The sequence below is a fragment of the Nuphar pumila genome, chromosome 12 (genome assembly GCF_984573655.1).
Source record: "Nuphar pumila chromosome 12, dmNupPumi1.hap1.1, whole genome shotgun sequence".
In the NCBI taxonomy this organism is placed as follows: Eukaryota; Viridiplantae; Streptophyta; class Magnoliopsida; order Nymphaeales; family Nymphaeaceae; genus Nuphar; species Nuphar pumila.
The window spans coordinates 105,844,033-105,988,211 of NC_143260.1; the positions used below are offsets into that span (position 1 = coordinate 105,844,033).

The window sequence follows — 144,179 nt, forward strand, 5'->3', positions numbered from 1 at the left end:
TAATATTCAACACATGTATATGGCACATTGCAGGCCATATGATTCAAATCCAAAAATAGCTACATTGTTTCGAAAAACATAACATGCTAACATTGCCAATTTGGTTCATGTGCAAGGTTGTGCACCATGAAATCTAATTCATGTGTAAACCATATATATATATATATATATATTGCATCAGCCGGTACCATGGCATGTGGTCAGCCGCATGTCACTGTAGTGCAACCAAAGTGCACATCAGCTTGCTGCCAACCATGCACAACAGTACTCTGCACAACACATATTAGCTGCACAAAGGGTGCAACTCGCCAAATGCATAGCAGTAAAACAACTTAAATGCATAAAACAAAACAATTGATATGCAAAAATCAGCAAACAAATTTTTTTATTATACATAATAACAAAACAAATTTTTGGTGTGCATAATAGCAAAACAATCGATATGCATAATCAGCAAAGGAGTGATATGCATAATCAGCAATGATCAACAAACAAATTTTTGTGAAGTGAAAGCCTTATGACAATCACATAATTTCAATAACAGTCGGCCAACACAATTAATTAAATTCAATAAAAATCAAATCCGACTATCAGTAAACAAAACAAGTTTGATAACAGTCCACTGTGAAGCATATTAAATCTGATTTTCAGTCCATAAAATGGGTTTAAATAACAATCCACATATGAACATGTTAAAATCTGATTTTTTTCAGTCCAACAAATTGAACTCAATATCAGTCTAAGAAATAGCATAGCTATAAAATGAAAACAGCTATGAACAACACATAATCAGATTCACTAAATCAATCAAAATATTTTTAGATAAATCAAAAGAGCAAAAATATTCAACATGGGACAAACTCATGCAAAAATAAACATGTTCATGTACGATATTCTCATTGAACATGAATAAAACAGGCCTGTGCCAAAATTGGCAGGGTCAAATATATATATATATATATATATATATATATATATATATATATATATATATATATATATATATATATATATATATATATATATATATATCTCAAATGCAAACTGTATTGAACAAAGGTCATCCAGTCTTTCGTGCTCCAAGTGATTTCTTTTCTTTGTCCATATTTGCTCAAAGGCACTACAATTTCGCTCATAGAGATTGGCAACGGACAATATTTTGGTTTGTCATGAAAAAATAGTGTTTTAACTAAAATACTGCTACAAGAATGGTCCTGTTACAAAAAGGTGCACTGTATTTTACTTTGCCAGATCCCTTGATGTGGGTTCCACATTGCCATGTCCGATCATTCGAGGTCATCTCACTACAAAATTTTGCATAACTAAAAAGTAGGATTTTTTTTTACCTCTGAGCCTCCAAAAATGTTTAAAAGTAGTGAACTTCACCTTCCTTCACTTTAAGAATAAAATAGGCGTATGCCAAAATTGGCATATATATATTCAACATAAAATACACTTGATAACTATTGATTCCATGCATATTCTCATGAACAAAGTATAAAAAAACATATCTACATGCTTCCACTATTTTTTTTCTCATGCAAAGATTAAAATCATGAGTATCGACAAATTTGTAAATATATTTGGATCTCATCCTAGACCAGATCCTAGTTAATATAGGTCCTAGACTTGGTCCAGATTCAAATCAACTCGAATCAAATATATCAGATCCAATCCGATCCAATCCAGAAAAGGTAGCAATAGAGGTGGGTCATTTTTGAAAAACATGATTTTTGGGTCAACCGCAATCCGATTTTAGAAAAATGAAATACAAATGTTCTCAGAATTATGAGACACATCTAACAATATACTTGCCTGATTTTTGCCTTCAAATTTCACCTAAAATTAACATGAATTTCACTCGATTTTTTCTTAAATTTAAAGGTTAAAAATGGAAAGTTTAACAAATATTATTCGTCTTAATTAAGTCTTGTCAGTGGGCTCTGAGCCACGCCCAGACCCAGCTGACATCACCTACTTTTTGGATTATTTTCCATGGTTTTTATCATATTTATTAAAGTACTTAGTCAAAAATTTGTAGTTTTGAAATTTAAAAACCATAAAACACACACGATATTACACTCAGAGAGAGAGAGAGAGAGAGAGAGAGAGAGAGAGAGAGAGAGAGAGAGAGAGAGACGATACATGGTTTGTTAACAGTTGACATATTGACTGTGATGATTGTAGGCATTACTTGTGGCTGTGGTTGTAATATCGTGTATTTTTACATGATTTTTAAATTAAAAAACTATGAAATTTTGGGTATTTTATGAATACAATAAAAATCAAGGAAAATATCCTTTAAAATAGGTGATGTGAGCTAGGTCTAGGTGTGGCCTAAAGACCAGTGGCAAGACCAAAATGAGACGATTAATATTTGTAAAGCTTTTCATCTCTAACCTTTAAATTTGAACAAAATTCATGTTAAAATCATGCAAAATTCGAAGGCAAAAATCAAGTAAGTATACAGTTAGACGTGTCTCATAATTCTGAGAACATTGGATTTTTTTTTTATGAAATCTAGTCATAGTTGGCTCAAAAATCGTATTTTTTAAAATTAAATTGTCTATATTTTTTTTTATCATTTTTTGAGTTGAATTGGATCGTATCCGAGTTGATATGGATCTAAACCCAATCTAAGACCCATATTAATTAAGATCTGGTCCAGGTTGGCATCTATATGGATTTTGGATATATATATTTGGATCTTGAATCTAGATCCAGATCTAAAATCCAAGAGTAACCAGTTTAAAGGTTAAATTGAGAGAGAATTTTGCTATGAGAAGACTTAAAGAGGGGGGGGGGTGACACCCTCTGAAATATTCTTAAAATTTTTATTATTTAATAATTAATAAAAAATATTAATTCATTAAAATAAAAAAATTTATTTATTGGATAAGGTAGAATTCTACATGGAGTAGAACTCTACCTAAAATAGTGTTCTAGAGGGGGTGTCACCCTTTAGATAGACTATAAATTACTTAATTAAATAAATAAATATATATAAAAGATAATAAGAGGATCAATAGGAGAAGATAGAGAGAGATAGAGTTCTACATTTGGTAGAACTCTATCCTCTAAAGGATAAGACTCTAGAGGGGGCGTCACCCTCTAGAGGATTCTTTTTAAAGATAAAAAATAAAATATGAAATAAAAAAAATTTCTAGAAAGAATATATAAGGGGCTGGATTTCTCCCTCTCTCTAGAATCAATATTCTAGAGAGAGAGAGAGAGAGAGAGAGAGAGAGAGAGAGAGAGAGAGAGAGAGGAGGAATCGGTCCGTTCTTTCCACCCAATATTCGACATGTTTTTGGTTCAAAATTAAGGTACAAGTTTCTCTCTAAGTTTTTATGAAAAAAATAGGTAAAAATTTGATTTATAGTTGGGTTTGAGGAAAAAAAAGAAAATTTGGTTGCGAAATAACATATATTTAGGTATATGTACTGTTGATTTTAGTAGATTAATGTATTTGTATCATTTTTCAAATATGTGTCGATTTTCCTAATTCACGTGTCTGAAATTATATATGTAATTACATATTGAGACCCATCAATTTTATTTATTTTGTACATGTATATTACCATGTTCATGATTCATGCATCCAAAGTATGGTTATAAAATAGATTCAGTTGGTTATATATATATATATATATATATATATATATATATATATATATATATATATATATATATATATATATATATATATATATATTTAAGACATGCATGAAACTTTAGATTGTTGATTCTTTTTTATATTTATATAGTTAAATATACATGCTTTCCAATTTTCTTTCTATTGGACATTCATGCTGAATATATATATGGCCTGGTTGACTCTTTGATCATATAACTGATTACGCACATATTAACCAATGTGTGATGAGTTTCTTTCTTTTTAAGCATCATTTTTTTTAAAAAAAATTATGTATTCAGTTATGTTGGCAGCCTTGTGCATGTCGAGCTGCGCATGTGGACAAATCTGATCACATCTGTCAACAACATGTGTCGACAAATCTGGATAGGTCTGCCGACTGTTTGTATGTGGACAAATTTGGTCCAGATCTATCGACCCACACACAGTGATAGTGCTGGCCGATTAGGTCTGTTGAAATTCAATTTTTTTGTTAAAGAAGATATTAACTTGTTTTTAGGCTGATCTTGTTGGTCATTTTAATGGCTAATTGTTGTCCAACTGTCGTCAGCTCGATTTCATGTCAAAAAAATTAGTTTTGACATTTATATGTGGACTAATATGATAGTTTTTTTTCTGACAAAAAATCAGGTGGGTTAAACCATACCATGGACTGTTATTAAATTGATTTTAGTTTGACGAGACCAACTCCTAAAAATTTCTTTTTGTTATGATGTCTTAGACTTGTCCATATAAGTTATTCTTGATGCTTATCAGATCTACCAGATGACTGTTTTCAGATTTAACATGTTAATTTGATGTATGACATCAGATATAATAATATGTTGTATATGATAGCTGTCATTAAATTTAAATATACCGTCATTGGATGATTGTTATCAGATTTAAAATTCGATATTTATGGACCGATATCAAATTGATTTTTGTGTACAAACCTGATCAGTTTTGCTGACTCTAAGTGAGTGCAAATCTGATCAGATTTGCAGTGCATTACTTGAGTGCAAACCTGATCAGTTTTGCCGACTCTCTGTGAGTGCAAATCTAATCAGATTTGCAATGCATTACTTGAGTACAAACCTGATCAGTTTTGCCGACTCCCAGTGAGTGTAAATCTTATCAGATTTGTAGTGCATTACTTTAGTGAAAACCTGATCAATTTTGCCGACTCCCAGTGAGTGCAAATCTGATCAGATTTGCATTGCTTTGCTTGGGTGCAAACCTGATCAGTTTTACCGGCTCTCTGTGAGTGAAAATCTGATCAGATTTGTCGTGTTGTGCTTGAGTGCAAATCTGATCAGACTTGCCGACCCTTATGTGGGTGCGGACCTAATCAGATTCACATTATTTTGGCATTTTTAAATCTGGTAAGACTTGTCAGGTCTCTTGTATACGCAAATCTGGTTAAGATCTATTGGGAAGATGATTGCTTGAATTGTGAATTCAATATGCCTTGTGGTCAACTCAATTAGTAATTCATGTAAAATTGATATCTTGCACAAATTTGATCACGTTTGAAATTGATGTATGTATTTTCTAAAATGATACATAAACATGAATCGGATTTGTTTGAGTTGCCATTGCTCATGTCATACGCATTGCAAATTCTGAAATTCATTTTGATGTTTGCATAAATATGATCATGTGCATGTTTGAGAGCTTATGCATGAATTGGATCATGTTAATGTATGTTGCAAGCATCTGTTCGCATGCGTATACAAATTATTTTATATGTGCATTCTTGTTGCGTGTGATTGAATGAGTATCGTGGACATGTTTTGAAAAAGTGCGTGTATGTTGACTATGAATTTTGCATAAGATGCATATATCATCAGATGTGAACCAGTGCAAGCCATGTGGGCTAGGAGCGCGTGCTGCTCCAAAATTGTTTTTATACATTACAAAATTTGTTCATGAAATTATTGGCTTTTCAAAATTATTGCACTGTTAAAATGTGGCGAGCCAGGGTTCGAGTTGGGTTTTGCATGTTGATTTACAAAATGGTTCTTGTGTAAAGAATTTGAATTTTTAAAAAAGTTAAAAGAAATAAATAGTGTAATTAATTATCTTTTGGGATGTCACTTTCACAGTGTGAAAAACTTGGATGACGGTTTTGGAAAAACTGTGAGGATACTAAAACTCTGTGTGTGATTGTGCCCTTGAACCCGATGTGGTGGTTCACTTTTCGGTCACAGTTTTAGAGAGATTTCAATCACTTTGCCTGAGGGTGGTGGTTTTGACACAACTATTGTTATTGATATACCAAAAAAGTGGCGTTAGTGGTTGTTAATTTTTTTGATATCCCGATATTAGATATTGATTTCTAATATTCTGATGGATGATAATGATTCTTGATATCGCTCGAGAAATAAGTGTGAAATTTAGTAATAAAATAAAAATTGTGTTAAGCTACAACAAAAAACCTAACTTGGACATTGAGAATTGTTGTGCCCGTTTTGAGTATCCATGGGTTTAAGAAAAGTGGAAACTAAATATTGTGTGTGTTTAATGCATACAAAAAAAACTCTGATAATAACTTAATAAGTTATTTGTGCATGTGTATTAAATCATGCATCTTTACTATTCTGCATTAGTTTATGCATTCATGTTTATCTTGTCTTGTATGAAAATTGTTATTGCATGATACTTGTTTTAAATGCTTGAATGGTAAATTGATTATGAAAATGTTATTGTTATATTTATCTAAAATTTACGCATGAATTTGGTTTATACCCTTTCCTTTCTCTTTAGATTTTTAGAGAAATTCGTACAAAGAACTTTGGTTCTTACCCTGTATTTTAAAAATGTTTTTCAGGACAGCGAGCTCAGTGATGGGGTGATTTACTACATGGAGCCTGCGAGTTTGCGTGACTTGTTCTGATGTTCTTGACATAGTGACTCTATGTTACAGACTATTTATTTATGTTTTTTATGACATTCATTTTGTTGGTTAATAAAGTTAATTATTCCTTCGTTGATTTGATGCACTATCTCTTGTGGTTTGATATTTATTAAATATGTGAGACTCCATATCCTTAGGTTGGTTTCTGCAATTGTTTAAAAAAAGAAAGAAAAAATACTTTTTAAGAGGATAAGTTGGAGTCGTTAGAGAGTTGGTATGAGAGTCAGACCATAAAATCTTGCATTGAACCATTTTTGGTGTACCAATTTGTCTTTGTGTAAGACAAGGTTGCTATTTAAGCCCTATTAGATCTGTCAAAATTTATATAAAAAAGTCACTACTCGTACTCCAAAAGTAGTCTTCATCACTGGTAAGAGTCATTTTATACATTTATCCTTACTATTATGAAATTACTCAATTTCTATGTTGTTGACTGTAGGGATAGTTAGACTTAATTTTATATGTGTCAATTAAAAATTTGATGTGATTGAATGATTGTGATTTTTGTTGGGATCAATCCTAAGGGGGTAGGTTTGATAGGGGTATAATTTTTTAATAACTTTTTATGTTATAGATGTGTACCCGTGCCCGAGCTTCATCTTCTGGGACTTCAGCTAACTAGCAGAAGCAGAGGGATTTCCTTACGAATGTCTTCAACACCCTAGCAGCAACGTTGACTACACACATCCAAGCACAGGCAGGCACAACAGACAATGTGTGTGTATCCAATCGAGGTTACTCCAAATCCTGGCGCAGTCACGTTCGAGAAGTTTCTGAGGTTGAATCTGCCAACCTTCTCAAGGAAGGCCGACATAGAGGCAACTGAGAGTTGGGTTGAGAAGATTGAGAGAGTGTTTCACATCCTGTCTGTGCCCGAGGACAGGCAGACTAATTTTGGCACATATCGGCTGAAGGGTGATGCCAAGAAGTGGTGAGAAACCCTGCAACGGGTGAAGTATGCAAGTGTGGAGGACATCCCTTGGGAGACGTTCATGGAGGAGTTCCTAAATGCATACTTCCCTGTTTATGCTCGAGAATATATGCAACAACAGTTTCTTGAGTTAGTTCTAGGGAATATGAGTTTGCTGGACTACACCAAATTTTAAAGTTTAAAGCGTTCTACCCGAACCTGTTCGTTGATGATAAGGTGAGAGTGGCAAAGTACGTGCACAGATTAAAGGATGATTTTTGGGTTCATGTAATGATGAGTCATCCTACGATGTTCAACAATGCGATAGAGTCAACATTCATCCTGAACGAGGAGTGGGAGTTGTTCAAGGCTGGATTATAGAAAGAAGCCAATGAGAGTGACACCAATGGTGGTGTGAGGAAGAACCCACCTACGGGCGGCAAGACGTAGGGGGGTAAGGCGAAGAGGCAGAGGACCCAACAGGAGGCCTAGCAGAGTCGACCTCAGCAGAGGCAGCAACAAGGGAAGGCTCAGTTCATGTGTCAGAGGTGCAACAAGAATCATCCTCACGACTCTTGTCCCCTCTTCAAGTAGGTCTACTACAGTGTCAGCAGCCCGGACATATCACATTCTACTATCCAAACAAGCTGGCGACTCAGGGCGAACAACAACAGCAAGCACAACAGAGGATGAATGAGAGAGTCTACGCTGCCACAACTACCGAGCAGAGTGATCAGGCCAACCTGATGAAAGGTATATTCATAGTCGTCGACCATTTTGCTCGTGTGATGTTCAATTCATGTGCTACTCATTCTATTATTTTGTCTTCTTTTGAGGGTTTGCTCAACTCATTTTGTCTAGCTTAGAGAAGGCTCTCGCTGTGATATCTTCGATGGATGTATCTACTCATTGTGGGAAGTACATTCTTGTAGTTTGAGTGGTTATCGAGGGGCATGAGTTATCTACTGATCTGGTCATACTAGACATGACTTTTTATGATGTCATTCTGGGTATGGACTAGTTGTCTAAACACAATGCTATCTTTCAGTATCGAAGGAAAAATGTTTTATTGGAGCGCCCCAACTTGTCTGCGCTAGTATTCCAGCCGACTAAGCCTGTGAGTAAGGTGAAGATCGTTTCGGCTTTGAAGATCTTCAATTACCACAAGCATGGTTGTATGGTATTTTTGGCCAGCGTGTCTGCGCCTGACAGTCAAGCGACACCTTTGGAGTAGTTGGACATGGTTCATGAGTTTTCAGACGTGTTTTCTGAGCACGTGCCAGGTTTGCCACCTCACAGGAAGATCGAGTTTTGGATCGAGTTAGTGCCCAGCACAATAACAGTTTCGTGAGCACCGTATCGCATGGCACTTATAGAAAGTATCTTTCTGCAGTTCAAGCAGTCATCGAGGGGCATGAATTGTTGACTGACCTGATCATTCTGGGTATGAACGTTATTTAGACACAATGCTACCCTTCAATGTAGGGGAAAAAAGGTTATGTTGGAGAGCCTCGACCTGTCTGCACTGGTCTTTCAGGCGACTAGGCCTGTGAGAGAGGCAAAGATTGCTTCAGTTTTGAAGATTTGTAAGTACCACAAGCAAAGTTGTATGGTGTTTTTTGCCAGTGTGTCCATGGCGGACAATCAGGCAATACCTTTGGAGCAGTTGGATGTGGTTCGTGAGTTTTTAGATTTCTTTCCCGATGACTTACCAGGTTTGCTGCTTCACAGAGAGATCAAGTTCTTGATCGAGCTAGTGCTTTGCACGACACCAGTTTCACACGCACCGTATCGCATGACACCTGCAGAGTTGGTTGAGCTGAAGAAGCAGCTACAGAAATTTCTTCACAGGAGTTTTATCAGTCTGAGTGTGTCTCCTTGAGGTGCACATGTTCGCTTTATCAAGAAGGATGGGGTCTATACGGCTCTGCATAGACTACCACATACTGAGTCAGGTAACTGTGAATAACAAGTACCATTTGCATAGGATTGATGATTTGTTTGACCAATTGTATAAGGCAAATGTGTTCTCTAAGATCGATCTTCATTTCAGGTACCATCAGTTGCGGATCAGGATAGAGAATGTTCCGAAGTCTATGTTCGGGTTTAGATACAGGCTCTTGCAACATTTATGGATCTAATGAATTAGGTTTTTAGTTTGTGGCTGGATTCATTTGTCATTGTACTTATCAATGACATTTTGATCTATTATGACAGCGTAGATGAGCATCTGCAGATTGTGTTGCAGACATTAAGAGAACATAAGTTGTATGCTAAGTTTTCGAAGTGTGAGTTTTGGCTTAAGAGGGCGATGTTCCTCGACCACGTGATCTTAGAGAAGGGCGTGGAGGTTGATCCAGCTAAGGGGAGGCAATGTTGTCTTGGCAGCAGTCGAACACGGTTTCAGAGATTAGGAGTTTCTTAGGATTGGAGGGCTACTATCGTCGATTCATACATGACTTCTCGTGTATAGCTGCTCCTATGACTTGGTTGTTGCAGAAAGGGGTGAAGTTTGTCTGGTCACCTTGGTACGAGGAGAGCTTCCAAGAGCTGAAGAAGAGATTGACCTCAGCCTCAGTGTTGTCTTTGCTTTTTGGGATGGGCAGGTTTGTAGTGTACATCGATGCTTCAGAGACCAGACTGGGTTGTGTCTTGATGCAACATGGGAAGGTCATCGCGTACGTTTCTCGGCAGCTGAAGGTGCAAGAGAAAAACTACCCCATACGCGACTTAGAGTTGGCGGTTGTTGTCTTCACGCTGAAGATCTGGTGTCACTACCTGTATGGGGAACAATTCGAGGTCCTTTTTTATCACAAGAACCTTAAGTACATTTTCACGCAACGTGTTTTGAATTTAAGGCAGCACAGGTGGTTGGAGTTCCTTAAGGACTTTAAGTTCTTCATCGTCTATCACCCTGATAAGGCATTTGTAGTGATAGACACACTCAGTAGAAAGACATCTGTCACGACAGTTAGCTTGATCGGGTGCAGTTGGGACTTGATAGAGGAATTTGTCAGGTGACAGTTTGAGATCATAGATTGTATCAAGGAGCTTTAGTCGATCCATCCAGATTTTAAGAGGTTATGCGTGAATGCCCAGAAGCCTGAAACACAATTTTATCGTGAGGAGGATGGGACCATCATGCTTAGAGACATATGGTAGGTTCCAAAAGCACTGCGAGAGGAGCCAACGAGTGAGGCCCACAGGTTTAGGTATTCTGTTCACCCTAGTTCTACCAAGATGTTTGAGGATCTTCAACAAACTTATTGGTGGAACGGGATAAAGCAGGATATTGTGGAGTTTGTGTCCCGGTGTCTCACCTGCCAGCAGGTGAAGGTTGAGCATCAAAGACCGAGTAGACTTCTTCAATCGTTGGATATTCCAGAGTGGAAGTAGAATAACATCTCGATGGATTTCATTGTGGGTTTGTTGAGGACTCGTCATCACCACGATGTCATCTGGGTGGTTGTCGACTGGTTGACAAAGAGTGCCCATTTTCTGCCGGTCAGGGTCACTCAGAGTCTGGAGAGCTTAGCAGATTTGTATATGGATGAGATTATCCGACTTCATGGGGTACCATGTTCGATCATGTTAGACCGAGATCCTTGCTTCACGTCTCATTTATAGCATCAATTACAAAAGGCCCTTAGTACCACATTAAAGTTTAGCATGACATTTCACCCACAAACTGACGGGCAGATAGAGCGCACAATACTGACGCTTAAAGATATGCTTAGAGCATGTGCACTGGATTGGGCAGGAGAGTGGGATAGGCATGTGAAACTTACAGAGTTCTCGTACAACAACATTTACCATGCCAGTATTGGTATGGCCCCTTATGAAGCTTTGTATGATAGACCATGCAAATCTCTGATGTGCTGAGATGAGGTTGGAGTGACAGCAGTGGAGTCTCCAGAGGCCATTCAACACTATTGAGACCAAGTGTGGTTGATTCGACATAGATTGGTTATGGTACAGAGTAGGCAGAAGAACTACGTTGATCAACAACGTAGGGAGCTTAGTTTTGCCATGGGCACTCACGTGTTTGTTCGAATCTCGCCTACAAAAAGTGTGTTCTGGTTCGAGAAGAAAAGAAAGTTGAGCGCTCGATATGTTGGACCTTTTGAGATCCTCAAATGTGTTGGTGAGTTAGCTTACCGTGTAGTCCTTGTACCTCAGTTTTTCCAGATTCACGTCTTCCACATCTTGATGTTGAGGAAGTATGTGTCTGACACCTCACACGTGATCCACTATGAGGCGATCAAGGTACAACCTGACTTAACAACAGAGGAGAGATCGGTGGAGATTGTGGATCGCCAGGAGATGACACTCATAGTAGGACAATCTCGTTCGTGAAGGTGTGTTGGCAGCATCACAGACTAGACGAGTGCACCTGGAAGCCCGAGGCCGATATGTGTGACCACTACCCACATTTATTCAGTATATTTTAATTTTGTGAACAAAATTCTTTTAAGGGGGTAGGGATGTAATGTCGTGTATTTTTACATGAGTTTTAAATTAAAAAATTATAAAATTTTAACTAAGTATTTTATGAATAGGTGATGCCAGCTGGGTCTGGGCGTAGCCTAGGACCCACTGACAAGACCAAAATGAGATGATTAATATTTGTAAAACTTTTCATTTTTAACCTCTAAATTTGAGCAAAATTCGAGCAAAATTTTGGTTAAATTCAGGCAAATTTTTGAAGAAAAAATCAGATAAGTATATCGTTAGATGCGTTTTATAATTCTGAAAACATTAGTATTTTGTTTTTTGAAATTGGGTCACAGTTGACCCAAAATTGCATTTTTCAAAAACCACCCGCCTCTATTTTTATCATTTATGGATTGGATCAGATATGATCCGTTTGATCCGAGTTGATACAAATTTAGACCCAATTCAAGACCCATATTAACTATGATTTGGTCCAGGTTGAGATCCATATGGATTTTAGATAATGATTTGAATCTTAGATCCAGATTCAAATCCAAAATCCAAGAGTAACCAATTTAAAGCTTTAAAATCAATTTAAAAGTTAAATTGAGAGAGAATTATGCTATAAGAGGACTTATAGAGGGGGGTGACACCCTCTGGATTATTCTAAAAAATATTAAATATTTAATAATTAAATATTAAATTATTAATTAATTAAATTTCAAAATTTTATTTATTGGATAAGGTGGAGTTCTACATGGAGTAGTACTCTACCCAAAAAGGTGTTCTAGAGGGGACGTCACCCTCTAGATAGACTTCTAATTACTTAATTAATAAAAAAAAGATAATAAGAGGACAAATAGGAGAAGTTGGAGAGAGATAGAGTTCTAAATTTGATAGAACTCTATCCTCTAAAGGATAAGACTCTAGAGGGGGCGTCACCCTCTAGAGGATTCTTTTTAAAGATTAAAAAAAAAAGAATAAAAAAAATCTAGAAAGAATAATAAGGGGGCTAGATTTCCCCCTCTCTATGATAGATATTCTAGAGAGAGAGGGAGCCCAACTTGTGGGAGAGAGAGAGAGAGAGAGAGAAAAGAAAGAAAGAAAAAGAAAGAAAGAAAAAGAAAGAAAAAGAAAGAAAGAAGAAGATGAAGCAAGAATCAATCTGTCATTTTCACCCAATATCCGATGTTTTGTCAGTCTATTTTTTGGTTCAAAACTAAGATACGAGTTTCTCTCTAAGTTTTTACAGGAAGGAATAGGTAAACATTTGATTCATAGATGAGTTTGAGTAATAAAGGAAAATCTTGTTGCAAAATAACATATGTTTAGGTATATATATTGTTGATTTTAGTAGGTTAATATATTTATATCATTTTTCATATATGTGTCAATTTTCCTAATTCATGTGTCTGAAAATATATATGTAAATATATATTCAGACCCATCGATTTTATTTATTTTGTACATGCATATTGCCATGTTCATGATTCATGCATCCAAAGTATGTTTATGCAATAAATTTAGTTGGTTTTATCGATATATTTAAGACATGCATGAAACTTTATACTGATGATTCTTTTTAATATTTATATAGTTAAATAGACATGCTTGCCGATTTTCTTTCTGTTGGACATTCATGCTATATATATTGCTTGGTCGACCCTTTTGATCATATACCTGATTACGTGCATATTAACTTATGTGTGATGAGTTTATTTCTTTTTAAGCATCGTTTCTGAAAAAAAATTATGTATTCAGTTATGTTGGTAGCCTTTTGCATGTCAAGTTGCGCATGTGGATCAGCAACATGTGTTAACAAATCTGGATAGGTTTGCCGACTGTTTGTGTGTCGATAGATTTAGTCTAGATCAGACGACCCACATGCAGTGTTAGTGCAGGCCGATTAGGCCTGCTGAAATTCTGTTTTGCAAAATTTATTGATGGAATTATTGGCTTTTCAAAATTACTGCACTATTAAAATGTGACGAGCCAGGGTCCGAGTTGAGTTTTGCATATTGATTTGTAAAACGGTTCGTGTGTAAAAAACTTGAATTTGTTAAAAAATTAAAATAGATAAATAGTGTAATTAATTTTCATCTATAATGTCCCTTTCACAGTGTGAAAATCTTGGATGACGATTTTGTAGAAACCGTGATGGTACTAAAACTTCGTATGCGATTGTGCCATTTAACCCAATGTGGTGATTCACTTTTTGACCACGATTTTAAAGAAATTTCAACCACTTTGCCTAGGGTTGGTGGTGTTGACACAACTGTTGTTATTAGTATACCAAAAAAGTGATGTCAGTGATTGTTGATTTTTTTGATATCTCGACATTAGATGTTGATTTCTAATGTTCTGATGGATAATGATGATTCTTGATATCGATCGAGAAACAAGTATGAAACCTAATAATAAAATATAAATTGTGTATTAAGCTATAACAAAGAACATAACTTGAATTGTTGTGCTCGTTTGAAGTATCTGTGGTTTTAAGAAAAGTGAAAATTAAAAATTATGTGCATTTAATAAGGTCAAAACTCTTATAATAACTTAATAAGTTATTTGTGCATTAAATCATGTATCTTTACTGTTATGCATTTATGCATTCATGCTTATCCTGTCTCATATAAAAATTGTTACGATATGATATTTGTTTTAAATGTGATTATGAAATTATTGTTATATTACTCTTAAATTTATACATGAATTTGGTTTATACCTTTTTTTTTCTATTTGAATCTTTAGAAAAAATCGTACAAAAAACTTTGTTTCTTATCATGTACTTTAAAAATATTTTTCAGAACCGTAAGATGAGGCTATGTTATATGACATTCATTGTATTGATTAATAAAGTTGATTATTCCTTCATTGATTCGATGTACTATCTCTTATGGTTTGATATTTATTAAATTTGTGAAACCTCGAATCTTTGAGTTTGGTTTCCACAATTGTTTAAAAAAAATATTCACTTTTCACAAAGACAAGTTTGGTGGGTTACAATGCCAACCAAATAGAATCTTTCCTTGTAGAAATTGATTGTGGCTTCTCACTTACCTTGGATATTTCTAGATTTTTTGAATCATAACAGCATCTATTGTAGCTTCCTGTTCACAAACTCTACTAAAGGATAGGCAGAGTTGCACAATGCTCGCCAAAAGCGCATATGAAACATCAAAGCTGATCAAATAATCTAAAGGACTTGAGATCTATGCTTGGATAGAAAATTAGAGTACGGATCTCCATTGAGTGCAGAGGAGCCTAGAGGAAGTTTCTCTGGAAGGACCCAGACGAAAACCTGGATGTGAGCCCCTGTGCCATGTTCTTGGGATCCAACTGTACTTTCTGTCGCCCAGCTGCCAAGTCGGTTTCACGGTTCCATGGCTTCCAAGGATGCTGACCAACCCAGTCTTCATCAACAGCCTCTTTATTTTGCTTTTTTTGAGAACCACTACCTGCGGCTTCTTGGTGCTTTTGCAACAACGATTTTGATCGTTTAGAGCTTTTATATGCATCCACCAGCTCTGAAGTGGAATCAGTTTGTTTCTTTCCGGTAGTTGTTTCATCACCCGCAAGTGTGGCAGTTGTGTTGTATGTCACTGAATTTCTGCACAGAACCATGTTCAAGAAGAAGAAAAGGAGGAAAGAAGGAAGTATGTTTAAGGTCTGAAGGGACAACCTCATTCTTGCTTTTCGGGCCATTTCATCAGGAGTGTCTGTCCAAACACTGGTGTCACCACGGCCTTCTTTTGCACCTTTACTGAACGAGGTTGTTGAATGCATACTTAGTCCAGGCTGAGGAAGAATTTGAAGATGAATGCAAAGACATTACTTTCCAAGATGCCATATCAAGAAATAGCAAAGTAGAGAAGATCCTTAGTACTTACCGCCCTTTCAGGTGGCAATGTTGTCATCCATTCATCCCGTCTAGGCGGTAGCTTTGCACTGTTGAGAAGCTCATCATCACCCGGCAGAGGCTCACCTGTAGGGTAGTAGTAAGCAATTATTTCCATGATGTCCAGAAACGAAAAGTCCAGATACCAAAAAAGTAAATCTTAGTACCTTTAGAACTGTTTTAAATATAAATCTATGACAAGAAAAGAGAGGATAACTAAAATCAGATAAGAATCCAAATCACATAATTCATTTATTTAGGTAATAAGTGTGCAAACATGAGCCTTCATGCAGGTCTATCATGGTTAGTTGCTGGATCAGGAGCTCTACGACAATGAGGGACCAGTGGCAGGATGATTCCTCATTGTAGAATCATCCCTAAGCATCAAAATAAATATAAAAAATGAGTAAATTACTAATAAAAATTACTTCTTAACAAATGTACACTATGACAAACATATGCACATATGACATTCATTAAGAGACATCATGACAAACATGACATTCATTTGAGACATCATCTCTTTACTCTTTACTCTTTAATCTTTATAAGACAGTTCGTCTCTTTATTGTTTGTGTTCTTTGTCTTGTACAAGAGTAAATAATCTCTCTCTCTCTCTCTCTATATATATATATATGTATTTGTATTGGAGTCATATAAATAGCTTTGGACCCACTTATTTACTCTCTTGATAAGTGATGGAGACATTCCTCTCTGTGACATGGATGAAGATCCGGGTACGGGATACGATGCAGATTCGGTTGGTACGATATGACAATTTTCAAAGATTAGGATTTGGGGACACGACCGTATATATATATATATGTATTTATTTAATTATACATAATAATATATATTATCCATCAAAATTTAAAAATATATTTTTAAGTATATTTTTTATCGTGTTGGACACCATGTCATACGTGTCGGACACTATTGAGCGTATCAGACATCATGTCATTTGTGTCAGGCATCGTGCCATTCGTGTCAGACAGTCACATGTGTCGGACACCGTGTCTGTGTGTTAGATACATTTCATATATTGTGCTACCGTGTCAGACACGATGTTGCCCGTGTCCTTCACGCATCACACCTAATCCTGTGTCCGAATGCGTGTTGCATTGTGCTGGTGCACGATTCACCCCTTGAAGGGCGTGTCCCTGTGACAGATTCCTCTTAACGCTCATATGAAACTTTTATACCACATTTCACAAGGGTCATACCATGATTTACAAGTATAATCCACATTAGTAGTTCTGAGTTTTAAGCCTCCCTCAATATTTCACATAAAGATTAACTAAAAAGAGGACCATGATAAAACTTGTGACTAACCTCGCATTTGCCTCCACTTAGCAGCTTCGCGATGTGCTTCCAGTTCTGCCTATATTCACAAGAAAAAGTTAAGCAAATTGCAGATAACTGAATAACAAGCAATCCAGCCTGACATGAACAGATTCATCTAATTAGCAAAATTATGTGCCCAGCAAAACTGAAAAAGGCATTGGTTAAATACAACATCAAGAGAGAATTTGACCCACCTTAAACTCTTCTAATTCTTCTTTATGCATGATTTCCTCATCAACAACTTTTCGCTGCAAGAGAAAAGAATGTGAGAGAGAGTTGCAGAATAGAAGGAATGAAGCTTATGACTAAGAACAGATAAATTTGGTTTTGAACTTTATTGGAATTAAACAATTGGATAGCATAAAGTAAATAGTTACCAAATACATGAAACAATAGACACAAATAAAGGCATATACATATAATTGAACACCTAAAAGTTTAATTACCTTGTGGGTTTAAAAGTGAAACTCATATTTAGTAGCAGTTACAATGAAATATCCATAAATCATCATGCTTGAAATGGAAATTCAGAGCATGCGAGCGAGCACAAGTTACGTAGGTGCACAAGATCATGTCACAACCATCTCTTCTTTATGGGCCCTATGGACTGATGCCTGCTGAGAATACGTGTATCTTTGCTTTAAGATGCACATTTAAGTGACTAGCAAGAATATCAACATCAATTTTGAGTTTTAGTATTACATCAAGTAATCCATATACTTGAGCAACCCTTGAAAGGTAATTATTGATGCTTCCTGGACTCCATCATGTAATAAATTTTTGACACATTTTTTCTCATGCATTGCAGCATATGATGTCTTACCTTGTGTTACAAAAACACACCTAGATGGTTATAGGGAACCATTGAGAAAGTACCGTAGAGCATGATTTGGTCACTGACAAATATAAACCGAAAACAAGAGAGATGATGTTTACCCTCAAGAAGAGTTTACCAGCAAGTATATGATTACAAGTCAAATTATAAAGCTACAACCCAGCAGGTCTATGATTTTAAGTAACATGCTTTCTTGAAAGATAAAGACCATCAATTCCTCATTAATTGACTAATATCATTGTGAAATTGAACTTAGCTACAACCCAGCAGGTCTATGATTTTAACATGATTTCTTGAAAGATAAAGACCATCAATTCCTCATTAATTGACTAATATCATTGTGAAATTGAACTTCTCACAACATTTTTAATATAATTTCCTAAATATTTTCAATTCTAGATTTTCCCAAGATTATAAAGCTTGTGTTATTCCCTTGAAACGCCCTTGTTAAGAATATTGACAAGAATGAGTGCAAACTGTAATCAAACATATACTGTATATATAAGCAGTTAGAACAATAAACGACATCAAACACATTTAGAGGGTTAATGTCATAACACATCTAGCTGTGTGCACAAATTGGAGGGAACTTCAGGGGGAGTCACAGATCCTCCCCAGCCTGCGGGAGGCTGACTTTGGAGGCCGGCATCTCAATAACCCCACGTGTTTTGGGCGTTCTTAGGTGTGTTGGAAAGCTAGTGAAGATGGGCAACTTTTGGGCCTAATTGCACTCAGTAAAAGTGTTTGTAATAGGGGCTGTGTTTCCCTTGAATTTGAGCTTGCACTCTAGCCATTAGGCTAGCCGCAACCCCATTTTGGCCTTGTAATTGTGTTTGCTTTTTGGGCCATTTCCTTGCAATGCTGAACCTTTTCCCACTTGTACCACGTGCTCCAAGAAGCCTAGCACGTTCTAGGGAGGTCCTACAAAAATACAGCCTTGTATTGGTACACAAGTCCTTGGCCGAGCAAGAGGATAGAGCTTCTCAAGCCATGGGTCATCCAAGCCAACCTAGCCGGGCCTTCTCCACAACAATAACACAAAAGTGGAAACAAAAACATTGGTTCAAAAAAAATAATAAGAAGCTAATCACAGGGAAAAAAGTGACCCAATTAACATAGAGAAGGAAAAAGACTGTTTATCTCCATCTAACTTCAGGAAAAAACCCTTAAGTGTTTAATCCAAAAAAAGAAATGCATAGAAGAGATACATGCCCATATCCAATACCATAAATTGACCAGCATGTTAAATCATATGTATCTGTAATTTCTGTTTGAGTCAGGGGTATTTTGGTCTTTTTCCTTTGTAATAAAATATCTACTAGGGATAATAGTTTTTAGTATTTTTATTTTTATTTTCTTCTTTTTTTTATCTTTTATCAAAAGACTAGGGGCTCTTTGGGCATTGGCCCAAAGAGTTGGGGGTGCCCAACGGTCATAAATATGACCTATGGGAGCTCCCAACAGCCCCTCCTACTTGAGTCACTTTGTGTATAAATAGGGGTTAAAACTCCCTTATTCTTTAATGCTTGTGTTAAGCATTTGATGAATAATATCCTAAATTTTTACACTCTTGTTATTGCCTTATTGGCTTTTGTTTAGTTTCATAGTGAACTTGTGCATGTGCATGTGTGTAAGTGTGATCTTGTAAAGCCCTTGGTGGTATTTGTGCTTCTGCGTATTTCATTACATGGTATCAGAACCATTGTGCTCTTGGACTTGTGGAAGGTTGCTATCAAATGTTTATATTCGTGATAGTTTTCTAAAACTTTGTGCTCTCATTCTCTCATTTTCTCTCTCTCCTCACCAAAGGAGACCAAAATCGACCTCTTCTTCAAACTCAATGGCAAAAACTACATTATGTGGGCCTCCGCCATAGAGAATAATCTTAAGGGAAAATAGCTTTGGGGTTATGTGATGGGCACAATCTCCGAACCTCAACTCAAGTTCACTAAACTAGAAGGAGGACAAGAAAAAGCTCTAGAGGAAAATGTTTGTATCAAGACTAGTGTTGTGAGAGGCGAACGCCTCAGTACTTGAAGCGTACGCCTCAGAGGCGAAGCGCACGCTGAAGGTACTGAGGCGCTGTAGTGAAGCATTTGAGTCTCGAAGGGCACGCTTCACATGGGTGAAGTGTGCGCCTCGCGTCGAGACGCACTTCGCTTATAAGGCGTAAGCATCAACGTCACCAGGCCCGGCCTCCACGCAGAGCTCAGCAACGAAAAAGAAAAATAATGCAAATTCTCTGCTAAACTCAAAAAGAACGCCAGAAAAGGAAATCTGCCTCACGAGACAGTATAAAATCCCCAAAAATCATACTGATTTTTGCTGAGCTATGCAACCTCCAACTCTGAGGACGACGAAGAGCGAGTTCTGATATAGAAGGCGCTCTGCCTACGTAACGAAAAAGAAAAATAACGCAAATTCTTTGTTAAACTCAAAAATAATGCCAGAAAAGGAAATATGCCTCACGAAACACTAAAAATCTTACGATTTTTGCTAAGCTCTGCAATCTCCAACTCCGAGGAAGACGATGAGCGAGCAGAGTTGCGTATCCTCGGTCTCAGAATCAGTCGCCTTCCCCTTCTTCTTCTGGTGTTGCAGGAGAGGCTGAAAGAAGGCCGTGAAGTCCCGACGAAGGCCTTTGATTTCGAGATTTTCCAAGCGGGAGAGCAAGGAAGCGGCGTCCATCGTTGATTGGAGATGCGAATTAGGGCAACAACGATAGATTGAGTCGACGATCGGAATGAGAACCAGAGAGAGAGAAAGAAGCTTGCGGGGGAAGAAAGGGAGGTTGGGGGGGGATTTGTTTGGGGCCGAATTTGACGATGTGTGTTTTAGAAACACACATACAAAGCGATATTTAAAAATGCCGATATAATGCCAAAAGCACGATATTTAAAAATGTTCGTTATGTCAACATATTGCATTTTTATTGTGATGCTAAAGTGAAAAATGAACGTTCTTATCATCTATGTTTTAATAAAATTTCATTATTTTATTAATATTATATATTTTATTATTTTGATCATGAAGCTTACGCTTCAACGCCTCGAGGCTTACACCTCGCTTCATAATAGGCTCAACGCCTCGCTTCACCTCATTGCATTTAACAACCTTGATCAAGACCATTGAGGATCATCATAAGCAAATGGAAAATTAGGAGAGCAACCATGCAAAAATTCTTGCATGGTTCATGAACAATGTCAAACTTAAGGTATATGCTAATATTGGTAAATTCCGAAAAGCGAAAGAAGTTTGGTTTTTCATGAAGGGTATGTATTGTAAAAATATCTTCAAAGATGTGCACTACAAGCACAAGCTCCATGAAGGGATATGTGTACAAAGACACACCAAGAACACTTGAATAAAAAGTACACAAAGGTACAAAGAGAACACTTGAAATGCAAAAGATTGAATCTATTGAGCAAGGGTGAGCACAAAGGCTACCAAAAGAATAAAAATAATTAGAGGGGACACACCCCTATTTATAATACAAGAGGAGACCAAAAGGAGGGGCTCCTACTAGATGTTGGAGACCCTCCAACGGTTAGAAATCTAACCGTTGGAGGGGGGTCCAACGTCTCCCCCTCCTTTGACTTTTAGTCAAAAAGGTAAAAAAGAAAAGAGAAAAAGGAAAAAAGAGAAAAAAAAATGAAGGTTACATGCACATTCACAAGTGTGAATATGCATAAAATGAAAAATGATAAAAATGCCCTTGTGGCATATATATATATATATATATATATATATATATATATATATATATATATATATATATATATAACACCCCCCCTCAAACTTAGAGCGTGATGACCAAAAGTTTGCCAAGAAAAAAATGAAATCTGGAGGAACACAACGCCTTTGTGAAAAAGTCTGTCAACTGGTATTCTAAAGTCACATAAGGAAGGTCTATGATTTTCTGCAAGTAAGCTTCTTTAATATAGTGGCAGTCCATCTCAATGTGCTTGGTACGCTCATGAAATGTGTGATTTTTAGCAATATAGATTGCACTTTTATTATCACAATGCACTCTTGTAAGTTCTTGGATTAGTAATCCCATATCCTTCAACAATTGATGAATCCACACAATCTCCATAGTCGTGGAGGTCATGGCTCGATATTTTGCTTTTGTTAATGAAAGAGACACCTTCTGTTGTTTCTTGCATCTCCATGAGATCAATGATTCACCTAAAAAAATACAAAAAACCAGTGGTGGAGTGACGGTTATTTGGGTCACCTCCCCAATCAGAGTCAGTATATGCAATCAATTTTAAGTTTGAAGACGAGAAAAGAAATACTCCCTTGTTTATTGTGCCCTTTATGTATCTGACAATACGAAGTACAACACTCATATGAACTGAAGTGGGGGCATGTTGAAATTGACTCACAGTATGCACGACATAAGATATGTCTGGCCGTGTGATACTAAGATACATAAGTGATCCCACAAGCTGCTGATAGGGAGTAGGATTTTCCAAAGAAATCCCATCATCACCCTTCATTTTTGAGCCCACAACTTCAGGAGTCTCGCAAATCATTTCATCTGTAATGCCAGACCTGTCAAGAATCTCGCAAGCCAGTTTAGTTTGAGACAAAAAGTAACCTCTATGAGAGTAAACAACCTCAATACCCAAAAAGTATGTCAGATACCCTAAGTCTGACATTTCAAACCTTTCTTTTAGAGTGGATTTGATATTTTGATTCTCTTAATATCACTGCATATTATTAGCATATCATCAACATATAACAACAAAATTATAATTCCTGCATCAGACTTTTTGACAAAGAGAGCAGTGTCAGTATAACAAGAATTAAATCCAGTTTCAATCATTACTTCATTAAATCGATCGTACCAAGCTTTTGAAGCTTGCTTTAAACCATACAAGGCTTTTCTAAGACGAAAAACTTTACCCTTTGGTATATCCATGCCAGGAGGGGCTCCATGTAGACTTCTTCGTTTAGGTCCCCAGTCAGAGAGGCATTTTTAGCATCCATTTGATATATGTTCTATTTTTTAATAGATGCAGTAGTGATCAAACATCTTACAATGACCATTCTTGTCACAGGAGCAAAGGTTTCTTCGTAATCAATACCATATTCCTGGCTATAACCTTTAGCTACCAGCCGGGCCTTATATCTTTCAAGAGTTTCATCACTCTTGGTCTTAAACTTAAAGACCCATCTACATCCTATTGTCTTTTCTCCTTCAGGAGGATTTTGAAATTCCCAAGTCTTACTCTGTTAAGAGCATAAAGTTCATTATCCATTGCATCTCTTCATTCTAATCTTTCTTTAGCTTCTTCGAAGTTTTTGGGTTCTTCGTATGAGTGAATGGCACTAAGGCAAGCCATATGTTTTGGGGGAAAAGATTCATAGGATATAAATCTGAAAGGGTTTCTCCTAGGTCTTTCAGTTCTTCGTAAGTTGTTATCTTGAGAGGGCTCACTAAAATCACTATATCTTTCTATCACACTTCTAAACGTATTTCTATCTCTATGTGAGTATGTAATTGGTTCATTTACAGCTTCTTCTACTGGTTGAACAGACAGGGGAGCTTCATTATCAACATTCTCATTATTTATCTCATCATCACTGAAGAAATCTTCATTCCTATTTAGTAATTCAAATAAAAAGAAGTAATCAGCATTATCGAGGAGGGTTGAGTAATTCTCAAAACCACTTTCATTTTCCAAAAAAGTGACGTTCCTTGAGACGTACAATTTATCATTTTGAAGGTCATAACACCTAGAACCTTTTTGTGTTTCTGAATAACCAAGAAAAGTATAGGGAATGACGTTAGGAGATAAATTATCATTTTTATCAGTGAGAACAAAACATTTGCAACCAAAGATTCGTAATCTGTTATAATTGGGTTCTTTTTTATATAAAACTTCAAAAGGAGATATTTGGCTTAAATTTTTAGAAGGAAGACGATTTATAGGATAGACAGAGGCCAGGGCAGCTTCGGCCCAAAATCGTTTTTGGAATCTTTTGAGAAATAAGTAGTTCTTGTAGTTTCAATAATATGTCTATGTTTTCGTTCGGCTAAGCCGTTTTGTTGAGGAGTATTGGGGTAAGACCTTTGACGAATGATCACATTACTCTCTATATAGTCTTTAAATTCATTTGAGAGAAATTCACCCCCCGAATCTGTTCTAAAGATTTGTAACTTTCTATTGAATTGGGTTTCTATCATTACATGAAAATTCTTAAAAGTGGAAAAGACTTCATGCTTATGTTTTAGAAAGTATATCCAACTGTATCTTGAATAGTCATCAACATAAATAACATAATATGAAAACCCTCCCTTAGATACTGCAGGTGCGGGTCCTCATATATCCGAATGCACAATTTCAAAAGGCTTAGTTGAAAACATAGATCTTGAGCCAAAAGGTAAGCTTCTCATTTTTCCCAGAATACAATCATTACAACTGAAATTTTCTTTACATAATGTTTTAGCAAAATGAATATGAGAAAGCTTGTCAATATTTGGATTCCCAAGGCGTTTATAACTTTATACCAAACATTTATATCTTTATGTTGAGCAATGTTACAAAAAGAAGTTTTTGGAACTTAAAGAGACTCCATAAAATAAAGGTCACCCTTCCTAAAGCCTTCTTCAATCAACTTCCCGGACTGGCGAACCTGTATCCAACATTTATGTGATGAGAATTTTATATCACATCCATGATCCGAAAGTTGAGAGACGGAAAGCAAGTTCAAATTTAATTTTGGAATAAATCTAACTTTGGGAACAAAAAAATCTTGTTTTTCAAAATCTTCAATTCCTTTAATTTCAAGAGAAGCCCCATCCGCAGTAGAGACAAAGGATGGTGAGAGGTTTTTAGAATAATTGGTTAGTGTAAAAGCATTTCGAGTCATATGAAAGGATGCACCTGAGTCTAATAGCCAAAGAATTTTACCTGGAGGAGAGAAAGAGGATGCAACGGCTCCAAAAATAGATCCCTTGAGGAGTGGTTGAAGAGCTTCAATAATTTGATTTATAGATAGATTGGCATTGTTGGAGGTAGACGACGTCTCCTCTCTGAAGGTTGTCGACATTGCCACCATCTTTTTCCACTTGGGACAGATGGATTTTATGTGCCCTGGTTCTTTACAAAAATAACACACGATTTTACTGTAGTCTCTTCTTCCATATTGTCCGTTATTTTCTCTTCCTCCTTGATTCTTGTTGAAGTGGAGAGGTTTATAAGGTTTAACATTGCTCCCCGGTCTAGATACAGCGTAAGCTCCCTCATCCTCGTTTTTAGAGGGGACGGCCAACACATTTTGATTGGTTTTATTTATTCACAATCTAGTCTCTTCTCCACTTAATTTGGTAAGAACATCTTCTAAAGGTGGAGAAGAAAAAAAAGATAAAAGAGAGGATCTAGATTGTTCGAATTCGGGTCTAATCCCATTTAGGAAATTAAAAAAGTGATCATCTTCAAGTTGTTTTTGCCTCAGTTTGATTGCCTCTCCACTCCATTTATGTTCAAGGATAGCAAGTTCATCCCATATAGCGGATAATTCAGCAAAATACTCTCTAACCGACATATCTCCTTGTTGTAGAGTCAAAGCCTTCTTTTGGAGGTAATATTTATGGGACAAGTCTCTTGACATATACATTCGTTCAAGATACTCTCATACTTGATATGCTTTCTTGAATTTCAATATATTGGCATTAATCTTGGTTTCCACCGAAAAGAAAAACCACGAAACAATTTTGTAGTTTTTCATCTCCCACTCTTCATGCCTTTTAATGTATTCTTTAAACGCCAATTCTCTTTCTTCGTCGTCAAGGACCTTAATCTCTCCTCTCTCAATGATAGTAATTTTAGGTTCGGGTTCGGGAATAGTTCCTTGAACATAGCCCCAAAGACCCTTACCTTTGATGAGTCTCCATATTTCCGGCCCATACATGATAATTAGATCCATTTAATTTGAAGCCAAGAAAGAAGTGGGCATCCTTTCACCCATTAGAGAGAATAAAAAGAGAAAGAGATGCGTACCACAATGAGATATAAGGTCCTACTTGAGGTAGGATGCTTCTAAAATATTGAATGAAGAAATGAGCCTTCACCCCAATCACCCAAACTTGATGGCACGCTTTTCGAGGCACCCAACAGAGAGAACAAATCACACGATCTTCTTCTCTCCCAACCAAGCTTTGATACCATGTAAAAATATCTTCAAAGATGTGCACTACAAGCACAAGCTCCACAAAGGGATATGTGTACAAAGACACACCAAGAACACTTGAATAAAAAGTACACAAAGGTACAAAGAGAACACTTGAAATGCAAAAGATTGAATCTATTGAGCAAGGGTGAGCACAAAGGCTCCCAAAAGAATAAAAACAATTAGAGGGGACACACCCCTATTTATAATACAAGAGGAGACCAAAAGGAGGGGCTCCTACTAGATGTTGGAGCCCCTCCAACGTCTCCCCCTCCTTTGACTTTCAGTCAAAAAGGTAAAAAAGAAAAGAAAGAAAAAAAGGAAGAAAGAAAAAAAGGAAGAAAGAAAAGAGAAAACGAAAAAGGAAAAATAGAAAAGAAAAAAAAAGAAAATGAAGAAAAGTTACATGCACAATCACAAGTGTGAATATGCGTAAAATGGAAAAAGATAGAAATGCAACTGGGCAAATATATATATATATATATATATATATATATATATATATATATATATATATATATATATATAAAAATACATGTATACATGATATAATTTAACATGTATACCCAAAAGGATCTTGCAAGAGCATATTTTTTGTAAGAAAAAGTTAGGACTACCAAGCAAGGGGACTTGAGTATCCAAGATTTGTATAGTGCGTTGAATCCCCTATGGGATGAACTTGCACTTTTGGAGCCTAAGTAGATTGTCATTGAAGATGTGAAACTTAGGCAAAAACAAATGGACCAAGAGAAATTCTTTCAATTTTTGTATGGGCTTCGTCCCGAATTTGAGCAAGTTAGATCTTCTTTTGTACATAGATCTACTCCTCTCCTTCTTGAGGATGCTATCGCAGAAATTGTCCAAGAAGAAAATAGTCATGGAATGAGTAAAAGTTGTGATGAAGTGTTAGCGATATCTAAACTCGGTAACAATATTAAGACTTATAAGCCTCCATATTTTGGGAGGCAAAACAATTATAATAATAATAATAATAACTATAGTGGTGAAAGAAAAATGATTATTTGTCATCATTGTAATGAGTCGGAGCACATTAAACTCGTTTGTCCTAAGTTTAATGGAACCTTCAAGTATAAGGTTGCTTCCATTGAAGAATCTACTCACAGAAAGGAAAGTAAAAGTGAGAGTAATCTTAAAGACATTGATCATGCATACATTTAAAAACTCATTTTTATCGTTAGTTTTGAGAAACCGCATTAAAATTTAAAATCTCAGAAAATCGTGTATTTCAAAGCTTGTCTTGCGTTTTTCACTGTTTAGTTTTGTTTAGAACTTTTTGATTATGAGTCTAATTAGAGTAGAAGTGTTGAAGTAGTATTTTAATTAGTTTAGGAGAGTTAGTTTTATGAAACACGTTTTTTCAGAAGTACTATTTGAAAATTTTTGAAAATTAATTGGAGCTTTCTGAAAAATCGTGTAAACCTAATTGTTCTAATATAAATAGTATACTTCTAAGCATGAAAAAAATGTTTTTTGCCGGCCTTGGATCCTACGCCCCTCTCTCTCTCTCTTCTCTGCCTCTCCTTCCCTTCTTCCCCGTTTTCGATCGACCGGTTGCCTAACTTCTTTCTTTATTGCTTCTTATGCTTCTCAATTTGTCTTCTAAACCTCGTCGTCGTCGGTTCCTCGCATCCCCTCTGCGGGAGAGAGAGTTGAAGTTTGTTTGATTGTAGCAGGTAAAAACCATCTTCTTCTCCCTTGTTTCACCGTAGTTTTTTTTAGTTTTCGCATATCATAAATCATAGCATAGCATGTAGTTTTATTTGATCAATGCATCATATGCTATGTCACATGGACTCGGCTCCAAGGTCGCCGCACCCGCGTCGACACGCACCGACACGGGTGCGGCTCGGACTCGGTCAACCCGACCCTGGGTGTGGTCAACGCACCCAGGGTCATTTTGGTCCATTTTTTGGAAAAAAATTTTTTTTGAATTTTTTTTTTGAAATTTTCTGGGCTACAGCTGTAAGGAAAAAAACCCATCACAACTAAAAAACCTGTACACTTTCAAGTTTTAAGTACAGAATGGGCACAACTCAAGTTTTTTTGGTTTTTTCTTGTATGAAGAAAGTGAATTATTACAGTGTATGAAGAAAGTGCCCAAAAGTGAATTATTCCTGTATGAAGAAAGTGTACAGAATGCCTTCACAACTCATCACCTGTCCCCTAATGGGCACAACTTTGACCGAGTCTTATATATATATATATTTTATTTTATTTTTTTTTATATTTTTTTTATATATATATAGCCGAGTCCCCGTGTCCAAAATTTTTGAAATTGCGCCGCACCCGTGTCGCACCCGCACCCATGTGACATAGATCATCTGCATATTTAGTTTTGTTTAGTTTTCTTGCATATGAAAAATAAAATTATACATATATATATATATATATATATATATATTGTTTTAATTTAGTTTAGCCGTTTTCTTGATTTGTGCATAGAATAACCCTAATTTAGGTAAATCGATAGCTTTAACATAGTGTTTTTGTAGCTTTTCTTGATTTTTAACTAGTTTTAGGTTAGATCTAGGGTAGAGTTAATCTGCATTACATTTTGAAGATTCGGTATTTCATAGATTACTTAAATAGAATTTTTCTTTTCTAGCAGATTAGCTTTTTACATCGTTTTTCTGAAATCGTGTTTTGACGTTAAGCAGAGCATATTTTCTGTGGTTAAAGTAAATCTGAGTTAGTCATTAGTTGTTTAATACATGTCATCAAGTTTATTGAAGACTAGTTTTTGGATAGTTAGATTGCTTATTAGAATAAAAAGAAAAAAAATCGGTAACTGTATAGTGTAGTATTTCTTTATTGCAAGTAACCAGTTAACGTAGATTTAATTCCAGTCTTTCCTTGTTAGTTAGATAAGTATTTTTGTTCAACTCCAGAAGTCTTTAATCCATTAATTAGATCAGAATAACATAAAGTAACCGATGTACCATTTAATTAACTATCGTTTTCTTGAAAAAGTTCATTCTTATTGTGTCATTTTTTTAGATTAACCTTAGTTCTATAGTTTAACGTTAGTTCTTTTATTTAAGTTATTTAGTTGCTAATTGATTCGCGTGTTAGCTGCTGGTTTAATTTAGATGTGACCTTTGGTCTGGCATGATTAACTACATATCTATTTTATTTTGTTACCTTTATTCATAGTTTAACTAAATTAATTTTATAACAACTCCAGATTGTTACTTAGTTAGATCAGTCTTGATTCCGTACAGCATAACTAGTTTGTTATTTTTGTTATTTAGTTTGTTAAGTAGTTTAATTCTTGAATTCGGTTAGCTTGATTCCTTGAAATCTTTGTTTTTTGAGTTAGTTTCAAGATTACATAGTTGTTAATTTGTTTGTTAGTTAGTTTAGTAATCTGTTAGTTTTTTTTATTGATATTTGATATTTGGTTAGTGTATGTCCTTAACCTTTTAATTAGTTAGTCATTAATTCATAGTTTGTTAAGTAATTAGCTTCTTGTTAGTTAGTTTGTTTTACTATTTTGTTATTTAGTGTTAGTTTGTTATTAGTTGGTTCATAGTTAGTTACATGTTTATTAGTTTGTTTCTAGTTAGTAAATCTTGTTTTTGCTGATTTTTAGTTCATTAGTTATTAGATTTTTGTTTAGCTCTACTTGTTTTGTTGTGTTTTGTGATTTTTGTTTTGCATGAAAGCGATCGGATGTGTGGTGAGCCCTCAAATCTACTCCCAAAGAGCCCTATGAGGTCCCTAAAAAGTCTCCTCGAAAGGCCCCTCAAGCCCTCATAAAGGCCCTCAGAGACCCCTTAATTAAACCATGCAAAAGTGCTCAACATAGAAGAAGATCAAAGGGACAAAAGACTCCTGAAGACTTTTTCCTTTATTTCTAGATTAGGCTTTTATTTTATTTAATTCAATTCAAATTGGGTCTATAATAAAACCATTTATTTATTTGTTTAAGCCCTCTGCAGGGACAACACTCTTAGTTAAATTAATTAATTGATTTTTATTTTTGGCAATAAAGAGTAGTTAATTGTGTTTTTGAATACAAAGTATTTCCTGTTCCCTGAGTTCGACCCAGACTCCACCACTCGTGCGAGCCGGTTTTTATTATTTGATGCACGATTTGCACAAACATTTTTATTGAAAATATCTTTTAAAAATACTCTATTGAAAAAGTTGCATCAGACACACTTGGTCAAATTTTCATGTCGCTTCAACAAATTCTCAAAGCCGCATCATCTACATCGGGTGTCGCCATTGCCACCTCCTCTTCACCCGATACGTATTATTGGATTCTAAATTCGGAGGCATCTTTTCATATGACCCCTCATGAGAATGTTTTATCCGACATATACATTAATTCAAACTTATCTTATGTTTCTACCGCTATGAAACATCTTTGTAAATCAAAAGTATAGGAACTTTTAAAAAAAAAAATAAAATTTTCTTGTTCCAAAAGTTAGGGTTGTCCCCAAATTAAATTTAAACATTTTCTCGGTCTTTCAAATTGCCGACCATGGATGTGAAATATCTTTCTCATCTAAGGGTTGTGTTGTGCAGGATCTTCGGTTCGGGAAGCGAATTGGGCAAGACCATAGGAAGGGGAATCTTTACTTTATGGACTCTTTGTCTCTTCCTCTAAAATCTTTTTGTAAGGGAATCTTTACTTTATGGACTCTTTGTCTATTTCTCTAAAATCTTTTTGTAACTATGTCCAAGATAAGAAAATTGAAGCTTGATATAAAAGACTTGGACATCCAAGCTATTCTAAAATGTATTTTTTTCCTTTTGGAGGAAAATTTTGTAATGAAAAAGATATGAATTGTAAAGATTGTATACTTGAAAAAATAAAATCCATCCCATTTCCAAATAGAACATTTGTTTCCACAAAACCCTTTGAATTGGTGCACTCGGATGTATGGGATCCTTCTCGGGTCAGTCATATCTAAAGGTGGTTACTCATATTATGTTAATTTATTGATGACTTTACTGGATATATTTTTAACTTTAAATTAAAAGTTTTATCTTTCTTTAAATAATTTCATATCAAAGTTAAAAATCAATTTCAAAGCAATATGTCTACTCTTAGATTTGATTCCGGTGATGAATATCTATCCAATAAATTTCAAAAGTATTTAAAACAAAATGAGATTAGCCATCAAAGATCTTGTCCTAAAACACCTCAACAAAACGGACTAGCGAAAAGGAAACATAGAGACGTAATAGAAACCGCTAGAATTCCACTTATTTCAAAAAATATTCTTAAAAATTTTTGGGCTGAAGTCATTTTAATCTCCACTTATTTGATAAATAGAATGTCTTCTTCCATTTTAAAAAATGTTTCTCCTTATGAGAAATTACTCAAGATAACACCCTATTTCAATCATTTGCGTATTTTTTGTTGCCAATGTTTTGTGCTTTTACACAAAAGAGACAAGTTATCTCCTAAAGCTATTGAATGTGTTTTCATAGGGTACGGTGAAAATAAAAAAGAATATAGAAGCTTTGATTCCAAAAATAATAAACTTTATATTTTTAAAAATGTTATATTCTTGAAAGATGAAAATGGTTTTGAAGAGAATAATACGAAAGAGGAAATAAACTATATGTTTTTATATAATCTTTCTCCAAGAGAAGATATACATATTAATGATGATTCTTGGAGTCATCATGAAAATATAGATGCAAATGTTTTTGAAGATCCCAATATTGGGACATCACCAAGTAGTGATGACATCATTAGTAGTTCTAATAAAAATATTCATGTTTATACCCGGCATGAGCAAAACAATCCTACTAGTGCCTTAGAAAAATTTTCTCGTTACAGTGAACCTACAGAAGAAACTTCACTTAAAAGGTCTAGTAGAGTGCCTATTCCACCAAATAGGTTTGTCGCTTATGAGTCGGGATCTCCTAATTATAGGACTTGCCTAATAGCATTATACATACCATGAGCCCTCACATTATAATAAAGCTAAAAATGTTCTTCATTGGATTGAAGCTATGAACATAAAACTAGATGCTCTTAGGAAAGCAAAAACTTGAGAAATAGCTTTGTTACCTTTGAACAATAAAACCATTAGATGTAGATGGGTCTTTAAGGTCAAAATCAAGAGTGACGGAACTCTAAAAATATATAAAGCTAGGTTAGTAGGTAAATGATACTCCAAAGAATACAGAATTGACTATGAGAAAACTTTTGCACTCATAGCTAGAATCACTAGTGGTAGGACTCTAATAGTTGTTGCCTTAACTAAAAAATGACATATATATCAATTAAATGTTAAAAATGTCTTTCTTAATGGAGAACTAAATGAAGAAGTTTACATGGATCCACTGCCGAAATTTGTTATTGACAAGGAAAATCATGTATGGTCTTAAGCAGACTCCTAAGGCTTGATATGCTTGATTCAGTAATGTTATGATTAATTTGGGCTTTCATTCCTGTTGTACTGACACTGCTTTTTTTGTCAAAAGTAAAGTATCGACATTGTTATCCTTCAAATTTACATAGATGATATGATAATAACATGAAATGACAAACAGGGCGTTAGTGATGTTAAAAATGGTTTGAAAGAAAATTTTAATATGTCTGACTTAGGATTATTAAGATATTTTTTAGAAAATGAAGTTGCTTATTCCCCAAGAGGGTACATACTTTTTCAAATAAAACTTGTTGCAGATGTCTGTGCTAAATTTGGAAATTAAGATGATAAGAAAGTAGAAACTCCTGAAGTGGTAAATGCTAAATTAAGACTTGAAGATGAAACCCTTCTCGAAGATCCCACACCTTACCGACAGTTAATTGGGTCTCTCACTTATCTGTGTAACATCGTGTGTTTTTCCTTTATTTTAACTTCAAAAATTTTGGAAAATTTCGCTAAGTATTTTGAAAGTTGATATAAATCTTCGATTTCAGGCAACGTCAATTGAGTCTGGGCGTGGCCCATGACCCATTGACAAGACCTAAATGAGGCAAATAAGATTTGGTAAAACTTATTGTTTTTTACCTTTAAAATCAAGCAAAAATCGAGCAAAATTCAGGCTAAATTCAGACAAAATACGAAGGCAATAATCAAGTAGTATATCATTAGATGCGTCTTGTAATTCTAAAAACATTGATATTTTATTTTTCTGAATTCGGGCTATGGTTGGCCTGAAAATCATATTTTTCAAAAATGACCTGTCTCGATGTGATCATTTCTGGATTGGATTGGATCCGATCCGATTCGTTTGATCCAAGTTGATATGGATCTGGACCCAGTTCAAGACCCATATTAATTAGGATTTGGTTCAGGTTGAGATCCATATGGATTTGGATCTTGGATCTGGATCCAATCCAACCAATTTAAAGTTTTAAATTCAATTAAAAAGTTAAATTGAGTGAAATTCCATGTTAAGAAGACTCCCAAAGGGAGGAGATACCCTCTGAAACATTCTCGAAATTTATTATTTAATAATTAAATAATAATAATTAATTAAATATTATTAATTTATAAATTTTGGAATTTCTATATTTGGATATGGTGTAGGGATTCTAGAAGGGGGGTCACCCTCTAGAAGAGCCCAAATGTGGTTAAGAAATAATTAAAATAAAATAAATAATGAATAGATAAAAAATAGTTAAAAAGGAGAAGAGGTTAGAAATAGAGTTCTACACTAGTAGAACTCTATTCCCTAACCAAAGAGGGACTCTAAGAGGGGTGTCACCCTCTAGAGGAGCCCATTAGCTATATAACACAAAAGAAAGAGAGAAAAAGAGAGAGAGAGAGAGAGGGAAACTCGTGGGAGAGGAGAGAGAAAGGAAAAAGAGAAGGAAAGAAGAAGAAGAAAGAAAAGGAAGGAATAGGATCACCTTCCGTTCCGAGCATCCAACAAATTTTTTTTCGATCTTTTCTGTCTCCGATCGAAGGTACGAGTTCCTCTCTTGATCCGAACGAGAAGAAATAAGCTAAATCAGGTCTAAGTGAGATCTTTAGTTGGAAAAAAGAAAATTCCGAAAGTTGAATATATATATATATATGGGTATATCAGTTCAGACCTGTATTTCTGGTCAGATTATCGGCTGGAATCGGGTCTGATCATATTATATCGAATCTAATTCTTAGTCGATAGTCATCAGCTTTAATCCACGATATAAAATCTGTTTCATCGACCTGTCGAAGATTTGTTCTTACCAGTATGCTTTTTTTCTGTTCATAGTCGCTATTATAACTGTGCATCAGCCGTGTATTCCCAGCATGTTGTTTTCTTTTTTACTGTTGGTATAAATATGCATCAGCCCTATATTTCCAGCATGTTTTTTTGCATTTGATTGCTGGTATGACTGTGAATCAGCCATGTATTTCCAGCATGTTGTTTTCTTCAATTGACTGTTGTCAAGGCTATGTTTGATTGACTGTCATTCATACCTGTTATGCTGAAATTTTGTTGGTTGTTGTAAATTGTATTTATATCAAATCTATCTGGATGTGGTTAAGTTGATCAAACTGGTTTTTAGTAATGACTCTTGAACTGTCGCAAATCCTATTTTGTGTTTTCTTTTGGAATTTTTAGACTGCATATAGATAAACGGGTCAGTCCTGCCCTTTTTGCTGTCATGGACAGACCGACAGCTGATTTTATATATATATACATGAGCAATGTCAGCTATGTGCACCTGTAGATCTGAATCGATCTGTCGATGCACATATTGTGGACATCAGATTTGTCCAGGCCACTTTGAGTGTGTTGGTCGACTGCATAGAGTTCGGTCCTCCAAAACCGACTACGCAAATCAACTTTTTTGTGATTCTTAGCCATTAAGCTGACTCATGTAAGGACTGCCCAATATTATTATACATGTGATCTATTGATTTTTCAGTGGGCTGTTGCAGGGCAGAACAATTGTCCACTGCTTTTGGCTATATGTTTCTGTGAGAAACGTGTTGTCAACAACATACTAATGTTTTCCCGTGCATTGTGGTTAGGGATGACAATGGACCGGGGCAGGGGTGGGGGACAAGGTCTCCATCCCCGCCCCGTCTCAAAATCCGAACCTCCATCCCCGCCTCCATCCCCACACGAGGAAGAATTTTAACCTCCAAACCCGCCTCCATCCCCGTTTCATGTCCTCCATCCCCGGTCCAAACGAGGGTGAGGCGGGGCGGGTCTCCATTTCCCCTCGGTTTAGTGTCATCCCTTAGAAAGATTGGGGATGGGGTGGGGCGAGGGAAAGCATAAGTCCATCCCCGCACGTGGATGGATTTTAACCTTTATCCCCGCCTCCATCTCCGTTTCATGCCCTTCATCCCCGGTCCAAACGGGGCGAGGCGGGGCGGGGCTCCGCTTTCCCCCGGTCCACTGCCATCCCTAATTGTGGCAGCATAGTTATGACTCGGTGGGTATGTTTTGTATCCCGAGCAATGTACTATGCCCAGATTTATTGCGTATGAATGGCAAAATTAATTATTGGTTATGATATACATTGGATTATCATGCTTATGTCTTACGCATGGAAACTCATGAAATTTATTACATGCATGAATATGATCATGTGCATAATTGAGAGTTTATACATACGATGGACTATGAAAAATACATGTTGCAAGCATTTGTTCGTACGTGCATATGCAATTTGTTTTATGTGTACATTCTTGTTGTGTGTGTTAAAACATATGTAATATTCACCATAATACCCGATAGGGGTATTATGGTCTTTTCACAAGTACCCAATAGGGGTACTTGTTTTATTTCTTTTATTTCACTGTTTTTTATTTTTTATTTTTTAAATGTATTTTTGGATACCGAAAATGGGCCCCACAATGGAGTCGTTGGGGCCCCCAACGGTCACAATTGTGACCGTTGGGGGCTCCCAATGACTCTATTGGGAGCCCCTTTGGTCTCCTTTTCTTATAAATAGGGGGAACCCCCCTTGTACGTAGTATTGCTCTTGAGAGCTCCTCTTCAATAATAGTGATATTATTTCTCATGTGTGTAGCCTTTTTATAAGGCCCTTCGTATATCCCTTAGTGGATTTCCTCTCTTGTGCTTGTTGCACTTGTCCGTGTGGGACATAGTGAATGCTTTAGCATCCTTGGATTCTTCCGCATATTTCATTACATGGTATCAGAGCCATACGATCTTCTAAGGTAAAATCGTGTATCTCTCTACTTCCTTTTTTTTCTCACACCTCCATTTTGTAGCAATGGAAGTCAAGATCGATCTATCATTCAAGCTCAATGGGAAAAATTACATGATGTGGGCATCCGCAATGGAGAATAATCTCAAAGGCAAGAAGCTTTGGGGTTATGTAATGGGAACCGTTCCGGAACCCCAACTTAAGATCACAAAGATAGAAGAAGATCAAGAGAAAGCACTTGAAGGCGATGCTCGTCTCAAGGCTATTGAAGATTATCATCACCAAATGGAAGATTGGGAGAGCAACCATGCAAAAATCCTAGCATGGTTTATGAATAATGTTGAACTTAAGGTATGTGCAAATATTGCAAAATTCCGCCGGGCAAATGAAGCTTAGTTTTTTATGAAGGGTATGTTTACCCAAAAGGATCTTGCAAGAGCTTATTTTTTGCAAGAAAAAGTGAGAACCACAAAACAAGGTGACATGAGCATACAAGACTATTATAGTGCTCTAAATCCTTTGTGGGATGAATTGGCTCTATTGGAGCCTAAATGGGTGTCTATGGAGGATGTGGTACTAAGACAAAAACAAATGGAACAAGATAGATTGTTTCAATTTTTATTTGAGCTTCGTCCCGAATTTGAACAAGTTAAATCCTCACTTCTCCATAGATCTACGTTTCCTCCCTTAGAAGAGGCTATTGCCGAGATTACTCAAGAAGAGACTAGGCATAATATGGGTAAAAGCATTGATGAAGTTCTTGCCGTATCTAAACCCGACAATCATGTCAAAACATACAAACCACCTCATTTTGGTAAGCAAGGGAGTGGTGGAAGAAAAATGATTATATGTCATCATTGTTATGAGCCGGGGCATATTAAACCCGTTTGCCCAAAGCTAAATGGAGCATTCAAGCCAAAGGTGGCTTCCGTTGAAGAATCATCCACCAAAGAAGATGACGGCAAGAACGGGGATCTCAAAGATACTCTTGGACAAATTTCCTTGGCTCTCCAACAAATTCTAAAGGCTACTTCTTCCACCTCCGGTGCCGCCATTGCCTCATCATCACCTCCCGGTACGTACTCTTGGATTTTAGATTCAGGAGCCTCTTTTCACATGACCCCTCATGAAAATGCATTAACCAATGTGCACACCAATTCAAAAATATCTTGTGTCTCTACGGCCGATGGAACTTTTCTCAAAATAAATGGTGTTGGAACTCTTGATTCTAAAAATGTTCAAAATTTCCTTGTTCCAAAAGTTAGAATAGTTCCAAAATTAAATCTTAACCTCTTTTCCGTTTCTCAAATAGCCGACCATGGATGTGAAATATCTTTCTCATCCCAAGGGTGCTTTGTGCAGGATCTCCGGTCCGGGAAGCGGATTGGGCAAGGCCATAGGAAGGGAGACCTTTATTTTATGGATAACTTAATGCTTTCAAATACCTCATTTTGTACTTATGTCCAAGACAAAAATATTGAAACTTGGCATAAAAGGCTTGGACATCCAAGTTACTCTAAAATGTATCTTTTTCCTTTTGGACACAAGTTTTGTAAAGAAAAAGATATCAATTGCAAAGATTGCATTTTTGGAAAAATGAAGTCTACTCCTTTTCCTATTAGAACCTTTGTGACAACAAGACCTTTTGAATTGGTGCATTCCGATGTTTGGGGACCATCTCCGGTTCTATCCAAAGGTGGTGATTCGTATTATGTTACTTTTATTGATGATTATACTAGATATGTATGGATTTATTTTCTTAACTTTAAATCGGAAGTTTTTAACTTCTTTAAAGAATTTCATGCAAAAGTTCAAAATCAATTTCAAAGTCAAATATCCATTCTTAGATCCGATTCGGGTGGAGAGTACTTATCGAATGATTTTCAATCATATCTAAAACAACATGGCATTTGTCATCAAAAATCTTGTCCAAGAACTCCTCAACAAAACGGTCTAGCGGAAAGAAAACATAGACATATTTTGGAAACCACTAGATCCTTACTCATTTCTAAAAATATTCCTAAAAGTTTTTGGGCCAAAGCCGTGTTAACCTCCACCTATTTAATCAATAGGATGCCATCTTCAAAATTAAACAATATCTCTCCTTATGAAAAACTTTTCAATATGACACCTGACTACAATCGTCTTCGTATTTTTGGGTGTAAATGCTTTGTTCTTTTACATAAAAGAGATAAATTGTCACCTAAAGCAATAGAATGTGTATTTTTAGGATATGGTGAAAATCAAAAGGGCTATAGATGCTTTGACCATAAAAACAATAAATTATTTGTCTCCAAAGATGTGACCTTTTTAGAAGATGAAAATGGATTTGAAATATTGGAAAAACCAAATGAAATTGATTATATGTTTATCAATGATCTTTTAGAAGATTCAAATGATGACTCTTTGAGTCATCCGGAAGTTTTAGAAAATACTCATGATTCTCATGATAGTGATGTATCACCAACTAATGGTGACAATCTCCAAGTATACACTCGGCGTGAGGAAGCCCAACCTATTAGTGCTTTAGAAAAATTCTTGCGGCTTAATGAACCCCTAGAAGAAACCTCTCTTAGGCGTTATTCTAGAGAATCAATTCCACCTAATAGGTTTGTCTCATATGAAACTCTCTCACCTAACTATAGAGCTTGTCTAATAGCCTTGCATTCTTACTATGAACATTCCCATTATAATCAAGCAAAAAATATACCTCATTGGGTTGAAGCAATGAAAGTTGAACTAGATGCTTTAAATAAGGCAAAAACTTGGGAAATAGTTCACCTTCCTGAAAATAAGAAAGCTATAGGGTGTCGATGGGTCTACAAAGTCAAAATAAAAAGCGATGGTTCCCTAGAACGTTATAAAGCTAGATTAGTTGTTAAGGGATACTCACAAGAGTATGGCATCGATTATGAGGAGACTTTTTCTCCCGTGGCTCGCATGACAAGCGTTAGAACTTTAATAGCGATAGCATCATCTAAGAAATGGCCTATATTCCAATTAGATGTTAAAAATGCCTTTCTTAATGGTCAGTAGAATGAAGAAGTATATATGGACCCTCCGCCGGGAATTAGCGTTAACCAAGGTCAAACTCTTCGGTTATTAAAAGCTTTATATGGTCTTAAACAAGCCCCAAGGCTTGGTATGATAGATTTAGTGCTATCATGTTACAATTGGGATTTCGCTCATGTTATACTGACACTGCTCTTTTTGTTAAACGTGCAGGTAATAGTATCATCATCCTTCTGCTTTATGTTGATGATATGATCATCACTGGCAATGATGAAAGTGGTATTCTTAATGTTAAAAATATGTTAAAACATAATTTTGATATGTCTGATCTGGGTTTTCTCAGGTACTTTCTTGGTATAGAAGTAGCATACTCTCCTCGAGGGTATATATTGTCACAGATGAAGCTTGCTGTAGACATATGTTCCAAATCTGGGATTTCAGATGACAAAAAGGTGGAAACTGCCGAGGTTATCAATGCTAAACTACGACTGGAGGATGGAGTTCTGCTGGATGATCCTACGCCCTACAGGCAACTCATAGGCTCCCTCACCTATCTGACTATCACCAGGCCGGATATTGCTCATGTTGTGCACTCTGCAAGCCAATTTCAGCATGCTCCTACATCTGTGCATATGAGTGTTGTGCTCCGGATCATTCGATACATCAAAAATACTTTGACTAAAGGGTTATTCCTATCCTCACTCTCTTCCTTAGACTTACTGGCTTATACTGGTGCTGACTGGGGAGGAAACCCAAATGATCGAATCTCAACTACTGACTTTTGTGTTTTCCTAGGAGATTCGCTAATTGCTTGGAGGTGCAAGAAACAACAGAAAGTCTCATTATCTTCTACTGAAGCAGAATACAGGGCTATGGCAACTACTACAATGGAGCTTGTGTGGCTTCGAAGTCTTCTTCAAGATATGGGAGTCGAAATTACCGGTGCTTCGAAGCTTTGTTGCGACAACAAAAGTGCCATCTACATTGCCAGCAACCACACCTTTCATGAGAGCACTAAACATATTGAAATGGACTGTCATTATGTACGTGATGAATATCTTCGTGGGATAGTTACACTGCCATATGTCACTTCAGAATATCAACTTGCAGATTTCTTTACCAAAGCCCTGTCTGCTCCTCGCTTCTTGTTCCTTCTTGGCAAACTTTCGGTCATTCCCCCGTAAAGTTTGAGGGGGGGTGTTAAAACATATGTAATATTCACCATAATACCCGATAGGGGTATTATGGTCTTTTCACAAGTACCCAATAGGGATACTTGTTTTATTTCTTTTATTTCACTGTTTTTTATTTTTTATTTTTTAAATGTATTTTTGGATACCGAAAAGGGGCCCCACAATGGAGTCGTTGGGGCCCCCAACGGTCACAATTGTGACCGTTGGGGGCTCCCAACGACTCTATTGGGAGCCCCTTTGGTCTCCTTTTCTTATAAATAGGGGGAACCCCCCTTGTATGTAGTATTGCTCTTGAGAGCTCCTCTTCAATAATAGTGATATTATTTCTCATGTGTGTAGCCTTTTTATAAGGCCCTTCGTATATCCCTTAGTGGATTTCCTCTCTTGTGCTTGTTGCACTTGTCCGTGTGGGACATAGTGAATGCTTTAGCATCCTTGGATTCTTCCGCATATTTCATTACAGTGTGTAAATGAATGTGCATTGTGGACATATTTGAATAATTGTTAGTGTATACATGTTCACTGAGGATTTTGCATAAGATGCATTGGTGGTCAGATGTGAACCACTGTAGGTTATGTGGGCCAGGAGCATGTGTTGCTTTAAGATTTGTTTATGCATTGCAAAATTCGTTCTATAAATTATTAGCTTTCTAATTTAATTGCACTGTTAATTGTAGCGGGTCAGGTCTCGTGTTGGGTTTTGCATGTTGATTTGCAAAACAGTTCGTATAAAGAACTTGATTTTTGCTAAAAAAGATAAAAGAGATAAACAGTGTAATTATTTTCTTCTTGGATGTCCCTTGCATAGTGTGAGAATCCTGGATGACAGTTTTGGGAAAACCGTAAGGATACTAAAACTCTGTGTGTGTTTGTGCCCCTGAACCTGATATGGTGGTTCAACTCCCGGCCACAGTTTTAGGGAGTTTTCAGCCACTTTTCCTGAGGATGGTGTTGTAGACACAACAATTGTTATTGGTATACCAAGAAAGTGGCATCAGTGGATGTTGATTTCCCTAGTGTTCCGACATTAGATGTTGATTTCTAATGTTCTGATGGATGATGTTGATTCCTGATATTAGTCGAGGAACAAGTATAAAACCTAGTAATAAAATACAAATTGTCCATATCTTGTACTTCGGGAATTGTTGTGCACATTTTGAGTATCCGCGGGTTTAATGAAAAGTGAAACTAAAATTGTGTGCATTTAATAGGGACATGCATGCAAAAGAGAACTTTGATAATAACTTAATAAATTATTCATGCATGTGCATTGAATCATGTATTTTTACTGTTCTGTATTATTTCATGCATTCTTACTTGTTTTGTTTCATGTGAGAATTTGTTATTGCATGATACTTGCTTTTAAATGCTTGAATGGTAAATGAATTATGAGATTGTTATTGTTATATTCCTCTGAATATCTTGCATGAATTTGATTTATGCTCTTTTCTTATCTATTTGGATTTTTAGAGGAATTTGTACAAAGAATCTTTGGTTCTTATCCAGTGTTTCAAATGTTTTTCTCAGGACCTGGAGCTCAGTGATGGGGATGACTGCCATAAGGAGCATGCGAGATTGCATGACTAGTATTGATATTTTTTGACAGTGTGGCTCTACATTATATTCTTTATTTTACTTCTGTTTTATGACATTTATTTATTGATTAATAAAGTTGGCTATTCGTTGGTTGGTTTAATGTAAAGATCACTTATGGTTTGGAAGTTGTTAAAGTTTGTGAGGCCTCGAATCCTTGAGTTTTGGTTTCCGCAATTATTTAAAAAAAATCTACTTTTCACAAGGATAAGTTGGGGTCGTTACAATCTGTCTATCACCAGATCAGATATATCACATGCAGTTCACTCTGCTAGTCAATTTCAACATGCTCCAACTATTGTGCACATGAATGTTGTTCTAAATATTGTCTAATATGTCAAAAACAACATAACTAAAGGGTTATCCTCACCTTTAGTTTTACTTGCTTATACTAATGCTAATTGGGATTACTGGTTTCTGTGTTTTTTTAAGAGATTCACTGATTGCCAGGAGATACAAGAAGCAACAAAAGGTCTCATTATCTTCTATTGAAGCTGAATACGGATATGGCAATTATGAAACTTTTATGGTTAAGAAATCTTCTCAGAGATATGGGAATCGACAACTCCAAATTCTCGAAGATGTGTTGTGACAACAAAAGTGCAATTTATATCGCCAACAACCACACCTTTCATGAGCGCACCAAGCACATCGAAATGAACTGTCACTATGTTCGTGATGAATTCTTGAGAGGAACTATTGAGTTGCCTTTCGTTATCTCTGAATTTCAGCTTGCGAACTTCTTTACTAAAGCTCTTATTGCTCCACATTTTTTGTTCCTTTTCAACAAACTGTTAGTGTTTACACCGTAAGTTTGAGGGGGGATGTTAAATTATATGGATGTAATTTTTGTTTGAATTGGGGGTATTTTGATCTTTTTTCCTTCTAATAAAATATCCACTAGGGATAATAGTTTTTAGTTTTTTTTGTCTTTTATCAAAAGACTAAGGGCTCCTTGGGCATTGACCCAAAGAGTCGTTGGGGGTGCCCAACGGTCATAAATATGACAGTTGGGAGCCCCCAACAGCACCTCCTACTTGGGTCACTTTGTGTATAAATAGGTGTTAAAAGCTCTTTGTTCTTTAATGCTTTTGTTAAGCATTTGATGAATAATATCCTATATTGTTACACCCGTTATTGCCTTATTGGCTTTTGTTTAGTTTCATAGTAAACTTGTGCATGTGCATGTGTAAGTGTGATCTTGTAAAGCCCTTGGTGGCTAGTATTTGTGCTTCCGTGTATTTCATTACACAGCATATATCCCTTCTTGGACACATTAAATGCTACATTCACCTTATTCAAGATTACATTAAAAAAAACAGAAACGTCCATGAAATGATATATTTGTTCAATCTCATAATTCACATCATCACGTTAAGTCCTTAAAATGATATAGTTGTTCAATCTCACAATTCATCTCATTTTCAATGCTTACGTAGGCGCAATGCTGATAACAAGTGAAATCTAAAAACTCAAATGATCTTATAAAGTGCTCAAGGGAAAAATACAGAGAAAAGTATACAGTTGAAAACGTCTTCAAGCACAAAAGTTCATTCAGTTGTTTTTGCTCACAGAAGAAAAGAACAGAAAGGTCACCTTGTCTGGATCTTGTAATTCTTTGAATGCTTGGTTTAACAATACAAATGCTTGGTGAGCTTGAGGATGAGAACATTTATCTGGATGCACCAAAAGGGAGAGCTTCCAATACCTAATTGCAGAAACAAATAGGTAACATTCTAAGGTAAACCTTTAGAAAGAAAAACAACACACGGAAAAGAAAACATAATATGCATCTATGAAACAAAATGGATTGCTTCTTCATTAGAAATTTAGAACTCAAGTGCATTGGAAATATTGATTGTGAAATTCTGTCCTAATGCAGAGCACGTCCCATACCCAACAACACACAGCCGTGTTTCGAGTTTGGGTCCGGACCCAAGACCCGAATCCAGCCAAAACCTTTTAAATAACCCAACTTAGGGTTGCGTGCAGGAGATTGGAATGAACGCAGCCTCTCTTTTCTTTTTGGGGTTCCCTGTAGCTTTTCTTTCTTTTCAGCACAGCAACCTTTGTCATTCCTTTTTGTTTTCTTTATTACTTTCCTGTCAGTCCATTATTGCTTTTGTCATTACTTCCTTTCTTTATTATTGTTTCTTTTTGTTTCTTTGTTGTTTCACGTCAGTGGTTTTGCAGCCTTTCTCCCCATTGTTTGTCTCAGCCTACAGCAGGCTATTGGCATTTTATTTATTCCAGCATTCTGTTTATTTCCTATTAGCTATTGTTTTCTTTATTATTATCACTATCAGTTTGCACGTCATCAGCCTGTTAATACGTTGTTGCTCGGATCCATTGATCCGAGCCTTTCCTCTTCTACATGCCATTGGATATCAAGTATTGCACAGTCGTGCGTTGAAAGGACCTTTCCAACGTCAACTTGTAGCGTGACAGCGTCGGTTCATTCACTGATTAAGAAGCAATCACGTCGGCAACCTTTTCGTGAATACTTTTGGCCTCTTCTCACTGCATCAAAATGGTATCAGAGCCCAGCCCCTCCTTCTTCGTCAACGGCATGACGCAAGAAGCGAGGAACGGTCCTACGAGCGGAAAGATGCGAGAGGAGATCATGAAGCGGATGCTCGACATGTTGACGAAAATGCAGGAAGATATGCCATGCCTAGAAAAGGAGGTAGCCGGTCTGTCGAAGCGCATGGATGGGGTCGAAGCACGATTGGGTGCGCTTGAATCCAAGGTGGATGTGCAAGCAGTGCCGTTGAATCAGTTAGGCGCGCGCACGATCCATCATGTTGATACTATCGTCGTCAATCGAGCCCCAGTGACGCTCCAACAAACATCGCGATGTGAAGCTGTTGAAGAAACTCTGCACAGGGATGCAGGTTGTGACAGTTCTCCCCATCTGGTACCCCCCCCCCTTAAACTGGAATCAGCAGCGACCTGCGTGAACCCTCTCATCGTGGAAGCAGTCCAGCCGGTGCATCGTCAACCCGTCTGTGCCACCACCTCGCCCTCAGACCCTACAGTAGCTGATGTTAATGGAGATGGGAGGACAGACGTTGTGATTCCAACAGTATCAGGGACCATCTTTGTTCTTAGTGGAAAAGATGGGTCTCAAGTTTGTCCGTTTCCTTATCGTACTCATGGCAGAGTTATGAATCAGGTTCTTTTACTTGATCTTAATGTTGCTATTGGTGAAACCTCATACAACATGGTTCTGGTAGATAATGTTGATGGTGAAGATGACCTTGACCTTGTTGTTACAACCATGAACGGAATTTACATCAAGCCATCATCAAGAACTTTTTGGGATGAGGAAGGCAGCAACTTCTGGGTTGAGGTGGTCATTGGTACGTTTGCAGAGTCAGGAGCAGATCACAATTTTAAATGAAAGCGCCTATCTTTGATGTGTCTGAACTATATGCAACTGTGGAGGAGATCAGTCGTCGGAGCCGACTTCTTCCCAACCCGGGGAGAATGATGCAGAGCACGTCCCATACCCAACAACACACAACCGTGCTTCGAGTTTGGGTCTGGACCCAAGACCCGAATCCAGCCAAAACCTTTTAAATAACCCAACTTAGGGTTGCGTGTGGGAGATTGGAATGAACGCAGCCTCTCTTTTCTTTTTGGGGTTCCCTGTAGCTTTTCTTTCTTTTCAGCACAGCAGCCTTTGTCATTCCTTTTTGTTTTCTTTATTACTTTCCTGTCAGTCCATTATTGCTTTTGTCATTACTTCCTTTCTTTATTATTGTTTCTTTTTGTTTCTTTGCTGTTTCACGTCAGTGGTTTTGCAGCCTTTCTCCCCATTGTTTGTCTCAGCCTACAGCAGGCTATTGGCATTTTATTTATTCCAGCATTCTGTTTATTTCCTATTAGCTATTGTTTTCTTTATTATTATCACTATCAGTTTGCACGGCATCAGCCTGTTAATACGTTCTTGCTCGGATCCATTGATCCGAGCCTTTCCTCTTCTATGTGCCATTGGATATCGAGTATTGCACAGTCGTGCGTTGAAAGGACCTTTTCAACGTCAACCTGTAGCGTGACAGCGTCGGTTCATTCGCTGATTAAGAAGCAATCACGTCGGCAACCTTTTCGTGAATACTTTCGGCCTCTTCTCACTGCATCATGTCCTTGATACTTTTTTCCCATTCATAGTGTTTTAACTATTTTTATATTAGGATAACTATTGTTGTTTTCCACTCTTAGCATTTAGCCATGCTAGCAGCGGACACTAGCATAAGTTCTCTTTGATAATTTGCCACTGTTTTCCGGTTATTTTCTTGAGACCATTGTTTTTCATTTTTCTTTTTTTTTTGACGCATGGCCTCTGAATATTCATCACATGCAAATCATGCACGCATGAGAGAGTTTAGATTCTAGATCCTACCCCTAAATCTCCACTTTTCAAATGTTTCAGGTGCCAAAAGTGACTAAAATTAGACAAGGGATGTCCCACACACACACACCGTAGATCAAGATTCAGCTCAAAAAGATACTGACAACCCACCAAAATGCAAAACACCTATACCAAAAACAAGAGATAAATCTGTCATTTACATATTTGTTCAAGTCCTAAACACATCACAAGGGGTTCTTGATGTCTTATTGAGCATGTATGGATCATTCCATAAAGGATCTGGAGTTCTTGGTACCAACAACTTGTGGGAAGATAGAATTTTAAGCTTAGGTCTGAAATCTTGATTGCAGACTAAGATCAGCCTACATTTTCCATGCACATTGGCTCTATGTTGGTATGATACAACCACAAAAGAAAGCAAGTCATGGGACAAATCCAAAATATCTTCACAGATGGAAATTAAACCTTTTGAAGCATAATCCATCCAAACAGGAAAAATGATAGCTGGATTGTGAAACATGCCTAAGCAGAGCACTCGATACAAAAAAATAACTCCTACATCAAGTTGCCATTGAAGAATTAGTTACATATGAACCAGTCCACAAAATTCTAATGGGATCTGACTTGCATCCCATCTTATATCAAAGTCAAGATACTTGGCAAGTTTTGTTAGATCTTTTTGTAAACAAGTTCATGGCAAAGTAGTTATACCTAGAATTCCATTCAGAAAAGAGAGGGAAAAAAAGAAATGAAAGTAGGCATACTTAATCCAGTTAGAAAGAAATAACGAGGTGCCAATATGGTGTGGAGAGATATTTAAGATCTGGTATACTTATTGAGCAATATAGCATAATGATAAGCATAACTGTTCCCAATTTCTGTGCAACTCTACTTAGCCACTGAGTTACCTTTTTTTGATAGCCTCAGTTGTTGTTTGCCGATTTAGCCCTAGCACCTCATAAGGGTTGTCAATAGGCGCTGCAATAATCCGTGAAACCTGTCCAAGGTATGTCAAAATCATATGCATGACCAGTATTGCAAGAATTGCTGCATCTTCCAATGTCAGTAGAATCAAGAATGATAAGAGAGACAGATATGATTGATAGACATCCACAACTAAGTTTCTCTACGCAAGCATGTAGTTTGAATATGCATATTGTGTGAAACTGTGCATCTGGTTTGAGTGTGTGCGTGTGTCTGTGCACAATAAATGTCTCATTTTCAACCCACAAGAAACTTTCAGATATCAACAGACACAAGTGTAAAATAGAATAGTACATTTGATACAAGTTTTTTTTCCTTTTGACAGAACCTCAGTGAGAGAGGTAAAAGGACTCTCGCAAAACACTCATTTGCAGTAATTACTCAGACACCATAATGATGGTAAAGTGAGTTCTCAAGTGTCAAGTACATAGAGTTTATGTACACAAAACTACAGGTACAGACACAGAGTTTATGCACCATTATGATGACTGAATGATAGCAGATTCCTTGAGAAAAAGGTATCTTGAGGATGCAAGAATAAGTCTCACAATATTTCTATCTGCCTGTCTGGCATTGAATTATGCATCATATAAATTTGGTTCTTGCTATAGCCTATCTATGGCCTCTTGGGAAAGCATTTCTGACAAAAGAGGAATGTGGATGTGCAGGTGTTGGGTTTGTCCAACTTGATCTATAAGATTGGCTTTTGTGGTGTGGAAGCAGGGTTTTACTTTTCCTCAGTTTTTGCACCCACAAGTCCTTTTGTCATTTTCATATTCTCTATACTGGACATGCATCATCACTCGCTACTATGCAAAAAATATTCTCTTTTGACTTTTGAAAAGGGGGAAAGATATACATGGAAGGAACACAATGGTCCTACGTCTTTTGCAAAAGAAGAAACATATGGTCATTCACTCCACAAAGCAAGTCCAGATGTCTCTCATCAACTAAGTCAGAAGCAAAGGCCCCAAAAGAAAAAATTTAAGGAATCCATCATATAAGCATGCTGTAATCATAATTAACCACCAAGAGGGAGTAAACATTTCACACACCAAACAAAAAGAAACATTAAATCAATTTGACAAGTTGGCTAAAGAAGCCTCCTATAATATGACTACATACTAGAACAGCATCAATGCACACTATAAAAGATTGGGCAGTCCTAAAAGAAGTTTATTAGTAACAAATACATATTTCAAGATTTTGCATTGTACATAAAAATGCTTTTTAGTAATTTCTCAAAAAGATTAAGCTGTTGCTAACAAGAGACCTATGAGACTACTGTATGAGAACAAAGAATCTTTTAGTCTACCTCATCAAAACGCTCTGCATCATTTGCTGATTCTGCTTCTGCAACCATAGTGGGTGGAGGAGGACCTATAAGTATGTCATTGTCATCGTCCAATTCATCACTGCCAAAAGAACCATAAAAACAAATGAGGTGCTATATTCAAGTGGCTTATAGATGTACAAAAGAACCCATAAAGATTAATGAGATTCGAAATCCGTATGTAGCCAAGTAGATCAAAAATTACAGATCCATTATGGTTTGATAATAATAGAAAATAAACTAGCCATGTCCTAAACTTCAGGATAGGTCCATTCCAAAGATAATTTGTCAAAAGCAAGACAAGCAGCTGAAAACAGCTTACTTAACAACACACAGAAACATGACTTTAGACAGAAGTACCTCATCACAGATTGAGGCTGGCTCTGCATCGCTGATGCAGCCAACTCCTCAGCTGAAGGCATGTGGGGACCGATTATTCTACGATAGAAGTGGATGGTGTTTCAATATCAAAATAAGATAGTGCAGGCAAACAGAGTAAAGGAGAGATGAGTTGATGAACAATATGCGAAGATAGAAAAAAGATTGTGTCAGAACATGAATTGGTTTTGCAGCGAAATAGACTAGCCATGTCCTACACTGCAGGGGTCAACATGATTTGTCACAACAAAACAAGCACTAAAGCAACTAAAAGCAGCATTCCTAATAACAGACAGAAATGTGATCTTAGATAGCAATACCTCTTCACAGATTGAGGCTGGCTCTGCATCAGTGCTCCAGCCAATTCCTCAGCTGAAGGCATGCAGGGACCAATTATTCTGTAATAGAAGTGAATGGTGATTCAATGCCATAATCAGATAGTGCAGACAACAAGAGCAAAAAAGAGATACATTGATGAACTAAATGCAAAGATAGACAAAAGATGGCTTGTTGGAACATGAATCAGTATTGTAGCTAACACCAAAACAACATATCAACAGGCACATGTTGCAAAACTGAATTCATTGAAGGCCCAGTGTAAAAAAGAATCTTTACTAGGAATACGAAGTACATATAGCATCTATTTTTCACAAAAAATTCCAATGTGAGTGATACGGGATATGGAATGGGGGTCACAACATGATTCTTGTTTCATAATTTTCTGTTTGAGCTTCCCTCCCTCCCTTACATGATTCTCATTTCAAAATTTCTGCTTGAGCTTCAGCAGCCAAAACTTCAAATCATTGCATTGACACAAGTGTGTGTATTTCTTATATGTTGTAACATAGGTGTTTATATGTAGTTTTTATTTTTTTCCTTTTATTTGTAATAGGTACTGCCCATTAGGAGCAGTTTGGCCCTTTTATTTTGTTATTTTGTTTTTTGTAATAGGCACTGCCTATTAGGGGCAGTTTTGTCCCAGTCTTGTAGCCGTTGGCACTAGCCCAACAGCTAGTTGTGCTAGCTTCTCTCTCTTCCCTTGTGTATATATGTGGGTTAATTCCCACGTTCTCGTAATGCTTTTCTTAAGCATTTTAAGTGTGAACAAAATATTTTTTTTTATATTTTGTGCTCTCTTGTGTGCTATTGTGAGTATTCCCTTGTGGCCTTATATTTTCCCATTAGTGGCTAGTGTATTGCCTTAGTGGCCTTGTGCATGTGCACTTTCTTGTATGCTCTTAGTAGCATTGTGAGTGTATTTCTGTTTGTGTTTTCATTACACTTCATGCATCCAGCTGCACTTTGCCTTCACATGATACATTATCCTACTTAACATGAATGTGAATTGCTAAAAGGTGGATGTCACCTCCACATGCAATTTGTTCTTTTCAACCAAATAACCATTAGGATGATACTAGACTCCTTTTTTGTGATCATTTCCCAAGAAATCAGACAGCAAAATTTGAGGCAGATTCAGTAGGTCGTGATAGTCATCAGGACTGGGATAGGAGTTGCACGTTCTGCCAAGAAAATCCCTTCACCAAAAAAACATGCACACAATTACTTGTGATTTTTGGGAAGATCTATAAAAGGCAGATCATAAGATGTGGTGGTGTGCTTGAGAAACACACACCCTTTTTCAGCATGCACCACGGTTTTAGGTACCTCAGAAGGTGATCAGCTGCAGGCAGCAAGTTCATGTACAGATCATGCTCTGACTCCTTGGTATATAGATACATATGGGTATTCACTAAGTACAAAATATGGATGTACACATTTGTTTTAAGATAGTAGAATGAAAAATATGATTGTAATTTTTTTTCTAGGATAATGGTATTTCATTTTTTTCCAATGGACAAGATCATAGTATTTCCACCTGGAATCAAACCCCAAATCATAAGCTAAGACAGTGTGTGTGACTTCTCTAACACTGTCCAGATATTTTAACGATCATGCTGCATGATCCACGCTTTGCACTATGATCATGCATATTTTATTCATAATTCTATATATTTTGTATGCATGATATTGAGCACATTCAGTGTTAAAAACCTCTGTTTAGTCGATTTTTATGCATTGCCCTGAAGGAAAGTTTTGTGTCATGATTTATCACAATTAAAGTGAAAAAGAAGCAATTTGGAGCGAATAGATCGGATAAAAAGTTGAAGCTCCAGATGTACCCATTTGTATTTTAGAATATTTTAGTGTTCTAACAGGTTTTTAGAAATTACTTTTTCAAAAGGGAGGCTTTTTAAATTCTTAGAAATTAGAATACCTTTTTAGAAAATTTCTAAAACAACCCCTCTAACCATAACCTTCATTGTAAATATTAGTTTGAGGAAAGGGGGCGTCTTCCCTCCTTGGAAATCACGCGCCCCACCCCTTCTCTCTCTTGTCTCTCAATCTCTCTCTCCTCTTCTCTTTCCTCTTTCTTCCTCTTCCCTTCTTCTTCCTTTCTTCTTCTTTCTCCTCTCTTCGATTCAAGGTGTGTGCCACGTTGATAGAAGAGAGAAGTCTGCTCTGCTCTCCCCAGTCCGTCAAAGGCGAACCCCAGGTAAGCCTCTTCTCTTCCTTTTCTTTGTATTTTCTGCATATAGATTAATTTTTCTGAATTTCTGCATGCATAGAACGTAGTTTTTATAATTGTTGCATATAGATTAACTCGGTTATTTTTGCCAGTCGTTTTAGCATCATAGTTCTATTTTTTTAGAAGAAAACACAAAAAAATATATTTCTGATTTTGCAGTCAGATTTGTCGATCTGATCTCCTGATCAGATCAAGCTTGCCATCGGTGTGCAGAACCGATCTGCTACACAGATCTGGGACACTTAATTCTAATAGCAGCAGTTCAGCAGGACTGATCAGATCGGCCTGATCAGGCCTGCTGAGCAACTATTAGTCCTGATCTGCCGAGCAGACCAGTTCTGGCAGTCAACTCAGATCGGCTAGCCTGATTACCCCATTAGATCTGCCAGCATAGTCGATCAGGCCAGCTTGCCAGCACAGACCCGATCTGCAATTTTTTTTTTTAATTTCAGGCTGATCTACCAGTCTAAATCTGACAATCAGATTGCTGGCCGATCAGACCAGCAGATCTGCCGGTGATTGGCCAGTTGCATCCAAGTTTTTTTTAGCGCAGATCTGACCTGCCGATCAGACCGACCAGCCAGCCGTAGGCAACCCAGACTCTGATCAGATTTGGAGTCAGGCCGAACCTGCGTGACATTCAGCTGATCTGTCAACAGATCTGTCTGCCAAGCAACAGTCCCGATCTGCGATCAGACCTGTTGATCAGATCTGACCAGATCAGATCGGCCAGCAGGCCTGTCAGACCAACCCGATCACCCACCTTGATTGGCTGAACAGATTTTGAAAGGGGCACGGCTGAGTGGACTGTGTGCTTTAGTTTTTACTCATTTTCATTAGTTTAATCATAGGTAGTAGTTTATTAAATTTATTTTTTTGTGGTATAAGATAGTAGTCTTACAGTTTGCTACATATTGAGATATAAAAAGAAAAAAATCTGATTTGAAAATCATGCTTTGGCAAACTGTCTTAAACAAATTCTTTAGTTTAGATTTTTTCATTTCCTTAGATTTAGATAATATAGATTTTAGTTTTTTTTAGATTTAATTCAATCGCTATTTTATTGTAACTAACCTTAACTAGATTAGAGAGTCTAGTTGTTTTCGTTCTTGCCTTGGTTTTGCAGGTGGGCACAAGCTTTTTTATTTCCATTGGAATGCAACAACAAGGGCCGTACACGTGCGGACAACAGGAGCTAGATCGCGAGCAAACGAAGCCTTGCAATTTTTGTTTTTCTTTATTTTTTAATTTTTTAGGGACTTAGGTCATTTAATTAATTTGGGTTGTAATAATTTTATTTCTGCTCGGACCCTTTGTAATAGGTTTAATTACGCTTTATTTATTTTTTGAGGCTATAAAGATTGTTTTGTTTGGAGTACAAGGTATTAAACCCGTTCCCTAAGTTCAACCCGGACTTCACCACTAGTGTGAACCGGTTAATTAAAGTTTGATGCACGGTTGACACTGACTGTTTTTATTGAAAACCCCTTTTGAAAAATACCTTTAAGAAAAGTTGCATCACACTACACCATCTCTAAACACATTGATTTGAATTCAGACATCCTTCCGCAAGATGCAAGCCTTTCAAGAGTGTATCGGCTTTAGATGAAGCACAAATTCTGTATTTCTGAAGGTAAATGCCCTCAAAACATACATGAACTTCCAATGTTTACAAACATGGTGACAATTGATATGCTGGCTGTACTTCATCAGTAACTATATATAAAGTGGTAGTTACTGAGAGCACCTACACTAAATGACCATAGATCTGTTACTAAAAAATAGGAATCTCACCTTTTTGCAGAGGAGGATTCTGGCTTCAAACGTGCCATTCCTGTCTCTGGCTGACCATCAACTTCAGATTTAGGTGTTACATCAACCAAACTTGAATGGGTTGATTCTGCCCTGTTTGGAGCTTCAGAAGCAACTTGATGTTGTGTCACTTGCGTTGAGACAAATAAATGCCCCAAAATTTCCAATGTAGAACAAGCTTTTGAAGGCAAGAAGAATACCCCATGTTTATTTTTCTTAAGATTTAAGGACTGAAATAGTTTCTCGAGAAGTTTCACAAGATAGCTATTAGAGAGATCACCAAGATCAACAGCCTGTCCCTCATCGATCATTTGAAGAATCTGTAGTGGTACGAAACATAACTAATTATCACCTAAATTACTCAAAATCTAAGCAAAATCTAATGTAAATGATTAATCACAATAATGACAGGAACTATCAATGACTATAATCCCATTAATCGACTGGTGAGCATGACTGCACTGATCAAATTCCACAATCTACATGATAATATGTTCAAATCAAATATCATTCCCTAAACAATGAAAGCATATTTGTAAAGCACAGCTTAAAGACTAGTTACAAATAGGGACTCACTTGTGTGCATAATAAAAAGTTTTTGCTATTTTGAAAGAGAAGAAAAGAAAAGTGGAAAAATCTTGGGAGATATTTGCTATTTTGAAAGAAAAGAAAAGAAATGTGGGTAGAAAAGGAAAAAAATTGCTTACATCTTCATATTAATGTAGAAACAGAAAATATCAGCAGAGTAGTGAATCCAAAATGAAACATTGAAGGTGCCAATATTTTCAGAATATCATTTAAGAAACCTCACAAGAATTTCATGATATTTTCAAAAATCTTGGCGATACAAAATGTATGCTAGTTCAGCACTGGTTTCTCTAGTTCAACTAGCAAGTTTGGAGTTCTATGTGCCTTCAGGCTTTGAAATGCTATCCACACTACCTTAGGCACATATATTTCATCCTGAAGATAAAAAAGCATCATAGAATCTCAACCGACAGAAAAAAGTGACCTATCTACATGCCAAAGGAGATGTGCATGTGCAGGAGTTTATTTTCTTTTTTAAGAACACGTACATAAGCAAACCCTATATGCCTTCAGCTATGTCACAGGGATTCGGCCAACCAGGTGACGCACCCGTGTTGACGCGACGCGGGTGCGGCACCTGGTGCGGTCAACTCGACCCTGGGTGCGGTCAACGCACCCAAGGTCATTTATGTCGAACTTTTGGACTTAAAAAAAATGCCCGATGAAATGGGCTGAGGAGGGGAGGTAGGGCAAAATTTTTTTGCCCTAATCCTCCCTTCCTCTCCTCTCGACCACGACGCCGGCGACGACCTCTCCTTCTGAAGCTGGCGACGACCTTCCTCAGGTACGTACATCACTACATCCTCTCACTCGTTCCATCTCTCTGTTTCTCTCTCTCTGACTCTCCTTGTTCCTCTCTCTCACTCGCTTTATCTCTCACACTCACTCTCTCTGTCTCTCACTATCGTTCTCTCTTCTCTTGCTTTTTCTATCTCTCAAACTCTCTATCTCTCTTCTTTCGTTAAATCTCACTCCCTCTGTCTCTGTCTCTCTTTTCTCACTTTTTCTGTATCTCGAACTCTCACACACACTCTCTTCTCTCGCTCTCTTTGTCTCTCCATCTCTCTTCTCTCGCTCTCTTTGTCTCTCCATCTCTCTTCTCTCGCTCTCTCTCACTCACTCACACTTGCTCTCTCCATCTCTCACTTACTCTCACTCTCGCTCTCTCCATCTCTTTGTCTCCCGAACTTTCTCCCTTAGTCCCTCTCTCTCCATCTCTCGCTCGCTCTATCTCTCACTTCACAATCTGTAAGCTTTGGTCTGATTGAGATAGAGCTTTCATAGTTTCTTGTTCAGATTTGAGATTTTTTATGGTTTTGATCAAATTGGTTCTTTTTAAATGTAACGAACGCATTTATTTAAAATTCAGATTTTCTAGTTTTACTTGTTGGATAAGAGTTGCAATGCATTATGTGGTGAACTTAATAGATCTTGGTTAACAGAGACAGTTTTTATTGTCTGTTTAGTTCATTTTCAAATTTCAATTGTATTAATGAAATTTAAATTTCTATCTGGCCTAATATGTGCAGTTCTCATATATATATATATATATATATATATATATATATATATATATATATATATATATATATATATATATATATATATATATATATATATATATATATATATATATATATATATATTTCGGATTCCTTTAAAACTCATATTTTGGATTCCTTTAAAAAGAAAGCATAGTTGTTGGTGTTTTTCCTAAATGGTTTAGGAAAGAGAGAGAGAGAGAGGAACATGCACAGTATCGAATTTAGGCTAAATTCGAACATGCATGTATTGTAGATGCATTTATCATGGCTTGTTGCTAGAAAATATGCTTTGATATCGAATTAATTCAACCAAAACATTTGATTTTTTATGACAAAGTTTTGTTGCAATATAGACTGTTAATTTTAATTGGATCTCTTTAGAAACCTATTTAAACATAAAACTAAAGATACCTAATTTAATGCATGTTAAGTGAAAAAATATGTCTGCAGAATGCAGACTCTACACTTATATATATTTTTTATAATCCCATACTTAGGGTATAAATGTTTTGTCTTTACTAACAAGAATGATAAACTTTCTCCCTGTGTTATTCTCTGTGTGTTTTTAGGGTAAGCAAATAATAAAAAAGGTTATAGATGTTTTGGTTTTAGAAATAAAAAACTATATGTTTCAATAAATGTGTCCTTAGAAAAAAAAAAGATTGTTTGAATTTGAAAAATCTAAAGAAATAACTGAGTATTTTTTCTTAGATTTAATTCTAAAATATAATGATTGTGATTTTGACCTAGATAAAGGTCATGAGCTTAGAAATGATGTGGTAAGTGAAGAACAATCTCATGATGATGATATTAGAGAAGAGCAATCTTGTAAAGAACAAAATTGTATACAATATTCTAGGCGTAGTGATTCTAAACATCCATGTGCACTTGAAAGATAATGCGAGATTGAAAACCAGTCGAAGATACAAATTAGAAGGTCATCCCCCCTGAAAAACTTGTGTCTTATTGCTCTTTTTCACCTAAGTACCAAGCCTACATTGCATTAATACATTCCTATATAGAACCCTCAACATATGCTAAAAAAAATAACATTCTAAATGAGTAGAAGCCATGAGGGAAGAGCTAAAAGCTTTAGAAAGAACTAATACTTGGACTATTCAAGACATTCCCTAAGAAAAGAAACCTAAAGGTTGTACATGAGTGTATAAGGTAAAAACCAAGATTGATGGAACTCTTGAAAGATATAAAGTTAGATTAGTTGTCAAGGGATATTCCCAAGAATATGGCATAAATTATGAAGAAACATTTGCCCCAGTTGCCAAGATGACCACAGTTACGACCTTAGTAGCCCTAGCCTCTGTGAGAATATGGCATACATATATCATATGGACGTAAAGAATTTGGTTGAAGAAGTTTATATGGAAGCACCACCTGGTGTAACTATTCATAGAGGGAAAACCCTTTGTTTGGATAAAACCTTTTATGGTCTTAAAGAAACACTGAAAGCTTAGTATGAAAAGTTTGGATTTCAATCCTTTTTGACTGACACAACATTGTTTGTTAAGATTTTTTATGCAGGTATTATTATTCTTCTCCTCTATGATAAGAAGGCAGACACCCCAAGGTTGTCAATGCTAAGATGAGAATTGATGACAGAGAACTACTTAAAAATCCGACTATGTAGAGACAGCTTATTAGAGCACTTTCTTATCTTTCAATTACACGAGTTCACACAGTCAACCAATTTCAGCATGCTCCCACTTTTATTCACATGGGAGCGGCCTTGCATATTATCAGATATATTAAGCTTTCTATTTATCGAGGTCTTTTCTTATCTGCTTCTTTTACATTATATTTAATTGCTTATACTGATGCTGACTAGGGAGGTGATCCCAATAACTGACACTCAACCATAGTTTTTTGTATTTTCTTAGGTGAATCGCTGATCTCATGGTGATGTAAGAAGCAGCAAAAGGCTTTCCTCTCTTCGACTGAAGCAGAATACCAAGTCATGGTTACAACCACTATGGAGGTAGTCTAGCTAAAAAGATTGTTGGCCGATATGGGAGTTCATGAAATTTTGATACATTATGAAGCCGTTGATTTTAAAGGTCTTAAAAACATACATGTATGCTATAATCACATGATCCAAAACTTTGTTTTCTACTAAATAATGCTTATAGATCATATCTATAGGGTCTGATCAATAGAAAAAGTTTAAGAAATTTGAAAATCTAAAGCTTCTATAAGGTGAGAGTAGATACTTTGGGAGCACTTTATCATTACCATATATATTTTATTGTAACTAGTTTTAATTTAGTTTCTTTTTTTCTTTCTTTTAGTTTTCTTTGAACTAGTCAACTCAAGGTTGTAAGTATCGTATCGTTACCCATATCGGTCGGGCCCAAAGTAACACCATATCATATCGTATCGTAAATTTTTAATAAAAAAAATTCAAAAAATCAAGAAAATCAGAAAAAAAAAATAGCAAAAATTATAACACATGAAATAATGATGAATTGTATAAAATACAACCATAAAATCACATTTATGTCTCTATGAGCTACATAAGACATCATCAAACATCAATTAATATAGAATCATAAATAATATTGCATGCATATCTCACAAGAACAATGTCACAAGACTCATACTTTCATATTACATAAACATAAACAAAATAACCAAGTTTATGAAATATGATTTTAAAAAAAAAATTATGTACCGTACGATATGGTACGATATAGGGGTGTATCGTATGATACATCCGATACAGGTACAATACACTCGTATCGAGATACTGGTGTGTATCGTATTGTTTTTCCCTAAAGTAACGATATGTATCGTACCATATCGTATGATATGATACAATACTTACAACATTGAGTCAACTTAATGTTGACTAGTCAACAGTATGGTGTTCCCATGTTGTATATAAATAGGGGTGAACCCCCTCTCTCAATGTAATGCTTCTTGCATGTTTTGAACATCAATAAAATATTATTTTTTATATTTTGTGAGCCTCTTTTGTGTGCCCTTTTGTGGCTCTTCTTTGTGTCCAATTTGGTGATTTGGTAGACTTTGTTGGAGGCTCTCATTTTCTTTCAGTCACTTCAGTTTCTTTACACAAAGTGTTTTGACACACACGGAATAATCACTACATAGATTTTTCCCTTGAATCATTGCTAGCACGTTATATCTTCAACTATGAGTTTTTTCTTGTGCTTCTTTATCATAACACTAGAATAATCAAAACATCAACGCAAACAATGTAGAACAAGAATGAAGCCCAAAGTAAACTGTTGCGAAAGCCAACCCCTCAGAAGTTGCCATTGTTTTCAATGTGCAACGACAACAGGCAGGGGGGAAGGAAGGAGTAAAACGAATGGTGAGAGAGCAAAAACATGGCGTGGTACCAATATACATGAAACCATGCAAGTGATTGTAGTTAGTAGAAATATAGGGGGAAAAAAATAAATGCTCAAAATCAGTGTACAACTACCTGTTTCATATCCTTACTAGCATCTGGAAACTTTTTCAGGATGTAACGAACAATCTTTTCTGATTTCTCTGCTTCGGCTCGTGAATGCGAACCCGTATCTTCCTTTTCCTTCTTCCTGTCACTTTTTCTACTTCTCTTTTTGGAGGCCTCGCCGTCATCTTTCTCCTTCCGACGATGTTTATAGACTCTCCTGTGTTTGCTCCTCTGTCGTTTTCTTGATCTTTCTTCCCCGCTATCACTATCCACACTTGAAGATGAGCTCTCACTCGATTGCGAGTGCCTCTTTTTTCTATCATGTGCCATTTTAGAGTCTCCTAACAGAATAGCCGATGTTTCCAATCATTAAGACTTCCGCAGAAAAGGCTTCTTCAGTTTCCAATTGCACACAGTAATGATGCACACAATCAAGAATATGAGTAGCATTTTTGGTACTCCAAGCTCGGTATGGTTGAAAATAGAGAAGATGGTGCTCAATAAACTAGCGATGGGCGCTATTAATCCACGGAATAAACTTCCATAATTCAATGAGATCGCGGAATATAGACGCTATGACGAAGGATAATGAAAACGGTGGTTTCTTCATGTTAAGCAAAACTGAAATTCCTCGATCAAGAATGTTATAGAGTTTTCAAGATAACATGTATATAATTCACGATTAGGGTAAGAAGTTGCCAATACCAACAGAAATTGGGATAAATATCATTTGGGTATTGACCGAATCGGAAAATTAAGAAGAAAATGTAATTCTCAACTTGAATACATCCCCGTAACAGGAGCGACTACAAAACTAACGAAGTTGAGGGCAAACTCTTGATGGGTTTTACCTGTTGCAGAGAACTAGAAGAGGAAGAGGCGATGGAAAGGGCAGGTTGACCCCATGCCTTGGTGCACGAACGACCGGGGTTTAAACCCACCAACTCGCCACTAATTCTTCCACAGAAATCTTCTTCAGCTTCTTCTCCGATGCAGTTGGTCGCAGCAGAGATGTACGAAAAAGCCAAATGGTGCAGATGGAAGAAAACCTCTAAGAGAGAGAGAGAGACAGAGAGAGAGAGAAAAAAATTAGCTGACGAAGGTTTTCCGAGTCGGTAGTACAGGAGATTCGCCGGCTCCAGCGAGGGACAACACCGTGATTCACGGTTTGCGTTAAAGAATGGCAGAACGAGGGCCTTCAATTTCCAGAACCCGGGTTTTGGGATATTTGAATTTTAGGAAATAGCATTTTCAGGAAAAATAATATTATAAGCTATGCTATATACTCAACGAGGCAAGTTAGATCGCTCCTATGTTCGTTTTCAATTATCTTCAAAATCCCAATAATTTTGTTTCTTGGACTCTGTTCGGGAACCGAGGGTTGATGGGTGTTTATGGAATTGGATAAGTTGGGAAGTACTGATTCTTGAAATTAGCAGTTAACACCGCATTTGAACACCATTCACAAAACATGTTTTTGGCAACTCCATCTAGGGGTGGGCCTCGAGCCGGGCTAATGGACTGGGCCAGCCCGGTCAACGGCTGGCCCGTCAATGATCGGCGGGGCAAAGGCCTGGTTCGGGCAGGCTCATTGGGAAAACCCCAGCCCACAGCCTGCACATTAAGCCTGTGGGCTTAATCCAGCCAGGCCGGGCTGGGCCAAAAGCCAAGTTGGGCTTATAGGCCCAAACTTGGCCAGTGGTGGGCTGTGCCCCCAATGCCCACACCTAGTCAGCACTCCATTTTGGCAAAAATCATATTTTGGCAATTCATGAAAATAGTATTTTCATATCAATGCAAGGCTGCCAAACTCAGACCTAGAAGGTGGTAGTCGCCAAAACTGGCTTATACGAAATGCAACCAAATCGCTTCACTCATCCCCAATGTGCCATTGCCATTCCTATTTTCATACCCCTTGGGATTTCATTGAAGCACATTGTTTTGATGAAATCAGATTCCACATATACGATCTACATCATTTTATTTAGTGAAGATTGACATTTAAATCACCCAAATCTAACTTGTGTGCAGGAATTTTTGGCAATTAAAAAATCAATGTTTGACAAAAACGTAGTTTTTGTGATTTAAAAAATAAAAAAATGATCGTACCATATGGTATCATATGGGTAATTTGATGTTTTTTTTCTTAAAAACGTCTATAATTTTTTATATTATCCTCGTGTCCAAAATCATAAATAATCAGCTTTGGAATATCCTTTTTACCCTTCACATGTGTGAAACTAATGAAGTTCATATGAAATATCGCTCCGTTCACGAGGTGCCACAAACACCTACTTAAAATGAGGTCTGTACTTTTTTATGCGGACTTTCTTGAGTTTGCATATATTTTATGTGAACTTTCTTAAGTCTGTATATATTTTATATAGACTTCTTCATTCTCACCTATATTATTTGTTGTTCGCATGTTTAAGCTTTCATATGACGTTTCTCCTCAACCGTTCATAAGATAAATTATTCGATTGTTCAAATATGTAGAGCATGCATGTTTCTATTTCGATTTTGAAACTCATACAGGTCGGACTTAAGACATAAAAATTATAGGTATGTGTCTCAACTTTTCAATGTCTATAAAAACACAAGTTTTCAATGTCGAATTGAAGAGATACAAATCTGAGAACAAATATTGTTATGCACAAAACAATCATATATTTAAGAGAAAATTTATATATAATATTTAGAAAAAAAGTTTGCATATATAGGGAAAGTTTGCATGTACAAAAGGTAAAAAAGTCTTTTTAAATTTAGATATTATGATTATAGACACGAGAGAATATAAAAAATTATAAAGATTTTAGAAAAACATGTCAAATTATATCATTCATGTTTTTTTGTTAAAAAATATATGATTCAAGAGTCAATTATTGTCAATGCTGAAACCATTTTATTGGGTCTGTTTTTTATTAAAAATAACTTGCAACACAAGATTTGAAAGGGGTATGGAGATGGGGGTTGACATTGGGAATGAGTGGAAATGGATTCATGCAACACCCCTTTAGGGCTCAACAAACATGACCCAAACACAGGCCAACTTAAATGTAGGGTTGGAAACATATCAGATACATGGTCGCATCATGTAAGATACCAATATAAAACACAAACAGATTGGAACCCAAATCTGATCCAAATCAATCTAATGAGGAAACATTTAATCCATATCCAAAATACATACAATAACACGATCCACAAAAAATGGTTGAAAACAAGCTATTTACATGTTAGAACTGCAATCAATCCTGATTTGATCCTAACAAAAAGATAATAGAAGTAAGCAAGCCAATTCCGGTGTTAATGCACATTTGGATCTTATGTTAAGATTTCGAACCCAAAAATGACGTCTAATTCTGATAAAAAAAAAAACTCGTTTTATCAGATCCATTTCACCCAAACTAATAATTTATAAAAAAGCACCTGGCACATTACAACTTTACAACTAATTATGGCCTTGTGTAAAAAAACATGTTTTCAAATCACCTCCGGGCATGGGTAGGATTGAGAAACAAGCTGAGCCGCTCATGACTCAGCACGCTCGTAAAATAAGCATAGTTAACTGAATTGAAAGAATAAGTTTTCAACTTGATTCAACTTATATATAGGGATGGCAATGGAACGGGGAAAACGGGGCCCCACCCCGCCCCGCCTCGTTTGGACCGGGGATGGAGGCGGAGATGAAGGTTAAAATCAAAACCCGTGTGGGGATGGACTTATGCTTTCCCTCGCCCCGCTCTGCCCCATCCCCAATCCCCGTTAGCAAAGGCGTAGCTAGGGGGGGCAGTCCTGCCTCCCGAAACAGTTAATTTTTTTTTTTTTAAAAAGCCCAGTCTTAGCCCAGCCCTGATTCCATATGAAATAGTTTTTTATCCATTTTTGTAGCTCAGCCCAGTCCTAGCCCAGCCCTGACTGCAGCAAATAGTTTGATTTGTCCATATGAAATAGATTTTTATTAATAATTGTAGCCATTTTTTATTTTATCTAAAAAAAAAAATGGACCGGGGAGAAACGGGGCCCTACTCTACCTCGCCTCGTATGATAAACAAGCCAAGCTTAAACATTTCAGGCTCGGATCATTTGACTCATTTACCAACCCTAGTAGGATGTCTACGGATCGTGTGACATCCAACCTCAATCAGAATGAGATTAGTCGACATCCAACCTCAATCAGAATGCGATTAGTCGGGTTCGGTACCCAAACTCAGATCAGATTAATAATCAGATCCGGATTCGGCATTGACTATTGAGTTTTGCACCCAAGTCTGAATCGGAATCACATTACGAGTAAATAGCGATTTTAAGCTAGTCAGATCTGTATTCAGTTTTGTCTGAAGTCATTAGACGCTGAAACCAAATCCGTTTATATAAGATCCGATTAGGTGGGGTCTGTAATGGCTAAATCCGACCTGAATCTGACTTGTTTACATCCCTAAGCCCTAGTAACAGTGCGTCACAGATTATAGAGAGAAGGGGTAAAATTGTCTTTTTCTTCGCAATAACCATCAGATTGGATAATCGGATGGAAAACCCGCAGATCAGGTGTAATCACATTGCACACTTTGAGTGTGACGCTGCACCTGACTGCCATTCATCTACTGTTGGGCCCCACAACTGACAGGTTGTTCACCAAAGATGGAGGGTGACCAGGTACAGCTGCACACTCAAAGTGTGCAATGTGATTGCACCTGATGTGCCCTTGGAAAAATCCCATAACGGATTGCACATTAGGTGGCCTCCCATTGGCTCTACACTCCCACCGGAGTAAACTTAGGGATGTAAACAGCTTGGGTCTGAATCAGATGTAAGGATTACTAGATCCAACATAATCAAATACTACATAATAAGATATTCAGATTCAGATTGAAAATGCTAGTGCCAAATCTGGATCTTATTAGCTTAAATAGCTAATCCAATATTCCTTTTACATGTAACCATATTTGGATGTAAAACCTTAAACCAAATCGAATACCATTATTGATAGTATCTCATTTACTCCACTGATCAGATTAAACGGAGTCAATTCGGTTGGATAACCGGATATCTGACCCGAATCCAAACCATTGATATCTCTAACCATAACTCAGTACAGTAGGAGCGGAACAACAATTAAGCAGCATGTCCACATGCTTGTTGGTTTGCATGCTTCACCTTTGGTGACAGAAAATGGGATGCTACCTTTTAACTGAGACAAACAGTAGCACAAAACAAGGTAGAGGGATATGGAGAACATGGAATGCTACCATTTCAATGGAAAAACAGGTAATTAATAACAAAGTTGTTAAGCATGATTGCCTCAGACCGACCAATTTATGTCACAAATATTGTTGATATTTTGAAAATCTCATGGATGTTTTCAAAGGCTGATATAACACCCTGAAGAAAAGGTATTTACAGAATATTCTTATTTTCAAGTGGTCACTTTTTTATCGCAATACTAACGAGCTAGAAACAACTTTATTAGTAAATTTCACATTAATCTCATTTTTATATTTTTTATATGCCAATAATTTCTCAAGATTTTACACAGAAAAACTAAGATTTTCAAAATATAGTGAAAATTTTCCTCGCAGCCATTATCCTGACAATGAGAACTGTCATATAGCAACCAACAAATCAGTCAAATGAGACTGGTGAGTGATAAAGCAGGCTCAGGATGACCTACTTTAAAGAATTTGTTAAAAATTAAATTAGCAAAGGGGTTCAGTCCAGCCTGATCATTCCGTTCCCCATTACCATACAAACTATGTTCCTTGGTTGCATCGGTTTGGAAAGTGATGAGAACTTTGTTGGATACCATTACTGAGTTGACGTAAATTATCCAAGCAACTTCCTATTCATGATTTTTCATTAAAGGGCAAACCAGCACATGAAAACCAAATTCACAGATAACCACTAAAGCGGTTTTATCAGCACGCTTTTGGGGAACTGACAGTTTATACTGATTCAAAAGTATACCAACAATGGGTTTCTGAAATAAGCAGAAAGCCCATAATTTATAATGTTAAACACCTTGAAAGGTATCAAAGCCAGGAGCTTCAGGATTTCCAAATGTATATATGAACAATTTCAACCATATTGACAAATGCATATCTGATATTTTTCAACCATAGATGTCAATTTAAGGGATCCTCGGACAGTGGTGTCATGAAATACAAAATAGCAATAGGATGCCTCTTATGGGCCTTTACAAATACACACAAAAGTGTGCACAAACAGACCACTTATGGGTCAAATATAAGAACACAATCACAAACCCACAAATAGGCAAAAGACAAAAGTAAAAAATATAAATCTTTATTGAGAACACTTGCTTAAGACAAGCATAAAATACAAGAGGGGTTTGTCCCCTATAAATATACCACACATACACAATAGAGACTTGGACCATCCTCAACGGCTTGAAATAGAGTCGTTGGGGAGGTCCCAAACGACTCCATTGACAGATTACCATAATGCCCTTAGCTTTTAGCTAAAGGGCATTATGTTAAATAAATAAGAAAAATAAAAAATAAAATACTATTGCACCCCTAATAGACACAGCCTATTACATTGCTGTGAAAAGACTAAAATACTCCTGATGGGTATTTCCTATTACAACTCTGAAAATATTATAAACTATATACATATATGTATATATGTACAATGTTGAATAAATAAGTATATACGTATGTCAATACATACATACATATATATATATGTACAACTTAACAAGTGGCTCCTGGGTTCATAACTTCATATTGCAGATGAAGTGCCAAGCTGGATTTTTTTTCAACCTTAATTGAAGCTATTTATAGTATACTGACATTGTTTTTTATGAAAAAATATATTTTCACACTTAATAATACTGTTTTTTTAGTTCCAACAACAAATTTCCATCGTCATGTAACCTGCACACTTCAATTAACAGAAATGTTTCATCAGATATGATTTGGACGAGAAACAAACAATGCACCACATCAACCAAAAATAAAACAAAACTAGCATATTTACTTCTCAAGTTCTCATTTTCACAAAGATGAATTTAGTATTGTAGTTTAAAAGTAATGTTTCAATTGAATCCATCAAACCTAATAAAAATATACTCACGTACAATCAGAAGCTCACCACATATAATGTCCAATGTCAATCTTTGTACGAATTTACATCATGATACTGATATTCTGGGTTTGCATCTGACACAGACTTGGGATAGGCATGCTTAAATCCTTCAGTATATATGCAGGTTCAATCATCTTCTTAAGGGATTAAGGCGGATCATCATCTGTTTTTGCAACTCTTTATTCAGACTGATGGTGTTAAACCATCCAGATTCAAATGTATACATTACTAGCACATATTCAAACAGTCAATCACATCAAATTTTCTAAGTTGTAATTTCAAAATTTTCCATGTAGATGGTGCACATTTAAAAGCTTCAAATGGCTTTCAGATATTTCCCTTGAGTTCCATGCAGCTCCATGCCAGATATGTTGCAGTATGGGCAGTTGCACTTGGCTTTATAGTATATGACGAGAAATATGTGAACTTGTTAAGCTTGGTCTAGAATCTAGATAGTCTGAGAATGATCTCAAAAATAGAAGACCTAAGATCCACACAAACTTGGCCAAACATAGTTTCCAACGTTATTTTTCTTTGAAAAAAATATCCATTCCATAGATACCTCTTTCCTTTCTTAAGGACCTAACAGTTACAAGGCAGGCTGGCATGCTGAATGCAACAACATTACAAAGTAGACTTCAGATGAAGAAGTCCTGAATGCACCAACATAGCATAATCCAACATGCAGTAACATATGCCAGAACTATGCCACGAGATGATGATTGGATTTAACTAATAATTAATAAAGGAGTCAAAATGGAGACTTGGGGGTTGCATCACTTTGAATTCCTTTTTCTCCAGATCTACAAAATCCATCATATCTATCACTCACTTTGTAAGAGGCACCTATTAGAACAATAGAACCACACTATGATGCCTGCAAAACATCAGACACCAGGCCTTTTTAGAGATAGGTGAATCTAAAGGGAAAATCATCCCACTCAGATGATGCTTAGTGTTGTAATAATATCTGATTTTTGGTCCTAATGAACGTCTGGTACTTTGTCCCTCAAACACACAGTTCTAGCTGAATTCTTACATAAATATTTTTTGTTATAATGGAAATCACAGAAGAAATATATAGGCAATGCTTTCTGAACTGACAGGGACATTATACAGGAACCTAGCATGGATAATTGCAAATTAGTGTTACTTCTTTTCATAAAATAAAAGGAAAGTAAATAATATCATGGTGGGTGTATCTGTATATATAGCAGTATTTTAAAAACACTGTAATATTTAAACTGTTAATAAATTAATCTAACAATATCCATTTTCACCTATTTAAATACTGTTTATGTGGGCATTTTCCTTCCAACCCTCTCAACCATGACCCTTCTGCTACCAGGCTACCACCAAGTTCACGAGAGATCTGAATAATATTGCAGTAAACTCATCCAGGTTGTGGCTGTGGTGATAACCATCGTCTCAGGTATTGTTAGTTTGTTACAGTTTCTTACTAGATCTAGAGGCAGTTCATTTCCACTTTGTGGTAGTTTGGCGGCTGGAAGACTCCTCAAAGTTAGTATTTACTATTTACTTTTTATTGGTGCCCCATAGTGGGACATTAACTGCTGATATGGTGCAGATGATGGGGGATCTACAGTCAGACAGTTTTTTTATTTGAGTTTGGAGAGACCTTTCAATGTGTTTCGCGGGTATCTTTCTACCATTCATAAAATTTGTGTTCCAGACTTTCTTTGGCCTTCATCATCCTTCCCCAGGCTTTCTAACCTCAATAGAAGATCTCAGACCCCCTTTAGATACTGGATATTTTTGTCATGGAGGGGGCCCCGGCTTGACCTGAGATATGAGATCTTATCAGATGATGTGGTTTTCTAATGAAGCAATTCATGTGCATAACCTATGATGCCACCATGACCGGTTGTCTAGTGTTGGTATACTCGCATCCACTCCGATATGTATTTCCTCAGGTTAGGTGATAACATGTTTTCTACTCATTCATTACTTGTTTCTACCACTCATGTTCATAATTAAAAGCCAGCTGAACTCTCATTCAATCACTTTGGACTTTTATCCAGCGATGAGTTCAAGAAAAAAAAACACTGACAGCAAACATATGACCATGAACCGAAATCACAATTGAGTACCTCAAATTGCTTTGAGACGGCCTTGTAGTATACAACATAAATATGGCAGTATAAGCACATACTACAAGCAAAAATATTTTTTTCAAGATCAACACTTTCACACCACTTCAAAAGCTTTATTTTTATTTTCCAACCGAAGAACACAAGCCAAAAATAACTATTGTTAACCTGGAAAGGCTTTCAAAGAACATTAACCAAAAAAATCCAACTGAAAAAAGAAAGAGGAATAAACTAAAGATTGGGAAATCAAGGATCAGGGATAACCTATGCACAACATAGCAATAACATCTACAAGAAACATCATGTCTATAATCATTAGCATCAACTGGAACTACTTATCCACCTAAGAAAAAATCATGAGAACTATCAATTGGGGGAAACTCATCTTACCGGTCTCATGAAGAGAGAATAAATCACACGAGTAGCAGAACACACCCATGATAAATAACCAGTCAAGATTTTTTAATTACGTGACACCCATCTAGCAAAACAAACATTAATCGGATTGCAATCATCAAATTCAAGACTACCCATAAAAAAAGATCCACCAAACCAGATCACATTAGCAAACACCCAAATTCAATTTATACACAAAGACCACCAAAAGGAGATTAAGAGACCACTATAAATAATTTTCCATATGAAAGCAAACTCATCCGTATGCATCCATAATCTAATACAACAAAAACCAAGATACCCAATTAAAAAAAAAAGTAAAAGTATGCAAATATTGGAGTCAGAAGACCTGCAAAACAGGCCTCTTTCCAAGTCTCTTCATTTCTTTATCCATCTGGCCTGTAAGAATTAACACAAACATCTTCAAATCACATAGAAAGGACCAAACGGGGTGCCCATAGGTGGCGGGGATGTTGCCCTCCACGAAGAAGTGACTGTACCAGGCCATTCCATAACCAGAGAGAGGGGCAAAGAAGACAAGCCACCACCTGAAGAAGATTGCAGACAAAAGGAAGAAGATGGCTGTGAGAGTGCCGAAGAAATGCCAGCGCCTGGTGGAAGGCTTGGAGTGTTGGTTCATGTAGAAGGGCCAGAACTCCTCGAGGCTCCTGAAATGCATCGCTGGGTGCCCCTGATGCAGAAGAACTCAAGGTGGGGTGTTGCCTTTTTTGGGGTTGAAGTCTGTGTGAGGGGAAGGGCAATCATCTCCTTTGTAGATAAACCATCATGAGTTTGGTCACAAAGGAGGAAAAAACCCAGTTCAGGAAAAGGGACCTAGGAACTTACTGCTCTAGAGAGAGAGAGAGAGAGAGAGAAAGAGAGACATTTGTTACGTTTTGTCTGTGGTAAATATATGCGTATTGGAAAATATTAGAATAATTTACAAAAACCACCTAACTTATCAGTTATTTACAGACAGATGTTAAGCATTTAGGTTAATACATTTAACCACCTATGTTATCTAAACCATCATGTGTTTGGTCACAAAGGAGGAAAAACCCAGTTCAGGAAAAGGGACATAGAAACTTACTGCGCTCTCTCTCTCTCTCTATATATATATATATATATATAGAGAGAGAGAGAGAGAGAGAGAGAGACTTAGTTTGGTTTTGTGTGTGTGGTAAGTTATGCATGCATATCATAGAACTGAAAAATGTTAGAATAATTTTAAAAAATCACCAAAAATATCAGGAAAGTAAATGAAGCTGTTACAAATTTAGGTTACTATATTTAACTACCTATGTTATCTAAGTGTATTTCAAATACCCACCTAAAGTTTTTTTTGGTTTTATTAAAAAGAAAATTCGCATGGTGAATGCACTAAAGAGGAGGTGAGCAATCACTCCACAAACATGATAAAATATGAGAAAATCAGTACACTAAAACACAAGTTAGTGGTCACTAGGCATCATAATGCAATTCGAGATACAAAATTTTACACTGTTGTTTAATCCCAATGCTCACATGACTAGCAATTCAGCAAGTTAATTTTGATGTTTAACATCTTCACTTACTTCTTTGTTCGTGTCGCTTCTTTGAGTTCTCCATCACCAACTTGATACAAAACAGTGATGTAGAAACAAAAGGTGCTTGAAGTATAAAATGTAATTTTATGTTATTTTTTATTAAATAACTCATCTAATGTCACCTTATGATCTCTTGTTAAATTAGATGCCACTAATTTTTAGTATAATACCATAATTGACCTAAACTAAAAAAATATAACAAACATGACAAATTTATTGTTTTCCTGGTCATTTTGCTCTTTTGTTTGATTGAAATCATGGCACCTAATTTTTTCAGGTGACAACTTACATGATACTAGATTTTTTTCAGGCGATAACTTACATGACACCTGATTTTTTTCAAACATCAACTTAGATAAGTGGTTTAACTAAAGCATCTATTTTTTCATGCAACAAAAGGGTAAAATCATCAAGAAAAATCAGTTGTCCAAATTTGTCATATTTTGAATCCGGAATTGGCTATATTAGTCAATGGTGCCAAAAGTGAATGCCATCTACTTCTTTGTCAATAAATTAAACAAGCCAACAATGAAGGCATTTCAATTACTTTTTTAACCAAACAAGGAACAATTGACTGATTTTAGGACATGCATGTCTTTAGAATATCTTATGAAAATAGTTGGCTCAAAATATTTGGTGGTGTTTTTATAAATAATTGATACACTAGGTGACCTTTTGTAAATGTTGAAATATGGTGAGGCTGGTAACAAAGCCAGCAGAAAGTCAGTGTCAATTGGATCAGGACAAGTTAGGGGAGTATTTTTTATTGGCTTTCAACTGAATGAAGCAAAAAGAAACAAGCCAAGCCATGTGCAGCTATCCTCTACCTAAGCTGAGCATTGGTTTGGAGCCACAAAAAAAAGATATTAAATCAAATCTCGTGGGTGTCACCCCTGCGTAAGCAGAAGCATGGTGACTCTCCGGGGCTGAGGGGTAAGCTCTCGGAGTTTTACGCTGATAGAACGACTGTAAGTAAGGTATATATATATATATATATATATATATATATATGTGTGTACATGTTTGAGTGTGAAGGGTTCAAACAGTTTGGAAGCAAAATGTGACTTTCTAAACCTTCCAATGTACTTTTGCAAATTGATATTATGTAAGCTTTGTTAAGTGGCTGAAAAAATGTCAGAAATAAAGTTAAAAACATCAAAAGAGGCCCTTTTCATGATTGTGTTGAGTACACAGTACCATACATGTGTCAAACTACAAGAGGATAGAGACAGTCTTAGACTACACAATTTCTTGTGGACTTGAATTAGGGTTTGGTATGGTCAAACCCGACCCATACCAAACCTATAAGGTCAGTGGTTGGTGATATTTAAGAAGGCCCAATTAGAATCTGGGTCGGACCCGAAGGGTCCGATTAATATATGTAGCCAGGTATAATTTGTGAATTTTCATACCAGACCCTGACCCGAGTTTCAATTAAGATCTTCAAATTTTCAATATAAATATGATAAAAACTAATTATTTTATAGGGTATGGTCCAGGTCTGGTTCATGCAATCTTCATAGGATCCGACTATGGTGAGTCCGGTCAGACCCAGTACCATTATCTCAAATCAGGTTTGGGTCTGGTTTCACCTGAATCTGAACCCAACCCAACCCATTGACACTCCTAACTTGAATACTTGAATGTATGGATAATATATGCTTTCTGCTTAGGAACTTGGTATGGTCAAAGAGAATACAATTCTTTTGTTATATTTTTAAATCAATAAAAACTACTTGTATAATTTATCATTAAAAATGAGTTTAAGCCCACAAAGTTTTAAGCAGACAGGACAACGATCATAAGTATGGCAGCGTGGCTATCTCTCTTATCTTGCGTGTGGTTTCTGTGTAAATATAAAAAAAGGTTTTATTAAAATATAATAAATATTATTTAAAAAATAAAATAATAAGTGTCAGTGTCCGAGTCTGCTTCTGTCATGAGAGAAACACAACCAAAAGAGCGTGTCTCTGCGACATAGATAGTAGTTGTTTGATATGATAAATGTGTTATTTAAAAGTTTAACCCGAAAGGTGGGACCCATGCATTTTCTCTAGACAGAAAAAACTTATCTTGGGCTTGGGCTTTACAATTCTTTTGGGGCCTTTTTTGGAATCTTGGCGCTGGGACAGGCATTTATGCATTTGGTCTTGGTGTTCCCGAGGTAAAATTTTGGTCAAACGCTTGCGGTGGTTCCGTTGGCTGAGGGTTTATGCATTTGGGAGGCCATTTCTCCTTTGTGTTTACACTAAAGAACAGAATTGGGCACCTCAAATGCATAAACTCCATAAAGGCCCATCAGCATCAGGTGGTAGATGGCAAAGCAGCTGCCACTTTCTCAAATGCATAAACTACATAAACGCCCATCCCAGCTACCGACCCTAAACAGGCCCTCAGGGTCCCACCTACCCCCAAAAAATTAATTGTTGTTTTTTGTTTTTTTGCAAGAAAGTGTCCATTCATTGTTCTGTGTGTGTGTGTGTGTGGGGGGGGGGGGGGGGGGGGGACCGTTCCCAGAGAGATTCAGACGAAAATCTTGCTGGGAACAACGATTTTCATCAAACGTTGGACGCAAATAGTCCAGTCCTGCCTCCTGGATGCACCGTTCCCATTCATTGTTCTGGGGGGAGGGGGGGCAGGGGGGCAGAACTGGGTTGTAGCCCAGTCCTGCCTCCTGGTCCAATTAAAAAAAACAAAAATTTAAAGCCCAGCCCTGACTGCAGCAAATAGTTTGATTTGTCCATATGAAATAGATTTTTATTAATAATTGTAGCCATTTTTTATTTTATCTCAAAAACAAAAATTTTCGGGGGTGCTGCCCCCGAACCCCCAGACTATCACACCAATTTTTTTTCTACACCCTTGTTTGTCGCCCCCTCTCTTTCCTCCATTGTTCCTCCTCGAGCTCGCCTTCAAGATCACCGCCCAAGGACCCGTATGAAGAGCACACCTACGAGTTCGTCAAGAGGTTGATAGACAGCAATGATTTCTATTCCAAGGATTGCAATGCCCATAGAAAATACTGGTGCAATTGAGATTGTTTGTAGATGGGAGTCGATGGTGTTCGATTTTTTCTGGATTTATGATGTTGGATATTTGGTTAATTCTATGATGGTGGTGGTTGGTTGATGGTTTTACTAGATGGGTAGTGGAGAAACGATTGTTTTTTAAGGAGAAATGGAGATTGGGATGTTAATTAGTGTTAATTGATTGATTTGGTGAATGTTGGTTCCCAAAAATTTGATGGGGTTGAAGATCAGAGAGTCCCTGGAGAATGTTGATATTGATGATCAGAGAGGAGCAAGGTTCATTCTCCGTCTCAAGGGGGGGGGGGGGGGGGGGGGGGGGGGATTTTGCAACATATAGAATGGGATTGCTTCTGCAGTTACTGAATTGTCAAGAATTAAATTGAGGATTAAAAAAAAATTGGTTGGTGCAAAATAAGAATCAATTAGCAGGGGAATAGAAGAGGTCCAATGATTTTTTGTGTTTATTAGATGAGAGAATAAAAAACTATGAACTTTTTTTTTTCTGCTACTTCAATATTATATAATGCAAAAAATCATATAATGATTTTTTGCATTATATGATTGAAGTAGCAGAAAAAAAAAAGAGCTGTGGTTCTGACATTAGTGGCGAATTTCCAAAACTTCTGTCTGAATAGTTTTTTGTTTATTAGAGCTTGTTTCTTTTTCTAATGATGCTCCTTTCATTTGGTGCAATATGAGACTGTAACCAAGCAGAACAAAAATTGCATATTTAATTAGATAATTCAATGCAGTTGAACTAGGAAAGACCATGAATTGGTGATGAGCAGACATACAAAATGCAGTATTGCAGTCAAATGATGAAATTGTAAGATGACCAATGCTAAGCTTATCATATAAAGAATATGCAATGAGGACACAAACTTAAGGTGGAGTTACAAGTTATTTTTTGATCACCAATACCAAACCATGTGATTTTTTCATGCTGATCAACCTATAGAATGATTGCAACAAGTTATAACTACATTAAGTTGCACCTGCAGAACCTAAAAACCTCTTCTCACCAAATGAAACAGCAAACACTAAGTGTTTCATTGATCGGGCCATCATATTTGCATATGATATTGGTTTTTAGCATGAAACATTGAATTCCTTTGTTTGCCTTGGTCGGTCCTTTTCTTTCATTATCTACACCTACTAATGAGATTAGTTCCAGCTTGAATGGCCAGTTTGTGGGAAGAGTATTTACCTTTTTCTATGTAGAATGTATATTGAGTCCTTGTTAGCTCTTTCTTGTAAAGGTATCAACATTTCAAGTTGCATACTGGTGTTTTTTATCCCATCTATGATTTTATTGTTTTTCAACCATCTAATATTGAATCTTTCAACCTTATTTAGATTAGTTGAGATTGTTAAATTCAATTAGATGCTAGATTCAGCTTCAAGACATGCACAAAACAATTTATTTCTGATCCACCTCTTAAAGCTATGGACAAACTCGCGCATCAGCAAAGTTTGATAAGGTGTCTTCAACTCAACACCTTCACAAATTACAATCACACAGTTGTCCATGCGGCGAACCCTGGCAGTGGCGTACAGTGACGTTAAGCCACAACTTTTTCCTTTTCACTCTTTTCACGTTATCCAATTTGAGATCCATATTCAAGGCAAAAATCCATATTTGAGACAAAAATCCAATTTGAGATTCAAATTCAAGATAAATATCCAATTTGAGATTCATATTCGGGACAAATATCCAATTTGAGATCCTTATTTGGAGAAAAATCCATATTCAGGCAAAAATGTCATTCAAGGTCTATATTCGCGACAAAAATCCATATTTGGGGCAAAAATCCAATTCTAATTCCATATTCATGGCAAAAATTTTTGATTTTAGATATAATTTCATAATTAGATCCATATTCGAGAAAAAAACATAATAAATTTGTTAAAACATGTAAAATGGTGGACGGATCGGGTCATACAATCCAAAATGAAGTAATTCGACCCATTATCCATGACTGTCCAAGTTGTCCGCACATAGTCATCAAACAACGAACATTTGGAACATAACATTTGAGTATGGTCCAAACAAACATTGGACTTGGAAGAGTTGTTACCGAACGAACAAAACCAATGTTCTGTTTCGTTCTTTTTGTTTATTTTGTCCAACTTTGGACAATCCATCAAACATACCCTAAGCGTCCGCAGAACCCACCAATATTGCATCCGTGCATCTCATGTTTGTGTGGGTGCACAGATGCATGTGGGCCCCACGCTTGGTGCATCTCACCAACGGGGCACGAACGACCATTCAAACACACCCTTGGGGTGGCATTTGTTACACTCCCACCCAAAACAAGCCTCTTTCTTTTGAAAGTATTTTGAAAAGTGCTTCTCTGTGAGGGAAGGTTTGAACCTATTTTGATAGGGAAACTTGTTTTTTTCATTTATTATGTGGGTCTCACCACATATTTTTCTATTTCCTTCATAGAAAAAGGCATGAAACACACGCAGTGTACAACAATACAAATAAAAAAGCAAGTCCAATTGACGTGGTTTGGCTTTAACTGCATAATTCATTTGCAAATTTTGGTTTTTCAACTTAAAAGTGGTTTAGGAAATCACTCTTTTCTATTTTTACGTTTTGATAGTCAAATGAACGAACAATTTGCTTCTATTTTTTTTGTTTTTTAAAGGCAAGCTGGGGTTAGGCAGACCCACCAGTTATACAACTATACCATTGGGTTTTGAACATGCGACCTCCCAACACAAGGTGACGTGCACTAGCTGCTCTTACCAAACAAGCAGAGCTTCTATGACAATGTGAGAAAGGGGAAATTTCCAATATTTTATCTAACATTGGAGTGGATGGCCGTCGCCTGTTCTTGGATTTCATAAAATCTGTGGTCATTAGTGGCGGTTGTGACTGCCACTAATGAACGGGGTGAAAAAAAGGTAACGACCCTTTTAATGAGATTTTTTTTGCCGCTGATTTTTGCATGATCAGAGGCAGGAAATGAGATCGACAACACTAGATGCAACTGTGACACCCATCTCAATTTTGTATTGTAATATTTATTTTGGAAATGGGATAACTTAAAAGCCAACGCCAACTTTTAAAATGTGAAGTATGCCCCCCTTGTTGGATACTTGGTAGAATTCATTTCAGATCGTTGAGACCAAAGCTTAAAGGCGTGCAACAAAAGCATTGTCTTGAAAGCGACAGTTGCCTCACTAGGACTCTGCCCGAGTGCAGTAGTGTTGAACACAATTTCACTTCCAGGATATAACTAAGTATGCACCTCTCATGCAATACTACCCCCCCCCCCCCCCCCCACACACACACACACACACTAGGTAAGTTAGTCACTACGACATTGTTACCTTGAACAACTTCATAGGTAGAAAGTAGGAGAGAGACTTCAAAAGAAACAAAAAAAATGAAAGAAGTTAAATTATTTTTTGATTTTTTTTTCATATAAATCATATGTGGTATACCAAACCAAGTGGTGCAGGGTAACTCACCTATCTTGGGCAACCATTGACTCGACATGGGCACCACGTGTCACTAGCGTCGCATTATGGGTGGCCACCATCCTAACATGGATGCCACATGTCACTATTGTCGTATCATAGGCGGCCATCATCTCAACAAAAATGCCATGTGTCACTAGCATCCAGTCATGAGCGACCACCATCCCAACATGAGCACCACATGTCACTACTATCGTCCCATCATGGGCGACCACCACTACAACATAGGCTCCATGTGTCACTGACCTCTCAACGTGCTTACACGTAGAGGCTATCCAAAAATGATAGGTATCGTCTCCTAGAGAAGTCATAAAGAACCATTTGAAAACTTTTAAAGGCCAAGGCTAGGACCATGACCATGACAGGTCTTGTAACGCCCCAAATATTTAACTTGAAAATTTTGGAATAAATTTTTTTTTTCTAAACAACAGCGGAAAAACTTTATTAAATCCTTAGTCAAATTATTTGGGCGGGTTACAAGTAATAGCACAGACTCAAGGCATTTAAGTAAAATAAATTCTTGCACTGAAATAATACAAGTTATCCATTACAACTTGAAGATTTATTACAAGTCAGAAATCCTCAGGACATCCGAAGAAGATATGGTCACATAGCACTGTTTGCAGCGACGACCGCAATTGCTCGCCATACCGTTTTCTAAAAATATTAAATCAGAAGGAGTCAGACTACCACGTCTGAGTAAGAAGCATAATATCCATATGGGTGTGCACAGTGTCATGTGTACAAGTATATGTGCAACAAGTTTAGATAGAACTAATCACCATTTAACAATTGATAAATGTACAGGTCACTAAAGTCAAGCATTTCATGACGTATTCCATCAACATCAAAGCATGATCCATCATATGCATAAACCATATTCATATAAGTAATAACAACTTGAAACTAATGTGGATATACACCTGACTTAACTAAAGCATTTCATGTAAAGTGTGCATAAAGCACAAATATCACTATTCAACACATTGTTCATAAGTTATCACAATTTCCATGTAAAGGAAAACATATTTGAACCATACCCTATAGGAGTCACAACTTACTCCAACAATTTCAACATCGAGCAATATGCAACTACTTGAAGATTTTTCTTAATGAATTAACTTTATGTTTTATCTTTGTTAATTACCCTATGGGTACGCACAGGCATTTGACATCGTAGCAAACCGAGACCACACGGGGGTTTATTCTTTGATAACCCGTATGACTAGCTATACAAATATCCAAAGTGGACAGTTCACGATCGAGAGAGTACTCCCCAAAGGCTAGAACTAGAATTAGGATGCACCATGTACTTCTGCAGAAGACTTGGATCTACCACCTAGGACGCATTGGTAGTCCTGGCTCCCTAACTCCGTGGAATGGGGACCGGGTGAGACGCCTAGCTCTCACAAAAAAACAAGAATGTCCACGAAGCTTGTACCACCTACCCTCTCCAAGGTAGACCATGGGTCCAGTAACATACACCGTCTTTCAGGTGTACCCAGAGCCCTGAGAAACCAGTAACATATACCGTTTTCAGGTATACCCAGTATCCCGGGAAACCGGTAACTTATACCGTCTTTCAGGTATACCCAGAATCCCACATTTATTTAATGTGTGCATATTTTCCATTTTATTTATTCTTATGTGCAAGTCATTGCACCACAGAGGATTTCCAAAATCTCAACCCACACTCGGGGTGATCTCCGTGTATGCACATTACCCATCGAATGTCTTATAGGCACCAGCCACAATTTCTCAGATTTTTTGGCTCAACTAAGAGTGAGTACTTATACTTAAGCATTTTAAAGTTTTATTTCTGAACTCGGGTGTACGTTTCGTACCCCCCACTGACCATGCACTCATAAGGCATGTCTCAAGTACAACCTTCCATAAGTGCTCGTATGGCACTACAATGGTCCCGCAAGACCGCAAGCTCAGTTTTAAGCTTTCACAAGATCATGACATCACAAATGCCCTTTTTATTAGGAAAATATTTATAGAACAAGCATATATCAATCGACACAAGGCATGTCATAACATTTACAAGCGATCATGATTCAATTATTTGCACTTCACTTAGCATCATACGTGCTCATATGGCACCACAAGAATTTGACATGCTCAGTATCAATTTGTACTATCGTGCCTTTATCGTATTTCTTATTTGTGCAATTATAACAACAATATGCATTTAGCAACAGGTGATTCATTGCATTGAAACATTTGTCGCAACACTCTTATATCAACTTCATATAAAACCATGTGTAACATGAATACATCATGGATATATAAATAATTTGCGACATTCATCAACATATAACATATTTTTCATAAACATGTAACAAAATCATTATGCTATCGAAACATGTGCACTAAAGTAAGTTTTTACCCTAGCCAATGTATGTGCATAATAGAAAATCTCAAATACAACACGCATTCATTTGTAGGAAAAATAACAAGTATAATTGGAATCTCACAGACCGAGAATGAGATAAACATTCCTTTCAGGAACAAACAGTGTAAAAATGCAATTTTTTGCAAAAGTGTGTATGTGTACGCATAGAATGAGAGCACACATACGCTTGACATATTCTGAATTTAAGTATTTTATCCTTTATAGGATCGCACTGAACCCCTTTGTCTCCCAAAATATTGTATAATATATATTTTATTTAGACTGTAATTGAGCTGCCCTGAGTCATAGACAAGTTGATAGTCGGTGGTTGTGTGGCGGCCACCACCAAGTGATGCCATCAACGAGATGCGCTAACCAACGCTAGCGTTCGTTGAAGAGTCCATTTGCCACCTATGTGTGTAGGCCCCACAAGCACTCGAAGAGAGTTTTTCCTCAACCTTGTTGCACCCAAGTCAGTGGTGCAGCGCGCTCACATTGTCTCTTGCTTCCAAAGCGATGGGTAACTATAAAAGTATCAACTTTTTCTCTACTGATATATATTTTCCTGTATATTAATATCATAACTTGGATCTCATAGTTTGCTGTGTATATATCATAAGTTTTTTTTCTTTGTCGGTATATCAATTTTTTTTATTTTATATTTATTATGCAATAATCCAAAAAGTAAACAAACTTGTGCCCCATTTATGGCCTGGCAATCTAACTAGCGGATATGAAGACCACCCGTTCCTTTCCTAGCTATGGAATAGGCTTGAACACCATGTAACCCTTAGAGGAAAGAGGATGCTAACCATATTTTGCCATCATCTCTGCCTTGACCTCCACTTCTCTGTCACCAGTAGAGACAATTAACCATCACTACCATTACCACAAGCACCAGTCTAACTCCACCAACCGTACCCCCACTACCAACAATAATACACAATTGAGGAAAATGCACTATGCAGATTCATGAATTTTGTGTGCACTAACTGTATGTCAAAGCTACCAGCACTTTCCAAGTTAAGGACCCATTCTTTATATGTATCAAAAAAATGATACACATTTTCAAAATTTACATTTTTAAGTTCTTTTTTTTTTCAGTTTTGCAAAAATAATTAAAGGGAAACCTGAAGGTGAAGATACACTACCATGCTGCACCCCATTCGCCGCGTAATGTAGTGGCACATCACATTTTATTTTTCAGTATCACGATATGCACTACTCACTTACGCATATCATATGTGCCAACATAATCACACTGAGATGGCTGTAGTTTTTTTTTTCTTCTTAATATATTAGGGCATTTGAGTGAGCATCATCAGTCCAAATATATATATATATATATCCGCAATCAGATTTGAGTAAAGTGCGAGTGTGCATACCTTATTGTGTAAAAACTATGTATTGTAAACATGATGTATACCATTTCATTTAAATCTGTGATAGCTATGTATATACATATGTATGAATTTTGAAGAGAATTGAAACACATTAGAAGACTTGTATATACTAACAGATCTAATAATAATTAGATATCAAACCTATCATGATACCTATACTGGACCCATTTTAAAATGGAAACCGTGATAGGATTTATTAGCGACTATTGGCCTTCCATTTGAACAGGTTCAGAATATGCAAAAATAACTCCCATAATGTCGGCACTAAATAGCTATATTATCCTATCATACACTAACGTATATAGATATCCCTTTTTTTTCTTTTTCAAGAGAGCCCAACCCAAGAATTTAATGCATGTAACGAATGTACCTACTATTATTAATATTGTTATTATTATTTTTTTTTTGTTGACAGGCTGCCTAGCAAAACTGATGGTGTAACATTATCATGCATATTCTTTAACATATCCAGTAGTAAATCAGACTATTACCTAGTCATGCATATATTTTTTTTGAACTGTTGAATCAATACATGCCATGTATTTTTTTTTCTACTGGAAAATATCATGTTTTCTAACATGAACAAATCACTATGCGTGACCTTAATTTTCACCAGTCTGTCAAAACCCATTAATTTTTTTTTATGTGAACAAATCCATAAGCTTGACTACTAATTGGATATATCCATTAATATAAGATCACTACTGCTCACCATAACTTTTCATCAAAATCACACAAGTTCCTCGCAGGATCGCCTGATCTAAGTAACGTACGACCTCACAAGGATTTACTGCCCTAGATGATATACCTGGTCTTGGACAGTACACTTCCTCACAGTTCACCGTCTCTGCGGCTACCCGGTCTTAGACAGTGCATACCCTCACAGAGATTCTACCACTCTAGCCGGATTACCTGGTTTTGATCATACCTACCCTCACAGAGAATCCTTTGGGAACCCAATCCTCAACAAGGGCCATAATCCATGAAAATCACTGCGATACACACATCATCATAAATGACCGCTCACAGGGTCGATAGCCACAATATGATCAACAAGATCCACGTCGGATCACCTGGTTTGGGAAATATATGACCTCACAAGGAATTACCGCCCTAGATGGTTTACCTGGTCTTGGACAGTACACTTCCTCACAGTTCACCGTCTCCGCGGCTACCCGGTCTTAGACAACGTATATCCTCACAGAGATTCACCACTCTAGTTGGGTTACCTGATCTTGGTCATACACCCCCTCGCAGATACTCCGTTGGAGATCAAATCCTCAACCAATATCATACACAGTGATACATGCATCAATACAATCGACTGCTCAAAACGATTGACCGCACTCAGGGTCAACAGCCACCAATATGGGCACATGCACGTATACCAGCAATAAGCATTGTTTCATTTCACAAGATCCAAGTTACAGGAGCAAATATCCAGATCATTGCATCATCATATGTATTCGCAATTCTTACCTCGAAGCACAATGCGTTCAATCACTCCAACGTGAAACATACGCACATATCTACAAGGCATTTTAGTCCCAATACTCATGATATATCGACAATCATGCTAAGCGCATAACATCGGATATGTTCAAATCACCAAGAATGACCGGTGAATCAACAATTATCCACCAACGGGATACACTAAGGCTCAACTAGCATGGGCAAGGCTTAGACACGAAGTTATGTCTAGCATTAAACGATACCCGAAAAACACACAATTCATCCAACAAACAAGATAAGCAATTTAAACAACAAAACTGAATTAGGAATACTTACAGTGCGATGGTCGATGCTTGCAGGGACTTGAACCACACTTTTGTAACTCTTTTTAAAACACTACTCTGATACCAAAATCTGTGACGCCCTCAGAATTTTGGACTTGTAAAAATCCTTTAAAATCCTTTGGATTTTTGGGTAAACTTTTTTTTGAAAACAAGAGCGCAAGTGCGGAAGTACCAAAAAGGAAACAAGCAACGAACTCCGGGGCGGGTCGCAGGAGTGAAAGAAACAACTTTTATTTAAATACATTTTACAAGATGTACAATTCATTTCCCTTATACAAAACCAACAACTGCCAAGATCCAACAAGTGCCAGAAGTGTGGGTTCATGTCCGCTACGCACATCGAGCTCCATCGCACGCCTAAGCAAACTCCTGTATCCCCATAAAACGGGGTCAGTACTCTTTCGAGCTGGTGAAAAATTAACCAAACACAGTCCATTTGCACAATTCATTATATATATATATATATATATAGATGTATGCATCAATGAACATAATTAACAAAAGTACTGTGAACTGTGACAGGTAAGTGCGAAAGTGACAAGTACTAGTCAACTGAAAGGTAACAAGCTGAAGTAACAGTAGAGCAAATATTCAAAGCAGTAATAGACTGTAACAAGTGTTGTACAAGCAAGTAGCTAAAGTAACAACTGAACAAGAATGGTAACTAAAATAATAGCTGAACAAGTACAGTAACTGTGATGTAAAAACCACTGAGCAAGTAAAGTAGCAACTACAGTAAGTCAGCTAATTGGTCAGTCTTTTAAGTTCTTCTGATTACTCCTTCAGGTACGCGAAGGAACCTCACATTCTGTGAGACATGCACCTGACGTCTGTTATTCAAGTTCTAGTGTGGTAACCGGGGAAGCTACAAACCGAGTCAACCTCATACGAGCAGCACACAGCTGAGAGAAAACACTCGCATAGGCAAGGATTGCAATCCATACCACTGCAACCTTGACCTCCCTGACTCTGAGTGACTGGAGGCCAAAAGACGCTACAGCTTCTGTCAAAACACGTGTCGTAGTAACGACAAGTCACTTAGGGTTGTACCATCTACCCTCTCCCAAGGTGAACCGTTTTGTGAATGGGGCAAAGCAGGTTTATCTTTCTTAGGCTCATGTTCAGTCATACCTCTCAACAAAGAATTTGCCTCGTAGTCCCCGCGGGGTACGCAAAACGAGGACTTGGCCTGCCCATTCACGTGCTCAGCCTCACGCGGCCAACAGAGCACACTGCTCGTGAAAGCAGTCACAACACCATATTATTTATTTCTGATTCAGGGTATATCACATAAGAGTTCATTCACAACACAAGGGCCACTGCCCAAGGACTCCAACTGAGCCCACAACAAGTCATATACATTCATACCCTATGGTGTTTTATTTCCAGTCCTTTCTTTTCATATAGTAAGTGCACCTAGTGCGCTTACCAATGCCTCAACAATGTACCTCCTCAAGGTACGCACTACTCAGTGTCAGTGTCAGGATGTGCCACGTGCAAAGTGTAAAAGTACCACATGTTTACTAACTTTTGCACAAGTGTAAGCAATAGAGGCATTGCATACTCACAAGCAAGGCGATACAGTAACGAGTGCGTACTAAATAATCAAGTGTGAGCATGCATCATAATTCAATACAATAGTATGAACTAAGCAAGTAAAGCACAAGTGCGAGTAATCGTGCATGTGCATCATACGATACATACGTAAACAAGCTATTTTAACATCGCAGAGCTACGTGCTTCAAGATGAGACAGGTAGAAACATTTTGCCACGGTAGGGCAGCTTTCGAACAAATCAAGAGGCGAGCAAAAGCATACAAAATTATATCTCTAACATAAGCGAACTCATCTCGCGAAGTGGGTCTACAACCCAAAATAACTCGCCAAGGAGTGTTACGACATGGATACACAAGGTATTTTCGTGCTAACACTTACTCCGTTATGGTCACGAGCTAACTCTTGAACTTCGTGAATTCCATGACTATACAACGAGGTCATGTGCATCGGAAAAATGTGCCAAGTGCCAAGTGTCAGGATTACTTAGGTCGAGACAAAGTGTTCGAATCTTCGAACCAATGCATTTGAATAAATTTGAATTCGTGCAAGAACCAATAAACACACGGGTTTCCTTGCATCGCATTGAAATCGTATCATTTCAAGCGTAGCTATGCCTTACAAATTCTCGAACCACAAAGTGCATAGAGTGCAAACTCCAATGCATTAATACGTCATTGCACGGATGATCAAAATATATATCTCTAACATATTTAATTATATACTTTCACTATCATGGCGGCGACAAAGCGAGTTGTTTTGCGAATAGGTAAAGTGGCAACTATGTCGTGTAATTGGAATGTGCGGCTTAGTCAACTAGTTATTTAGATATATTGATCTCGTGAAATTGGGGTGTGCGGCTAGCCAACTAGCCATTGATGCGAAAGGCTACGAAACCACAAAGGCGGGGGCCCAAACGCTTGCTGCCCCAAACTACATCAACAACCACTAATTCTGGTTGCAACAAAGGCCACAGTTTGGCACAAAACCCGCAACACCACTCAACCCAAAAATGCAGTCAAAGTGTTGCCAAACCCCGAACATACACAAATAGGGTGCTGCTGCCCTGCGGTGTCCAAATGGCCCGCTGGTCTGGACAACGGTCCAGACCTAGGCAGCTGAACCATGGGGTCCGAAAACATTTGGCAGTAAGTCTGGAAATTGGTCCAGACTTGCCCCAACTCAAGTTCACAAAAACACACCCTGAACCGGGTTTGGTTCAGGTACAACGGAGCTAAACACAAGTCTGGTACAGGCCTGTGCCTCTGCCAAAGGGGCCAGAAAGCCCACAACAAGTCTGGTCCAGACTTGCTCCACGCCAAACAAGCGCAACACCTGAACCGAATTCAGTTCAGGTGCAACGAGCATGACTCGGGCCTGCTGCAGGCCCGGGTCCAATGCTGGAAGCGAGAGCATGGTCTGGACAAGGGTGTCCAGACCAGCAAGAGGGTGCTGGCCGCACAAGACGGAGTGGTGCAGGGTGCTACAACCCGCACCAGCCACAAAAAGGGCCAGCGCCAAATGGCGCCAGCGCACCCAGGACACCCGAGTGTTGTTCCAGCACTCGACGTGCCATGGCTCAACGGGGGCCTTCCCCATTGGTCTGAGCATGTGCTCACGCCTGGGGAAAGCCGACGCCTAGCCTGAACCCAGTTTGGTTCAGGCTGAAACCCGAGAAGAAGAGGAGGAGGAAAAATGGTGGGTTCGGCTAGGGGCGAGCCCGAACCGGCTCCCTAGCACCACCACGAGAGGTGGCAGCCCAACTGCCCCTCCACCACCACCAGTGATGGCTGCAAACAAGCAGACCACCCCACCATCGAACCCAAGAAGGGAAGAGGGCGAGAAGCCCAACGAGATAAATCAAAATAATAACGACCATACATTGAGAGTAAAAACCACCTAATCCACCGAATAACCACTTGCATGCCCTGGATGCAAGGTGGTTCAGTTTCATGAAGGGGGTCGAATACCCCAACACATCCCTTGAGAAAGGAAGAAATGCATGCATCCAAAACAAAAGAAGGAAAAGCATGCAACAAAAACAAAGGAAGAGATGCATGCAGCCGAAACCCAAATCAAAACACGACTTTAGCTTGAAACGGCATTACCAAATTCAAAAATGCATAAACATCATCTAATCCACCGAAATCTCCATGCATTTCATAAAATGCACAAAATGGACTTCAGTTTCATTGCCTTACGTTAGAAAGAAAGGACATATGCTACATTAAACTAAAACACGAAACCATGCAATAGGAAAGGGGGTTAGAAATCTCACCTCCGAGGCTTTGGGAATGGAAGAGATGGTGCTGCTCACGATTGGAGCTGCAACAAGGTTCACACCCACTCACAATCCCTCTCTCACTCACGGTTTGGAGAAGGGAAGGAAGGGGAAAGAGAGGCTCCACCCAAAAATTGTCCAAGGGAGGACCTCTTTCTCTCTCTTCAAGACTTAAATAGTTAGGGCTTTTAGATTGGACAGTTAGGATTTGTTTGAAGAGGATGGAGGGCTGGGGTGCTCCATGCCCCCCCATAGCCAATGCATGTTATGCTTTTAAAACATTTCAAAAAAGGTTTCAAAAATGCCATTGACTTGCCTTTATAAAAGCCTTTAAAATTTATAGAAATTACATGGGTTGCCCCTTGGCTGCCGCCCAAGCTAGCCACTCGAGTTTGGCTATTTGAAAACTCTCAAAAAGTTTGCAAAAATGCCATGGGGCGCCAGCCCCATGCCTCTTCTTTGGAAAATGTGCCCCTCATGACGAAGCCTTAAGTTTCATCATGAGTTTTTTAAAAAAACAATGGCCAATAGTGGCCTTCTTTTCAAAACCCATGCAAATATTTTCCAATATGCCACCCAGCTGGTCAACCCTTGACCAGCTGATCAACCATGGACAAAAACATCCTCTAGAGGGGCGCCCAAATGAGTTGGGTCTCCTCTAGCCGATCCGGATCCAAATCCAAAATCACCAATTTTAATGCTTTTAAAATAATGCTTATTTTATACTTTCAAAGTGGAATTCGATTTCAAAAAATCACTTAGTTCTCTTCAACACCTTAAATAACATAGAATGTTCAATGCCTCTTAAGAAAATTATCATTCATTTGCAAGAATTAAGCGTATTATGATTCATGTCTGATCGTAGAGCAAAACTTGTAATTCGCATGCACTGACGAGGTTTTTTTGTCACATAGGTCCCAAATTCGAGGACAAATTACATAAACATATTATAAATTAACCCTTAAATTTTCAGAAGCTAATTCATCCAGAATTAGACACTTTTTACTTACACAATGTATTTACGCGATTTTCGGGTCGCGCGCACAAAGCTAAAATACAAAGCATCACCAATTTAGAGCTAATTACGCGATATAATCTCGTAAACACCAAAAGCATACATTTCAACACTAGAAAAGCAGTAAATTCCTCAAAAAATTTTGCGGGTCTTACATATTTGACAAGCACTTAACAAACCCAAGGTCTAATGCCCTTGAGGGCCTTACCCTCCAAGGCAATCCTTTTCATTATAAATTTTGTAAAGTTTTTCAACAATGATCAATACTGGACAAAACATTTTTTTATAAAATGGGTTTTTCCATCTAAAATGCTTTTTCAAACAACTAGTAATACAAAAGAGATATTTTGCAAAAAAACTCAGTTTTCAAAAAGTTATATTTTGAGCCAAATAACAATAATCCTCCACGTGGGTCAAAATATAGAATAGGAAGAAAGAGTGAAGCTATTAATGAAAATCATATACTTAAATGATGGAACATTTCAGTTTTAACCTATACTTAGTATGAACAAGATTCAGACAGTCTCATAAACTAAATAGCTAAGAGCTTTGAAGTTAGTATCTAATATGGACTTCTTAGGCATATTCACACACATAATCCTTTTAGGTAACTATATGTATCATCAAATATATAAATGCAGCATTTATTAAGAGTCCTATACAGTATCCCACATCATGAGTGCTCTAGAGACAACCTTCATCTCATAGAAGATGAGTGTCAAAGGTGAAAACTTGTTTGAAATACCTTAACCAATTTGGCTTACAAATCTCAGTAAGAGCCAAGAGACTCATCCTCATGTAAGTTTTTTCAAGTACTTACATAAGAATGATATATGAAGATACTCTCTATCTTCATATATTCTTTTGTGATCACCCAATTACTCAAGTGACTTGTTCTTCTCATTGAACCAAGAACTTAGGCGACCTAAGTCACTTGGTTGAGTTTTCATCATGAATAATCTTTTTAGTTGATTTTAATCTCATTCCTTTAGATGTATTTTTAATGATTTTATGTGAAAGACCTTTCGTAAGTAGATTTGTCAAATTTTGGCAAGATTTAACATATTTTATTGAAATTATTCTTTGCTTGAGTAAATTATTCACAATGTTGGGCCTTAGACTAATATGTCTAGATTTTTTACTATATATATTATTATCTGTACAGTAGCTTGGCTATCACAATGAATAGTCATAGGAGGTAAGGGTTTGCTATCCAATGAAATCTCAATCAAAAGGTTTCTTAACCATTCGACTTTCAAATTAGCAAATGCTAATGCTATGAGCTCAGCCTCCATAGTGAAATAGCCTTAGACCCAAGGGTAAATACCTATCCACTTATGGATATTGAGTCATCTCTATTTGAATTTCAATTAGCATCGCTATAACCTTCAAGGTTAGCGAGTTTCTCCGAATATAATAACTTATAATCCAAAGTTCCTTTCAAGTACTTGAGGACCCTGAAAGCAACATCCCAATGATTAGTTCCTGGATTGCTAGTATATCTACTCAGTTTCGTAATGCAAAATGCTATATCTTGTTTAGTTCCATTCGTAGCATACATAAAAGTTTCCATAATATTAGCATACTTAAGTTGAGAAATACCTCTTTCAGTATATTTAGATAAATTAACACTGAAATCAAACGTAGTATCAACAATTTTATAATCAAAACAATTAAATTTACTAAGCACTTTCTCAATATAACATGATTGATTTAAGCCATATCCATGCTCATGTCTCAAAGTTTGATTCCTAGAATTACATCAATCTCCATATCTTTTATGTTAAAGTTAAGTGACATAAAATGTTTAGTATCATTTATGCATTTTATATTGTTGCTAAGTACCAACATGTTATCTACATATAAACAAATTATAACAATGCCTTCACAATCAACTTTAGTATATAAGTATTTCTCAGAATAATAAGTGTTAAACCCAAAACTAAAAATTACTTGGTCAAATTTTACATGCCATTGTTTTGGAGCTTGTTTCAATCCATATAAGGATTTAAGCAATTTACCAACTTTATTTTCTTGACCAGGAACTACAAAACCTTCAGGTTGATTCATGTAAATCTTTTTTTCTAAAATGTCATTTAGAAAAATTATTTTAACATTCATTTGATGAATTTTGAGTTTGAAAATAGAAGCTAAGGCTATAAGAACTAGAATTGATGTTATCCTAAATACTAGAGCATACATATCAAAATAATCAATATTATATTTTTGTTTTAAACCATTTGCTACTAATTTTGCCTTAAATTTGTTAATTGATCCACCTGCTCTAAATTTATTTTTGAAAATCCATTTGTAGCCATGGGATTTAAATTCTGGTGGTAATTCTACTAAGACCCCAGGTTTTATTTTTAAGTATGAAATTAATTTCACTTTAAATCGCTTATTTCCAAGATGCAACATCATATGATGACAAAACTTCAAAAAAGCTTAAAGGATCCCTATCAATCATATATATATAAAAGTCTTTTCCAAAATCCTTTGGTTTCATAATCCTCTTTACTCTAAGTTTTGTATTTTCATGTTCTAAAGCAGGTTTTTTAGATACATGTTTATGAAAACCAATGGGAAAAGAAATATTTTGCAAGTCTTCGAAAAATAGATCTTCTCTAAACTCATCTTGTATGAATTTAGAAACAACTTTAGTTTTTAAGTTCATAAATCTATATGCCTTAAAGTTTTGAGAATAACCAATAAAAAGTTGTATTAGTTTTAAGTCCTAATTTAGTTTCTTAGGGTTTATTCAATCTAACACAGGTTACACAACCCCAAACTTTAAGATAACTTAAATTCAGTTTTATGTTTTTTCATAATTCATATGGAGTAACATGCAATTTTGAATAATGCACACGATTCAAAATATGGCATGCACTGAGTAAGGCTTATCCCTATAAAATAAAATTAAGACCAAAACTAATTAGCATTGCATTCACCATGTCAATTAAAGTTCTGTTTATTCGTTCTGGTGCACAATTGTGCTCATAAGTGTAAGGTGCAATGCTCTCTTTATGTATGTCATGTTCTTTACAAAATTTGGTTAAGCCACAAGATAAATATTCTCCACCTCTGCCTTATCTGAATGAAACAATTTTATAGTTGTGAAAATTCTCAACTTCAGGCCTAAAAATCTTAAATTAATCGAATGCCTCATCTTTACTTTTTACAAGATAAACATAAGCAAATTTAGAAAAATCATTTATAAAGGTTATGAAATACAGATTACCCCCACGAGTTAGAGTGCTTTTCAAATCACAAAAATCACTATGCATGAGTTCAGAAATTTTAGAACTTCTTTCCACTTCATGAAAAGGTTTCTTAGAGAACTTTTATTGAATGCACACGTCACATTTATTATAATGATTATGCTTCTTGCAAACAAGAATTATTCGTAATTTTACCAATTTTGTTAATAGATCCAAAATGCACATGATCAAGTCCAACATGTCATATATCAAGAGAGTTAAACAAGTAAACAAAAACAAAAATATTGGTATTGCTCACATTCAGTTTGAACATTCAATAAAAAACAAAACTTTTTTTAACAAATACATAATTCTTTGACAATATTATATTACTGGATTCAAAGACAAGCTTAAGTTTACAAGTATGAATCTTGATGAGTCTTTGTAAGTAGTTGCTATAGTTGAAAAAGTATTCATACTTGACAATATTATATTACTGAATTCAAAGACTCTTTGAATTCAGTAATATAATATTGTCAAAGAATCATTAAAATTCATACCTTATGTTTACAAGATTCAAAGACAAGCTTATATTTACAGGTATGAATCCAGTAACATAAAATCATTGAAAATACATCTGAATGAATGAGATTAAAATACTACTTACAAAGACTCATCAAGATTCATACCTGACAATAATATATTACTGGATTCAAACACAAGCTTAAACTGGTGAACCAACAATTGCATTTCATCAATTTGGGGTAGAAGTAGTTTGTTATCAATAAACACAAAATCTATATATTTACTAACTAGAAACTTTTAGTTACGTGCATCATATCTGTATTATATTTGCTCTGAAGAGCTTCCCAAAGTTTTCCGCAAAGTCTACTTCAGAGTAGAGATCAAACAACACATTCAGAATGTGCCCTCGGCACATATAGTCGTCTTCCATCCAATTTCGGTACTTTCTGTTCTCAATAATGGTCGCTTCTCGTTAAGGAAAACATTGTTCAATGAGCATGTACCCCACCTTGGCCATAGTCAAGAAAATCATGATCTTGTTCTGCCAACGTTTGAAGTTTGTCCCATCGAACTGAGACTGTTTGGGGATCTCCTCGTTCCCAATCTTTGCAGTAGACGCCATGGATCTAGACATGTAACTTTCAAATTGTTGAATATTTGGTAGAATTCTTCTCAGATCATTAGGATCAAAAATTGGAGGCGTAAAACAATGACACTGTTTTGAAAGCGGCAGTTGCCCCACCAAGATTTAGTTCGGGTGCAATAGGGTTAAACACAATATCGCTTCTGGGATACAACCAAGTCTGCACCTCTCGTGCAATAATAACCTCCCCTGACACTTGGTAGGTTAGCCACCACGACACAATTACCCTGAACAACTTCATAAGTAGAGAGAATATGAAAGAGACTCGGGAAGAAGCAACAAACCGAAAGAAGTTAACTCATTTTTGAAAAACTATTTTCATATAAAGCATTTCGGGTATACCAAACCAAGTGGTGCAAGATAACTCACCCATCCTGGGCACCCACCGACCCGACATGTGCGTCACGTGTTACTAACGTCCCATCATGGGCGACTATTGTTCCAACATGAACACCATGTGTCACTAGCATCTCATAATGAGCGGCCACCATCCCAATAGGAACACCATATGTCACTAATGTCCCATCATAGACAACCACCGTCCCAACATGGACGTCATATGTCACTGCCATCATCTTATCATGGGTGGCCACCACTACAACATAGGCTCTACGTGTCAGTGACCTCTCAATGTGCTTACACGTAGAGGCTATCCAAAAAGGATATGTGTTGCTTTCCAGAAAAGTTATAAATGACCTTTTAAAAACTTTTAAAGGCCAAAGTCAATACAAGGATCATGACCATAACCAAGTTTGGGTCCGGGAGTCCGATCTAATTATAAATATTAATATAAATATTAATATAAATATTTAGTGTTTAATATTTATAAATCATTTGAAAAGCATTTGACAAGCCAAAGATCTAATGCCCTTGAGGGCCTTGCACTATAAGGCAACCCTTCTCGTTATAAACTTATAAAGTTTTCGAACAATGATCAATATATGACAAAACATTTTTTCATAAAATGGGTTTTTCTCTATAAAAGACTTTCTCAAATAACTAGTAATAAGAAAAGAGTTATTTTGTTAAAAAAAAACTTTGTTCTCAAAAGGTTATATTTTGAGCCAAATAACAACACTCCCGCACCTCACAAATCTTTCTTTCGGGTTCACACTTTTATTGAATGTGGGGGGGGGGGGGGGGGGGGGCATGGGTCTTGTTGATACTGACATTATGACATTTCTAAACCAAATTCTTACTCCCCACTTAATTGAGATTGAAAGAGGGTTAAACATGACATATGTTGAACTTGGCATACTGACATGTCTAGACCAAATACTAAATCACATCTCAAATTGAGATTGAAAGAGGGATAAACACGAGTCCAGTTGATCTAGGCACAATGCTTTTTTTAGACCAAATACTTGCTCCAATTTGAATTGATGTTCAAAGAGGGGTAAACATGAGACTTGTTGATCTTGGCATATATTTTTTGAGAAGTTTTCAAAAGCGTACCTAAAGTTTGGATATTAAGGGGATGTTTAGTTCGTTCCGACAGAAGGGGTTTCTCAAGAGAACATGAGAAAGCGATTCTAAATGCCTGAAATCTCATGTTTTTGTGAACATGAGATTCACGAGATTTCAGATCTCATGGGTTGCCCTGGGATTTGGAATCAAAATTATTTCAAATCATTTTGATTCCAAATCCCATGGGAGTTGAGGCACCTGAACGTACCCTAAGAAAAAACACACCCAAGTTTTAGAAAATTTTAAGAAGGCACCTAAATTTTTGCATGGTTAATAAAAAAAACTTTCATATATTTAATTTAACTTACATCATTGATTTAAACCAAGATGAGTTAAGAGAGTTAATTTAATAGTTAACCCTTAAAAAACTTCTTTCCTCTTTATTAGATGCATTTTTGTAAATATGATGTTAAGCATAAAATGGTAATTCTACAACACATTCAACAACAAACTTGACCATAAAATGCCCTTTTAAATAATTATGATGGTTTTTGGTGTGTTTTTAAAAAATATTCAAAACTTGGGTGTTTTTTTTATATTAATGCCCAAATTTTTAGGTGCTTTTTGATTTGTGGCCGGAAGAAACTGCCCCCATCTGAAAGACCTGGTTGTGCTGGCTTAGCTTGCCTTAATTACTTGACCACCATGGAACACACCAGCTTAAAAGAGTCTAGGACTCGGTATGGCACGTTCCAGTAATAGCTCTTGTCAAAGGGTCAACTTAGGTTCGGACCCAGTGAAAGAGAGGTCAATGCAGGGGTGCCAATGCATCTGATTTTGGTATTGACTTCCAATCCGAAATTGATACATTCTCCTCAGGCACGGATGGATTTTTAGAATAAGATTGAAATATGCATTTGGATTGGATTTGGACTTATATGTCTGGATTCTATGGATCGATATCAGTTCTATGTTCATGTGTAAATCTACTCTGGTTCCTTTTGCACCTTTTACATTTGAATAGGGATGCAAATGGGTAGGATCCATTATAGAGTTTTGTGATTTTAGGCTGTTCCAACCCGATCTATATCCGACTCTTCCATGTATTTTAGCTGATCCGAATTCAATCCATTTGCATCCTTACATGTGAAGCATTGGGTTTCATTTTTTCATAGGATCCATCATTTTCATAGAACTTTAGGATTCGACCCGAGGTGGTATCCCATGTGGTAAGCGGGGTCCTGTGCCAAGCTGAAGGCTCAGATTAGAATCTGGGTATGGTTTCTCTTACAATGGATCTGATGAGACTCAGGTCCAGACCCGGTACCATCATCTCAAATCTAGTTTGAGTCTGGATCCACCTGAGTCCGAACCCCACCCCACCCGTTGACACCCCTACGTGTAATCGGACTCGGTCTTGAAATCTTTATACCGAACATGAATAAATCGGATTCTGTTTTCTTAACCAAATCCGACTAATCTGAATCGGGTCGGATATCGGATACATCCCACCTGTTGAGATAGAAACGGCCCCACTTGGGCCCACCAAAGAGTCCAAGTTACCCGCCGGACACGAAACCTGGCGCCTCGAGCAATTTAATAACGGGGATCGGGTCCGGCGTCATAAACGCAATCAACGGGATTTGAAGGTAGTTTGGCGTCCGCGTCTCCAGAATCTTCTTCTCCTTTAAGAAAAGGCAGAAGCTTTAAAAAGGCCCTTCCTCTCCCCCCTCTGGCGTTCGTTCGCTTTTCGTTCTCCTGCTGATTGTGGTTCTTAAGAGTTCCTCCTGAAATCCGAGTCCTAGGTTCCTCAGAGGGCGTTCTCATCGGCTTCATATGGTATTTTTTCTATCTTTTCGTTGACGAAACGATCCGTTTTGGTTTCCATGCTTGTTTTTTTTTTACGTCTCCGGATGCGTTGATATGTTGGTTCTTCCGGCGAGAAATTAGGTTTCCTTGCGATTTCGTGATCGTCGGTTTCTATCTTAGTAGGGTCAGATGACTCAGATTTTGTAGTTTCCCTATTATTGATAACAAAAGATTTGATCTTGTTTCTGTATGTTTCTTTTAATTTCTTCGGATCAAAAGTGATTTTTGTAGCCACAGTCCTGGTTTTCCTCGCGGATTGTTTCATTCTATGGGTTATTGTTGTGCGAATCAGGTTTTTCATTGAATTTTTGTGTTAAGAATTTATCGGAAATTTTATTGTTTGCTAACCCCGTTTATTATTTGTATTTTTATTTTTTTAATTTATTCCCTTCAAAAGTGACCTTTTGTAGCCATAGTCCAGGTTTTCCTTGTGGATTGTTTCAATCTATGGGTTATTGTGTTGAGAATAAGGGTTTTCTTTGAATTTTCGTGTTCTTTAAAGAATGTGTCGGAAAAGTTATTGTCTGGCTAGTTTGTGCCAACTCGTTAATATTGTTATTTGTTGTTGATGGAGCGAATTTCCCTATTATTGTGTTTGCATTTTTTTATTTGATCTAAAATTTTAAATTTGTTTGATCGTGAGGTATTGCCGATCTGCTTTAAAGTTTCTTGTTACGAGCTTGAATTCACGGAATCAGTTTTTTAGATAGTTTCATTGCCTTTCTCTTAGAATTCTGGAATAATTCTCTTGTTTGTTGATCCTGGATGTACCCTTTGGCTATTATGAAAATTGAAAAAATATTTTTATGTTAATCAAATAGATCTCTTGTAAATTTAAAAGCGTTTTTTCTTATACACCAGGTTTTTTACATTCAATTGATTGTCTGTTTTTCAATGTAATGTGGAACTGAATATTTTTTGGATTTTTTCACGCCTTTATGTTATATGCGTTTCCTTAAATAAAAAATTTGTGTTATTCAGGATCAATTTATATAATAGATAAGGTTTAATGTGTATCTCCCTTATTATTCTTATAATACTTAGACCATTCTTACACATCTGATTTCTCTCTTCATTAATGTTTTGGTCCAGCGATCATGCATTTAGTCGATTAGGAACCTTTATTCTCATACATGTTATCAATATCGTACAAAATTTATGTTAGATGACCATGTTAGGGTACAATTATTTCTTCCTGTAGGGGGAAATATTGAACACACTTGGGTTTGTCTGTTTGTGCTGATTTTGCTGAATGCACACAACTTTCTTGCTTAAGTGTCCATTTTTCGGTGTTCAGGCTTTGGCTCTGTGGTCTTAATGGTGATCAATTTCAGTTTGTTTTGAAATCTGAGTATGTTTTCTCATGGGATATTTAGAAACCACGGACATTTGAGTTGTTCAGGGCCTGATTTCACGATCTTCCAGTAAAATCTTAGGGTTGAGCTTGATAGCTGGGTTGCTAGTGGTGCATTATTCTAGTCTGATGGGTTTTGTGTTCTAATACCACTAGGATGACCTTCCAGCTTGACTGGCAAAATAAGGGGGCAGAAATATCTTATTTTGTTAGGAAAAAATTCTGTTTTAACCAGTGTTGTATTATGTGTATAGTTGGTTTTGCAATACTATAATATCGTATCGGTATCGGTATCGGGTATACCCCATATCTTATGATACAGGGTGTATTTGAAAGTTAATTTTTTTCCATTTTTGGTTTTTAGGGCCAACTTTTCCATTTGTCTAGAGGACATTAGAAGTGCACTTTCACGATTTTTTTCACCCAAAGAAGTGGGTTAAGGTAAAGAAAAAAAGTGCATTTCCACCTAAAGATTTATATCAAGGTAGAAATTAGGCTCTACACTCCAACAAAGATGCTATTGCCATAATATTTTTGTTTCTGTAATATTAAAGTATGAGTTTGTGGCATGCAAGATATTTAATATTGTGCATTTTTGTTGTGAGATAGTTGATGATCGATGATTTATTATGCAGCTCATAGAGACAAATGCTTCATATGTGATTTTATGGTTGTATTTTGGGCAATTCATCATTGTTTTATGTGATATGATTTTTTAGAATTTTTGTTAATTCTTTTATTTTTCTTGTTTTTTGGAAATTTTTATTAAAAATTCATGATAACTGTTTACGATGCTACAAGGTGTTACTTTGGGCCTGACCGATACGATTTTACAACCTTGGTTTTGACGGTATGATGTTTAGATTGTTTTTTTTTGTGCCATGCATAGTACTGTTCTTGTACAGTTTACTCGTTTGTATGCGAGTTGCAATCATCTTGCATGGCAGCGTGATATGGTTTTCATTTGCTTTTTCATCTTTGAAGGATCTTAAGATCAATGGACTCAGTTTGCATAAGTTGGTAAAGTTCGTTGTAGTTTGTTTATATCTTATCCTATTTCCTTTGTCTGTTTTTATATAAGCTTTGGTGATTTGTTTTTTTTGTGGTTTAATTGCCTATTCTCTACATATGATTAACTTTTTTCCTGTTTGTTTTCTTCCTCTTTCTTCTTGCAGATGTCGTATTCCAGAAGAGAGAGGTGCGCATCTTATGTGTGCTTTTTTAGTCTATGTTTGTTGGGATTTGACTGAGGTTGCTACTGGCTGAACATTGTATCATTGTGTTGGACTCCAGGTATTCTTCTCGTTCCGTTTCCCGATCACGTTCAGTGTCAAGGTCACGTTCACCCTATATGGGCAGTAGGTCGAGAAGGTCCTTGTCAAGGTCAAGGAGCCGTTCAAGGTAAATATATAGCTTGCATTTATGTCATTTTTGTTCAGATAGCTTTTTCATGTTTAGTTTGCATTTTTGGTAGGCACTTGTGGGAAGAATATTGATACATGTTAAATTATGAAGTCTGTACTGATGGTGGTTGTATGTAATCACACCTTTTGCAGAAGCTATGACTCAGATGCGGAAAACCCTGGAAATAATTTGTATGTGACTGGGCTGTCCACTCGCACTACCAAGAAGGAACTTGAGAAGCATTTTGTTAGTGAAGGGGGCATGGTATGAGAATATGACTTTTTTTTATATGCTAATTTTAGAGCATCTGTCATTTCTATTATATCTTTCACATCTGCAACTTTAGAACGGTAACTGCTGTTGCCTGGAACTACCTTTGTCATTTTGTTTGTTTCTATTTCTGTCTTGCATAAAACATTGGTGTAAGAATTGCAACATACTAGCTGCTTGGCAAATGTAAATATCGATTGATTTCAGTTTTCAGGTGTTTAGGCCTCATCTCTTTCCTTTCTTTTATGGTCCATGAGGTTCTGAAGGGACAATGAGCATAGGCCGCATTGTAAGAATTATGTGTCTTGATTGAGTTGATTATTAAAATTGCTATTTTTTATCTTTTTGTGTTCTTGCGCGTATGGTTTCTTGCACTCTTTCGTAATCCAGGATGTGGTTATGCTTTTCCTTGTTTTTTGTTTTTTAAGACGGGATACATAAACATAAATGGCAGAGGTGATGTTGCTATTAGCAACTGAATTTGCTTGTGTTAGTGACTATTAATAGTGATGATAATATAGGACTGAATTGGGAATGTGGTATTTAGCTGTCAACATTAGTGTCAGTCAGATTCATGAAGGTTGTACTCTTTAACAGCTGGTGCTCTTTTAATTTTTTCCCTGACCTGTTATTTGTTGCAAGGGTTCCCTTTGTCCTTTGCGATGGCCGTGGGGCAATTTGTTTATGCTGATTAGGCTGTGTTTTGTATCCGGTGTTGGAGAGGAGATGTGAGGGGTGATGTAAGCGGAGAAGAAAGTGGGAGATGAGGTTGGAGTTGAAAGTGGCTCATCTCCACTCTCAATACCATTCTCATCTCTCAAACCATGAATCCCAAACACTTGTGGGGCAAGCGGTACCATCTCCCTTCCCATCTCAGTCTCCCAAACAGAGCCTTAATGGACATGCAAAAATGCCACAACTGCAATGCGTGCCCAGCTAATATTGAGCTTGCAAGAATGCATTTTTACTCTATGTTCGAAGCTGATTAGATGGTTTATCATGCTAAACATTCAATTTCTGTATGCTGGTGTTTTCTTACAGTCCAGACACAAGCGTTAAAAGTTTGTTCTTACATCCCCTTCTCAAACTGGCCTGATTGTCTGCTTTTCTTCAGGTGGTGGACAGTCACCTGGTTGTTGATCCCCGAACTAGGGAGTCTCGTGGATTTGGATTTGTAACTATGTCCTCTGTTGAGGAAGCTGATCAGTGTATCAAGTATCTGGACCGGTCTGTTCTCGGTGGCCGAGTTATTACCGTGGAGAAGGTACATTGCATTGGCCTTCATGTTTGCTGCGCATTCCTTTTTTCTTTGTTCGGGTGTCTTATATTTAGGTCCCGTTTGGATGACATCCTTTGGAAAAATAATTTTGCAATTATATTTAAAAAAACTAAATTTAGTAAAAATTAACTTTTAAAAACATTTTTTGCGTTAGCACTGTTTAGATGTTTTGTTTTTAAAAAGAAAAATGGCATTCAAACATATTTCGTGTGTAAAACAGTTCTGAAATTGTTTTATTCACGGCATCCAGATGGATCCTTGATGTTTATTGGTCGAATTATGAGTAGCCGTAAGCACAATATTTGATGATTGAAAGACCAGTTTGTTTGCCTGTTAAGTGTTTTTGCCAGCAGGGAAGCTGTGTGTAGCAGCTCTACATCAAACTTCAAACTCAAACTCTCAAGCAAACTCAGACTATCTAACCAGAGGGTTGTATGCCCGCATTTTCTTTCTTTGAGCAATTAACATGCATGTTTACTTTTTCTTTGCTGCTGATAGTGCCTGTTGCTTGTGGTTCAATTGCTCTCTGTTCCTCCTTGTAAGATGGGTGTTTTTTCCCTTGTTCTAGTAACTTATTTACTTTTCCATCTTCTTCAGGCAAAGCGAAGGCGAGGCCGAACACCAACTCCTGGTCGTTACCTGGGTGTGAACACCATCAGAGGTGCGTGCTTACTGGAAGGTTGTTTCATGTTTATTCATTTATGTGATGCAGTACTTACCCATCTTGTATCATGTTTCGACTTTGCAGTGAGGCGCCGTTCACCGAGCTACTCTCCGTATGGCCATTATTCTTCTGAGAGAGATCGGTCCAATTCCCCATATAGCAGGCGTGGGAGGGAGAGGTACAGATCGAGGTCCTATTCTGGTGACAGTCGCTCCCCATATAGATCGCACTACCGGTCCTATTCTCGTGGAAGTCGCTTGCCCTATGACAGGCGGTACAGGTCATATTCCCGTGATAGCAGATCTCCATATGGAAGATACTACTATCGCTACAGGAGGGAGAGATCGAGATCCCATTTGCCATACAGGCAGTACAGGTCTTATTCCCGTGATAGCCCATCTCCATATGGAAGATACTACTATTGCTACAGGAGGGAGAGATCGAGATCCCATTCGCCATACAGGCGGGGGTACCGCTCTTATTCATGCAGTGTTTCACGGTCACCCCAGCGTGGTTCAAGGGGCTATAGGCGGAGTCCCTCGATAAGTGTCTCACCAAGGAGCCGTAACAGGAGTCCCTCGTGGAGTGCCTCACCAAGGAGCTGTAGCCGGAGTCTTGGCATGAGCTCGCGCTCTAGTTCTAGATCGGCTTCTCACTGATTGAAGAATTAAGACCTTTCAGAGAAGGTTAAACAATGCTTATACATTTTTTCTCTGGATTTATGGGGCGAGATATTATGAACTCTATTAGAACGCTGTATGTTTCACATTCTAGCTTTTGCATATATGGGTATTTAACACAGTCCCGAGCTTATGCAGTGTTTAAATCCTACTATGTTTGGGAATTTTCTGGTCCATGGAGAACTTCCAATCTTACAATTTCGCCCTCTCTTCGACGCTGAAGCAGGAACACATTTGAGGCTCTGTTTGGGAGGCAGTCAGGAGTTTGAAAGCCATGGGATTTGATAAATCATACACTGTTTGTAGCCACTCACCCGTTGGAGTCGGTATCTCCTTGCCAACCACCAGCTCCCAAACACAAAAGTGCCCTCAAATTCAAATATGACATCTAATTAGTTTCTTTTTGAAGGACGGCATCTAGTTACCAATCCTAAATCGCATTCGGCAAGATAAGCAACAAATAGAAACCATGAGAACTAAAGTCTATCTACCAACACAAAAAGAGCAATCAACCAATTAAAAAACAAAAACAAAAATGATGAACCGAACAACGACAATCTCAAAATCACACAACCAATGATAAAAACAACAAAAGAAAAAATCAAATTCCGCGATATACTTAGACCTAGAGATGGTAACGAAATGAGGGTTAGGGTTTGGACAGCCTTTTAAATGAGGGTTAGGTTTTAGACAGCCTTTGCAATCGCTGAGTCATTGCAGGTCGATTCTTAAAGTCATAAATTCGCTGCTCAATAAATTGACCTGCTATATGGTTTGGGTGTCTAGGGTTAGGGTTTGAACAAATACGCTACCCTAACCCTACCCATGAGTTCTTAAAGGCATAAATTGGGTGCTCAATGAACGAGGGTTAGGGTTTAGACAAGCCATTGCTCAACGTGTGACAGCCCTAAACCCTACCCTAATTTCTGCTCGCTAACTGCTCTTTTTATTCTCAAAGCTCCATCTCCTTTTCTTCACCTTTGTCCTTGTATTCCTACTATTCTTGGATGACAAGGGATGGAATTTATGGCTTGGATGGGTCTCCAACCCGAGTTTTAACCATCTAAAAAGTGGACTATATGGTTGCTGATCTTGGCTAACATCCCTCCAAATAACAATGTAATTTTAGAATCGTCTATAAGAGATGTATCATGATAAAAAGAAGATGAAGATTGGACTATAGAGATGAAACACTCCTGCAACAGATTTTCAAGTTTTTTCGATTTCAATGTAAGTTTGGTTGATAAAGACACAAACAACTGAACAAGATTATTGGCCAATATGAACATATTGAGGGAGAATTGCACCTGGAAAGATGTCACCTGCATTGCTTCCAAATCCCAACAGTCTATTTTTTTTGGGTTTCTTAATACTTGTTTTCCCTGGTTGGGATCTGCCTAACCCATGCTTACTAATAAAAAAAAAGTTTTGGATCTGAAGGATGGTGCTTGGATCCCATTCTTGCAGAGGCATCCTATGGAAGCAAATTACCGACGGGATATCATAACCAGTGTTGTCAGTATTGCGAATCGGCCGATTCTATGATACTTGTAATAAATATATAAATAGCTTAAAATTGTATTTTAATATTATTTTAATGGCTTTAACATGTTCTGATTGACACATAATATTTTTTAATTATTTTTTGGCCGATTCAGAACGATTCACTTGAGAATCGATATAGGCCGATTCTCCTGAATAGTTGGCCAAAAGATGCAGGTCCGATTCCGATACTGACAACATTGATCATAACCCGCTCTCGTCGAGGAGGGTAAATCACAGTGAAAACCTAGGTCTTGAAATGTCATTTGAGATAGTCCAGGACTGTTTTTGGAATACCAGGCAAAAGGTGGGACATCGGATCTGTCCGTCCACGTGTCCACTCCCCACTCGTACACTGATGGTAGGATCTATCTACACCCAGGGACGGCCAGATGCATTCGGCTGCTTGTGCAGACTGCAGACTCAGCTTAGCTTATAGTTCAAGCAAGGTCTTAAATCTTAATCTATCTTCTTAAGACTTGCACCAAATCCTTTTGTTTGTTTAGGCTTTCCATATTGAGCCTCTTTCCTAAACAGCCTTGCTAGTCCTGTAAGTAAGAACACTGACGCTGGTGTTTCTGACATCAAGGGGTTTAGTTTCAGTTTCAAGTTGAGAGGGAAGACCCAGGGGCAGGGGTCCTAGCCTCAAGTTTTAGTCTGTTGGTGCTAGAATCAGGTACTCATGAACCAAGCTTATAAGATCAAGTTCATCCTTTTCTTTTGGGGATAATCTTGATCTAACCCATATAATCCAAAAAAAACCCACCTCTCTCTCTCTCGTGAGCTCATTGGTGTCCCACTAGCGAGTACATCCAGCTTTGTCCTTGCACCAAGGGACGCACACCCATGGGTTTCAAACTCATAACATCCCTTCATATTGGTGAACCTCACAAGTTGTACCCTGCTGGATGAGTGGGACCCGGGCTCATCTTGAGAATAGCCATATGTCCAGCTGGATGAGTGGCCCCCCCGGTTCATATTGAGAATAGCCATACATTTTTGTATATTTTTCTTGTCATTAAGTTGGTATTGACTCACTCCTCCATGTTTTCTTTCTTTCTTTTTTCTTCTACCCTTTGAGCCATTTGAAGACTCATGGTTCATGTTGGCAGGCTTTTCTTGTCAATTGCAATTAGGGATGGACAATAGGCTAAGTAGCTAGCCCGGCAGGTTAAGCCGTATAAGACCTACTATGAGCAGGGCTCTCATCTGGGTTTTAGTCCCTGACCCATTAAAAACCAGGCCGAAACCCAGCCCATTTAGCCTTGTCTTAGAAGGGTATGGATATGGATTTGCCTTTGCAACACCATATTCATTAGCCTGCCTGCTGTCCTTATATTTTGTAGTTCAAGACATTGAAAACTCTTAAATCCTAATAAATTCCTAACTATTTTGATTGCACCAATTAAATCTTGTAGTCATATATACACTGAAAGCACTTAAATCCTGATGCATTCCAAGCTATACCATGAGTATACTTTTATGTCTGTTGGAGAAGCCTACCAGAGCTCCAGGGAGCCTTTGGACGCTCAATTTGGGTCTGCTGCTCCGGTTGAATCCGGGTCTATTCTCAAGTTAGGCACACACATACATATATATATATATATATATATATATATATATATATATATATATATATATATATATATATATATATATATATATATATATATATATATATATATATATATATATATATATGAGGCTGAACATAGGCTCCATTTCTAGTTCTGCCCCGTAGTTTTGAAGTGTCTTATGATAGATCTGAACCGTTAGATGTATTTAGCATGAACGATTTAATGGGAACTGACTCTTGGATTATTTTTTTGATGAAAAAACATGTTTTTATGAGCCAGAAAAAACTAATACCTTCATAACGATTGATTTTGGATCACTGAAAAAACCTGTATCCAGGTCAGATTCCGGTGATCCAAAAGCCGGTTCCTACTAAACAAAACCTATAGATCACATCTATGGTATTAGATGTGAGAAAAAACACAAAAAATTGCAATTTTAAGGGGACAGAATGAGAAAGTGGGCAGAATCAATGCATTGCTCTCTCTAAATATATAGGAAAAAAGGTATGTGCCTGATCCGTTTTGTGCTTACTGTGTGCCGACTGGGCTTGGATAGAGGTTGTTTTTTAAAAATCTGACCCTACAGATGTGTTTTGCATGATTGATTTACAAGGAAATCACAGTTGGACCACGTTTTTCTGAGAAAAGATGATTTTTTTAAGCATTGGTTATTTTTTGAAATTATAGACAGTTGATTTTTTAATCTTATAAAAACCAAACTTGGTGTTGGAATTGGACGATTCAAAAGTCTATTCCCACAAAATAACGCCTGTAGATCACACATGTATTGGTCAAATTTTAGAAAAGAAACAATCTTTCTAAAACTCGATAGGCATGCGGTAGACACAAAAAAAGGTTATATATATATATATATATATATATATATATATATATATATATATATATATATATATATATATATATATATATATATATATATATATATATATATATATATATATATATAGAGAGAGAGAGAGAGAGAGAGAGAGAGAGAGAGAGAGAGAGAGAGAGAGAAGGGCTAAGGGCGGCATTCGGGTCACCCCGACTTGCCAACCCTGGCCAATATGTAGCTCCGCCCCTATGCATTCCAAGCTATACCGTAAGTATTCTTTTATGTCTCTTGGGGAAGCCTAGCTGAGATCCACGGAGCCTTTGGATGTTCAATTTGGGTCTGCTGCTCGGGTTGAATCCGGGTCTGTCTTCAATTTTTATATATTGTTAATGGGGTTGGGCGAGAAGAATATCAAATTCACATGGACGGCCAAGATGCATGCGACTGCTTGTGCAGACTGCAGACTGCAGACTCCAAAGCTCTTAAATCCTAAGATGTTTTATTGTTCATCATGTTGATGTATTTGTGTTACGGTAGGTACTGCCTACCCTGACCCAAACTCTGTTCTTGTGAATTTTGGAATCAAAGTGAGCAGCCAGCCAGTGATATGCCAAATCACTTTTAGAAAAAGTGATGGATTTGGCATCCTCACCCTCCACCAGTGGCGGAGCCAGGGGTGGGCATGGGTGGGCGGTCACCCACCCCAAAATTAGAAACCGAGTCGAAAAAAAAAAATTCGAACACGTGTTGAGGGTGCTCCCTTAAGTCGGACCTAGATCGGATATGAGCTAGACCCGGACTTGGACCCGACCCTCGCCACTTTCCCTCTCTCCGCTGCTCCGCCCCTCCGTTCCCCATCTGTCACCGGCGACAACATTCGCCGACGCTCCTCCTCCGTGCTCTGCAGCCACCAGCGAATGCGCCGCCAGCCTCCCTTCGGTGAACCCACGGTGCCCCCCTCCGAGCTTCTCCCTCTCTGCTGCAAGCTCCAGCGACACAAGCTGCCGGTGTCGGACCTTCCTCCTCCTTCGTCATCTTCCTTTCGCCGGCGACCATCGCCAACCGCCGATCATCGCAGGTAACCTCCCCACCCCCTCTCTCTTGCTTTTCTAGTCGATAGGAAGGGGCTGAAGCCCCTGCCTGTTGCTCCATTTTTCGGCAGGGCGCGGCCTGCCGGCGAGTGTGGTCCGCAGGGGCTTTGGGGGCCCCTGTCTCTTGATGTTGTTCAGCAGAGGGCTTCGCTCCCCCTTGCCTTGTGTTGTTTCCCGAGAGGGGGCTCCGCCTCCTGTCCCCTTGTTTCCCGGCAGGGGGCGAGCCCCCCCCCCCCCTTCCCTCTTATGTTTTTCGGCATGGGGGCTCCTTGATGTTTTTTCAGCAGGGGGCGAAGACTTAATTACCCTTTCCTGCCATTAGCGCTATGAAACAACATTTTGAGTAAAGGATAAAAATGTCCTCCCGCCAGAAGAGAGAAAGGGTTAAAATCATCATCATTTTCGCCCTAAGGAGTAAACGATTCTGTTTTAACAGAAGCTCCTCGCAATATGTCGCCCTAAACGTTCTGTCTCACACTTTGACGATGCACCATCTGCTGTAATGAGACCTTCCTTTGACATCGTTTGCTGCCGTCGGAGCACCATCACCATCTGCGATTTGTACGTTTAAAGCAACAATTTGTACGTTTAAAGCATGAATGATTTATATGTTCGATGAAATAACAATTTATACTTGTTGACGATAGCGATTCACGTAATATCTATTTAATTACAAGTATGAAGCTTTGAAACGATTTCTATAGAAATTGCTAAATGGGCAACGATTGAAACACGCAAATGGCTACCTCATGTCGATACAATGTTAATTCCTCACACACAGTTTTCAATTACATACTACAATATGTAACAAATCAACACTAGAAAGTACTTAATATTTTACAAATCGGTACATATATCCCATAATATATTACTATACCTAACCCTATACCCTAAATCCTAAACCCTTAATATCTTACTAAACCCTAATCCTAAACCCATAATATATTACTAAACCCTAACCCTAACCCTAAACCCTAAACCCTTAATATATTACTAAATCCCAAACCTTAAACCCTAAAACCTAAACCCTTAATATATTACTAAACCCTAAACCTTAAACCCTAAAACCTAAACCCTAAACCCTAAACCCTAAACCCTAACCCTAAACCTTAAACCCTAACCCTAAATCCTAAACCCTAAACCTAAACCGTAATCCTAAACCCTCCCTTTAAACCTAAACCCTAAACTCTAAACCCTAAATCCTAAACCTAAACCATAAACCCTTAATATCTTACTAAACCGTAATGCTAAACCCTTAATATCTTACTAAACTGTAATGCTAAACCTTAAACTCTTAATATATTACTAAACCCTAAACCTTAAACCTTAAACCCTAAACCCTAAACCCTAAATCTTAAAACCTAAACCCTAAACCTAAACCCTCGATTTATATGCTGAATGTGTATATCGATTTATAAGCTGTCAACAGGAATTTCCATATTGATTTGTATGATATTTGATCATCGATTTGCGTGATGCTATGACAATATTTTTGTAATAAAGGCAAATCGACTAAACATTACAACTATTTTTAAGATATCAATAGGAATTGCCATATCGATTTAAGATAATATTTTGATTCTTAATATCGATTTAAGATATTGTTTTGATTCTAAATATCGATGTTTAAGATATCAATATGAATTTCCAAATTGATTTAAGATATTGTTCTGAATCTTAGTATCGATTTCTATGTTGATTCTTAATATCAATTTACGATATTGTTTTAATTCTTTATATCAATTTAAGATATTATTTTGATTCTAAATATCATTTTAAGATATTGTTCTGAATCTTAATATCGATTTCTATGTTGATTCTTGATATAGATTTAAGATATTGTTTTGATTCTTAATATCGATTTGTATCCTGATTCTGTATATCAATTTATAAGCTATCAACAGAAATTTCGATATCGATTTGTGGCCGACAAAAACATCATTGCGTAAACTGCCTAAAACGTGAACCGCTTAAAGGTATATGTTATTTTATTATAAAATCTTTGGTGGGTCCCACAAACATTTAACTCCTCTGCTATAAAAGGAGATCCTCGCAATATTACCCCATAAAAGTTCCACAAAAATTCTAACACTTCCTCTTCTTTTCGCCGGAGCACCCTTTGTCGTCTCGGTGAGTTTTTGTGTTGTGCAGGTTACCAATGACTTACATTTGTAAGAGAAAAAACACTTCGTCGTTAGAGGGAAAATCTCTTGACGAAATTGTCGAACAATATGCTTTGTATGAGAAATTAAAAGCGTTCTACAAAATAATGACGATTGAGAATGATAAAAAGAGAGAGCAGTTGTTGGTAAAGTATAGAGCGGAGCCTAATCGGTCAGATATTGAAGATTATGATCCAACGAAGAATGATGAGGAAGAAGTATAGATGAAAAAGAAGAATGATGATGAAAAGAAGCAAAAGGAAAGGAAGGAGGACGATAATGAAAAAAAAGTAAAGGAAATCGAGGCAAAAGGAGGAGGTGGACGATAGGAAAAAACAAAGGAAGAATAAGGAGAAAGAGGAAGAGAAGCGAAGGTAAAATGATGATGAGGAGGAGAGAGAATGACAAAGGAAGAATAAAGACAAGGAGGAAGAGAAGCGAAGGCAATAGAAGGAGAAGGAAGAGAGGGAAAAGTAAACGAAGAATAAGGAGGAGGAAGAGAAGCGAAGGCAAAAGGAGGAGGAGGAGGAGAAGGAAAAACAAAGGAAGAATAAGGAGAAGGAGGACGAGAAGTGAAGGCTATTGAAGAAGAGGAAGGAGGAGGAAGAGAAGCAAAGACAATTGAAAAAGAAGGAAGATGAGGAAGAGAAGCAAAGACAATTAAAGAAGAAGGAAGAGAAAAGGCAAATGAAGCAGATTCAGGATGAGAAAGATAAAAAAAGGAAAAGGAAGGAGAAGGAGGACGAAGAAGAGAAGGAAATACAAAAAAAGGAGAAGGAAGACAGGGAAGAGAAGGAAAGGCAAAGAAATAAGAAAGAGGACGAGAAAGAGAAGGAAAGACGAAGGAAGGAGAAGGAGGATAAGGAAGAGAAGGAAAGAGAAAGGAAGAAGGAGGTCGAGAAAGTGAAGGAAAGACAAAGAAAGGAGAAGGAGGACGAGTGAGAGAAGGAAAAAGAAACGAAGAAGCAAGAGGAAAAAGAGAAGAAAAGGGAAATAAAAAATCAGAGGATGGACGCGAAAGAGCAAAGGAAGGAAGAAGTACAAAAGCAGAGGAAGAGAGGAAATGAAGAGAAGAAAAGTGTGACCAAGGTACTTTAATCGCTATTGGATGTCGCGATGTACTGTTGTAGGTATTTTTATGTATAGCGATTACTATGAATAACGATTACTCTTTATATCGATTACTGTTATAGTGATTACTATTTATAGCAAATACTATGTATAGCGATTACTGCGATAGCGATTACTATTTATAGCGATTAATTGTGATTTGATATTTTGTGTTACAGGCATGTCAAAAGAGAAGTAGAGCAATATGTAAAAAACTGAAAGGGCGGTGTCAGTGGCCTGTAGTTCTATCGTGGTACAGAAAGCTGAGTGAATATCAGAAGGACCGATTACGAAAGATGTACTTCAGCGGCCTTCTGGACCAACATTATTTTAAAAATTGCTGGACTATCATGACCCACCTAATCAATAAGTGGAACCATAAGACGAACATGTTCCAGCTTGGGGTTTCTGAGATGACCATGACCCTAGAAAATGTGATACGGATTACGGGTCTCAAGTGCCATGGAAGTGCTGTCCTAACACGGGATTTAAACTACAACCCAAGGGATAATTGCACGGTACTTCTAGGAATGTCGATGGAGGAATGACGTTAGTGTATTTATGGTAGAGGCAATTCCTCAATGATGAAAGTTCATTTTTTCTGTAATAAATGGGAAGGCCGGTCCGCTGCATGTGCATCTGAAGCAGCTGACCAAGAGTTGCGCAACTTCCTTCTTTATTTTTTTGGAGGAATGGCGTGAGTGTATTGTTCTAGTTTGAGAATAAGTTACTTATGACTGCTGTTCCTGGAAGACTTAGATGAAGTCGACAACTGGGCATGGGGTGCTGCTATACTCGCACACTTGTACAATCAACTTTACCATGCGAGTAATGGTACAAAAATCGTTGGGGGATTTTGGCCATTTATTCAGGTATTTATTTATTAAATATTTAGTACTTGTAGACTAAGCTCATTGAAGGTTGTAGTCTTACTAATATATTATTTTTGTAGGCCTGGACGTGGGAGCATATTGTTGCCTTGCGTCCTCAGTGTGGCCCTGCGGTTTGTGGTTTTCCCAAGATCGACTAGTGAGCTTCAATAAATGTCAAGGAGAAAAATGCTCAGTTCATTTTAGATGAACTGCAATTAAATGAGGTAAATGGTTTAAAATCGTTGTAATGTTTAGTATTCTTAAGTAATCATCGCTTTAGGAATTTTTTTCTTAGTAAAAATCGTTATCTCCTTAGCATCTAACTTTCATTAGCGTAAATCATTGTAATGTTTAGCATTCTTAAGTAATCATCGCTTTAGGATTTTATCTTCCTCAGTACAAATTGTTATATCCTTAACATTTAACTTTCATTAGCGTAAATCGTTATAATATTTAGCATTCTTAAGTAATCATCGCTTTAGGATATTGTCTTGCTTAGTACAAATCGTTATCTCCTTAGCATCTAACTTTCATTAGCGTAAATCGTTATAATGTTTAACATTATTAAGTAATCATCGCTTTAGGATTTTGTCTTTTTTAGTACAAATCATTATCTCTTTAGCATCTAACTTTCATTAGCGTAAATCGTTATAATGTTTATCATTTTAAGTAATCATCGCTTTAGGATTGTCTTTCTTAGTACAAATCGTTATCTCCAGGGGCGTAGCTAGGGGGGGCAGGACTGGGTTGTAGCCCAGTCTTGCCTCCCAAAACAGTTAAATTTTTTTTTTTAAAAGCCCAGTCCTATCCCAGCCCTGATTCCATATGAAATAGATTTTTATCCATTTTTTAGCCCAGCCCTGACTGCAGCAAATAGTTTGATTTGTCCATATGAAATAGATTTTTATTAATAATTGTAGCCATTTTTTATTTTATCTCAATTTTTTTTTCGGGGGCGCTGCCCTTAACCCCCGACCCTATTTGCCCCCCCCTCGCATGAATCCTAGCTACGCCCCTGGTTATCTCCTTAGCATCTAACTTTCATTAGCGTAAATCATTATAATGTTTAGCATTCTTAAGTAATCATCACTTTAGGATTTTGTCTTTCATAGTACAAATCATTATCGTATTCAACATTTGCATGAATAATTATGTCTATATCTAAACAACAATCTCGATTGTACAGGTTGTTTAGAGAATGTATGGAGATGGGGAGGACGAGAACAAAGAGGTTGTTGTTATGGCTGCAAGTCTGTTTGTCTATGATTTTTGGCTCTTTAGCAAATGTGAAGCTGAGTTGCAGCATAGTAGCTGAGTACTCCTACAAGCTGACTTGGGACAGTCGGTACCAAAAGTGCCTGTGCTATTGAGAAGGAAGATGAATAGTGGTGGGGCCAGGAATGTGAATTGACACAAACGCTTTAGGAAATAATTGGATAGCTGGAAAAAAGGAGGTGTTCGTGCCATACTATATGATTATAAAGAACGACAATATGACCCCAACTATTTCAAACAATATTGGCAACCCATGCATCTAAATCGACAGATTGAGGAGAAGCAACCTGAAAGTAAGGACACTCTTGTCCCCGGTCCTGTTATCTTCGAGTATAGACGTAATGTCCCTCGTATTCCTTTGGCACTTCCTGTGATTCCCTCTGTTGCAATACACGATAAGGAGCAAACACTACTCCTAAAGGATAATGTATCGTCCGACAAAAGGTTGGCGATGCTAGAGAGGGAGAATAAGGAGTTACAAAAGGACGTGCAAAATTTGGAGAGATAAATTGGGTCACTGGTTGAGATGATTACCAGTGGGTTTAATAAGATCAAGGGAGTGAAGAGGCCATCAAATAAAGAGACTCCACCAAGGCAAATAAATAAACGATTTGTATGTCCATCTGAGTCGTCAAGTGCCACTGAATAAACATATGTGATTTGTGTATCCCGATAATTCTATGTTGTAATTCTATCATTCTTTGTTGTAATTATATAATTATTTCCTTAATAAGTGTAACACAGAAGTGTCACTGAAAAATCAACAAGAATACATAAACTTAGGTTTGTAATTATATAATTCTTTCATGATTTATACTTACGTTTGCTAAATCGTATAACAATCACTGGCTTAGGGTTTATTATGTATCGCGATTCCTATGATAGTGATTACTCTTTATAGCGATTATGAAGTTAACATGATTTGTACTTACATTTGCTAAATCGTATAGCGATTACTAGTTTTGAGTTTATTATTTATAGCGATTACTCAGTATAGCGATTATGAAGTTAACATGATTTGTACTTACATTTGCTAAATCGTATAGCGATTACTAGTTTTGAGTTTATTATTTATAGTGATTACTCAGTATAGCGATTATGAAGTTAACATGATTTGTACTTACATTTGCTAAATCGTATAGCGATTACTAGTTTTGAGATTATTATTTATAGCGATTACTCAGTATAGCGATTATGAAGTCAGCATGATTTCTACTTACGTTTGCTAAATCGTATAGTGATTACTGGTTTAGGGTTTATTATTTATAGCGATTCTTGTAATAACCATTACTCAGTATAACGATTGTGAAGTAAGCATGATTTGTACTTACGTTTGCTAAATCGTATAGCGATTACTGGTTTAGGGTTTATTATTTATAGTGTTTCTTGTGATAGCGATTACTCAGTATAATGCGAAATGATTAATTAATATAAAATATAATTTATTTATTTATTATAATCTTTAGGCGTGATTTTTAAAAATGGGCGGAATGTAAAATGACATGAAATGATTAACTTCGGTAGTGTGTTCCACAAGGAACCCAAGACGTTTCCTTTAAGAGCAAATCGTATAGCGATTACTGGCTTAGGGTTTATTATTTATAGTGTTTCCCGTGATAGCGATTATGTAGTTACCATGATTTGTACTTACGTTTGCTAAATCATATAGCGATTACTGGCTTAGGGTTTATTATTTATAATGTTTCCTGTGATATCGATTACTTAGTATAGTGATTAATAAGTATAACGATTATGAAGTTACCACGAATTGTACTTACATTTGCTAAATCGTATAGCGCTTACTAGTTTTGAGTTTATTATGTGTAGCGATTCCTATAATTACTAGGTATAGCGATTATGAAGTTACCACGATTTATACGTAGGTTTGCTCAACCGTTAAGCGATTTATGGTTTAGGGTTTATTATTTGTAGTGTTTCCTTTAAGTGCAAGGAACGTCACATAAGATTAGTTTAGGATTTAGGGTCTAGAGTTTAGGTGAACGACATCTGACACACTACTAATGTTATGCGACGTGTCATTCATTTACACGTACTAATGTCATTTCGATGATACTATCAAATGAAATGACGTCTTTTAATTAATGTGAAATATAATTTATTTATTTATTATAATCTTTGGGTGTGATTTTTGAAAACTGATGGGACGTGAAACAATGTGAAATGAAACGTCGCTTAACTTCGGTAGTGTGTTGCGCAAGAAACACAAGACATTTCCTTTAAGAGCAAGGAACTTGCGACGTTTTATTTTCCTGCTTCGTGAGCAACGAACAGAAAAATCGACGTTTCAGTTAACCACCGTCGTCGCAAAAACTATATCGATGTAGAAGAAAGATGATGCGATTCAGTCTACCATCCACAAAAAAGGGTACCCTAAATTCCTTTAATCTGCTTCATCTTTTTTATGTCGTTTACAGTTCGCTTATAGAATATAATGCAACAGTTCCTTTATTGAATATTCAGCTAATTTCAGTGCAATATCCAAAAAACAAGGTGCCAAAAAACTCAGCAAAGTGCTCGAAGAGAACATCGACCGGATGCAAGATGAATTTACAGAAGGACACACCATCAATAATTTTGTACGTATAAAACCACTATCAGTTATACATTTACGTATGCCGTGGTTATGTATATTAACCAGTGTATATTTGTTGTAAACAGACTATACATGATTTTGCCATGTATATTCAAAGCAAGGGATTATCCATACCGGTCCGCGTCGTCACCCCTTATTTTATGGTATATCGGTTATCTTATATGTTTATTTTCTTTTTGGATTTACTAATGTACCTGCGTGTTTTAAACTTACTATTATTACTGTTTTGTACAACAAAGTATCGTTCGCCGAATGCCATACGTGGTTGGATTTCTAGATGGACTACAATACTAGGGTGACAATGACCAAATGACAGACTTTTCGTCAAGTGAAAAGGTTTATGACCATATCGATTTGCAAGATGTTAAGTCGATTTAAGATATTTTTTTGATTCTTAATATCGATTTCTATGTTGATTCTTAATATCTATTTTAAGCTATCAATAGGAATTTACATATCAAATTAAGATATTGTTCGGATTCTTAATATCGATTTATATGTTGATTCCTAATATCGATTTAAGATATTATTTTGATTCTTAATATCGATTTCTATGTTGATTCTTAATATCGATTTTAAGCTATCAATAGGAATTTACATATTGATTTAAGATATTGTTTTGATTCTTAATATCGATTTATATGTTGATTCCTAATATCGATTAATGATATTATTTTGATTCTTAATATCGATTTATATGTTGATTCGTAATATCGATTTAAGATATTATTTTGATTCTTAATATCGATTTCTTTGTTGATTCTTAATATCTATTTTAAGCTATCAATAGGAATTTACATATCGATTTAAGATATTTTTCTGATTCTTAATATCGATTTATATGTTGAATCCTAATATCGATTTAAGATATTATTTTGATTCTTAATATCGATTTATATGTTGATTATTAACATTGATTTTCAGATATTGATTCCAACATTGTGGCAATCGGAAAAGCATTGGGTCTTATACGCGTTGGATATACGAAAACAAAAAATATGGTTATACAACTCCTTAGACTATAACATTGGTGTAGACCGTGACATTGTGCATTTGGTAATTTTCTATCTATAAGATTACCGTATCTTCTACCGTGGCTCAAAATTTACTTACTTTTGCATAAACCATAAGTTAGATTTTTCAGAGACATGTTGGGTGTCGACATTAGCCCGTGAAGGCTTCACGTCGCCGAGGATGCTCCTTTACAAAATAATGGTATCGAATGTGGCATCTTTGTAATAAAGTATATTGAAGCAATATGCTATGCACGAGTACCAGAATTCACCGCTGTATGCTATACACTTGAACATATTTTATTATCCTATATTATTGTTGACTACATTTCTATATTGGTCTGACTTTCATTTTTTTTTTCAGGATGATATTCCTGGATTTCGCACAGAACTATGCAAAGAATTGATGGATTTTTTAATTACTAAAGATACAAAACCCCAGACTGCAAGATCACCTAGAAAGCTATGAAGGACGCGAGGCCCCCAGGAGTAAGAGGAAGTTATTTTAAACGTCTACCTGTTCTCAAGGATAACATGAAGAGGGTTACGTTCTACTGTATATCGATTGCTGTATATCAATTTGTAAGATATTATGTGTTTTCTAGGGATGAGTTTTATGATATTTGTAGTATGATTTCTATTGTAGAATAAAAAAAAAGAATTATAACAATACAATAAAGAATTATAGATTTACAACAAAGAATTATAGAATTACAAGAAAGAATTATCGATTTACAACAAAAAATTATAGAATTACAACAAAGAATTACAGAATGCTAAACATTACAACGATTTACACTAATAAAAGTTAAATGCTACAACTATTTTGTAGCTGAAGAATCCACACGTGATTCTTGTGTTGCGTTGCTCACTTTTGAATTGAATTGAGCCTGTCATTAAACAAAATATCAAGCACTACATTAAGTTCAACAAGAAATGCAAACATCCTCCTAAAATTGTTACATACCAAAAGACTTGTCAAACTCATGCCATCGTTCCACTCAAATAGGTCTGAGGGATTGCAGGTTTCAACGTTGTAATGCACGTCTATAGGGTATTGCTGCAGGTTAAAAATTAAACAAGTTGATATTGATAAGTTGCACGTAATACAATTTACATAGGAAGCAATATACTGAAATACATACCTGTTTATGCGAAGGGCTTGGTTGCTTAGGGGTTGGTTGTTTTATACACATTTTCTTGCAAACCAATTCCAGTGCACCCTTTGTCCTCCGATAGTTACGATCAACGACATGTTTCCTTTTGATACCCTTCGCTAGGTGAATATTTCCATCATAATCTATAAGGTTTACTCCTGACTTATCGAAGATGATGTTGATGCTTCAGCATAACTTATCATAAGGGTCAGAGGAAATGTGAATTTCACCTACGCTGTTCGATCTCATTTTCTTAGATTGGTCTTCATGAGCTGCAACGGACTAATGATGAATTAACTGCACTTTTTTCAAGTAATTCTCTTGACACTTTTATCATACATACATAGGCTTCTTCGCTTTTCGATGCCAAATCTGCAACATGCATAAGTGACCTACATAGTTGTTGGTAACGAGAGGCTATGCGGCACTTCTCATCAACACCAGATAGACTGACGTTATTTTTATCCAGCAGTTTAATCTTTGCTTGTCTAGTCCATCTTCGCATTATATATGACTCGGGTATTTCTTGTATCTTCTCTTGATCAAGTGCCTTTAATGCATGACGATATAAAATACCTTTGAATTCAAACATTTTGCACGTACATTCAGCTGTTCGGTTGTTAACATTATACGTAACATGTGCTTCTTTCCTTTTTGGTTGCTCTTCGCCCTCCCATACAACATGGTATTTGTGCCTATTCTCATATTGCATACATCCTTCTATGTTGCAATTCATGACCTGTATAACCTCCTTAGTTCATTCAAATACAGTTAGTGTATACAGATCTGAAGGTCGCGTCAATATTTTTATGCTCAAAGTTACAAGGCGAGTGTTGAAGCATTTCACATCTTGTTCAAGCTCATTCTGTATAAGACCGTCTATAAATAATTCATATTGTTCCATGAAGCGAAACATTGTTAAATATGAATACAAGGTTTTTTTCAGTGTGGCATGCATAGATTCAACTCTTTGTGTGCTTATCATACCTGCACAAAAGTATTGTCTTCCATATGCTAATGCCCACTTTTCTTTATCTGTATATAAATTTTGTAACCACACACAGTCTTCAAGGTTGTACATCTAAATCATTTGCTCTCAACCAGACATAAAAGTGACCCCGTTCATGCTCTCAAGTACACACTTTCTAAACTTTTTATCAAACCTTGTCTTCTGATTAAAAGTATGTCTTATGTTCTTTGCTGCATTTTAAAATATATACCACAAACATAGGCGATGATGTGCATATGGCCATACATGAGATACTGCAACCATAATTGCATGATCACCATCAATAAGTACAGGTCAAGGGTGCTTCCCATTCATTGCCTGTGTAAATACTCTGAACAATCACTCAAAGGTTTCCTTGGTCTGGTTATATAAAAAAGCGCCGCCTAATATGCAACTTCGTGAGTGATGGTTCACTTCGACAAACTACGCAAATGACCACTGTTCTGTATTAATCTTCACTGTCGTATAAAAAATAAGCACATCATTTAAGCATTCATAATCTACTCTTGACTTTGAATCTGCCCAAAACATATTCACAGCATACCCATCTTCATCCAGTTGCATTGCACTAAAGAAACCAGGGTCATTGCTTGAATTCTTCTGTAGGTAATCAACCAAAGAACATATTCCTGCATTCTTTATGTTGTCTGACCTCTTCCTTCTCAAATGGTTTCTTAGATCCATAGCTGTGAATGATATATTCTTGCAACCACCATTTATGTGCGCACATAAATTGTATGTCTTCCTTGGTGCAATGCCGGCGCTATCAACTATTTCAGCAATTACAACATGCACTTCAATTACTTTACGATGTGACCTTAACATAGGAGTCATAAATGAAGGGGCTAATTCATGGTTATGATCATTGATTAAAGTATGAACTACATATTTCCCATTCAGAAGTCTTCTTAACACCATTCTCGCTGAACAACCACATCTTGAATCTGACTTGCTCCTTGTTGGATTTTCACTTGACTTCTTCCAACCTTGCTTAGAACAAACATATGCCCTTCTCACCACGACACCCTGTGCATTTTTTGCCCAAGAATACCTTCTAACACCGAAGCCAAGTTTTAAGGCATAATCATTGTAAAATTTGTATGCAACTTCCTCATTATTAAACTGCATTCCTTCTACGAGAACATAGTCAAGTGTACTATCATGTAGACTTGAGGTGCCTGCACCTTTGTCAAGTGCACTGTCATGATCATCTACCTCATTATCGAATTGCATTTCGTCTGCTGAAATATTCAAGTCTAGAATGAATCCAATGCCTGCACTCTTCTTATCATGTGCATCATTAGTGCACATATTCACTTCTTCAGGTGCATCGATAGTACGGATGCTCGTTGCTCCATGACTTTCCAGTGATTGAGACACATCATCTTCACTGCAACTAGTTGATATGCTCAAAACTGTCATGAGCAAAATATCAATTTGCGTTAGTCAGCGTATACGTTTACTATGATTTATTCAAGATACATATAACAATGGCTACCGATTAAGCAAGTCAAAGAAATGATTGAATGAACAAACAAAATGGTATATGATATAAATCGACACTAGAAAACACATATCTTACAAATCGATATATGACAATTCAGCATAATATATTACAAATCGGTATACAGCAATTCAGCATAATATCCTACAAATCGATATACGACAATTCAGCATAATATATTACAAATCGATATTAACAACCGTTTACCATATCTCACAAATCGACACTAGAAAACACATAATATCTTATAAATTGATATACGACAATTCAACATAATATATTACAAATCAACATTAACAAACAAAACAATATCTCACAAATCGACACTGGAAAACACATAACATCTTACAAATCGACATAAGGGAATTCAACATAATATATTGCAAATCGAGATTAACAACCAAAATAATATCTCATAAATCGACACTAGAAAATACATAATATCTTATAAATCGCTATACGACAATTCAACATAATATATTACAAATCGATATTAATAAACAAAATAATATCTCACAAATCGACACTAGAAAACACATAATATCTTACAAATCGATATACGACAATTCAAGATAATATATTACAAATCAATATTAACAAACAAAATAATATATCATAAATCGATACTAAAAAACACATAATATCTTATAAATCGATATACAATAATTCAACATAATATATTACAAATCGATATTAACAAACAAAATAATATCCCACAAATCGATACTAGAAAACACATAATATCTTGCAGATCGATATATGACAATTCAGCATAATATATCACAAATCGATATTAACAAACAAAACAATATCTTAAAAATCGATATACGTGTTACTACAACCGTGATTTGCATTACATTGCATATACTGAGTGAATGGACGATACTAGATGGGGTAGAGGCTTTTGCTCGCATCTGTAACCAAGCATTCTTGTCAACAGGTCCCAACGTCTTACAAATATCTTCGAGTTTCCAACAATCGAAACGATAAAATCTACCTGCAATAACAAAACAACGCCTTAATGACACTCACGATGACATACGTACTTCAACAATAGCATAATGACATGGAAATGTACTCACCACGCTTTAATGACACTTGTTGAAATGTTTGTGCGTCATTGTTTTTTTCATACTGCCTAACGAAAATGAAGAAGAAGAGATGACTGTAAAAAGAGATGGCCGACAAGTACCTCTATGATGCCCACCAGTGATTGAACCAGTCGTTCGATTTATAGTGATCTCGATGAGGTAGGAACGAACCCGAGAATGTTTTCTATCTACCACAACGCAGGAATGAGAAGGCAACCATGTGTTGTAACACAAGCTAAAAACAAATGTGGAACATGCAAATCTATATACGGGGAGCTTGAGGACATTTTCATCCAACATATATCTATCTTACGGGAGAACATTTTTGTCAAAAGCATATCTACTTTTTTTATATATTATTTTATTATAAAGTCATCGTGGGCAACCTTGGCATATGAATAATTGCTGGTCCAAGATATTCCTTCTTATACACCAGAACACGCTAATTTTTGTTCTTGGGGAGAACACACAACACCCTCTCGTGATTTGAGGACACGATCTTGTTGATTTCAAGATTTCACCAAATGTTTAACCCCGGGAGCAACAAGGCTTACAACCCCTTGATGATCCTTTTGTCATCGGATTTTCCTGTCCGCCAACCTATAGCGGAGACGATTTATTACCGAGCTTAACCTATTTCTGTGGTAGAGCAGCAGCATGATCGATCGATTTTGGGAGTTTCAGCGGTCACCATCACTTCTCCTCTAGCCGCGATCAAGAACCTTCTCGACTGCCAAAGCCTTATCTAGATCACTGGTAGACAGATGAGGGAGTTTCAGGCCACCTCGATGCTAGTTGGATTTGAGCATCTCTAGGACAGCAGGGTGGTCAATAAGCCGGCACCGCCACCACCTGACCGGCAAAGTAATCATTCATCTGTAGTTCGGGCGTCAGATAGCCACCTCTAAGTAGCCTAACAACCCCAACTGACGCGAGCAGGGATTCAGGGGAGCGGATATGTGCCATGGCTAAATGCTATATAGGGATGGCAGTGGACAGGGGTGGAGTCAGGGGACAAGGTCTCCACCTCCACCCGGTCTCAAAATTCTACCTTTCATCCCTGCCTTCGTATCCGCATGGGTTTTGATTTTAACCTTCATCCCCTGCCTCCATCCCTGAGCGGGGTGAGGCTTCATTTCTCCCCGATTCACTGTCATTTCTAGATGTATTTTAGTTATTTTACTAACGGAGATTGGGGACGAGGCAAGGCATGGCGTGGTGGGGAAAAGCATAAGTTCATCCCCCCACAGGTTTTGATTTTAACCTTGATCCCTGTCTCCATCTCCGTTTCATATCCTTCATCTCCGATCCAACCCTGTTATTCCCTGATCCAGTGCCATAACCAATCACATGACAGCATTTCATGTGGGGCCTGCACTCTGTAAATGAAATGCTATCATGTGATTGGCTATGGCAGTTAGCCATGTCACTTAACCAACCGCTCCTTTGATCTCAACTCAACAGGTGCTCCCCTTTTGATAGGTGGAGAAAGGGCAACTGTAGGTGGCTAAGATGGAGAGTTGAGGACTTTGACTTTAAATTTTGTCAAACTATTACCGTTGTAGATTAGTGTAATAATTACATTGAGAACCAACTGGGGCTCAATGTAATTATTAGCAAGTGCACTTGTATTGGGACATTGCAGGTTCAAAACCCAATGGTATAGTTGTTTGACTGACAGGGATCTGCCTAACCCCAACTTGCCTTTCAAAAAAAAAAAAAAACTTTGAGAAGATAATTGAAAGAAATACAAAAATGAGGTGAGAGACTGTCCCCTTTCTGTATTTGCACTCAAAACTGATATGGTTAATGCCACTTTAGATGTCATTTGCTGCCCATCCTTGAGATTGACCACTTCACTTTGTCAAATGCATAAACTCCCTTCAACTCTCAGCTCACAAACAAAGCTTTACTGCAAACACCTGAATGAAATAGGGTTTATGATTTAAGGTTTACCATTGAGTTTGTGTTCCGTTCAAAAGCCCTTCCATTGATAGAATGGAATGAGTAGGCGATGCTTATATATATTACTAAACCCTAAACCTTAAACCCTAAAACCTAAACCCTAAACCCTAACCCTAAACCCTAACCATAAAACCTAAACCCTAAACCTAAACCGTAATCCTAAACCCTCCCTTTAAACCTAAACCCTAAACTCTAAACCCTAAATCCTAAACCTAAACCATAAACCCTTAATATCTTACTAAACCGTAATGCTAAACCCTTAATATCTTACTAAACCGTAATGCTAAACCTTAAATCCTTAATATATTACTAAACCCTATACCTTAAACCCTAAACCCTAAATCTTAAAACCTAAACCCTAAACAGTGGCTAGTGAATTTGCATCAAACTGATAATGATATAAAGAAGCAAGAATAATATAAGATACATGATAGTAAACCAAAACAACAAAATAACCCCAATAATGCCCAAATTTACAATGTTTTATACAACCATTGCTACTTATAAATACTACAAATGCTTGCAGTGAAAAACCATCACTTCTTTCTCTTGAACAAAGAATTGCACATATGTTTCTCTAAGAGGTAACAGTTCTTTTTTATTTTTTGAAAGGCAAGCTGCGGTTAGGCGGACCCCCTACCAGAACAGCAGTCGCTCCATGTGGCAGAGGGATTCGATCCTAGGCTTTCAGCTTGACACATGACCCACTTACTACATGGGATACCACTTTCTAATGGAACTAGTGGGACTGGTTATGGCAAAATCACTAGGAGGAGTAGCAGATGGAGACTAAAGAAGCTGAGGGGACTGATTTTCTCTATAGTTTTTCCTAATGCCCCACAATATCTCAGCACACTCCTTCATTGTAGGCCTGTCCTCTCTTCTTGAAGGCGTCAGGCATTTGGAAGCCAACTCCAAAACCATCCGGACTGCAACATTTGAGGCTGGGTTCCTCCTTAACTTTGGATCCATTGCTGAAACCACATGCCCATCTTGGAGCTTCCTCATTGCCTAAGAACCAACCCAAAGATGCGAGTTAGCCTAGGTCATACCAACCTAAAATTATAAGAGGTCATTTTTATGCATGAGCATGCTGCTTTGCTGACCATCCATCTCAACATTTCTTGAGAGGGACACCACACCCATCTCGTGAAATGCCAAGATGGGTGGCTGTCAAGCATGTCGCTACATGTCCAGGATGCGGCGGCGCTGCATATAATGTGAAGTCAAATTAAAATCCAAGCTCTTGCTTAGGACTCCATTTCAGTGAGTTCCCCTTAGCTCCAACAAAAAGAAAAACAAAAGAAAAACGTAGTTGTAAGTGTTTATTTCTTATGCAGTGAAAGGTCTAAATTACATTAGGTATTTTTCATGTTTGAGATAAGTTTTTTTCATTCAATATCCAAATAAAACACACACATACATGGGTTAATCTAATATTAAACTATAAAATTATTGAAATACCCTTAAAAGGGTACTTTTAGAAAGGTCTACTTTTTTACTAGGCCTTTTAACTTGAAAAAAAGTCAAACACCTTTGACAAAAAATAACTGAATACATCAAATTTACTTTTTTGAGGATATTTGAATGGTTTTAATATAACTGTAAACACAACTAGTTTAATGTCAGATTATATGTATATATAGAGTTCAATAAGCCATGATAATCGAGTTTAAGGATTCATATTAAGCATAAAAACACAAGCAACCATGGTTTTTTTATTGGACCTAGCAAAAAAAGGCGTTCTAAGGAAACACTTGTCTAGTGATGTAAATAGCTAGTATTCTGGACCGGTATCTGACTAAGTTTGAAACCCGTTTAGTTGGATTTAGTAGCTAAAATGGGATCCAGGTAATAATTGGATACAGATTCAAATCAAGTTTTGCATCCGAATCCAAGAAAAATCCGAATCGACACATGCGAATGTTGGATTTCAAGCAAGTCGGATCTGGACTCGGTTTTGGCTGATCCTCATCCAGTCTCCGAATCTGAATCCAGATCCAATTAACTCAGACTCAGTAATGCCTAAAGTCTGGCCGAGTCTGACCCATTTACATCCCTACACTGCTGCTGTGTGTGTCATGTGTGTGTCTGTTAGAAACACAAACCCAGTCTACAGTCATCCTTTCTTTGGGTCCTCTTCTTCTTTCTATGGGCTTTCTTCCGGTCATTAGCTCAACAAGCAGAACACCAAAGGAGTACACATCGCTCTTCTCAGTCAACTGTAAGGTCTTCATGTACTCTGGGTCCATGTATCCTGCTGTTCCTTTAACTTGGGTAGAGACGTGGGTTGCTGCTGGGTCATCTGAGCTAAACCGAGCAAACCCAAAATCTGCCACCTTGGCTCTTAGTTTCTCAGTCAAGAGGATGTTGGATGGCTTTATATCCCTGTGGATTACAGGATGATCTGCATGCAAGAAGAGGTCAATTTAGAGAGGTGGGTTAGTGGTTATACCTACATGAATGTCTAGTTCAATGTTAGTATCGTCGCGCGAATCGGCCCGTATTGGTAGAAAATTGATAAGAAATTGAGCTGATTCAGCGTATTTGTAAATAAAATTTAAAATAGTTTTTAAAATTATTTTAATATTTCCCTAATACATGTCATCTGCTGGTTAAAAATTGGCCAATTCAGCCCGATTCGGTTCATAATCAGAATCAGCCGATTCCCTGAATCGATTCTGGGTCAGATACTATTTTGACAATATTGGTCAAGTTCTCTTTACAAAAAAATGGTATTTTTACCAACTGGGCTCCGCTTGTCTGGTAGGAGCAGCTAGTACATGTCACCTTGTGTTGGAATGTTGCATGTTCAAAACCCAATGGTATAGTTGTATAACTGGTAGGGGTCTGCCTAACCCCAGCTTGCCTTTCAAAAAAAAAAAAGAGGTACTTTTTTTACTAAGGGGGCTCCACTTGTCTGGTAGGAGTCTGCCTAACCCCAGCTTGCACGTCACCTTGTGTTGGGATGCTACAGGTTCAAAACCCAATGGTATAGTTGTATAACTGGTAGGGATCTGCTTAAGCCAGCTTGACTTAAAAAAAAAAGATGTATTTTTTATGCTGCATGGGGCACTGCATGCAGCTCCTCTGCTGACGAGCATTAGTATCAACATTTCTCGAGATGGACACCACACTAAAGTGTCAATATGGGTGGCTGTCAAGCAGGTCACTGCATGCTCACCACGCAACAGCGCTGCCTAGAATGTGCTCACAAAAAAAAAGCCCTATGTGATTGTATAGAGCCATTGTTGAAGACTTACTGCAATCTCTCCGATCCCTCAACTAGACTAGATTGAAAACGAATATCATCTCACATATGATAGGATACATTTTACATCCAATGTGATTATGAAAATATTGCAAAATATAACAAAATTATGAAAAATATTGCGATTTTATCATGGTGGCGGTGGCCGTAATTTTGCTGTTAAAAACATATCCCCAAGAAACCACCTCTTTGAAATTATCTGCTTTTTAATGTGATACTAGCAGTTCAAAAATGACCTTTTGCATTTTTTTTGTTCTTTACATGCTTACTCTAGTTTTATATATTGAATATATTATATTTTTGTATGGACCAGTACTTTTCTTTTGTTTTTTCAAGAAAAAATAGATTTTGAAAATACAGGCAGCTTTTATTTTCCCGAGATTTTTCCGGGAATGGGAATTGTGATTATGAGCCACAATTAGTTTCTAAGTGACATACAAAACCAACAAACTGGATATCATAATTAATCAGTCATTATCTCTTCATGCCAAGCATACTTTTCAATAAAAGTAAAGAAGAAAAAAGGAACCCAACTCTTATCGCCTTGAACTTGTAATAAACTAATGAGACATTTGGATGACGCCCAAAACCTGGTTAAAAACCAGCTTTTGTGCACAAACTTGGTTTTACTTCCAAAACCAAAATTTGAATTTATGACTCAAAACAATAAAACCCTTGGAGATTCTTAAAAGGAAAAATTCCTCTTTAACCAAACACTGATGAATGAAGTTTAAGAGTGCGAGTAGCAGAACCTGTATACATGTGAAGGTAGGTGATTGCATGAGCCACATCAATGGCGATGTCTAGACGAGCAGCAAGTTCGAGCCCATCACCACGTAAACCTGGCATCACAATTATATATCACAGGGTTTAAGCCCACAAAGTTTTATGCAGTCAGGACACCGACTGTAAGTATGGCAGGCAAAGCTAGCGGGGCTAGGTCTCTGATCCTGGGGGTGGTCTCTTCATGTAAAAAAAAACAATCATAGACCATTTTAAACTAATAATTTGTAACATAACAAAGGTATATATCTATGTCACAAGTAAGGGTGTCAACGGGTCGGGTCGGGTTTGGTTTGGATCCAGGTAAAACCACACTTAAACCAGATTCGGGTACGGTATCGGGTCCAAACCTGAGTCTAATCGGGTCCACTATAAGAAAAAACATACCCGAACCTGATAAAAACTACATGAATCAAACCTGGACCATACCCGGTAAAACCATATTTTTTTTTATCATTATTACATTGAAAATTATGGGTCTTAATCAGAACTCGGGTCTGGTATAAAATTTCACAACTTATTCCCGGGTCTATGTATTAATCGAACCTTTGGGTTTGGACCTGGGTCTTTGTATTTATCACCATACCCGACGGCCGGGTTGGGGTGCAGGTAAAACAGGCCTGTTGACACCCCTAGTCACAAGGACACCATTTTGGCTGCCGTGTCCTCTCGTGACACAAGCTGTCACGCATTGATTATTTGGACACGGATCCTTACAGTCATTATTTTAATAACTATAATGGTTTTTGTCATATTTAATAATATTCAGTGTTGTCAGTATCGTATCGGTCCAAACTCAATTCGATAAGGGCAGATTCAGCCTTCAGCCGATTCTTAATATTTAAAAAAATGTTTTGATATGTTTTAGAATATTTTAATAACTCAATAATATTTTATTAATGCTTTTTATGTTAAGAAGATAAGAATCAGCCGATTCAGTGAGTCCAAATCAGCCGATTCTCCGAGTCCTAAACTGATACTGACAGCATTGGCACCTCATCTTAAAAATGAACGGCACCCAACAAAACAATGAAGAACAAGTTCATTGTGAGCCATTCATTCTAAAACATTCAGATGCCGTCCATCCGAAATACTAACATTGGAAAAAAAAAGTGGGGGCCATCCAAGTGAAGGGCATCCCATTCATAAAGGTTTTGGATGCCGTTCATCATGAGATCAACGGCATCCAGAGGTGGTCTGGTGGTATTTCTGACCTGATCCCGTCTCATTTTTAAATATTAAAACATGTAAAATAATCTTTAATTGATAAAAATTAAAAAATTCCGTGTTCACATGTCCCATATTTTTTTAAAACCTTTTGGAACTTGCAAGTTGAACCCACATCCAGTGTCCTCTGTACACAAAAAGGATCCGATCCTTTGACATAGGATACAAAGTATTCTATGTTGATCCTGGATATCCAGCTGATGCATCGCATCTAGGTGAAGATGTGGATCAATCTTAACCGTTGGTTGGATGACTAGGATTGAATGTATGACGGGATCTGTACTCATATGTACGTGTCAAAATTAAAGATTAAGAAAGAGAATGTGGTAATGAAGTACCGTCAAGGTGTTCCCTCAGAGTTCCATTGTTGACATACTCCACAACAACTATCCATTCGCTTGGGCTCTCAAGGTACCCTACAAACCTAACCAGGTTCAGATGCTCCACCCTTGATAGCGTCTGGATTTCACTTGTGAACTCCGCAGATAAATGGTAGTCGTGTACACCCTGCAAGAAGGCAATTTCTAGGTCATGTTCATGGTAAAAAAAAAAAAAAAAACAGAAATGTAACTAAATTTTTTGTTCAACCGCCCAACATACAGCCCAATTGTTTTGGGATGAAGGCCTAGTTGTTGTTGTTGTTGTTGTTGCTGCTGAACCGCCCAACTTACAGCCCCAAGGGGGGTTGGCGTAGCGGGGTGGGGTCTTGGCTGATAATCTCATGGGCGTTACCCCTTTGCGCAAGCCAATGCCTAGTATAAGCCCTAGGGAAGGAGTACTAGCCTCGGAGCGACGGTTGGTATGGCAGGCTGAGCCAGGTCTTCGTGCTGGGTGCAGTTTCTTCGGGTCATAAATTAAAATAAAAACCACCTAACCTACTGATTGTGTCTCAAAACTGTTCAAATAAAAGCCTGTGCATATTGGAAAAACTGAAACATTTAAACCAGAAAATGAATCTAGATTTTTATAGGATTTTTTGCAAATCCTACCCTGTAAAGGAATTCGGCGTGATCCATTTGCTTGGAATCAACTATTAGGATCAAGAAATGTGATTTTGTATGCTTGAATATTTACTAAATTGTTGAGCCATTAATTTTCAAGCCTTAAAAGATCCATCTTATGCATCATAATCAGATCAAGCATCTAGATCGCATCTGTACGTTGAAATTTTTAGAAAAAACAAAAAAAAAAAACCTGTGAAAATCTCGGTGCACAACGGTTTACATATTCCAATTAACTGTGGATTCCAATTCAATCTCCGTGTATCATTTTTCTTGCTAAAGTTACTGATTTAACCTTAGATGTGCTTATACATTCAATCATTAAAAAAAAAATGGTTAAAGGGCCGTTTTAAAGAGCCAGTTGGACTTGTTAAAGTCACTTGTTTAACTTTAATTATAATATTTGAAAAAAAGAAATGATTAAAATGTCATTTCAATAAGCCAACTGGAGTCAAATGATAAAAAAGTACTGTAAAGCTCATATGAGAAAAATGCTAAAAACTCAAGCGCATATTCAAAAAGTTTTGAAAACACAAGTGGTTAAACCTAATTTTGTCATAAATTAGGCGGTTAAAGGTAAAAAAAAAAAATCCCAAAATGAAAAGCAAAATTTTCATTTAAGCACAACCTTTTATTCTAATTTAAAAAATAGGCTTCACATGTCTGAATTTCTTGATACAGGCCTATGGTTTTCCCAATATGGGAGCCTTGCATTTAACACCATTCTCACTGTGTTGCCAAAATATGGTTTTGTTAAAGTGTGGTGTTGAGGATGGAGCTGCCAAGAACATCCGTTTGTCAATGGTGTTGCCAAAAACCACTCACTTGTTAAGACCTTTGAATTGCATGTATGTTTTCGACCGAGTAAATTGTGATAAATCAAGCAAAAAAAATACACAATTTACTCGGTAGAAAACATGTATTAATTAGATACAGGTATCTTTTTGCCATAACAATTGGTTAAGAATTACCTTTTTGCCACGCTTTACGGCAACGAGTGTCCCATCCTTGAGCTTACCCTTATAGACGACGCCGAAACCTCCTTTGCCAATTTCATTTGCCGAAGAAAAATTCCCTGTTGCGCCAGCAATCTCTGAATATGAGAGACTCACTTTCCCTGCAGCGCTACCCTCGAACTCCTCCTGCCTGTGGATCTTGAATTGCCAAGAACTGGATCTGGCACTGCTCACCCTCAACACTAGCATGGCATGACATTTGCATGAAAAATTAGGGTTTGTTTGAGAGCTTTGAATTGGACTAGACACATTGTATATGTATGTTGACAATATATGATTTGGCCAAAATGTGATGCTTGGAAGCTCTGGAATCGCGTTTCCCTTTCCCTTTCCTCTTAATTTTTGTGTTTTTCATTTTTGTATTTATATTTTTAGTTTATGCTTCATTTTCTTCAAGTTTATTTTTTTTTTTACTTCTCACTTGCTTAGATTCTCAATGTGGAAAAAGGTAGGTGGCTGACCCTTTTTGTGCCTACCATGTGCCTACCGAGTTTAGATATGGGTTTTACTCTACAAGATGTGTGTTCTGCGTGATCAATTTACTAGGAAATCACATTTGGATCATGTTTTTTTGAGAAAAAATTGATTTTTTTTAAGCATTGATTATTTTTTGAGATTGTAGGCTATTGATTTTTTATTCTTATAAAAACCTAACTTGGTGTTGGAATAGGACGATCCAAAAGTCTATTCCCACAAAATCGAACACGTAGATCACATGTATGGTCAAATTTTAGAAACAATCTTTCCAAAGCTCGGTAGGCACGCGGTAAGCACAAAAAAATGTCAGGCATCTACCCCTTAATCTCCCAATGTAGCATTTTGACAGCAGCATGCTCTCAAAAGCAAACTAAGACAGGCTTTCCATTCAAGGGTCTCAAGCATGGTGTTACTTCCATTCTTGATTTTTTTTTTTTGGATATTTACATGGACAACCCACCTCAAGGTCAAAGACCTAGCCGTGTTGCCTTGGTAGCATAAAACTCTATGGGATTGTCTTCAGAGATTTGGTTAAGCACTTCTTAATTCAAATGAAATTTATCCCACACTTAGCGATTGGTTTGCGTGAAATTGCATGTGGGTTAGGGCTAATTTTTTTAAGTCGCTAATGACATCAACAGGCCGAAAGGTTGAGTGTCAGAAATGACCCCCTTGTCCTCGAAGAGTCACCCACCACTTTGGCTTGCGCAAGGGGTGACACTCATAAAATTTGAACATAGACCACCTCCCTAGCGGCCTAAGTTTCATCCCACTACATCAAATCCCTTTGGGGAGATTTTTCTTGCATCTCTATCTTTGACAAGTGGACTAGTAATAAGGACAACTTATTTTATCACTTTCGAGTGTTTGTATTTGTCATCAATTGGAGACTTTGGTTAACGTTGGTGTCAACAAATTGCCCTAGAAAACAACTTACAGAGTCAGAGTATGTCACTAGTGGTTGAGATAGCACTTTGTGACGATAGGTATTGAAATTCTTTTCTTATGAAATTGGCTTAGGACTTAGGAAGCCTCCTACAGAGTGGAAGAAATGACAAACTCCATTTAAGAACACGTTTGGAAGAGAGAAAAACTCTCATACAAAAAGAAAGTCATGCCTACGAGAGTTTTTGATATGAGAAGTTCTCCAAAAGAAAGTTTTTCACTTGTTTGTGTAGTATGAGAAAAACAAAGTGGGAAAATGTGAAAAAATGAGAGAAGAGAAAGAGGATGGTGGTGATGGTGGGTGGTGGTGGTGGTGAGATGGGTGGTGGGGAGTGTAAAAATAAATTTTATCTTGGTAGGAAATATTCCTCCACCACCCCATGAAGGAATGTTTCCTATCAAAAGTGTACTTTTTAGAAAAACTCTCTCAGCCAAAAAGCCTCTCTGGTTTGAAAGGCGTACAGAATTTTCTATTTTGCATCACTTTTCCTACATCTTTCTCTCTTTCAAACGTGCCCTAAAGGGAATTCATTGGTATAAAAGTTTAGTGCTATTAGTGATCTTTTAATAAGATTGGCTCATTAAAATGAAAATGAAGGACCAACCAGGGCTATCAATGGGTTTGGTACTGGACCTATTAGGGTGTACCTAAACCTGCTCAAACAACAAAGTGATGGGTTCGGGTTTTGTCAAGTTACGAAAATAAAATCCAAAACCCAGATCAATATAATTTTAGAAGTTTACTTTTACTTAAAATGCATATAAAACACTCGGATCAGGTTGGCTATCCGGGGAAAAACCTGGTTGGGTTGTGTACTTGACAAAAATCACAACTCAATCCCAACTTGTATATTGCTGAGGTCGGCACTTCTTACACCCATACTAGAAAATTCAGGTTCGGGTCAAGTTGGGTGACACTACAAACCCGACCCGTTGACAGTCCTAGGACCAACAAGTATTTTTTTTTTTATGGCGAGGAACCCTTGATGAAGAAAAAAAAAACCCAGGTGAAGGAAGCAAATCAGGTCATGTTGAACATGAGCGTTTTTTCTCATGCCGACATCGTGGCCGTCTGTTTGCATTTTGGATGAATGCCATGTGGTTTTGTTGACTTTTGAGCTTTTTAAAATGCAAATCGGATGGCCAAGATGTCGGCATGAGCAAAAACACTCATGTTTAGCATGACCTGATCTGTTTCCACAGGTGAGGCCTCGTGACCACCCTGCCTTACGTGGCCCACCTCTGAAATCTAGACACACCCTTGCACCAGTGAGGTTTGATCCTGTGCCTTCATCTCAACACCTGTCCAAGAGGTCACTTATACCAGTACTACTCTTGTTCAAGAATCCTAAAGGATAGGGTGCATTAGGAATTGTATGATTGCACTTGAATGATTTTTTAGGTAAATGTACTTAAAAAAAAGCATGGCAAATGTATTATACATTAATTTCATTGGCACACCGATGCACATGATCCCATTAATAGACATTTTAAACCGTTATTTATGACATTTTTGACTTGCATTGATCTAGTTTACTTGACAAGACATGAGCCCAACTCGTGGCAGGCGTGGTGCCAACTCAAAAGTGATCTAATCTTGAAATATTACGATATTGTCTAAATCTCATATTTTTATATATTTTCTTCAATATATAATTTTAATATTTAAATTTTATATTAACAATATTTTTCCAAAATTTTATGAGGAAAAAATAATTTCCAATTTATCACAACAAATTTCTCTTACAAATATTTCCCTGAGAATGAGATGTCCGAGTCTGAGTCCAAAAATGATGAGTTCCACATTCAAGTAACAAAAGCTGAGCCAAACTAGCATCACGGTGAAGGCTCACAATAAATTTACAACTATGATAATGGTGATCTTTTTTTTTTTTTTTTGTATTTACGCTAATAAACAGCTATCAGGATCAGAAACCTAGTCACGGTGGCTCTGCCGGATGTTCTGGCAGCGTAAAACTCTGAGGGCATTTTGGGTATGGTATCATGTCTAGGATTCGGGTCTAATCAGGTCCACTATAAGAAAAACCATAACTGAAACCAAACTCGGTAAAATCATATTTTTTTTATGATTTTTACATTGAAAATTTGCGGGTCTTAATAGAAACTTGGGTCGGGTCTGGGTAAACCCGACCCGTTGACACTCCTAGAGATCAAAAAGCGTGCTACACAAAAGTTTTTGAGAGAGAGAGAGAGAGAGTAAAATGATAATTTTGTCCCCTTCGAAAGGTTATTAAAAAAAACCGTTCCAGAAGGACAAATCAGACAAGTTGAGAAATGGAACCATCTGATTAGGCCGGCTCTCAAGAGCAAAGCGATGATCGAGACAAAAAGGAGACAGGATCAGGTAATAGGCGCCCCGGACGATGTTATCGTCGCCGTTCATCCATGAGATTAACGGCAACCCAAACACCACAATTTTCCTCATTTCACAGTCGTTCATTTTTTTTATGCATTAGATGCCGTTCATCTACAGGATGAATGGCTTTGAAAAGTTTTATGAGACCCATCTGAGAGGCAAAATATCCAACCATGGTGCTTGGGTTGCCGTTCATCGCATGGATGATGAACCGCATCCAAGGCCTGATCCTCTCACGATCGATCGATCGATCTCTAGAGAGAGAGAGAGAGAGAGAGAGAGAGAGAGAGAGAGAGAGAGAGTACCGGACACATCGCTGGCCGGAGGGAGGCCGTGGCCGCTCTCCCGGAACTCGCGTCTGCCCCCGCAGGGGCGGAAGCACGAGGTGATGGCGCCGGAGATAAAGCTCATCGAGCCGGCCGTGGCAGGCTTCCTCCGGCCGTCGAGGAAGCTGGAGCCCTTGGCGAAGTCGTAGCCGCTGCTGCTTGCGGTGGTCGTCCATGACGAGTCTCCGAAGGGGTCGTGAGTCCTCCGGCCGCTCCCTTGCATCGCCGAGCCGGCCGATGCCACCGACGAAGGCGCCACCGGAAGACTGGAATTGCGCGTCTTCTTTAGCCCTTAGCCTTCACATGAAGGATTTCGATCTGTGGATTTTTTAAAAACCAGCCGGAGAAAGGATGAAATTATAAAATAAAGAAATGGTGGGAAGACCGCTTCTTTTCAATCAACCTGAACAATGCGCTCATAAAGTCTACTGTTCTAATTAATTTATTTTTTACCGTAAACTGTTTTTTTAATGGAGAATTTCATTTCGGTCCCAACCTTTTTCCCTTATTTTTAAATTTGGCCCAAACGTTTTGGAATTTCTAAATACGTGCACAAACTTTTTCTGAAAACTGTTAAACAAGCGCTTGCATTTATTATTGTCCGTTAAATTATATGTCAATTTACAACATCCAAATTTCAGATTACAAAAGGAAAAATTTCATTCAAGGGCCAACCTTTTGCCTATAATTACAAATATGGGTACAGGTTTCTTAAATTTCAAATATGAGCCAAACTTTTTGTGCATCTATTATTGTCCGTTCAATTATAAGTCAAATTATAATAATGATCTTTATCATAAATAGTTCACACAATTTAGTTTTTTTTTTTATGAAAATAAGTACTTTTCAGTTTTCAGGTGACAATACAAGAAACTAAAAAACACTCATGTCATAGTGACAAATATAGCGAGAAATTACCTGAAAGTACAAAAACAGTAATTTCTTGTGATATTTTACTCTTTTTTTTTTTAGTTTTTCATAAAAAACTGTTTAAAATGTGATATTTATGTTTTTATCAGCCACGTATCGTTAAAAAACAGTGTAATTTTTATTCATATTTCTTTATAAAGTTTTTTTTGTAATTTATTTTTATTGTAAATATTTGGTCAAAAAAGATAAGTTTTTCAAAAAGTTTACAAATTCTCGTGAGTTCTTGGCTGCTAATATTTTGTCGTTTTAAACTTTTGTCATTATGGATGGTTGTTGACCTGATGTCCTTATTTGACAGTTTTTAAGAAAAGTTTGGTTCATATTAAGAATTTCATTAAAGTGTAACCCACTTATGAAATTAGGGGTAAAAGTTGGTCCTTAAGTGAAAATTTTCCTTTAATTAATTTTGTGAAATTGTGTCTGAGGTACCAAAAAGGTCCTCATGTTTTAGAATGACAAAAGTTAAAAACAGCAAAATATCGGCAGTCAAAAACTTTGGAGATTTTGAAAATTTTCATAAATCTTGCATTTTTCAGCAAAATCTTGGTAATAAAAAATAAATAAATAAATATAAAAATATTTTTTTTATAAAAAAATATAAAAAAACATTTTAAAATAAAAATCTCAAAGGTATTCATGATAAATATCTGTTAAAAATGTTACACATTTTGAAAAAAAATCTTGTAAGAAATTATCATTTTAAACTTTCAAGCAATTTCTCACGATATTTGTCACACAGGCTGTAGCCAAACACTGGGAATGAATGCCACTTTGTGGATCCAAATTTTAATGGACTTGGATCTGCATAATGTTATCCATATCATTGTGATCCGGCCTTAATAGATTGATTCACATCGAGTCGGCCCCAAAACGATTCTATAAAGGGGATGAATCAGACTATTAACCTCGAAACAGGCAGTGTCACGGGCCTATTTCCTTCAATGGGCCAGCGCGGCGCGACGGTCCTTCCTTACCACCGCAAGCCTACTCGTCAGCTCGCTTGCCGGTCGCGGAAGCTTGTAATCAGAGTGCAAGAGAGCAAGAGAGAATAGAGGGAGAGAAATTGCAATCACAAGAAGCAATCACAACGAGGGTGAACAAAAGAAAGCTCAACGCATTTAATTCATTCACAATTTTGCCCGCAGGCGATTACAGTTCAAGTATACGGGTTGCCCCTTCGGGGTATTGATTCACCTGAACCGGGCAGCTTACATCAGACTCAACAAAAGCAAAACAGACTCTAGCGCAACTGTACACTGTAAGTCGCAAGGGAACATGCAGAATCAGCCTGATTAAAGATGAATGTGGGTGGGGCTGGTAAACAAGCTGAACGAGACAAGCTTAAAGTGTTCAGCTTGGCTCATTAAGGTGACAAGCCAAGTCGAGTTCGAGCTCATAATCAAACTGAGTTAAACAAGCCGAGTTTGAGGTGGATTGTTTATAGAAAAAATACATTGTTTCAGAACTGGAAGAGAGTGGATTACTAAAAAACACATGTAAAATATACATAAAATATATTTCTTACTACCTGAATGATGAGCTTATAGGAGTTGAGCCAAGCTGAGCCGAGTATCTATTGTTCATATTCAGCTTGGGATACCTATTTTTCTCAGCTTGTTTCCTGGTCCAAATTTGGGGATGAATCAACCCTTATCTTTGATATTTTAATAATTTTTAAAATTTAAAAGTAAAAGTGACCAGTTCAGCTCAATTTGGTTAGACTCTGAGTCTATTTGAATCCAGGTCTAAAACCGGTATTGAAATGAGATTAGCTGCTTGTAGCTTGGCTCATTCTCAGCTCATAAAGTATCTTTTACAAATTCTAAGATAAGGTCATCAATCAAAGCACCAATAATAGTAGGGATGGCAGCGGACTGGGGGAAACAAGGCCCCATTTGGACAAGGGACGGAGGTTAAAATCAAAATCCATGCTGGGATGAAGGCGGGGATAGACTTATGCTTTCCCTTGCCCCGCCTCGATCCCCGCTCTGCCCTCAATTCTTCTTTAGGGATGGCAGTGGACCGAGGAGAAACAGTGTCCCGCCCTGCCTTGCTCCGTTTGGACTTGGGATGGAAGACATAAAAAACAGGAATGAAGGTTAAAATCAAAACCCGTGATGGGATTGAGGGCAGGATTTTGAGATGGGGTGGGTGTGGAGACCTTGTCCCTTGCCTCAGCCCCGATTTACTGCCATCTCTAAATAATAGTTGGTTGAGTTGGCTCAGCTTATATATGCTTGTTAAGTGTAATAATTATATTTTAAATATATTTTACATCATAAAGTTATTATAAAACAAAAAGTGTGCTATGCTTAGGAAAAAAAATATTTTTAGGAAATTTATTGGAAAATGTTTTTATGTATAAATGCAAAAAAGTATAAAATATATATAAATAAAATTAAATAAAGTGAAACGTTGCAAAGCATGTTTTTATGGTGCTGGTATGGCAATAAAAACATGGTATCTGTTTTTTTTTTAGCATTTAATCATTTTTTGAAAAAAAATCTCAAAAAAAATAAAATAATTCTAGCCATATGTTTTGAAATTCGGCGATATTTATGACAATGAATCCAAACATAAAAAAAAATCGGATATGGATTGAGGGGTCATCAGCATTTGGTTTGGATCAACAATTATTTGTGTTGTGTAGTAGCGTACAACTTCGTGGACTTACCCCTTGCCCTCAAGGAATCGCTAAGCTAATTCGGCTTGCACAAGAGACCCATGGGAATTGAACTTTGACTGCCTGCCTAACGGCGTGGGCTCATCCTACTATGCCGAACTCCTTTGGGGCATGAAAGTTCATTATATGTCAGACATATTTAATCTCTAATTATGTAAAATACCACATCAACACCCTAAGCATGGCAAAATCTGACACGACCCGCCAACCCGCTTCTTATGCGGGTTCGGGTTTGGCTTAAACGGGTTCGTGTCGTAAATGGGTCTACCCGTCTAACCCGTTTATTAAACGGGTTGGGTTCGTGTTAGGGGTATGCCAACCCGCCAACCCGGCTGGCCCGTTTAATAAACGGGTTAGGCAGGCGGGTCAACCCGTTTACCTGAACCTGACCCACCAACCCGCCCGCTAACCCCCAACTCGTTTACCCGACCTGACCCGTTTATTAAACGGGCTAACCGTGTCGTGTCGGGTTACCCGTTTAATAAACGGGTCGGGTTCGTGTTGAGGTATGCTGACCCGCCAACCCGCCGACATGACCCGCCAACCTGACAACCCGACCCGATTGCCACCCCTACATGGCACATTTTTTTGTTGTTTCCTTGGATATAATAAGAAAGAATGTGTTGGCCCATTTGCTGTTCTTCTAGGAAAGTTGAACAAAAGGTGATTAATCAGGTTGCCGCTTGAACTTACTTTTTTGGTTCAATTAGGGATGGCCATTGGGTCGGCTTGGTTGGGATCGATTAGGACCCGACCCACATCCTGGCCTCAGCCCGGCTAGTCACTTATAACCAGGCATGGGTTTGTCTTGGGCCCGGCTTGTCAAGCCCCATGTGTTTAATGCCTGAGCCAGGCACGAATCGGGCTCTATTGTTTAATCAGGTCAAGCCCGGCCCGAGTTCACTCGGGTCTGGGCTGCAAAATGCAGCCCAAGCCCGACCAATTACAGGCTTGGTACCCGACCCGATGGCCACCCCTAATGAATATCCATTATAATGGGCCACTTTTGGAGTGGATAAGATATCTCAAAACCATCCCAGTGACATTGATCTCATACTTTCTGGATTTTAACCTTCATTGATCAACTCAGTCAACCTCATCAGAACAAATGGGTACAATTCTATACCATGAATTTTGTTTTTGCCTCCAATATTTCTAGATAGAAGCTTCTACTCATAAATTCATGTGCCATGTCTCATTTACAATCTGGTATAAAAAACCAGCCACGACACTAGGGGTTCAACGAGTCAGATTTGACCTGGACCCAACCTGTACCAAACCCTATAGTGTCAGGATTTGGTGATAGATAAGAAGGTCTGATTAGAATTCGGGTTGAACCCAAAAGGTCCAATTAATATATGGAGTTGGGTATGGTTTGTAAAATTTCATATCAGACCCATGCCCGACCCGAGTTCCAATTAAGTTCCATAAATTTTCAATGTAAAAATGATAAAAAATAATACTTTAGCAGGTGTGGTCAGAGTCTGGTTAATGTAATGTTTATAAGATCCAGACATGGTTTATCTTGTAGTGGATCCTATTAGACTTTGTCCAAAACTGATACCATAATCTCAAATCAGTTTGGGTCTGGTTTCACATTGGTCAGAACCAAACCCGATCCATTGACACCCCTACACAACACAGACAGGGAAACTTTTTCATTGGCCAATTGACTTTTCTCCAAGCTAATGTAGCCTCCAACATTCCCTCCAAGTATTAGGGTGTCAACCGGTCAGGTTTGGTTCAGACTCAGGTATAACCAGAGTTGAACCAAATTTTTGGGTATGGTATCGGGTCTGAACTGTTACGACACTGAAGCCGTACATGATACTTCAAGTACAAGGTTTTAAAGATGGACAAGTGAATCAACTGCATTTCAGCTAAGACAATGAAAAAAGATTACAAGAATTGAAGAATTCGATAAAGAATCTTTGAAGACTAGTGTGCAAATATAAAATTCATTAAAAGTCTTAGATTCTTGTAAGAGCCTTACTTAGAGTGCATATTTCGATTGGATTTCACCTAAAAAGTCTTTAGAAAAACTTTTCTAAAAGAACCCTTCATGAAAATTATTTTAGAAAACTCTTTACTTAATTTTTCATATTTATCAGTCGACCAACTTTTTCGCGCCAAATTTTCTAAGCAAAATGTCATTTTTGTCAAATTAGTCGACTAACGATTTTATTAGTCGACCAGACAAAACATGTATTTTCAGAAAAATTTAACAGCAGTCGCCTAACGATTTTATCAGTCGACCGGACATAACATGTGTTTTCAAAAAAATTTAGCAGCAATCGACTGAAAGATTTTTCAGTCTATTGATGATATGATCAGTTGACTAACTTTTTCTTTAGTCGACTAAGTTTCAAAACTTCAAATTTTCAAATGGCTATGTTAAACACATTAGTCGACCGACAATAACTATTTGTCTGCAAATATTTGATTTCAGTCGACTAACTAATGTTCCAGTCGACTAATTTTGCCATTTTCCTGTAACTTTTAAAATGCGTGTCTTTTCATTTTTTCAAACATTTTGATCATTCAAAATAGACTGTTTTGACACCCTTTTATACCCTCAACGTATGAAATCTTTCAACTATAAATATGAGTGCATTCTACACTCAAAAACATCGAATTGAATCGAATCCAATCGAATTACAAAGATCAAAATCTTTGCTTTTCACTCATATTCATTCAAGTATTCGTTTTCTCACTCACTTGATATTTTCACTCCTGTTTTTCACTCAAATTCTTTTGAGAGACTGTGAATTCGTAAGTTGAGTATTTTAACAACCTCAAAAGCCAATTGCATTTCATTTTCATTCATAAGAAGGAGCTCGTAGGTTGATTATAAGTTGATTATTTCTTTTTTCTGTAAAAGGAAAGGAATCATTGGTTTAAAGGAGTTGTTTGCTTTCAGTAGGTTTGTTACTGAAAGTGCGACCAGATTTGGTCTATATGATCTTATAGTTACACAAGGTTGATAGTGGAAATCTCAAGCGGGTTTTGCTTGGGGACTGGATGTAGGTCTGAAAGACCGAACCATGATAAATTTTTGTATTCTTTGTGTAATTACTTTGTGAATTTCAAAATCCTTTATAATTTCAAAGATGATATTTAAAAGCACTATTCACCCTCTCTCTAGTGCTCGTTGCCTCGATCCTACTACACTTTCATTTGGTATCAGAGCAGGTTAGCTATATTTTGATCTTACCATAATCTAGCATGACAACATCTTCTCAGCAGAAAGAAGGATGCTCCTCTGTTCATCCTCCTCTCTTTGATGGAACACACTATGGATATTAGAAAGTGAGAATGACAATATTTCTATAACTCATGGATCTTGAAATTTGGAGAGTTGTTTCAGAAAAGTAACAAATGTCATCAACTGATTTCAGTCAATGGACCGATGAAGAAAAGAATATTGCTTCACTCAATGCTAAAACTATGAATGCATTGTATTATACTGTAAACAAGGTAGATTTCAATCGCATCTCTCAATGCTCTACAACAAATGAAATATGGCATACTCTTCTCGTTACTCATGAAGGTACGTCAATGGTAAAGGAATCTAAGATTGCATCATTGGTTTATAAATTCGAATTATTTAAAATGAAGTAAAATGAGTCTATATTGGACATGGTAACAAGAATGACAGATATTACTAATACTCTAAAATCTCTTGAGAAAGAATATTCGCAAGTGGATTTAGTCAGAAAAATTCTAAGGTATTTAACTCCTGAATGAGAGAGAAAAACCACAGCTATAGAGGAAGCAAATGATTTAAACATGTTTTATCTTGAAGATTTGGTTGATAACTTAATGGCATATGAGGTTCAACTTTAAGATAGACAAGAAGAAAAACCCAAGAAGAAATCCTAATGAAGTCAAGTGCTTAAACTGCAAAAAGGCTGGACACATCAAGAAAGATTATCCTCTTCTCAAAATCAAGCCCAAGGACCAATTCAAGAAGAAAAACACATTTCAAGCATGTTGGGATGATTGTGACTCATCTTTCGATGAAGGATCTAATGAAGAAGTCACTAACATGTGTTTTGTAGCACAAGAAGACTCGGTAAGTCAATTTGAGTATGATGATTTATTAGAAGCATTTAATGATTTATATGCTAAATTTAAGTGTCTAAGTTCTAAAAACAAAGAGTTAAAAACTAAAAATTCAACTCTTGACTCTCAAAACAAAGTGTTACTTCAAGAGATAGAAGATCTCAAAAAGGAAAACTCTTGTCAAGCATTTGAGATAAAAGAAATTGGAATTAGAACCAATCTCTTATAAGAAGAAATAACAAGTCTAAATGAAAAATTAAATGATCTTCTTTCTATAATGACCAAATTCACTAATGGAAAAGAGAATCTAGAAAGACTTCTTGGTTCTGAAAGATACTCGGTTAACAAACGAGATTGGGATATAGCTTCTTTGATACTCAAAATAGACCAAACTATGTGGTGAAAAATCATAGACAAAATTCTCAACTATTTGTTCAAATAGAAATTCATCTAATATGGTACTTATAATGCTTATAAGCCTAGACATGATTACTCTAGAAATGCTAAATCTTTTTATAGAAAAAATACTTATTATCAAAAGAAACAAAAATTCAAATGGATATGAGTTCCTAAGACTAACTCTCATGGACCCAAAAATAGAAAGGGGTCAAATGCTTTGTCTTCCAATTTTGTTGTAGGTATACAAAATAAGGAGCAAATGAATATTGGACAGCGGTTGTTCCAAATATATGACTGGAAGGCCGAAGTTATTTTTCTACCCTTCAAAGTAAGGATGGAGGAACCGTCACCTTTGATGACCATAACAAGGGAAAATTAATCAGTATTGATAACATTGGCAATTCAAAATTTTTTTGATAGAAAATATTCTTTTAGTAGATGGTTTAATGCATAATTTATTATCCATTAGTCAATTATGTGATAAAGGTTTTCTCGTTTCTTTTGAACATGATTTATGTTCTGATTTTCAATCTAGAAAGATCATTTTTAAAGGTAAAAGAAGGAACAATGTATATGAACTTTATCTAGATGAGTTACCCACTTTTAATGAAAAATGTCTTATTGTTTCAAATGAAATTCAATGGTTATGGCACAAGAGACTTGGACATGTTAACTTTAAAATAATTTCTAAGTTATCTAAGAATGATCATGTTAGAGACCTATCTAGAATACCATATAAGAATGATCACTTATGTGATGCCTGTCAAATGGGTAAACAAATCAAGAGTTCTTTTAAAGCAAAAGATATAGTTTCAACATACGTTCTCTTGAGCTTTTACATTTAGATCTATTTGGACCATCTAGAATTCAAAGTTTGAATGGTAGCAAGTATGCTTTTATTATAATAGATAATTATTCTCGATTTACATGGGTGATTTTTCTAAAAAGCAAAAATGATGCTTTTTCTGAATTTTCTAAACTTTGTAGAAGAATTACAAATGAAAAATCTACATCCATTATTAAAATCCGTAGTGATCACGGTGGTGAATTTGAAAATGAATCTTTTCTAAAGTTTTGTAATTTACATGGTATATCTCACAACTTTGCTTTTCCTAGAGCGGCTCCACAAAATGGGGTTGTTGCAAGAATGTGCTAGAACCATGCTTCAAGATAAAAATTTACCAAAATACTTTTGGGTTAAAGCAGTGAATACAACATATTATGTTTTAAACTGTGTTCTTATTTGACTAATCTTACATAAAACATATTTTGAATTGTATTATGATCGTATACCAAAGATCTTATATTTCAGAATTTTTGGTAGTAAATGCTTCTTATTAAATACCAAAGATAATCTTAATAAGTTTGATTCAAAATCATATGAAACAATATTTCTTGGATATTCTTTTACAAGTAAAGCTTATCGTGTTTTTAATAAAAGAACATCATGCATTGAAGAATCTTTACATATTACATTTGATGAGAATTGTGCGCAGGTTATACCTCTAAGCGAAGGAGAAGAAGTCATACTTCAAAAAGAACCTTTGATAGAGAGCACTTCTCAAGAAAATGTTCCTCTTCCACCGGTTTGGAAAGAAGTTCTCAATCATCCACATGAATAAATTATTGGAGAAATAAAAAGTGGTGTCCAAACTAGAAGGCAATTGCAATATATTGCAAATATTGCTTTCATATCTAAAATAAAACCAAAGAATATCAATGAGGCTTGCGATGATGAATTTTGACTTTTGGCCATGTCTGAAGAACTAGGCATTTGCTCATTATTAAACTTATAATTTTTGAAATTTTTGTTTTACTTGAAAATTTTTAAGACTAATATTTTTCTTGAACCTTGTTTACTGTTATTGTTTTGATAAAACAATATTACTTTTCATGAACTTTGTTAATTTTTGGGTTGTAATATTTTGAACTTGAATTTGCATTTTGCTTATGCTATGTCTGTACTTACTTTTTTTTATTATGACAAAGGGGGAGAAAAAGACACATGGATGGAAATTATTGAGAAGAAGAACAAGACACATGAAAATTGCATATTGCATCATGACATGGAAATTGCATCATGTGAAAGCATTGAAAATTGCATTCATGAAAAAGTTTTAGAAATGCATGAAGTAATGATGAAAATGCAAAATAATCAATATGTGATATATGTGCTATGATTGTACTAACTTCTTATGTTTTGCAGTATATTGATAGGGGGAGTAAAATCTTCATCTATGCATCTAAATGTTTCATCTTTGACTAGTTTGTCATCATAAAAAAGGGGAAGATTATTACGACACTGAAGTCATACATGATACTTCAAGTATAAGGTTTTGATGATGAACAAGTGAAATAACTGTATTTCAGCTATAGCAATAAAGAAAGATGACAAGAATTGAAGAATTCGATAAAGAATCTTTGAAGACTAGTGTGCAAATGTAAAATTCATTAAAAGTCTTAGATTCTGGTAAGAGCCTTACTTAGAGTGCATATTTCAATTGCATTTCACCTAAAAAGTCTTTAGAAAAACTTTTCTAAAAGAACCCTTCATGAAAATCATTTTAGAAAACTTTTTACTTAATTTTCCATGTTTATCAGTCAACCAATAGACTCACCAGTCGACCAACTTTCTTGCACCAAATTTTCTAAGCAAAATTTCATTTTTGTCAAATTAGTCGACTAATGATTTTATCAGTCGACCGGACAGAACATGTATTTTCTAGAAAATTTAGCAGCAGTTGATGATATTATCAGTCGACTAACTTTTTCTTTAGTCAACTAAATTTCAAAACTTCAGATTTTCAAATGGCTATGTTAAACACATTAGTCAACAGACAATAACTGTTAGTCTGCTAATATTTGATTTCAGTTGACTAACTACTGTTCCAGTCCACTAATTTTGTCATTTTTCTGTAATTTTTAAAAGGCGTGTCTTTTCATTTTTTCAAACATTTTGATCATTCAAAATGGACTGTTTTGACACCCTTTCATACCCTCAACATATGAAATCTTTCAACTATAAATATGAGTGCATTCCACACTCAAAAATATCAAATTGAATCGAATCCAATCGAATTACAAAGATCAAAATCTTTGCTTTTCACTTCTATTCATTCAATTATTCATTTTCTCACTCACTTGATATTTTCACTTATGTTTTTCACTCAAATTCTTTTGAGAGATAGTGAATTCGTGAATTGAGTATTTTAACAACCTCAAAAGCCAATTGCATTTCATTTTCATTCATAAGAAGGAGCTCGTAGGTTGATTATAAGTTGATTATTTCTTTTT

General features: G+C 36.9%; 4 protein-coding genes across 7 annotated transcripts; 1 reads left to right on the plus strand and 3 right to left on the minus strand.

Annotated features, from left to right (window-relative positions):
• Positions 1-14,922: 14,922 nt before the first annotated feature.
• LOC149821471 (DNAJ heat shock N-terminal domain-containing protein) lies at positions 14,923-60,306 on the minus strand. Of its 4 annotated transcripts, none has more exons than XM_089983596.1 (13): positions 59,957-60,306; positions 59,133-59,446; positions 53,520-53,857; positions 49,459-49,536; positions 49,121-49,198; positions 48,743-48,842; positions 47,352-47,440; positions 43,665-43,776; positions 17,335-17,388; positions 17,129-17,177; positions 15,789-15,883; positions 15,581-15,696; positions 14,923-15,508 (listed from the first exon to the last, which is right to left on the minus strand). In XM_089983596.1, exons 2-13 carry the CDS (start codon positions 59,433-59,435, stop codon positions 15,163-15,165), a joined length of 1,758 nt encoding a protein of 585 aa, XP_089839722.1. In that variant the 5' UTR covers positions 59,436-59,446; positions 59,957-60,306; the 3' UTR covers positions 14,923-15,162. The 4 variants fall into 4 exon arrangements, with proteins under 4 accessions (XP_089839722.1, XP_089839723.1, XP_089839724.1 ...); XM_089983597.1 differs by having other exon boundaries at positions 59,133-59,498; positions 59,957-60,305; XM_089983598.1 differs by having other exon boundaries at positions 59,133-59,443; positions 59,957-60,088.
• An 8,550-nt stretch (positions 60,307-68,856) lies between these two features.
• On the minus strand, positions 68,857-69,565 carry LOC149821472 (uncharacterized). Its single transcript, XM_089982806.1, has one exon. It carries the CDS (start codon positions 69,396-69,398, stop codon positions 69,060-69,062), a length of 339 nt encoding a protein of 112 aa, XP_089838932.1. The 5' UTR covers positions 69,399-69,565; the 3' UTR covers positions 68,857-69,059.
• A 25,176-nt stretch (positions 69,566-94,741) lies between these two features.
• LOC149821473 (uncharacterized) lies at positions 94,742-100,705 on the plus strand. The gene is made up of 7 exons (XM_089983794.1): positions 94,742-94,887; positions 97,447-97,469; positions 97,565-97,672; positions 97,828-97,939; positions 99,060-99,209; positions 99,822-99,885; positions 99,973-100,705. The coding sequence occupies exons 1-7, from the start codon at positions 94,885-94,887 to the stop codon at positions 100,545-100,547; spliced, it is 1,035 nt and encodes a 344-aa protein (XP_089839920.1). The 5' UTR covers positions 94,742-94,884; the 3' UTR covers positions 100,548-100,705.
• Positions 100,706-121,849: 21,144 nt separating this feature from the next.
• On the minus strand, positions 121,850-133,133 carry LOC149821474 (calmodulin-binding receptor-like cytoplasmic kinase 2). Its single transcript, XM_089982333.1, has 6 exons — positions 132,788-133,133; positions 128,639-128,865; positions 127,005-127,173; positions 125,409-125,498; positions 123,494-123,792; positions 121,850-122,396 (listed from the first exon to the last, which is right to left on the minus strand). The coding sequence occupies exons 1-6, from the start codon at positions 133,029-133,031 to the stop codon at positions 122,175-122,177; spliced, it is 1,251 nt and encodes a 416-aa protein (XP_089838459.1). The 5' UTR covers positions 133,032-133,133; the 3' UTR covers positions 121,850-122,174.
• Positions 133,134-144,179: the final 11,046 nt, after the last annotated feature.

What these genes read in the sequence shown, in the direction of transcription:
- LOC149821471 (XM_089983596.1), bottom strand. Translation starts at nt 59,435, where the DNA reads ATGGCACATGATAGAAAAAAGAGGCACTCGCAATCGAGTGAGAGCTCA. An exon ending in CTAGTAAGGATATGAAACAG is followed by an intron (nt 53,858 to 59,132) that starts GTAGTTGTACAC and finishes GTACCACTACAG; the next exon opens with ATTCTTCAAATGATCGATGA. An exon ending in CAGCCTCAATCTGTGATGAG is followed by an intron (nt 48,843 to 49,120) that starts GTACTTCTGTCT and finishes TTCTTTTGGCAG; the next exon opens with TGATGAATTGGACGATGACA.
- LOC149821473 (XM_089983794.1), top strand. An exon ending in TCGTATTCCAGAAGAGAGAG is followed by an intron (nt 97,470 to 97,564) that starts GTGCGCATCTTA and finishes GTTGGACTCCAG; the next exon opens with GTATTCTTCTCGTTCCGTTT. An exon ending in TTGTTAGTGAAGGGGGCATG is followed by an intron (nt 97,940 to 99,059) that starts GTATGAGAATAT and finishes GCTTTTCTTCAG; the next exon opens with GTGGTGGACAGTCACCTGGT.
- LOC149821472 (XM_089982806.1), bottom strand. Translation starts at nt 69,398, where the DNA reads ATGCATTTCAGGAGCCTCGAGGAGTTCTGGCCCTTCTACATGAACCAA.
- LOC149821474 (XM_089982333.1), bottom strand. Translation starts at nt 133,031, where the DNA reads ATGCAAGGGAGCGGCCGGAGGACTCACGACCCCTTCGGAGACTCGTCA. An exon ending in TCCGGCCAGCGATGTGTCCG is followed by an intron (nt 128,866 to 132,787) that starts GTACTCTCTCTC and finishes ATGCCATGCTAG; the next exon opens with TGTTGAGGGTGAGCAGTGCC. An exon ending in CCGTAAAGCGTGGCAAAAAG is followed by an intron (nt 127,174 to 128,638) that starts GTAATTCTTAAC and finishes GCCTTCTTGCAG; the next exon opens with GGTGTACACGACTACCATTT.